The 144179-nt window shown below is 39.4% G+C and overlaps 1 long non-coding RNA gene across 1 annotated transcript; it reads left to right on the top strand.

Moving 5' to 3' along the window:
* The first annotated feature begins 50862 nt into the window (after positions 1–50862).
* On the top strand, positions 50863–96798 carry LOC146562894 (uncharacterized). Its single transcript, XR_014894553.1, has 6 exons — positions 50863–50916; positions 52590–52645; positions 52783–52850; positions 95478–95689; positions 95972–96074; positions 96156–96798. It is a non-coding gene; the product is annotated as an uncharacterized LOC146562894 (long non-coding RNA).
* The last annotated feature ends 47381 nt before the right edge of the window (positions 96799–144179 follow it).

Here is a 144179-nt window from a genome sequence, read left to right as displayed (position 1 = left end):
ACCCCTAAGACCTGACCCAACATGCCATACATATCTAGAAAACGAGAGGTCGATTAGTCCTCTGTAAGCAACAGTAAATATTGAGCTTTAGATTGTTACTTGTTAGAATTTCTACATACATTCAGCATTTCCTCCTGTTACACTCTATATTTCTTTATACCACGAGGCGCAAAGATCACTTCCAAAAAACAGCAGAAGTCTTTTTAAAGCAGCCTATTAACTGCTCGAAGGCCAGAAGAAAAAAAAAAACAACAGAAAATTATACTTTGAAATCAGCAAGCAAAGCGCTGCTTTGTGTCACATATGTGAGCAGCATGGATCACAGTTCATGTCACCTCATGTTTCTGCTTTTCAAAAGCCATTTGGATAATTATAAGGCTACATCACTTCTGCTCATTCCATTGCATACACACGTCTCAAATTTAAACTAATGAACAGCGCCAGTGAATAACATTATTTCTGTTCCCCATCATTTTCTTTTCCTTGCTCTTCTCTGACAGAGAAGCTCTTATTTCTACTTTATTTTTTGCCCTATTTCCCTGTTGCTTTAATTTGCCACGTTGTTCAGCAGCAGCATAAACAGAACTTTGATCACTAGAGGAAAATAAGAAGGCACTGGGTATATCTTCAGTGGCATCTTTTCAGTAGATTTATTTACTGGTCTACCTGCTTTCCCCCTCACTACTATTAGTTGTCAGCCTGGTTGTTTGCCAGTCTTCCTGCATCTCAGCCTATCGTCTGACTGATTTCTTGCCAACCTGCTTGTGCTTGATCCCATGCAATTGCAGACATTACAGGAGCCAGAGCTGACAGCAATGAAATCAATGGGTCACCTCCCATGACAATTAAAGATTCAGCATTGTCACAATTGGCTTCTGAACTGTCACACAACAAAAAGAGTGAGGCAACAGGCAGAATCTGCAGCAAAACAAAGAAGGAAGTAGAAAAAACCAACCACGAGGCAATCATAAAGTGTTTGCTGACACTTGAGCAATCATCTTTGTAGTAAACTATAGATTTGTGTCTTAAGTGAAACAAAGATGAATGTTAAAGATAGGTTTCACACAACTAAATATTGTTGTTGAATGTTCATTGTTGACTTTTCAAATTATAGTCTGATGAAATGCAGTCATTAGTGTAACCACAGCTCCACGATGTGCAATTATTCACTCAGTGTGAAAATTACACTTTTCATTAATAACAATGCGAATAACAGTGACAGACTGAGTGATGACGTAAATGCCTCCAAGTCAGAGAATTTTTGGTTTCACGTGACATCAGTGCTTCAATGTCACATTATAATACAGTAGCAACACTGTCTTGCTCTAAGTATTCTACAGTGCCTAAGTGGCGGATGTGGCTCAAGAAGTAAAGCAGGTCATCCGCTAATTGTCCACATGCTCTGGTCTACATGTCCTTGGGCAAGATATTCATCTCTAAAAATTGCCCCATAAATGTGTGAGTGTGTGTGGGGAAAAGAAACACAAATAACCCTCTATGAATGAACTAGTGTGTACAGTGACTTTGTGATCTTATCGCCATTGAGATGGTTCCTTCAAAGACCACTCGCAGTCATTTGCCATCTTCAGAGCAACTTTGCTGCATCAAGAGAGCAACACAAGGGGAATAAGATCGAGTCAGGGTGCTGTGACTACAGCCAGATTACATGCAATCTGCTCGTGATAAATTGGTGAAATTCCAAAATCTTTTTCTGTCTGCTCTCTACAAATTCAGAAATGTATATCAAACAGAAATTCATATTACCTGCTTACATTCATAGATCTGAAACAGAAATTCCTCCAAAAATATTGATGTGGTTGCTACATGATGGTGATATTGCTGGAAAATCACAGGTGCTCAGCAACCTTGCCTTTATATAGGAAAACTACCAGAATTCAACCAGCTGGCAACCAGTTGAGTTGAGTCCCCTATTGTCAAAATATGAATCGCAAATGAGTGGATTTCACTGGTGTGGACCTACTCATTGATTGCAATGTGCTGGCAATATGTCTGCATTTATAAATTAGCCAACAATTATTTGAAAACTTTCACCAATTTGATTGAGAGTGATTACAGTCAGATTCTTTGGACACAGGTTGTCTCTCAGAAGACGTCTTGTTGATCCTTACCTTGCAATTTGAAAGATGTTGCACAGGGTGTTACACACATTAACCAAATTCTATACAATCACCAGGCAATTACATATTTTTCCTAATTGCATGGAGGTTAGCATCCTACTTTTACACTTTTTATATACAATACTATACGGTGACCCTGAGAGGCCAAACGGACTGCAACTTAAGAAAACACCAGCTATAAGAAAAAGCACACAAAACACAACAGAAATAGGAAAAACAACAATGGAAATAGAAAAAACAAAACACAAATAGGAAAAAAGAAAACGGAAATAGGAAAAAACTGATTTCCAAAAGCACAAGGGAAGTGTTTCTGGGGAGACAATAACCCGATGGACCAGTTGCAGAAACCAAAATATGCAAATTGAATTGCGCTGGGAGACACGTAAAAGAAGTGGAGGATCTATCGGTTTTGTGAGGAAAGAAAAGATGAGAGGTAAGTGTGTTAGCCTAACTATTAGCCTATACATCCGCCATCAGAATCATATGAATCATAATAAAACACGCCTACCACGTTTTGGGTTCCTGCAACTGGTCCGTCGGGTTATTGTCTCCCCAGAAACACTTCCCTTGTGTTTTTTCCTATTTCTGCTTTCGTTTTTCCTATCTCTGTTTTCTTTTCCCCTATCTCTGTTTTCTTTTCCCCTATTTCTGTTTTCTTTTTCCTTATTACCGTTCTCGTTTTTCCTATTTGAGTTTTGTTTTTTCCTATTTATGCTGCGTTTTGTGTGCTTTTGCCGGGTTTTTCTTATTGCTGGTGTTTTCTTAAGTTGCAGTCTGTTTGGCCTCTCAGGGCCACCGTAATACTACTTAAAATCTAGTCTTGGAAAACATGGTATAGGTGTACAATTTTAAACAGGTTCACCTTGAAGCTGGGTCTACAAGCCAGTAGTGCTTGTTCCCAAACCTGGATAAATGGGGAGGGCTGCATCAGGAAGAGCAACTAGTGTAAGACATCGGCCAAATCAAACATGTATAACATGAAGAATGGTATAGAAATGGTAAGTAATTAAATCATATCTATGTAATATTTTTTTAAAATACAAAAATGCATTTTGTGCACACTAATTAATCACAAGCAGCAAACTGGAGCAACTGCAGCACAACATTAGAAGCACAAAGCCAGTAAAGACTTCAGCACCAAATTAGCATGGATGTACATACACAAGCTTGCAAACACACTGATGAAGAATCTGGTTGTTGCTTTCTCCGTGTTTTCTGACAGTCACTTTCACACTAATCAGCACGATACTGGCTAATCAAACACACACATGCACAGACTCATACATAGAATAACACACATGGCACAGGCTATGATTGTCAGTGATTGCATCTGGATACCTGCCCGTCCCTCCACTGATTAGCATTGTGGCACAAATAGCTGTTGGTTCCTTTGTTTCACAAATCAGCAAGTATCAAAACACAAACGTATCAGGCATAATTTTATTTTTATCTGACAGCCCTGTCTCAACCTTGATGTAACATCTCTTCACGAGATTTGTTAATTCTTCGTTTGAAAAAAAAAAGTCTTGCATCTGCTTTGCAGCTTGTCTCCTTAAGATTTCTAGAAATAATTTTGTTGTTGTTGGTGTTGTTCTTGTCGTGGCTGTTATTTTCCACTGTGAGGGAATGCTGCCACAGATCCTCTGTAGTGGATTCAAAGGGCTTCCTAACCCCAAGATCACCACAAACTGTTGATAAATCAGTGCAAAAACAAAAAATACACGTCAAAGGTGTGCTTTGGAGAAAAACAACTTTTTCTGCTTTTGTTTTTTAGATACAAAGCTTCTATAGGGCACCAGCTACATCTTTACATCTCTGCGGCCTTTGGCTTGAAGATTTAATGGTGCTGGCAGCTGAGCGGGTATATTTTTTTCTGTTTAAGGCTGTATTGCTTGTGTGTGTTCTTGAAATTGTACATTTGGCTTTGAGGTGTTTAGTTACTAGAGTTTATCTCATTATGGTTGGTGGCTGGCTCTCATAGTACAGTTTACTGCACTTTCCTCTTTAGATGGCACAGAAGAAGGTAAAACTACACAAGCATCATAAAACACAGCTAACTGAGGAGTTTAAGGAGTCTCCAGCATGTCTGGTATGAGCAACCCTTTGGTTTTATTGATGCATGTTACAGTTTTTATATAGAAACTGTGTCATGATGCAGAGCACGGTTCAGAAGTGCGCGGCGTCAGACAAGAGCAGAATAGATAATCTGACCGATTTTTCAAAACAAAAGACCCCATGCAGACCAAATGCTCCACTTCTGAAATGCTCCCAGTGTGATTTGAAGCCATGCAAAGGGTGTAATAAAAATGCATTAAACACACCCACCCTGTATATTTCAGGGATAAGTGTGGATTTTTTCATTTATTTTTTTGTTATTGCAACTTAACGTTCCATTTTCAGTAGCAGAGTTTGTAGATGAACAACCGTTTCATTTGGGGGCTGTGACAATGCTCTGGGCAGGCATGTCCATGCAGCAGTCTGATAGGCAGCATGTGGCTGTCATAGAAATTTAGGACTTGGCCTGAAAAATGAAAGCATTGGAAGTTCCAGCAAGATTTGAAGTCTGATTGTATGGAAGTCTGTGGAAAAACAGCCCTTGTCTCTTTTCACTGTTACGCTGATGATATTCAAATCTACCTTCACCTGACTGGGGATGCTTTATCCTCACCACATCCTCTGTTTGATTGTCTGAGTGATGTCAAGGACTGGTTATCACGTAACTTTCTTACTTTAAATGGAAAGAAGACAGAAATTATTGTTTTTGACCAAAATATGCCTCTGGGACAATTGACTGACACATTTGGGCCTGTTGCTAACTACCTTACTGATACTGCCAGGAATCTTGGAGTCTTCATGGATAGTTCCTTCAAACTTGACAAACAGGTCTCTAATGTGGTAAAAACTAGCTTTCATCAACTACGCCTAATCTCTAAGGCTAAACCCTACATACCACACAAAGATATGGAGAAACTCATCCATGCTTTCATTATGTCAAGACTGGACTATTGTAACTCTCTCTACCTGGGTCTACAATCTTCTCTTCTGCAGCGTCTGCAGCTGGTCCAGAATGCCGCAGCACGTCTCTTGACCGGCACTAGAAAGTTTGACTCTATCACCCCTGTTCTGAAAAATTTACACTGGCTTCCTATCAGATATCGAATTGATTTTAAAATTCTATTGTTTACTTATAAAATTTTGAACAATATGGCACCTGACTACTTAGCTGATCTCCTCTGTCTGTACAGCCCTCAGAGAGCACTAAGATCATCGGGCCAACTGCTCTTGGTGCAACCTAGGTCTCGGCTGAAGACCAGAGGAGACCGTGCCTTTACCGTTGCTGCACCCAGGCTATGGAATACTCTCCCTCTTCATATTCGCGCGTCAGATTCCATTCAGTCTTTTAAATCACGTTTAAAAACGTATTTGTTTGATCTAGCATTTAAGGCAAATTAGGGTCATTTACATCTGGCTCTGTATTTAGATTATGTAATTATCTTATATTTTATATATTTGTAATTTATATTTTATTGTGATTTTATTTGTACTGCGATTTTAATGGAAAGCACTTTGGTGTACTTCGGTCTTAAAAATGTGCTATATAAATAAATTTTGATTGATTGATTTTGATTGGTTTCCTCAATCAGTGATCCCAGGAAGTTTTCCTATCCATGGTTTCAATTGCTAGTTTGACATCCTATTGAATACAGCACTATGTTTAATAGAGTTAAACCAGAGGATCAAGCAGGGTATGCTTTAGGCTGTTCTTTTTTGTGACTGACAAGTCACAAGCATATGAGCATGAAGTGTTCCTCTCTTTGTCAAAAGAAAGTGTTCAGTTCAAGGTTTTACAACAGGGCTTCAATAACCAGTGGGTGATATAAGGGTTGCTATGACTATCTTTTTTATCTTGTCTATGGGTAACAGTCAGTCAGTCCTTCTCTCTCCTCTGGTTTCCACCTTTGTTGAATTTTGTTTTCAGATAATAGACAAATGTCCATGTGAATTTATTTAAAATAAACTGCATCGATAGTTATAACGCATATGTTGTCTTCTCTGTTTTGTCCAGCTGTTTGCCTTTGTGTGACAGCTGACATAATGCAATAATGTAATAAAGCCGTTATCATCCCCAAGAGAGCAAGAAATAAACAGAGATGGAGAGAGACAGGAAAAAGAAGGGAATTGCTCCTCTATTAAGATGCAAACTGCTCCTGCTCCTTTGGGAGGACAAACAAGTGGGAGAGGCAAAGAGAGGAGAAGTAGAAGGAGGAGAAGAATAAATGAAGAGGGGAAAAATGAAATGGGAGGACAGGAGAAGATGGGTTGGTAGCGCTGATCAAAGTGCGAATATGCACAGCACTCTTCTCTCCAAGATTAAATACTAATTACTCTCAACAGCTGCTCAGTGAGCTCGCTAAGACTCATTATCACAATGTACTACATGTGTACCACTTTAGAAATACAGGGTTTCATAGCTAAACAAGACGTCCACCAAGAGGAAATAAAAACAGCACCTTCTTGGGTACACTAAGTCCAAGAGGAAAATTTAAAACTTTATTACAAATATCCTGTGAAGACCCCCAGCAGAAAGGCTGTGCTGTTTTATTAACTAGTCAATAAATGTTTATCTGTCACATCTGATTATTATATAACAGTTACTGACTGCGACCTTGTAATGTGAAGTTACAATTTTATAAAACGATCTATGTGTAAAAGCTGTGCGAGGTACCATGCTTACTTTTTCCTTCATATTAATGCATGTTTGGATCAGTATTTTGGTGACAATAATATCTTCAGCCTGTTAACAATCTGCTGTTTTGTTTTGACTGTTACACCGTGTGCCCGTGAGTTGATGCTTAACTTTCAGTCGCAGTGCTATCCCACTGTAATCTCCACAGATAACATTAAGTGAACTGACACGCATTTGTACTACATATGCAACAGTGACTTTATTTATATCGTCACGTGAAAAAGTTTTCAAAGGACTCTTGTAAAAACCTAAAACCACAATCAGCCAAGGTTTCGGGTGAACTCTTTGTGAAAAATAGCCCCACTCTATCATGTGATTTCCTGAGGTCAGAAGGCCGAGGATGTGAGTGGGCGTTAAGGCGTCTGGGAAGGGATCTCAAAACTGGATTATAGATGGCAGACAGTTGGTGTCGCAAACCATTGCCGCTGTTCAAAGATGGTCCTTCACAATGGACATAGGTGGCTTCTTTCACTCCTCTTTCAAATGATCTGTCTTCGCTGTCCAAAATGTGAACATTGGTATACAATGTACAGCATAAACTACATTGTTAAGTTTGTGTTTAGGAGTTCTGTTGATGGGATGAACCAGTTTCTGTCTGAGTGTGTGGCTGGGTCTGAAGTACACTGGGATGTCATGCTTGGAGAAGACTCTCCTGACTCTCCTGCTAGGTGATTCTAGCTTGTAGAATCACCTTTAGCAGCAATAACTTATGACTTCACAAGACTTTCATATTGTTGTGGAGGAATTTTAGCCCACTCGACATTGCTTCCCATATGGAAAAGAAATAGAAATGCTTCATATAGCAAGGTCAGTCTCTTAATTGCCCCTTGGGGATAAATAAAGTCTTCTGTATCTGAATATTGTGAATCATATATAATGTTACGAACTTGCATGTCCATGTGTTTATAACAATAAGTTATATGATTTACTCATGAAAGTGGCCACTTTCTCATTACTTTCACATATTGTTTTAGGAAGTATCCAAAACATACAAGTTCCATTTATATAATTTTTCAAGGGATCTTATATCTGTTTTCACTCTTGTATGCTTTTTGTACAAGTTTCACACAAGACAGATACAAACCTTATAAGATTTATATCTTTTCCATATGGGTTTAGTTCATTGAGTTTTGTAGCTAATTATATCTGTGCAGCTCTTGTAAGATGCCATTACGGCACCTGATCCTTTTCTTTTTCAGTCATTCTGTTACACATTTGCATCTAATACATGTAACACATCTGTTACATATTTGGTGGCATGCTTGGGATCACCTCTTGGGAACGTTGTGCTTACACAGTAATTGCGCAATACCCATAAGGTCTTTTAACCTTTTTTAGCCTGGAGTCTTACATGTACATAAGCACACACACACACACACTCACATACACATGCACACCAGCCTCAGGTTGCACTGTGACTCACCAAAGCATGCTAAATCAAACCTGAGGCACATAAAGCTCCCCACTAACAATAGTTGAAGGGTGTTATAAACAAAGCTGAGCCCTTGTCTTGCCTTTTTGCTTCTGTCTCCTCCGGGGAGTTCTGCTGTCCCCTTCCCTCTTTCTCTGTCTCCTAAGCTTTACCTTCTTTAATCCTTTGTGCTCTTGTTTCTATTCCTCCTCTCCTGCCCCTCTTTCCCTTGTCACTCCTTTTGCATTTTGCATCCATCTGTTCATAAGTAATCAAGGCAAACCTCAATAATGACACGGAGACCCGGGCATAAACTCTGCAGGGCTCAAATTGGATCCAGGTGTACTGCCCAAATGCCTTACCTTCAGGTTGCTCTAAACCTAATGATAATAAACATTCAAACAAATAAACAGAGGACCTCTCTGGCCTTTTCCCCTCTTATGGGGAAGATAGAAATTGACATTAGGTGAGCAAATAACACAACTGGCACAACAGTTTTTTTTCCTTTTCTTGCTTTGTGGCTGCTGTTAATATTCGTCTGTCCTAGTTTTCTGTGATGAGATGCGTGGAAGTTTTTAAAGAAGGCCACAAGAAGTAGTTTTACACCTTGAGTCATTCTGAAAGTCAGTGCACGTTCACTGTCAGCAGTGTCAATGTATTGTTTCTAATCAGGTTACAACTCCTCCCTTGTCTGGTAATACAGCAGGATATCTGGGAGCAATGGCCTTGTTTTCTCAATGGCTTAAAAATCAATTTTGCTTCAACTTCAGGAAATAATTGGAATGTTTGACCTATTTTAGCAGAAAAATTACTGCTTTTACAGGCCCTGCATCCTGAGGTTTCTGGACTGGTTTGCTAACAAGTTTAACTAAATGATCCTGTCAGTCAGACTGGCCTTTGATTGATACATTATATGAATTCATGTTATCAAATCACAGTAAAAAACAAAAAACATCATATCATACAGCTTCCCCGTGCAACCACAGTCAGTGAAAGTTATGACGAAGCTTACATTAACTTTAATCACTCAAATCACTCCTAGATTTGAAAAAGCCCCTTCTGTTCACGACTCCTTCTGTACCTTCATCCTCTCTAACCCTCGTAAATCGTGTGAGAATTAAGTATTTATTCAGAGATATAAAAACTGTAATTCAAACTATAGTTTATCTTGGCAATGAGATTAAATTCAGCTCAGCAGTGGGCTGGATTAGCTTTTGGGGATAAAAAGAATATAACCAGCTGATTAAAGAAAGTGAATAACTTGACAAAATGTAGAAAATGTAGATATGTAAAAATGCAAGCACATTCAAATATAACAAGGAAAGCATTTTATCAAACAGGCCAAAAACTTAATTAAGAGTTATTCCTACAAAAACGAACAGGATGAATGACAGGCTGTACTGTAGCTTCAAAATCTGAATGTGAAGCCACTGCAGATTTGCCTTTAAACTGCATTACTTTGATTGGACACCAGGAGGCAATTCCTCTAGTTGCAAAACAGTCAAACTATACAGTAGTTTGAGAAAGTCTGCTCACTTGACATTTTAAAACAATTTTTTGCCATTTATGGCTTTATTTTTGATAGGGACAGTGAAGACTGACACGAAAGTGGAGGAAAAGAGAGAGGGGAAAACATGCGGCAAAGTGCTGCAGTTCCCAGGCTGGCCGTTCTCAGCCGTATACGGAATATGGTCGCCTGTTCATTCCAGTGAGCTAAACCAGCGCCCTCTAATAAGTCATTATTGCATGCATTGGGCATGGCCACAGAGCATGTCCTTGTCACACCCATCCCTGTCTCCAAAATCCTTGGTGACAAAACAAAGTAGAAGTAATAGTAATGGGACGAAAATGTCCAAGTTCAAGTCAAGATTTCAGAAAGGGAGTCATCAAACCATGCATACTAACTATGCATAATCAACAGTATCCAACCAAATGTACATCCACACATTTTTGGGTTAGAGGCGGTAAGAGCAGCAGAGCTATCCAAAGACACCCCCTTCTTCCTTTCCACCCTCTCTGGGTCTTCCACAGGGGCACTGAGGTCCTCCAAACCAGCTTAGTGATGCAGTCTCCCCAGTGTATCATGACTCTATCATGGGGTCTCGTCCTGGTAGAACATTCCTGAAAAACCTCAACTAGAATGTGCCAAAGGAGGCATGTCAGCTGCATCTTAGCTCGGTCCTGTTTGTGGAAAGGAGTAGCAGCTCCAAACTACTGAGGGAAAAATTAATTTTGCCAGGTTTTGTATATATTTCATAGCTCCACATGAATAAGTGCTTCACATTTTCTTCCAGTTTGATATTTAATGAGAAATGAAAATGGACTTTCCTACAGTTAAAAACAACAAAAACTATTAATAAAAGTCTCAGTTTAGTTTAATAGTATTCTTTGTCATGTAGTGTTCCTATGGTAACAGAGTGGTATTGGTTTTTGCCAGGTTTTATTATGCATTTTATTTCAGCGGTGAGAAAAACACAATATACAAAAGGAGGGAAAAGAAAGAAGGGAAGTTGAGTGGGGACAGAAAGAAATGAAAAGGGCTGAGAAATAGACCAAAAAATCTATTATGGTCATTTTTTTTCTCACACACTGACAACTGATATTTTCCCCTTCGTTTCAGCTGTGATGGAGGAACAGGCAGCTTGCGCTATGTGACTCACAAAAAGCCCCATTACAATTAAACACAATGTGCGTGTGTGTGTGCTCATGTCGAGCAGGTACAGCTGGTGATTTCAGCGGGGAAATCAAAATGATGCTGAGCAGGGCCTGATGTGAAAGCAGTGACCTGCACACACATGTGCGCAAATGCACGCATGCACACACACATTGTCTAACACATGCCTGATTGTAATAGCCTTCCAAGACACATTGGACTCTTACCAGCTTGGATACACCGCAACACCTTTTGATGACAGTGTGACAGTAGTGCCTGATGGAAAGAACGGTACATGGCAGCGTGTGTGCATTTGTGTGTGTGGCTGAAATGAGCTGTTTAACATAAGGCCTTGCAAATGTATGGAAATGAATAATTTTCTAATTAGTTGGTGTTACCTAAAGGTTTTTTTGTTTTTTATATTTGCAGTCTCTGTGTCGCTACATTTCTCTATAGGTGTGATTAACTTCAAGCTTCTCTGTGTCTGCATGTAAATAGAGCTGAGACAATAAGAGGCAGACGCTCAAACCAAGAGCATTCTCGTATTCATTCTGTATTCCTTTCAATTACATTGCTCCTTCAAGGTCTCATAGATATACACAAAGACATGCCAACACAGATACAGCACAAAGCCTATAAACAAACGGTTTGTGCTAATAAGATTTTAATAAGGCTTTTGACTTCACCTCATATGTACACAAAAACAAGAAGGCAGGTTGAAAATTTTGTAGGAGAAACAGATAATAAACACACCCACACACCCAACAATGTTATTTATGTCTAAAGCAAAATCTCCTTTGATTGCCAGTCTGTCTTCAGCCTCCCTGCTGTTGAATTGTTCTTTATAAAAAGCTTTATACAGTTGGTCTATTGGCTGTTTGGGCCAAATAACCCGGAAAAACACTTTAAGATTTAAATTGCTCAATTTTCTAGTTTGTGTAATAGCAGTGCCGGAGATAACATGCACTTACACCAAAATGTGGAACTCTGCAGATGCCACTGTGGGTACAAGAAATGTGGTTAGCTTTGGCTTATTGTGCTTTTACCTGAAAATGTCCAGTATTTTTTTTTTTCTAGTGATGACAATAGCCTGCTAAGTTATCAAGAGGCAGATTGTTTCTGTCATGAAGCAAAAGCAGAATTTTACTTTACTTGCATGTTTAATCGAAATGTTCTATACTTTATAACTTTATTTTTTTGCCACTTTAGTTTGCTTTAACTTAGATTATATAAGAATTAAGTAAATGGTAGCTATATATTAAAAGTGCTTGGAGAGAACACGGGGGATTTTATGAAACAAAGTTCCCTAGTTAGATTCAGGCACTCATTGAATCATTCATTAACATGTTGCATGTAGTTGCTATGGGATTCATGAAACATGGGAAATTTTGTCCTCACCACTGTGCCTGTGTTAATGAATCAGAAACATTTTCTATCTGCAGTAGCCTGACAGCTAAAACTACAGAGGCGGGAGAATTTTGAAAATGAAAAAAATGAACATTTGATGAAACATTTGATCTGTCAAAGCAAAATGAAAAACTCACTGCAGTTAATATGTGCTGCTGACGAGAACTAGGAAGAAGTATTTAAAAGTCTTTTTGCATCATCTTTAGCTTCTAGTTGCCTATCACAATTTGTTACTTTAAAAGGATAAGTTAAGCAAAAGAATCATTATATTTATTTTAAGTGAACATCACCTTGGATAACTGTAAACTATGACTAAATTAAATTAGAATGATGTTGATGATTATTAAGTTTAAAGATTTGTGTAAATATCTGACATTCATCTTTCATGCATTGGTGCAGCTTCCAAATCTGTTATAGGTTGTGTTAAGAAAATATGAAGTATGAAGTAATTAATTTACAGTTGCTTGATTTGTATTTTGTTCTTGCAAAAATGCAAATATATATTAGTGTATGCAACCTTGCTCTTGTTGTTGAAAAGGGAAATACAGTTCAGGGCACTGAAGACCCAGCTGTTTCCACCTTATAGCCTACTGACAGTGGGACGAGCATGTTGCAAGGGTGCAATTTGTGTATTTGCTTAGTTTAACTCTTCTTAAATGTTGCTACTGTAGCCAAGATGCTCAAAAAGGCACAACTTTACTTTGAACAGTCTATGTTTGCAGCTTTTTATGTGCTTGTTCAATTTTTGTTGTACAACTTGGATATTGGAACCTTTTCTTATGTACTTATGCTTGTAGTGAAAGGTATTGCACTTCTTCATTTTTATGCAAGAATAAGACACTGTTTACTGTTTTGTTTAGGCAGCATCAGATGCTGAAGAATGAGCTCAAATTCATCAGGACAAGCAGCACAAGTAAGACAGTGAAAATAGGAAATATCCCATAAACTAGCATTTTGCACTGTACACTTTAAACAACTACAGTACTTGAATTATACTTCATGTACGGACCTTAATTAACCCAGCCACAGGAGGGCCAGGAGCCAGTGTACTCCTAGTGCTGGTTCAAAGCACAGAAAAATGAGGAGGCTTGTGTCAAGAAAGGCAACTGGTGTATCATATCTTCCAAATTAAATATTGAGATTTCCATAGTGGATTCATTGAGGCCTGGGTTCACAACGACCACCACTGGTGCTGTTAACCTGCAGGATGCTGGGAAAAACTGTGGTGCTGTTGGGCAAAGATAAAGGAGAAGCAAACGAGGAAGGCGTGTTTGGAAGAAGGAGTGACGTTTATGTATGGTTTGAGGTAGAGGTAGGAGGTAGAGCCTAGGTGGCAGAGTTGAAGATATTAGCTGTTTTACTGGAAGTGACCAGGACAGACACAAAAAAGAAAAAGAAACTACAAATGAATATTACGTCATTCACTTGGCTGTCCAAGAAGCCTCTGCTCCAGTTATTTTGAGTGAAATTCTAATTCTATTTATTTTATAGAAGCAGGAAGCAGGGATTGGTCCCATTTGACCTATAAGCCAGGGTTAGGAGAAGTGTACTCACATGTTGGTGCTGTACTCTATGTCATAAACTGTGCGTGGAAGGCAGGATTGGATCCAAATCGAGATGCACAGATAGGAGAAACAAACTCAAAATCAGCTTCATTGCTGGACACAAGAAAAAACAGAAAACTAAACTAGGAGCAGATCACACAGCTGCGTATGAGGGAGATCGCAACACAGGACTGAGGGAAACGTAGACATAAATACACAGAAGGATAACGAGGAAGCACCTGCCAGCACCGGAAACGTGCTCGTCATCTCCGAGCATGAAGTAAGGAGAGCCTTCAAGAGAGTGAACACCAGGAAAGCAGCAGGACCAGACGGCATCCCAGGTCGTATCCTAAGAGACTGCGCATACCCGCTAGCTCCTGTGTTCACTGAGATATTCAACATCTCTTTATCTCAGTCGGTGATCCCCACATGCTTCAAAGAGTCCATCATTGTTCCTGTCCCGAAGAAACCCCACCCTGCTTCTCTCAATGACTATCGCCCTGTAGCCCTCACCTCAGTAGTGATGAAGTGCTTTGAACGCCTGGTCAGGGACTTCATCATTTCTTCACTACCAGACACACTGGACCCACTACAGTTCGCTTACCGTCCAAATCGTTCCACAGACGATGCCATCTCTCATCTCCTCCACACATCACTCACTCACTTGGACACTAGAAGGGGGAATTATGTTAAAATGCTCTTCATAGACTACAGCTCTGCATTTAACACCATAATTCCCTCCACACTCACCACCAAGCTGGAGCATCTGGGACTCAGCTCATCTATGTGTCAGTGGATCTCCAACTTCCTAACTGGCAGACCACAGGCAGTAAGGATGGGCGGACATGTCTCAGCCTCCACCACTCTCAGCACTGGAGCCCCCCAGGGGTGTGTTCTGAGCCCCCTGCTGTACTCTTTGTACACATATGACTGTGTGGCCACTACCAGCTCCACCACCATCATCAAGTTTGCTGACGACACCGTCGTGGTGGGCCTGATCTCTGATAACAACGAGACGGCCTACCTGAAGGAGATTAGGAATCTGGAGAACTGGTGCCAGAGGAACAACCTCCTTCTAAACGTCAGTAAGACAAAGGAGCTGATAGTGGACTTCAGCACTAAGCAGGAGAGGAACTACCAGACCCCCGTCATCAACGAGTGCCCAGTGGAGAGAGTGGACAGCTTCAAATACCTCGGAGTTCACATCACGCAGGACCTGTCATGGTCCTGTCACATCAACACCGTGGTGAAAAAGGCCCGACAGCGTCTCTACCACCTCAGACGCTTGAGAGACTTCCAACTGCCCTCCAAGGTGCTCAGGAACTTTTACTCGTGCACCATAGAGAGCATCCTGGCGGGAAACATCTTAACCTGGTTCGGGAACAGCACCATGCAGGACAGACGAGCTCTACAGAGGGTTGTGCGGTCAGCTGAGCGCACCATCCGCTCCGAGCTCCCTGACCTGCACTCAATCTACAGCAGGCGGTGCTGGACCAAGGCCAGGAAGATGGTGAAGGACCTCAGCCATCCCAACAACAGACTGTTCTCTCTGTTGAGGTCAGGAAAGCGATTCCGCTCCCTGAAGACCAACACAGAGAGACTGAGGAGGAGCTTCTTCCCGCAGGCGATACGGTCTCTCAATCACACCACCACACAGTACTGACCCACACATATAGTTCTTACACACACACTGGACTTTCTGGACTTTGGTTTTGCACAACACTGGTCACTATATTCTTCATTTCCGGTTAATACTTGTACAGCTGCTGTTATTGTGTATATATTTATTTATATTTAGATTTCTTCATACATTCTTATATAGTTCTATATTGTGTATTGTGTATTTTGTTGTACAGTTATTTTATTTTCAACTTTAATTTATATATTTATCTTTATCTTATTCTTCCCAGTTAAATTTACCCTTCATTCTAATTTGTGTTGTACAGTTATTTCATTTTTAACCTTAATTTATATTTTATTCCTTCCTAGTTAAATTTACCCTTTTTAATTTTTCATATTTATTTCCTATCTTATTCATAGCCTTTTCCTTTTTTGTTCTCTTTAGGTCACGAGCAGTTGTCCAAGCATTTCACTACATATCGTACTGTGTATGACTGTGTACGTGACGAATAAAATTTGAATTTGAATTTGAATTTGAAGGGAAAACACGCGGGGAACACAGCTGACACAAATTAACACGACGCCAGAGGGGAAGCAAAACAAGACACATCGAACATGGAAACGCGAGACCTTCACAATAAAACAGGAAATGGAGGAACACAAGACTGACACATGTTTGACAGAGGAGTGGAGGAAAGGCAGACGAGAGAGAGCAAGGGAACACTAGGGAGAGAGAGGAGACATGACGGGCTGGGGAAACAGAGTAGAGCACGAGAAGGGAAACAAAATGCCAGGGGTCATACAACATACAGTGGCTTGCAAAAGTATTCGGCCCCCTTGAACTTTTCCACATTTTGTCACATTACAGCCACAAACATGAATCAATTTTATTGGAATTCCACGTGAAAGACCAACACAAAGTGGTGTACATGTGAGAACTGGAACGAAAATCAAATCAAATCACTTTTATTGTCACATCACATGTGCAGGCACACTGGCACAGCACATGCGAGTGAAATTCTTGTGTGCGAGCCCCACAAGCAACAGAGATGTGCAAACACAACAACACAAACGAGCAAAATACAAGAATGGCCAACCTGAAACTAATAAATATATGTACAATATATAATAGTGTATGCATTTCTGGATGTGTATACTAAATATTTTCCTACGTGTGTGTGTGTGTGTGTGTGTGTGTGTGTGTGTGTGTGTGTGTGTGTGTGTGTGCATACACATTTTTACAAATTAAATAGTAAAAAAAAAAAATAAAAAAAAAATAAAAATAATAATAATAATAAAATATATAAAATATACAGAGTTGAATATGTGCAAAACAAGTGGCATTTATATACAGTGTGGAGTGCATAATGTTGAAGTTCCAGTAGTGAAGCTGAGGTGTCTATGACGTGTTCAGCAGTCTGATGGCCTGATGGAAGAAGCTGTCTCTCAGTCTGCTGGTACGGGACCGGATGCTGCAGAACCTCCTTCCTGATGGAAGCAGTCTGAACAGTTTATGGCTGGGGTGACTGGAGTCCTTGATGATCCTCCCCACTTTCCTCAGGCACCGCTTCCTGTAGATGTCTTGGAGGGAGGGAAGCTCACCTCCAATTATCCGTTCAGAGCACCGCACTACTCGCTGGAGAGCTTTGCAGTTGTAGGCGGTGCTGTTGCCATACCAGGTGGTGATGCATCCAGTGAGGATGCTCTCAATGGCACAGTGATAGAAGGTCCTGAGGATGCGGGGGCTCATGCCGAATCTTTTCAGTCTCCTGAGAAAGAAGAGGCGCTGCTGCGCCTTCTTCACTGTTTTGTTTGTGTGTACTGACCACGTAAGATCCTCAGCCAGATGTACTCCAAGGAACCGGAAGCTGCTCACTCTCTCCACAGCAGCGCCGTTGATGGAGATGGGGGTGTGTACTTCTCTGCACCTCCGGAAGTCCACTATCAACTCCTTTGTCTTTGCGACGTTGAGGGTGAGATGGTTGTCTTGACACCAGTGGGTCAGGGCGCTGACCTCCTCCCTGTAAGCCGTCTCATCACCGTTGGTGATAAGACCCACCACTGTAGTGTCGTCCGCAAACTTCACAATGATGTTGGAGCTGTTAGTGGCTGTGCAGTCGTAGGTGTAGAGTGAGTATAGGAGAGGGCTCAGTACACACCCCTGTGGAGCACCAGTGTTCAGTGTGATGGGGGATGAGGTGATGCTGCCCAGTCTGACCACCTGGCGTCTGTCAGACAGGAAGCTAAGGATCCAGCTGCAGAGGGAGCTGCTCAGTCCTAGATCCTGCAGTTTCCTGTCCAGCTTCGAGGGAACGATGGTATTGAATGCTGAGCTGTAATCTACAAACAGCATCCTCACATACGTGTCTCTCTTCTCCAGGTGTGAGAGGGCAGTATGTAGTGTCAGGGCTATGGCATCATCAGTGGACCTGTTGTGGCGGTATGCAAACTGTAGAGGGTCCAGTGAGTCGGGTAGTGCAGAGCAGATGAAGTCCCTGACCAGCTTCTCGAAGCATTTGCTTATGATGGGGGTCAGGGCTACAGGTCGCCAGTCGTTCAATGAGGAGATGGTGGAGGATTTGGGTACAGGGACGATGGTGGCCATTTTGAAGCAGGCTGGGACTACAGACAGAGAGAGGGAAAGGTTGAAGATGTGCGTGAACACTCCAGCCAGCTGAGCCGCGCATGACCTGAGGACGCGGCCGGGAAATCATACATGATTCCAAACATTTTTTACAAATAAATAACTGAAAAGTTATTTATTTGCAAGCCACTGTAAACACAGACACACTGAGAGAGACACTGTCACGGGCTGGGTCTGTGACCCAGCACTTTGTGTTTATTTTCTGTATTGTTGACTTGTGTTTTTACTGAAAATATGTCTAGTTCTTGTGGCTTCTATTATTTGGATAGGTTTGTTTTATTAGATTAATCTAGTTATCTTAAGCCCGTAAGTTGCTTAGTCTTTAGTTCTGTTTTATTAGGTCACTTTGTGTCATCACCTTCTGTGTTTAGTTTATGTTGTTGGTTCATGTCGTCCCCTGTCATGTTTCATGTCTGTGTGGTTCATGTTTGTCAAGCTCATGTCATGTTTCCTGTTTATTTTGAAGGGTTTTGTTTCATGTTCTGTGCTTAGTGTACACTTCCCCCGTTGTGTCATTATGTGCATTTGTGTCAGCTGTTTCCTCATGTGTTTCCACTTCCCATGATCATCCCTTGTGTATTTAGTCTGTGTGTTTCCAGTTGTTCCCTGTCGCGTCGTCTGTGTTACCCCCAGTGTCTTCATAGCCATAGTTGTCACAGTCTTTGTATTCATAGTCATAGTTTTCTTCGTCATAGTCTTCTGAGTTTTCATAGCTGAATCACAGTATTAGTTTCCCAGTTTAGTTCTAGTTCTGTTTCGTCATTGTGCTTTTTGCCTTGTTTGGACTCAATGATGTCAGCTATAATAAAGGTTCGCTTTCGTTTAAACTCAGTTTTGTCTCCTCGCCTGTGTCTGTGCCTGGGTCCTCACTCCCTCACACACGGTCTCCCCCCGCAGACAGCCAGAGAGGGCAAAGACGCAAGAGGGAATCTACTAATCAATAATCTAAACAGGGAATAACAGAAACTCATAATAGAATAACTAAGACTACAAATGAACCTGAACAGAAACCATAATACAAAATATTACTAGAACACAAGAAACTCAAAACGGTGGGTCAAAGGACCCAGGACCATGACACTCTATGCCTTTCTGGCAGCTGTAAATACAGGTTTACGATACCACAGCAACTATCTGGCTATGTTAAACTTAAAGATTTTCAAAGGATGGCTGGAGGACAAACGACAGCAGTAATCCTTTGTCCTTCTGGTGGGTGTGTCCCAGCAGCTCTGACATTATGTGAAAACTGTGAAATCCACATGGATAAACTGAGCAAATCAAGTTCGATAGCTTAGCTGATCACTACGAACATGTTATGACCAAATATGGTCGATTCGGGCCCAAAGAAACAAAGATTGAATCGTACAGGCTCCCTTGTATATACAGTCTATGGTTTGGGGTTCTGAGCCTTATTTAACCTTATTTAACCAAATTTGTCAAAAAAACAAAACATAACAAACAAACAAACAAACACCCCAGTTCGTCACGCCTGAAACACTCTGAAGAAAAAACTTTTTGAAAATGTCCTCACTCACAGGACGTTAAACTTAAACTGGTCTTCACAAAGATAGAAATGCAGGGAAGGCGCACATCACCTGCCTATTCATCCTGTGCATAGTGCACTCGCACGTGTGCACACACACACACACACACACACACACACACACACACACACACACTGAGCTGAATGCAATGTGCTTGCCAGTGAATGAAAATCGATAGAGCAAGTTTAGTGTAATTGAATGAGTGTGTGTGTGTGTGCGCGAGTGTGTGTGCACTTGTATAGTGAATGGATAGAGGTAATTGAATGTTAGAGAGACTGTATACGTGTGTGCGTCAGCATGTGTGTGAGAGCCTTTAAAGTGAAGCGATAGGGGTAATCTGTATAAGTGCTGCTACACTACTAAACCTTAAAAAGACTTGTCTTGTGTGAGATTTACCTAAGTGTGTCTTTGTGTACTGCATGCGCTTCTGAATGAGTGAGGCTGCCTTCAACACCACTGGGAGGTCATTTTAAACAGTGTTTACAGCAAGTAAATGTAAAGACAAGAAAAACACTCCCACACAAGCACAAATGACATCAATAGTGTTGAAAAAGAAGGCCAACACCTGAAAGAAGCTGGAAGCAAGAGAACGTCTTGACATCAAATGGTGGAAACCATACATAACATGAATCGCTTTTCACTTGAATCCTTTAGTTTTTCATTAGGTCATTGATTGAAACCAAAAAGTCATTACTGAGGTATTAAATCAAATGAGAAGTAGTGTTATTTAATTATTTATTTTTTACAGACATCTTATTCTTACAACCTATAGACTGTACATAAAGAAGGACATAGCTTCCAGGTCCAAAAGTCAAGTCAATGTATAAGTACCTTAAATCTGCCTTCTTTTTAATGGCCCGCTGGTGGTGACTGCTGTGGCTCCAAAAAGAAATTGATCCTAGACTTCACTGTTTTTAGACCTCAGTGAATTCTGTCCCATGGAGTTTGTTGACTCGATTTATAGATTTAAATTATATTGTTTGTTTTTGTGCTTTATTTTCAAAAATCAAACTTTGTTTTTTTGTTTTAGGAGAGGTGTGCATGTGAGTGGATGTAGTATGTGGTGAGTGAACTTTTCTGTCAGCAAGTGCTGCTGTTTTTGTAGTCAACAGCGACAACAAAAACAGCAGCACTTACCAACTGCTGTTAGCCGGCGTTAATGAAACTTTCACTTTAGTCTGAGATCAGTGCAATAGTGTTAAAAATAGGCTAAAGGAAAATTCAAAAGGATCCTGGGAAACACATAAAGGATATATGGGACTACCAGAGCTGGTAGTTGCAGTATGATAGAGGACTAAATCCCAAATTATGGCCACATGATAGCTCTGCAGGGCAATTCAATTAAATTCATTTTCATTTGAACCTCAAGGTGGATTATATTGAAAGGTAAAGACTCTACAATAATACAGAGAAAACCCCAACAATCACACGACCCCCTATGAGCAAGCACTTGGCGAGAGTGGGAAAGAAAAACTCCCTTTTGACCAGAACAAACCTCTTGCAGAACCAGGCTCAGCATAGGGCAGCCATCTGCCTCACTATTAAGTGGGGAGTCTCCTCTGCTTTACTGTTACTAGTATTATTTAAAGTGATAATGGATACAACAAAGTTTATTTTTTAAATTATGATCCGTATATCCGAGTTTTCATAGTTTCACAGTCTGATCTACCCCTGCTTGTGACACCTGGCTTCAAAAACCAGGGATGGGGATGGTAAATGGACTGATTCTTATATAGCGCTTTTCTACTCTCACAGACTACTCAAAGCGCTCTATACAACATGCCTCATTCACCCAATCACACCCATTCTCACAAGCACTTTATCTACACTTAGGGCTTTCTAACGACATTCATACACATTCATACTCCGATGGATGCATCGGAGAGCAAGTTGGGGTTAGTATCTTGCCCAAGGATACTTGACATGCAGAATGGAGGAGTCAAGGATCGAACCACCGACCTTCTGATCAGTAGGTGACCTGCTCAACCTCCTGAGCTAAAGCCATCCTGTGGATGGAAAAAGGCTTAGCTTGAAGCTTCACAATGGGACTTTTTCTAATTAATGTGTAATATCTATCTTCCATATACAATCCTTGTTGCAACTAGTAGTATCATTAGAACGATTACAGATTTGAGTAGCTTACATATGTCTGTGAAGGTTCTCAGTCATCCAGGTCATCGTAGTCTAAGGAGCTTGGAAAGAAAAGCGTCTGGACTTCTTTGAGTGGCTTGAAGACGTTTCACCTCTCATCCGAGAAGCTTCTTCAGTTCTAAGGGTCAAGAGTCCCAGATTTAAACCCAGTGGGAGTTTCCCTCCAAAGAGGGACAAAGGACCCCCTGATGATCCTCTACCTAATCACATGAGCCAAATCACATGATAGGGTGGGGCCAGGTTTCACAATGAGCTCACCCGAAACCCTGGCTGATTGTGACCCACACCCGCTTTCACACCTTGGCTCATGTGATTAAGTAGAGGATCATCAGGGGGTCCTTTGTCCCTCTTTGGGGGGAAACTCCCACTGGGTTTAAATCTGGGACTCTCCACCATTTGACCCTTAGAACTGAAGAAGCTTCTCGGATGAGAGGTGAAACGTCTTCAAGCAACTCAAAGAAATCCAGACACTTTTCTTTCTTAGCTCCTTAGACTAGCTTACATATGATTCGCATAAACAGTCTATATAAAACAAAGAAGATTGTTTTACGCAAAAGACGGGGTTCAAATCCACAGACCTGTTTGTGGTTTCAGCAACAACGTACCACATTTTTGAAGAGGTCATGTTTTGCTTATAGATGTATGTGTAAGTCAGAGTGGATGTGGTTCGTATCGAACCCAAACACAGTCTTCCCTTGACCTTAAATAAATAAGTGCCTGAAATGCCTTGTTATGACCATATAAATGAATGACGTCACTATGTGTACATACAATATGAGATCTTTTTTGCAGTTAAAAAGTAATTCAATTAACTTTGCAGTGTAAAGTTTACTTAAAATGTTTTTGCTTTGGTCAAATATGTCAATTCGTTTTATTGTTGTTTTATTTGTATAGAAGAAAGTATCTTGCTGAAACTTGTTTGCTTTTTGCAATTTTGTTGCGTATCACAATTTATAGGAGACTTGGTGAAGGAGAATATTTCTCTTGGACAATTGTGCATATTTGAAAGTACCCATTTGAATCCTGATAAAAATGATTACAAACATGCTCAGTAAAAATAGCTTCAGATATCACAAACACATCTCGAAGAGCATGATTTATCTTTCCAGTGTAAACAGATCAATAATATAAACAGATCAATGCTACACAAAGCCACGTTTATGTTTGGGGTTGTCGTAATTACTTGTTGTCGAGGCACATCTGTATTTGAAAGCAGTATTCCCGTTACAACATCCTCTGCGGTGTCTCGACAGATGAATCAAGCGCTAACTTTTAACGCGCTTTAATATAGAAAACCAAACGATGTAAACCACGATGTCTCGGGCCAGCGCGTTTTCCGATTAACAGACTCATCGCCATAAACGAATCGAACCAGAAATCTGTGTCGCTTTTGTTTTGACAGTTGGACTAAATGTTGCTGTAGTTATTTTCTGTCTCTGGTTTTTGGCTGCATATTTGTGTGTAGGTTCCAATGTGTTCACTGAGCACATTGTGCCTGAGTTTGTGTTTGAGTGTGTGTGTCTGTGTGTATGATACAGGTCACAGAGTATCAACAATGGAAAGAGATGAGTTCCACATGAACGGTTCACCACCTCGGCTGCCCCTGTCTCTCTTTTCTCACTCCATCCATCCATTTTCTCTCTCTTCCTCTGTTCTCACTCTCTACATCTCTTGCTCGGTTTTGCCGTTTTTCTCCACCGGGTCCACTCTGACTCTGTTGAAATTTTTGGTCCATATCCTACCCATCCTTTCATTCCCTCTGCCCACTTAACCTTTTATTTCCTTCATCGTTTTCTTTCTGTTTCTATCTCTCAGCTCCTCTGTCCTTGAAAATTTGAACTTTGCTCAAAGTTTTCTTCACTTTTCATCTTAACATGCTTTTATTCATTTACTCCACCTCGTTTCTATTTTGTGGAAAAGTGGATTTTAACATTGGGAATCAAAAATATACTACTGCTGGTCAGTCTTGCATCATCCCTCTATGACATTAGCGCACGTAGTCAAAGAGTCATTTTGAATTGTTTGCCCAAGTGGTCAATTCTAATGAATATTATTTCTAATAGACTGCACTTTAAAAACAACAATTAAATGGGTTGGTACTACAGGTGTGATACCCTTGTCAGGTATTTTTTTTTGAGTCATCATGAACAGCGACCACCATATCTAAGCGTATGCTATAAACTCAAACCATCTATCAGAAGCCCAAAACAGATTTAACCCTGCTAGAGTAACATAAAGAAAAATGTAAGGGCTATAAACATGGAAGTAATAAGAGAAGCCTGTTAACCACAGGTCCTCACACTGACTGGATGGGTCACTGTACAAGTACAACCATTTATAGAATTCATCATGCACCAGTTGTTTCCAATGGACCAGCTTCCACATCTAGATCTCTCTCTCACACATATTAAAGTATGTGTGCATATTACCAACATGTGGCAACCATGCTTCAATCCTTCTTTAAATACATAAAGTACTCAGGCATCAGAAGGTCATCTTTTGCTCTCGGGCTCAACAAAGTCATTGGCATCACTGTTAAAATCCAAAGTCCTGGAAGTACGCTCTGCTCTCTTCTCTCGTCCATCTTTTAAGCACCACTTTTTTATTTGCTTTAAAATGCCGCCGCACCGGCTAACTACCCAATAAGGCCTGTCGAAAAACAAATTGTTGCATAGTTGATGTCAACAGCTTTGGAGTTATTTTGCACAAATGACACGGAGCAAGGTTAGGAAGTACAAGTAATATATTTCCCTCCACGCCCCTCTACCCTCAGAACTTTTCAGAAAATGTGCCTACTTTAGGCAGTGGAGTGTAAAATGACTGAGTAAATATTTGCAGAGCTAAAATTCAATTCATCAGGAAAATGTAGACTGCATAAAAAAGTTAAGTTTGGTTCACAAGATAGATCACCGAATATCTGTGTAATGTAGAGCAGAGGTCCCTGTCATGGTCCCTACAACCTTCAGGACCCCCCTACCCTACTATGTCTTTGCATATATACTGTACTTAACTATAAGTAGCAGTATATAGCAGTTTTTTACTATAAGTCCCATTCACACAACATTTACGCATTCAAATGTGCTTTCTCACGCTCTGACAGATACTTGAGGATGCTTCAGCATGCAGACTGAAGGAGCCAGGGATCGATCCACTGACTTTCCGATTGGTAGATGACCTGCTCTACCAGTAAAATTCAAATTTGTATTAGGAACTTAAAACCACTGAGGTTTTAAATCGACATGAGCTTGACCTCAAATATAAAGTCTATGGACCATCGCTGAGCAGGTATGCGCAGAGGTCTACATAGCAAGAGAGGCTAGGGAACAAAATGTTTGGCTTTATACTGGACAATCAATGTTGATTTGAATGAAATCTCTGGAAATACATGGATTTGAAAAAACACCCCCAAAACAAAACAGCACAGTGATAAATAAACATGGGGAATTCTGAGAGATCTTGTCTGGGTTTATGTTTATGTTGTTTACGTACAAGAGCAAAAAAAAAAAACAACAACCCCAAAACATCATCCTCACCTTACACACCAGTATGCAGCCTGCAACTGTAACTTCTGGACTAAAATCAATCATCAAAACTAAGGATGAACACATGAAGTGCAGACAAATGAAGACAGAGTAGCCACGAACATGCTTGAAAACACTTAAACTCCATAGTGCTTGCACATTTTAAGGCTGTCTGCATTTATGTCATAGTCTCAGTGGTGTCTCAATCAACATGCCCCTACTGCCCGTTTTTAACTCTGATCGCCTATTACCTCTAATGCTTTTTTCTGTTACACCTCATCCACTCATTCCGCTGTTCCACACCTCTACCACCACATCCACCTCTGCGCCACACTGTTTATTTGTTATTTGTTCGCTTTGGTCTGCTGCCCTCTCTGTCTCTGCTAGTCTCTAGGTTAAATAAGACACATGGGCATGCAAAGTGCAGACCCACACAAGCACACGCACTGCTTCACACATATAAGAACACTGTAAACAAGCGGTAATGATGAAACCCGTAACATCCAAATGCAAATAAGCATAGACATGCAAGTACAAACATTCATAAACACATCTAGACTGTGTAATAGTACAAACAGTTCCCCATACCTAGCAGGTAAGTCCTGGCAGTTCTGTGTTCTTACCACTTGAGGGAAGTAGAGGGCTTTAGCTTAGCGATATATTGTACCACACCATACAAAACACACATAAACGTATGTGAACACACCCGCACTGGAGGGATACAGGAAGGTGACAGTATTATACAGTCGAGTCCCGGAGCAGTGGCGCTCGCTCATTGTGTGACAAATCACAAGCTTTTTATACGCTCAGGCTACTGTAAATGTATATGAAGGTCCCTGGCATTGTTTAGGTGTGAAATTTAGTCTCTGAGTCAAAACATGATGTGAATTGAAGGGATGCAGATTTTTTTATTTTGTTCAGCAGACTCTTTTTCAACTGCGGGTGTGGCGAGGCTGTGCTTTACAGAGGCCTTCCATAACCAAAACAGGTCAATTTTTTAAAGATTATTTCACGGTTGTGGGGTTTACTTTTCAACAGCGTACAGGATAGGGTGACAGGAATGAGAATGGCCGGGTACATGGAGGGGGTGGTGAGTGCTGGTCCCAACCTTGTGACTCTAAAAGTGTACTCCATGCACAAGGTGACATGGAGTACACACTGGCACACACAAACGCGCACAGCCTTTTAAAACTTCAAGACAGAGAGCTCCAATCCTCCCCTGCTGCTTGATCCTCCAGCAAACACAGCAGAAACCGGAGTGCTTGATTTTCTTTAATCTCACCAGTAATGTGTCTCGCTTTCTGTTCCAGTCTGCTGAAGTAAATCAAGTGCCCCTGAACTTGTTCGAACATTTGAAGTTGAAGTGACATTGTTAACACAGACAACGAGATTTTGGCTTTTGAGAGAAAAAGGTGCCCATCCAGATATAAACCTGTTTTCGTAGCTGATCCAGCCGGGATTATTCTAAAGGCACAGGAGCAGAAAGCATGCGACACAGAAATGACGCATTTCTAGCGTAAATTTTACTTTTCCCTTGGCCTTCACTAATTTCTTCTCTTTGCTGCATTCCGATTGTAGGGAAAAAAAGAAGGCCACACATTAGCAGATTTGATTTTATTATTCATCATGGTGTAATCTTTAAGATCCAATCAGAAAACACATCAGAGTCGTTCCTGTTTTAGTAATTGCCTGGCGTGGACAATAAAACAAGCACGGCGATGCTGCATACAGAATCAATGTAAATTTCAGCAGGCCAACAGGGAGCAGCCACGAAGACGAAATGAGAAATTGCAATGAAGCTACAGTAACAGACACAACATGTGATTCTGCTGAGATTTGTTTTTTCGTTAAAGAACATTTTAAATAAAGTTTATTGGATATGCAACCAGTAAGTGGATTCTTCAAAACAAGCTCTCATGTTTAATACAGCTTTTATTCTGCATTTCTTTTACAACTTTGTGCAGATAATAGGTGTCAGATACTTTGGTATACTATGTTTAATTTGCAAGTTGTGAAGTGGCAATTAATTAGAAAAATTCTGTCTTCAGAAGGTCAAAAAAACATAATGTTAAAGTTTCCAAGAGCACGTCCTTGCACTGATTATTTATTCCAGCAGGTACCAGAATGATATTAATAGTTTTCCTGGGGCTTTGCAATAGAGCAATAGAACATTTTTTCAGTGTACGATTCCCTGTTTCATTTACCCCAAGCGTGTATGCGATTTAGTAATTGAACAAATATAAGCAGCAGGTCCTCACATTGGAGAAGGCAAAGCCAGCAAACGATTGGAAAATAAATAATTTAAGCTCAACTTAAACCATTTACAAACAGTTACACTGTGTGACACTGTGTAATACGAAAAGCATCACTCACAGTGAAAAGCCTACAGATAATTATCACATTACTCTGCAGCTCCAATTATATCCAGTGACCTTTTCTTTTTAGATTTTTTTCTCAGTGTTTTTATTTGAAGACATGCACTAACACAGTGGTTCCCAAACTTTTTTGCTAGGCTCCCCTTTGTTTTACAAGAAAAATGTTTGCGCCTCCGCCCCCCCCCCCACACACACACACGCACGCACACACGCACACGCACGCACGCACAAACATATCCTCCAACCACACACACCCATATTTTGCTCCATTGCGGTTTATTTCACACCTCAAACATTTAGTAGACAATTAAGCAGCAATAAATTACTCTTTTACGCTAAGTCCACACCTACACGGATATTTTTGAAAACGCAGCTGTTTCGTTCACACGTAAACGGCGTTTGGAATCACCGAAAATGAGATTTTTTAAAACTCCTTTTTTGCGTTTACGTGTGGACGAGGAATACAAAGTTCTCACGCAAAGTCAAAGGTCTGTGCCTTTTTTCACGTCACGCTGTGCGCCACGTTATTGTTTACATGAGATGAATTGCAGAATGGCAGATAGAGACGAAATACTGTTAATCTGACTATCTTCAGGTTTTACACGCAGTTACTGTCCCTCTATTTAGAAAGGCAGAGGCGTCACGGTGTAATTATTTTACATGTAGTTGTTTTTTCTCCTGTGTAATAATGTTCAACATTGCTATCAATACATTTTTCAAAAAAAATGCCTCTCTGTGCAAAATGGGTTCAAAAACATAAACAACTGTGGGATGCTGTTTGTGTTTGTGATTTGAACTGAGGGAACAAATCGTGGCAGGAATGGCCTGATATTATTTGTATCCCACTGTAACCTTACTGTATAAAGAGCTCACATCTCCAAAATGTCAGGAGTAGTTAGTCATTACAACAAGTGTTTGTAAAGTAAAAATCAAGAATAAGGGATACTGTTTGTCCGTGATTTGAACAGCCCAGCGCGTGCTCCCAACAAAGGGAAAACCAATTCTGCAGGGGAGACCTCAGCAATTGTGCAGGTGAAACCAAAGGGAAGACATGCTTCACCATATTTTCTAGTCTTTGGCTTAGAATGAAGTTGGTTTGGAAACATATTCAGCGATGCTTCATCTCCTGCTTTGCGTTTTTGTAGGCACCCTGTGCTAGCAGTGTCCAAGCATTGTTTTTTTTCCCCTTTTCATACCGCCCCGCCCCCCAGCCATTGCCGGAGGGTGGGGGGGGGGGCACACACTTTAGGAAGGTCTGCACTAACATAATCTCCGTTTTAAGTATAAACAGAACGTACAGCTGGCCAACACTGCGACTTGGAATCTTTGTAATAATGCTCCATATCTGTTAAATATGTAAGCATGTAACTGCAACAATATACACATAAAATGTGCAAAAGGATAAAAAAAAAAAGCCCCACTATCCTTCGGTGTAGCATTCTGTTGGCAGCTTTGACTTCCACCTTAATGTCAGATTTTCTGACATTTCAACACCCCTTTCAAGTCCCAGCTGTTCTGTTAATCCTGAAAAGGCTCAAAATAGCATCTCTTTTTAGCAAATGTCAGATCAACTGTTCACAGTGAGGGTAAAATTTCTTCACATTTATGCAAATATGTCAGTGTAAAAACAATGAAAATTATCTGTAAAATAAAACTCATCTTCTGTCAGTCATTACTGAAGTTTAACAGGTCTGTCGCTCTCAAAGGGGTGAGTGTATGCACATGCTAAGGGAGCCTTGTGCTGAAGTGCTAATGGACAAAGGTGTGATTAACACCATACCACATGGTCTGATAGTGCTAGCCACACTTATCACCATGCTGTTCTGTATATGTGTGTGTGTGTTTGTGTGAATGAAACCGGATGCTGGTGACAGAGAGCGTGTGCGTGTTACTCAAGCTGTCACCTAGCCTCCAGACATCTCGGGAAAAAAAAGACTTGGTTGAGAAAAGTCCTTGACCTGGAAGGTTTCTCCAAATTTGTAAAGAAAAAATCCAAGAAATGAGGAAATAATAGGACTGCACTATTCTTCATGAAGGATTCAAAACATTTTAACAGATTAATGATGTGGACTAATTGCAACTGAAGTTAAATATTTCTTGGTGACTTTGCAATCCAATAGGTGTCAGATACTTTGGTATACAATCCACAATCTCAACACAAGAAACTTTGTTTTAATATCACATTGACTTCATTAAACAGTTTTTTGTCCACTGTAAGCACTTTTAAAAAAGGGAGAAAACGCACATTTTAAATCAAAAATGATGATCACGCGATCAATGCTGGAACCTCCAGAAAACTTCTAGGTTGATGCCAAACTGGGACTTGAAAATGAATTATATGATTCATTTTCATATGTTTTAAGCTGTTGCTGAGTAACTGTAACCTTACTTTGCTGTGCTGTGTGGAGGGCTTATGTGAGATAGTTTTCTAATCAAAGAAAAGTTGTTTTTTTCCTTTTGATCAAGAAAGACTGATTTGTCACACCCACTAACTTAGAGCTAAGAAAGACAGCCCTAAGGCAGAGTGCATCATCGGTTGAAAGAAGGTACCTAATCTTAACATGGTGCCAAGCAAGCTAAAGAGGTCCTCAGGTACCAAACATGCCTTCTGAGAGATCTGAACTGAAGGCAGCATCAAACACTTTCACAGAAAGTCTTTGATAAGGCAATAGAGGTGCAGGTCCAGGTCCCATAAGCGGGATGGCAAAATTCCCTTTACTGACAATACAATCAAAATAACTGATGACATCTCAGATGGCATAGAAGCTATTCTGTGCAGATGAGAATACAAATGTGCCTTGAAATTTTGGCCCTCCCTTCGGTGTGACTTGGCACAAAAAGTTTGAAAATCACTGCAGTATGCATCCAATAATAAATAAATCCTCAGTTATGTGTAAAAAACACATAAAGATGAATCTATGTGCAGTGACACACACTGGAGATCCTGAGATAGCGTAAAAGTCCAAAAGGTCTGGCACAAAACGGACAGGAAACAGAACAAAGGCTGGAAATACAAAATTTAAAGCGTCAGATAAGATTTCAAAATAAAATGGGAAACAAGTAATACGACACAGGTGCGGCTAAAAAGGGTGTGCTCAAGGATGCCCGAATTTTGAAATTAAAAATAAGATTTTACTTGACAGTAACTAGAAGGATTACACTAATGCGACAGATTAGATTTAAAACTTACCTTCTCAGCTGAGATGACATCAATCTGAAATGCCAGAGGCTCCAAACTCATTAAGCCCTTTGGAAGTTTTTTTTTTATTGAAGCAGAAAGACATGCGGAGAAGACATAAAACAGTCGGGTAAACACAACTTTGAATCTCTCTCGCTGTATAACTAACTGTCAGTTTCCCTCCATCATCATAACTGCTTACTAATTCACCCAATTTTTTTCCCCCTCTCCCTGTAGCAATGTGCAACTCACGAGTGATTAGTTCATTTGCAACTAATCTCTTTCGCGAATGGGGTCATTAGGAGTATTGTGAGTGATGTCATGTTATTTGCGTGCCACTGGATGCCAGGATGTGGTCAATTGCTGCTCAACTTTGGACATTAAGTTGCTTTTGATGACTAAGACCTCTGAAGAGGCGATCATTTGCTTGTCTCTTTTTATTGGTTTTAGATCTAATCATTAAACCACTGGGCGATGTAAATAAATAAAGGCTCATTCTTGTTACTACTAATCTATTAATATGAATCTACAGAGATAATTAACTGTCTAACCAGTATGTAGGATCAAACCATCCACAGAGGCACCTATTATCCTACGTGACTCTAGTTTTATAAATCCAGAACCAGACTGTTACCTCCAGGCTAAATCCTGAGCCCTGTTGCACTCAAGCCCTCAACCCAAAAAATAAATTACCATACACCTTCATTCATCATGCTGATAGTTAGCAGGTCTTGAAGTTGCTGTGTAGAAAAGGAATTTTATCCACAGTCCCTGTTTTAAGCCAGGTATATGTTCTTGAATCCAAAATCCAGCCCAGTAAAAGTCTATTTTACTGATGACAGTTAATGGTGTGTGTCGTGAACACACTGAATGCAATCAGTACTAGATTGATAAAAGAGTCAAGAAGAGTCTCTTCGAAAAGAACCCAGGAGAAAGATTAAGGAGTATCATTTATATTTTCTGTTGTCCCTCAATTTCTGCCAAGTGCGGTACATAAAGGTTTATGTTAAGTGATATAGTGAAACCCTTACACCATCACTTGCGTCACAAAGGACATTTTAATCCTAGACGTCTTGACTCCTCGCCGGAATGACATCTACAGACAGGACTGTCTGCCATAGAAGCATGATAGGTGAGGAAAGCAGTGCGTGGAGACTCCAGTACCTAGTCAGCAAAGAAGGCTAACTCTCTAAATCATATTCCTAACCAACATCAAGTCCTTGGAAAGTGAAATGAACAAACTACTCAGTAGACTAGCTACACAGAGGTGTGGGTTTAGTGCAACTTGGCTTGGATAGAGCACACCAAATGAGTCCATAGCACCAGCAAATGCATGCTCTTCAGAGCTGACTCTAATGCTATGGAGTACGGTAAAACCTCAGGGAGAGACAAGATGCAGACATAGATGTTTTTAAGGAGGCTACAGATTAAATCCATAATTAGACAGAAACTGTTTGTAATGACTTTAATCAGTGAACCTCCATCTCCATCATCTCCTGTTTGTGTTTCAATAATGAAAAGCCCTGGTTCAACAATAACATATTGTACAATGTATTACTATTAATGACTTCCTCTAAGGCCTGTAGCACTCATAATAGCTGGTACTCAAATCTATAAAAATATCCAATTCAGATACAGCAAACTGGCAAACCTACACTTCGCCTACTGCCCATACAGGGCAGTGGCTCTGATGCTTTACACATATGCGTGTGTGCTCTTTCTGGATTATAGCTCTGCGTTTAACACCATACAGCCAATAAAGCTAACTGCAAAGCTAGCAGATTTTAAAACTCTCTTCCCCCCAAACACCATCAGTATGCAGAGAACACTGTCATTCTCATCTGCATTAAAGGAGGGGACAAGTCATCATATAGAGGACTAGTAAACAACCTTACCTGCTATGGAGAGGATAACGACCTTGGTCTCAAGATAGAGAAAACTAAAGACCTGCTAATAGATTTCAAGACGATACCACCCTCACAGAAAGGAAATCTCTTCAATGAGTCATAAAAACGGCAGAGAAAACATTGGCTCTGATCTCCCGTCTGTGGACACTCTTTACACCTTCTGTGGGAGGAAGGCACAAAATATTCTCAGAGACCACCATCACACAGTATCATTTCCTGTTCAGTCAGAGGGAATCAAAGTGCAACCTAAGACCTCACTGGCCAGTGAGCATCAGCACCCACAAGGCATAGTTCTGCAACAGTTGTTTTCCCAGTTACAGTCAGACCACTTGTTGGAGGAAATATCACAGCATGAAATTCATAATGTTGTCATTTAACACTACGCTCACACACATCAGGTCTGAGCCCAGTGAAAATTCATCATCTCCACCCCCCGAATCTGTAGGTCTCTGTATGTGGAGACCTCTGCTTAGCCCCTCTACCAAGGTGCTTAAAAAAGGTTTAAACACAACAGTGCACTAACTTCACTATTCTCACCTTGTAGTCAGGGTCAATTACTTTTTTGATATATAATTTCATATTGTGTCCAAATTATTTGTTATTGTATATCTCTATATTTATATATATTGTGTATTAATTACTAAATTAGCTGCTTATTAACGGCTTTTATTTCTTAAAAGCAAAGTCTATTTAATCTAATCTAATCCAATTCACGAGCGAAGACTTTTTGCACTGCAGAAAAAAAAGCGTAATATTTTTTCAAGCATACATTTAATAATGACAAATGCATCAGTTTAATAAGATGTTGAAACGTGTCAAGCAGCACTTAAAAGTTTTATATAATCCCAAAACATAAACTTACAATGTTACAAACTAACAGATGCTAACCAAAACTGACCTGACACAAGAGAGACAACAACCCAGTTTAAATTACTATTAAACAAAAGAATTAAATGAAATAAACAAGATATTTCAAGTAAATCACTCCCCAGTATGTGAACACTTCGATTAATCTAGTTGACATTTCCGGTATTTATGTACACTTCCATCCCATCATCAATACATCCATACAATAATACAGACGTCTATCTTTGGGGGCAGCAGTCTGAGAACAGTTGCCCAGACAACATGAGATAAAAAAATTAACAAAGTTTAATATACAAAACTTTTTATAGTTTTTTGTTTGAGTTTATGTTTGTGTATGCTTCAAACAGAACGAATGAATTTTCATCAAACGCTAAATAAACATGAGTATGTGTTAAGACTAGAGATGGTTAGTAACGCGTAATCCGATTACTTTTTTCAAGTAATTTAACCAATGCTGGTTATAACCCAGCTCAAGCGTAACAACATAAATATGGAGACTGACACCAGAGTTTAAAAGGATTAGGTTTTATTTTAAATGATATTTGAAGTCAGCTAAAACATTGGTACTATAAAGACAAAACTGCTGTGCGCCTCAGGCCTTTTTCAATACCTCATCAGGTGTGGTCAATTAGCAATTCCAGACAACACCCGAAGACTCCTACACTTCCACTGCAAAGAGAATAGGATTTGCAGAAGGACGTAACAGTTTGGTATATGAACGATTAGGTATTGTTATCAATAGTTAAAGTAGGAGGAATTATCTGGAACAGCTGATAATTTCAAATGTGTGTTTGCTGATATTTTCTCCAACAAATGCCAGCAAGAGCATAATTTGTTTATGAATAGATTGGAGCAAAATCTACAGTATATGCTTCTTCTATATGTCTATTCCAAAAGTGCATTCATGAGGTCAGGCACTGATATTGGAGGCCTGGCTCACAGTCTGTGCTCTAATTCATCCCAAAGGTGTAGGGATGTGGTCAGGACTCTGAGCAGGTCAATCAAGTTCTTCCAACTCATTCATCCAGACCTTTATGCACCTTGCTTTCTGCATTAGTGAGGAGAAAGTGACCATCCCCAAACTGTTCCTACAAAGCTGGGATCATGAAATTGTCCAGTGTGGCGTGGGTGTGGTCCTTGGCCAGCTGCAGAGGAGGCGTGACGCAGTGAGCTCCCGGGGCGGCGCAGGGGCGGGGTGAACAGGTGTGCTGGGATCTGACAGTGATTGTGTCTCTTTATATGTTGGCAGTGACAGACGGAGACGGAGGTGACAGCAGAGAAAGAGAGCGCGGAGTATATGTGTCCACGTACAACCCCGAGTTTAATAAAAAGTTCTGCACTGTCAAAGTGGTATTTCTTGGGTCCACCGTTACATCCAGAAATTGCTGAAGCATTAAGAGTTCCTTTCATTGGAACTAAGAGGTTGAGCCCAACTCCTGAAAACAATCCTACACCATAATTCCCCCTCCACGAAACTTTACACATGGCACAAACCAGTCAGACAAGTACCGCCAAATCCTGACTTGTCCATTGCCAGGAATGTGGTTCGTCTGTATAGAGAACACATATGAGTCCAATGGCAGTGCGCTTTACACCTCTGCATCCGACACTTTCCATTATGCTAGGTGATGTTAGGCTCTGTAACAACATTTATCTCTGTCACACAGTTTTTAAAATCCCAGCTTCCAAAGTGCTGCACACGCTATATAAAATATACATAATTAACAATCTCTGAATCATCAATGATTATACACTAAAATACATAATAAAAATATAAACCTTGACCAAAAAACCTTCTCAAGAAAAATGTAGAAAAGAGAGGAAAGCAGAGGAAGATGAGAGGATTTTTTTCTTTTTTTTCCCCAGGGGTAGGATTGCTCAGAAAGTGCCAAGTGATAATATGGATATTTACAAAATGGCTGGATTTCCTTTTCATGCAGTTTTTGACAACCAAAATGAAAATAAATTTAGATGCTTCAAAAATAACTGCCCAAAAATGTACCCAGATGCATTTCACTGTTGCTGCTGAGTAACAGGAATTGCTTCTAGAAGGAGTCATCAATTTAAATTTAAGGTGATGATGTTCTTTTGTAATACTTGCCAAATTCTACTTTTATAGCTTTATACTAGCCAGAGGCTGAAAAACAGCCATGGTTAACTGATTTAATATCTCTTTATTTTGTGAAGAAGTTGGCTAAAAAAAAAACCAACTTAAAAAAAATTAAACCAGGAAACATCTGAACTAGCAGCTGCATGGTTAGCTGACCACAACCAATCCATAAAGATAATAAATAAAAAATAATAAAATAACTGACACACAGTAGAAATTATTATATGAATTATTTCTAAGCAGGTCATTTCCCTCTGCTTTCTCACTATCCTGGAACCCAAGTTACGCAAGCTCCACTTTAACACTATAATATTCAATATATTTAACGCATTAACAGCTCGCTGACACATATGTGCTTATGTGTTTCATGTGTATGTGCAATGTGGTTAAAAATTACAATTAAAAGTTTAAAAAGTAAATAAAAAGTCAATGCAATGATTTGCAAAACATATCAAACATTTCAACAAAAGATTAAAAAAAAATAAGGAAAATATCCCCTTATTTTGAATTTAACAGCAGCAAATTATTTCAAAAATGTTCTCAATGTTTCCCAATGTGTAGCATCCACTCTTCTTTTGACAACAGTGTGTAAATGTCTGGGAACTGAGGAGACCAGTTCCTGGACTATTGGCAGAGGGATGTTGTCCCATTCTTCTAATACAGGATTCTAGCTGCTCAGCATTGCTGGGTTTTCTTTGTCATATTTTTTTTTTTAATCTAATGATGCACCTGATATTGTCAACTGGTTAAAAGTCTGGACTGCAGGCAAGTCAGTCTAATTTTTACTGTGTAGTTATTATAGATGCATACAAATGCAGTGATACTCAAACTGTAATGTACAATTGTCTGCACTTTTTCTGTTACCAGAAGTCAACAGTATCATTCAAAATGGGTGCAGCTAGATGCTGTTTGTGGTTTAACATCATCTTGCTGATAAATGGAAGACAAAGATGTCCTGATTGGACCACACATTTCAGCTCTGATGTTGTCTTTCCAGATGTGCAAGCAATATATATTTTCTATTTTGAATGAAATATCTTTTTTATTAGATTTTCAAATCAAATTATTTCATTTTGTTTTTACTTACATTTAAGATAAGTCACATATGCTGTGCAAAGTGTTAGTACACAGAGTTTCTATTTGTGAAGCCCAGCAGTCAGACCTCAATATCATTTTCATTGACTGACTTTTTTCATGACTGATTTTTGTCATTAGGTTTGTTTAACCAGAATCATGCATGTCAGTCAATGGGAGCGAGTGGAGTTTGGTAGGGCCCCCTTTGGGAGTTCAGGTCACTTTGCCACTGCTATAGAAAGCCCTTAAGAATTTCCTGCTTTGCCTGTTAGGAAGTAACGCCTCTGGTAGAGTCTCATCTGTTTCTCAGGATATTCATTGCTGCTGTACACAAATGCGACTATTCAAAATTTTAAAATTTTCCAACTTTTATCATCTTTAGTCACCAGTACCTTGTGCATGTATAAGGTTAGTTGCTTTAACATGTTATTGTTCAAATTTTACTCCCTAATTTATATGCATTACTAGCTATTTATTAGTTAACTTTAGTTATTAGTTAAACTGTAAAACTTTTTTGTAGGCTAGATAATAATTCTGCATAATTTCTGAATCTGTTACAATTATTTTTTTTCTTACACCAAGTTAAAAACTGTGATTTGTGAGGAAAAAAAAAGATCATTTTTGTGTACCAGTCATGAAGCTAATGACCCCCATCGTGGCGAGTGGGATCCAATCAGAGCCCACAATCAGTCAGTTAGTGAGCTGCGACACTATGCTGACAGGTAGGAAAGAGATGCTCATACTTAGACACACTCACAAACCCATAACCCACACTACGAGTCTAGTCTGAGCTTCAGAGACCACAGCTGATAAACAGTTTATCATTAAACTAGCACTACTGTCATTTCTCATCCTGAGTTCAATTACACATTGCATCCCAAATGTGTGATCCAGTCACATTAACATAAGTTGAAGTCCAAGTCTGAGTCTTCATTGGACTGCCTGGCAGTCCAGTGATAGTGTCGTGCAAAATGAATTAATGATTATTTACAAGAGGCGTATACTTCACATCCTGGCATATAACCAGACATCTCGGTAATGGCATAAGAAAGAAAATGATTGAATTTTTTGGGTTGCATGGGACTGAGTGCCGCAGGATAAATTCTGAGCAAAACTTAAATTAGTTAAATTGGTTTAAGATACACCAGTCTTGAGAGGTGGGCAAGTTTATGATCACTTTCATTTTAGTCTCTAATTCCACCTAAGGGAATCTCTTCAGCAGGAAATTAAAACACGTTTAATCGTAGTGTTCTGAATTAAAAGCACAAGTTCACAGATTTGATTTTGCACAACAGGATTTTAATCTAATCACCTGCACACAACATTAGAACAATTTCTCTTTTGTTTGAACAGATTACAAATGTGTCGGCACATTCATTCAAATGATGATGTACAATTAGCTGCTCTTTTCCAACACCGTCACTTTTGTCTTGCTGGTATAAAATGCATGACAAGCACAAGTCGAACACTTGGATTCAAAATTGGTTCAACTGTCTGTTAAGTTATATTTTGTATATGTTTCCCTTTTTTTCCAAATATTGTGACCACGCTATTGGAATGCAACAAACATGATAAGACTATTTTACAGACGTGGAACGCACAAAGGAATCCAAAACTACAGATACAAAGATGGGAATATATGTAAGGCAGAACCACTGTTACAATGGACATTACAGTGCAGTCATATACCTCGTTGTGCGCCTGTTTCTAGGGGCCACGGGTTCACATTCATATCACAATGGATATCTTCTCATAGGTAACACAGAAAGAATCTTTTATTATGTTTTCTCCAGTCTCTGCAGACAACTGTTCTTATGTATTTTACCCTTTGTGCTATGCTCTATTGTAGTGACAACCTCTGTAAACAAATTACACCACAAACAGTAAATGTGTAAATATGAATCTTGTCTTATCTCTTGCAATCAATCTCCAACAGAGTAATTTGGAACTTTGTACTTTTGAAATGGATACGTGCAGTGCAACAAAAGTGTGGCATTGTGCATTTTCTGTAATGCACAATAAAAACTTTACATTTTCATTATAAATGTTAATTTACAAAAAAAGAAAAAAACCTAAATGATATATATTTACAATGCAACAGTGACAAGCTTATTTAAAAACAAAACAAATCAATGCTAGCGACATTTTTAATATTTTAGATGTAATATTCTGAGGATTGCAAGAAAGTTATGGGCTTCAAGTAATGATTCAAAAAATAATGAATGCAATTTTTTTCTGATCCGGATAACACCAAACACTGAGTAGTGTAAAATATATCAATTTCACGATTCATTATGAAACTAAATATCTGTTACTTAAATTTCTCTCTTTTAGTTTCTAAAAGAACGCAGACATGTTACAAAGCAGGCATGTAAGCACTAACTTTTCTTCTCCCTCTAGACTGAATGCCATCAAAGAAGCAAATCTCAGTCACACTCATTTGTACGCAGCTCTCTTTTATGATGTAATTTCTCATTCTGTCTCGCATGCTTCTTTCTTATATCTTTCTTGCCACTGTCAAAATGAGCTCAAGTGTCTCGGGCATTGTTTACATTGTTTAGTTTAAAATTTGGGCCTTCAGAACCACAGCTGGCAGTTTGTTTGTTGGGATTTTTTAGTGTCTTCCTGTTGATACAAGTGGTATATTGCCATCCTACTGTATATGAATTTCCAAGTGCAAGAAGTGGCAGGGGGAGGGGGACTCAAAATGGATGTGAGTGTAAGGCAGGTAATTCAGCAGTTTTATTTAGTTATAATTAAATCCATCCATTGTTATTAGCAAGTTCCTGCTGCTTAACCTGCCAGCTGACGAGCTACAGTCATTCATAAGAAATTGCTACATTCCTAAAATAAATGCACAGATGTATTCAGATAAAATTTCATAAGTCCAAGCTGTTACAATAAACCGTTTTACTTGTTCAATGTATAAATTATACATCATTCCTGATAAATGCTGAATAAGTAAACCTAATACAAGCTTTAAACAAATTTGATATATCATGAAGCCATAAAGCTCAAAGATGATAAATGCAGCAGATGGTCAGCATATGTATTAATACATGCAGTATATGGGGCTGTAAAATGATTGTCCAGAGAAGGGAGAGCAGGAAGCGAGAGAAACTAAAATGCTATCAAAATGCATGAGTCTTTCAAACTCCCCTCAGTCACACCGCAATAGCTGGAATCACATTTCAGCTGGGAACACAAAAGTATGCTGTTGTGAGTGAAAAAAAGTCTGATGGCATGTTTTGAGAGTGTCTGTTTGGGTCAGTGGCTGAGCTGGAAGGCTTGTTCCCAATCAGTCATGATGCCAAAGTTACATGCATGTCTAAATAAAAGCTGAAGTCAAAGCTCAGATTTTTACTTTTGCTTTCCTCCTAGTTTGAATAAAAATGTAGCATCTTATTTACTATCTGTCTCTAGACCCCTTCATAATGTTTGGGACAAAGACACATTTTTTGTTTCTGTATGCCACCATAATAGATTGCAAGTGAAACAACTGACTGAATTTTAAACAAGAAGCTCAACTCATACTTAACATCTGTCTGTCTGTCTGTCTATCGATCTATCGATCGTCATGTCACTTTATTCTTATAAAAGATACTGTCAACTGCCTTCATATACTGCTAACATGAACAAAGTTTAGATTGGAGTTTGTGTTTATGTGTGTGTGAGATTGTCGATGAGACACCCGTCATAGAGACAGGACAGATTGAAATGCTTTGGAAGCCCCATAACCAAGATGGACGCCCCAGGACTGCCCGCAATATCTGAAACACACATACACACACACGCCCACGCACATGCAGGCACATAAGAACCAACAAAACAAAATTTATATCTGCCACTCTCCCAGAGAGATGGGTGAAGGATGAAAAAATACTGTTATTATGAAAACTTTCTCAACTTGTGCCTCATTTTCACCTTTCTACTTACTGAGCTCATCATTTCTGTCCTTACGCTTTTAACTATGTATCTGTATCTATCTAGTACCCCCCCCACACACACACAAACACACACAATAAAATAGTTCCTCTGTTAGCGCTAAACTAACCTTGTTGTCGCAGAGCAATAATGCAAAATTTGGAAGGTAAAAACCATTTTTATCTCAGTGTGTGTTTAAACTGGTCACCAGCAGAAAAAGAACAGAGTAGAATTCAAAAGGGCAGCGCTAATAACAGAATCCAGAGATAGTTAATTTAAATGCTACATTGTATGAACAATCAAGTCCTGTTGTGCCAGAGACACCTTTCATTTATAACCCAGTCTGGGTGCATTTTTGTGCTCCCCACTTGCGTATCTCAGTGAACTGCAACTAAAATGCCTAGTTAAATTCTGCTAGTAAAATAATCTATGCAGATATTAAAAACTTTATCATGCGTGATATAAGCCATAAAATGAGAAGGATATTGAATTAATATTCATTAATTTTAAACTGCCTGTTTATTTTACTCGTCTTATTGTAACTTTTTATCGGCTATTATGGCACTTGATGTCCGTATTACTCTTTTTGTGTGCAGCACTTTGTGACTGTTTGTGAAAATTGCTTAATAAATAATCTTTTTCTTACTGACTCACTTAAAATCCTCAGGAAAACTGTTTAGATTGGCATGTTGAATCAATCCTTAACTGCTTTCAGTCTGGCTGTATTTGTGAAAAGCAGTCCAGGGACAGGAAGATGAGGTTGGAACCAGCTACATTTTTACAGTATTTTTACAGTACTGTTCAAAACTAAGAGCTCTGTGCAAGTTCTGTTTATTGCACACTTACCCATAACTTGAATTTCATTTTGAAAAGCCAAAAGTGATGAGTAATGAAGGATGAGCAAACACTGTATTTCTCTGTACAGAAAACATCCAGAAGAAACAATAGCATGATGTCATCCAGCTTCATTCAAGGTTAGTTTTGCAGAAAACGTTCACTCTGATGCCCAACTGCATTACAGTAAAACACCTCGTTGTCAGTGTGACCTTGGTGGACAGATTCACTGCGCACAATCCTGTGAATGTCGGGAAAGAGAAAAAGATGAGCACACAGTTGGTTGAACTTTTGACCCTATGTGGAAAACTAAAGAGAAAATGCTGTCTTGCTGTCCTGTGCAACTTGCACAGTGAATTCAGACATGAAATCAGAAGAAAAGCAAATGGAAATTAACCAAATTTTAATCAGGTACAGTTTTTGATCTTTCAGTCAACTCAAATGGATATACAGCACAATGTGGGGTGCCGTGTTTAGCACTGTTACCACACAGCAAAGAGTTTGCATGCTGCCCCTGTGGCCCTTCTCCTCTGCAGCTTCCTCCCACAGACCAAAAGTATGCTGGTTACGTTGGTGATTCTAAACCGGCTGAGCTGCAGCCCAGCTGAAGAAAATAGATGGATGGATAAATTTTTGTCACATATTACAATCGCAAATTAAATGACTGTAGCACATCAAAATAAAGAAAAACACACCAACAGACTTGCAGAACAAAGTTCTGTGGACCAGGGAAGCAATATTCAATCAAAATGATTTAAAGGGGAATGTCTGAAAAAAAAAGCTTATGACCCAAAGCATACATCCTCACTTCATCTGTTAAACATGGTTGTTCTTTTATGGCTTGGGTATGTATGCCTGCCTGCAGACCTGGCACAGTTATTTATGATTTCACTGATGAAAGCTACAGCATGAAGGGAGAGGTCTACAGGAGCGTTCTTTGTGTTCACATTCATTACTTATTAGGACAGCTATCTTAAACATATGGCCAAAGAGCTTTTTCAGGGTCAGTAGGCAGAATAATCTCAACAAGTCAGTCACCTGATGAAAATAAATAAAGTGATTGTGTAGGATTTTATATATTTGCAAATACTTTTGAACTTCCACAAATCATGTATTAAAAGAGCATGCAGTTCTCCAAATAATGATGGAAACCAGAACTCAAATTAAACTAAAACCTGCCAGTTAATTGATTTTTTTTTTATATTGTAATGTGCTCATTTACAGAGCACGACAAACAAAAATTTGTAGCTAGTGATATCACAGAGCTGAACTTTGTGCTCTGTCGCACATTAATATAGCTTTAATTGCCTGCCATCAGCCTGACTGTTGCATGCATAATGCTGCAGCATTGTGGCGATTAATTTGTAAACAGGTTCATATACTCTAGATCCTCTCTCCGGCTGTATATTTCACTTTATTTATACACACGTGTGCATAAATGATTTGTATCTAGGTGTGTGTGGGAACTTAATTAAGAAAATACTCAATGTCTGACTCTGCAAGAACCCAAAGCCCCAGTCACCTCATTTCTCCAGAGTCTGAAGGTGCAGAAAAGATATTTAGTGATTATCATTTTCCTTTCGTTATATTATTTTCATTCCATTCCCGACTTCCTGTGTTGTCACTTTTTATCAGCCCTCATCACATTTCTCTCTGACGTGCAGAATTCACTTAAAAAATGTTTTCCCTTTTTCTCCTTTGCTTTGCAATGCCACTCTAGCACTCACTTCCCAGCCTTTCCAAGTTCCATTTCCCAGATGGGCGCACAGTGAAAACCTTGGATCTATTTAGATACACACTTAATGACAATTTCCGCAAACACTTGAGGTATCTCCATTTTACTCAAATGCAGATTTGTCTAAACTGTGCTTGAAAGTGAAATTACATTCCCTGCTGTGCCTCGCAATTACGCTGGCAGCTTGGCAGAGGCACAGCAACTGAGTGGCAATTGCCTTGTTTAAATTAAGGCTTATATGAGATTATTTCATTCCTGTAATTGCCAAACAAATGCTACCAAGATTACAAAGAAACAAGATCCAAACCTAAAAAAGGTCATCACATTACCAGTCTTGTTTTTTTACCACTTTCCTGATTTCTTTTTTCTTTGGTATTTGTTCAATTTACACGTTTCAGATCACACAAATTGCAATATTAGACTAAGATAGTGAGTAAATACAAAATGCTGTAAGGGAAAGAGCTATTCAAAGCTACCCGAGCATTTCTGGAAAAGTATTTTTGGAACGCTAACTTCAGTTTCATTAGCCACACCCAGACCTGGTTACTGTCAGACCTGCTGAATCAAGAAATCACTTAAACAGAACTGATTTGACAAAGTCAAGAAAGCTAAAGGATCTCAAAAAGCAAAACATGATGCTACCATCTAAAGAGAAACATAATCATTGACATCTATCAGTCTAAAAAGTCTAAAACAGTCTGAAATAAATTCATTTCGAAGGCTTTGGGACTCTAGTGAACCACAGTAAGACTCCAAAATCCACAAATGGAAAAACCCTGGAACAGTGTTGAACCTTCACAGGAGTGACTGGCAAACCAAAATTACTTCAAGAGTGCATCGATAGCTTATCCAGGAGATCACAAAACTGCAGGCCTCAGTCGCCTCAGTTTAGATCAATGTTCATGATTCATCAATAAGAAAGAGACTGGGGAAAATGGCTTCTGTATCAGAGCTCAACACACACACCAAGCTCATCTTACAATTTCCAAAAAACACCTTGATGATCCCTAAAAAGAGTTGGACTTTCTGGAAGGTTTGTGTCCTGGATCTGATTGAGATGCTTTTGTATTACTTTAAAGAGGCTGTTTAAGCTCAGAATGCTCGAGTGTGGCTAAAATAGAATAATTATGCAAAGACCTCCACAGCGATGTGAAATATTTCTTTCTGCCAACGGTGGCAGATTAGGTTTGAGGGCAATGACCTTTTCACACAGTGGCAGATTTTTTTCCTTTACTAAACAAAATCATTATTTTAACTTTCCATTTTGTAATTACGCAGGGTATCTTATTAAGCATATAAATTATTTTATTATTATCTCTAAAATTCAAATTCATTTGATAATCCAAAACACGTAAGTGTGAAAACAAATTAGAAATCAGGAAGGGGACAATTTTTTTTCACAGCACAGTATAACTCAACAACCTGCTTTAATTCTTCTTCCTTCCTGCAGTGATTCACTTCACTCTGTAGTACAGAGTAATGGGATGTAAACGACTTGAGTCTGAAGACTGAAGTAACATCCATTACCTTAGCAAGACATAGCACTGGAAGACCAAAATCACAGTCTGAGGGCCTCACAAATTAACAAATGGGATGGACTTCACATAATTTATTTATTTTTACTGTAATATATTATATTGTTTTTTTCTTCTCTATGTCATGTTGCTTTTTCTATCTCCTCAAAAGATTTCTGATTAATTTCAGCCAGCATCATATATTGTAAAATGAAACCATGGTATTTTGAAATGAGGCCCTTCATGTGGCACTTTCATTTTCAAATCATTTTCAAATGTGATTGTTAAAAAGGGGCCTCAATGAGCCCACTAAAGTCTGACTCCTCTTTTAATATATCAGTCTTTGACATGAACGGTCAGTATGTGTGTGTGTGTGTGTGGAAAGACAGTTTCTTGTGTGTGTTTGTCATTGCTTTGTGAAAAGCATGGATAAAAAAAGAATGAGAGAAGCTGATGCTGGTTGGATAAAAAGTGATGAGCCCTTTTGTATAAAACCAGCTACCAAAAGTACAACAGAGGCAGCGTCTCATTTTGTCCTTACTGCATTTAGATTGCCTAATTTACACATGAAATGAAGTAGCGTCGTATCCTTGTATAAGTACTGCCCATGTTGCGCTGTTAAGTAACTTTAGATTAAACCATGTTGAACTATTAGATGTGGATGATTGTATATGATTTGCAAAATGCAATTGTTTAACTTGATAATTTATTGAATGTGTTTTAATTGCTAAGCATTGCAGTGTTCCTCGTTTTCTGTCACATATATTGTCACAACTGAGGATGCTCATGTTTTAAAGTCAGTTTCAGACAGTTTTGCTCTGCATGATCGTGAGTGGATATTCTTAACATGGCGATCTCAAGCACACAGATGAGACCATGAACACAGCAGCCACAAGCACCTGCTGTTCAAACCTTCTGTTAGGGCGGGGCAATCAATCAAATGAAAGTTGGCTTAAAAGGGAAGGTAGCCTCAAAGGAGAGGAACTTAAATGACTTGTTTCAGACAAAGCAAGAACTAAGGAGCTGCACCAGGGCCCAGTTTAAGATAAAAACACATTTTTAGATTGTGATTTATATTGTTACTCTACTAGAGTCCAAGAATGAAAATATAAGTCTGAAAATGAGCACAATAGGTCCGATATGAAAAGATTTAGTAGGAATTTTAAGTTGGCTACAATTGCTAAGGACACAAAACAATATCAGCTAACATCAAAGCTGATAAGGCAAAATCAGCTGATTAGAAATCATCATTAAATTCCACTCTATCGTGTCCTCTTTTCCTATTGCTTCCAATAACTGACCCTCTATTTGCAGGTTTCCTTGGTAACCAATCAAGCAGGCAAACCAGCTACCACACAGGTTAATAATCCTGTGACTTGGCAGCAAATGTATGTAAATGTAACTTAATGAGCAAAGGAAAGGAGATGGTTTCTCTGAAGAGGCCTTTTTGGTGAACTAGAGCAGCCAGTAATTGAACCAGTGACCTTTTAAAGTGTTACCTTGAGGGTTGAAGCTTGGTGACTCAGGACTGGGACTGAGCCAGGTTTTGAGTAGCTGTGCAGGACACTGACCAAGACAAAATCAATATGGGGCACAGGAAACCTGAGAAGCATTAAAAACTGCTGAGGGGACTATGGCACAGAACTGACAGAGTAAAGATGAAAAGGGCTGACTGTCCTCTGACTGCAAAAGCCATACAAGAACACCAATCAGGCCAACCGACAGCTTTCATGTCATTAGATTTATTCATGTTTCCTTTTGTTGTTGTATTCTTTGGTTTATGCTTTTTTTAAATAAATCAATAAAATCAATAAACGTCTTCCTTTAAAAAATGAATTGCCATTAAATCTGGTAAAAATTCACGGATCCTAGAAGCTGAAACATATTGTCTCCACTGATCCCATTATTTTTTTATGTGGCACCAGTAACAGATCAGTTCTTTGGTATGTTAAACTCTACAGGACGTGATTTTCTTTTCTACTTCCGTGACATAAAAACAAAAACCATATGCAATTTAAACTAGCCCAGCTTCCCCCTTAAGGTAGAGACTGCCAGAGGTCGTCTCAGGCAGGACTGCAATTTTTAGATTACTCCTTACTTTTCAGTACTTTGTTTTCACAGTATGGCAGCCACCACAGTTCAGGTCATTTCCACCTTGCTTCAGGAGAATCTCTGCTGTGACAGCCAGTGTCAACATTCGTAGTGTCAACTTCTATAAATGCTGAAAAAATGTGATTTGCTCATTTACTAGAAACCTTTACAGGTCTTGGGCTTGCAGTAAAATATTCACCACTGACCACAATTGATAATCTTTGAAGGGTCAGTGTGACACAAAGTTGGTGTTTGCTTTGAGTGTAACTTTAACCAATGTCAAACTGCAGAAGGACACATGGCAAAGGTAAAAACAGGACCTCCACAGAGCTATATAAAAACAGCAGCAGTGCAGAAAACTGTCCAGAGATGCACAAGGAGAAAACCTAGTCGGGTAGATCAGGTAAAACGGAAGTCAGATATTGTCTTTTGATTTTTAGTGGACAGAGATGCAAAATGTTTTGCTTTTGCCTTGAATTTTAGAATTGTACCTTAAACCTTTGTGTTTCTTCCTTATCCATTCATCCATTTTCTTCCACTTATCCATTTCAGGGTTGTAGCGGCTGAACTCTATCCCAGCTGTCATGCCAGGATACACCTCATACACCTTGGACAGGCCACCAATCTGTCACAGGGATAACACAGAGAGACAGCTATTCATGCTCACGTTCACACTTAGAACACCAGTTATTCTAACCTGCACGTGTTGGGATATAAGTGGAAGCCGGAGTGCCTGGACAGGACGCACACAGGCTCAGGGAGAACATGGAAATGCCACACAACGTGTGACACAACACCACTGTGCCACCAGCTTTCGTCTTTAGTTGACTGATATTTAGATTTATCCTTGTAAGGTTGATTGATGGTTGTAGGTGTGAATGTGCGCGTGAATGGTTGTCTGCCTTTATTAGCCCTACAATGGATTGGGACTCTGTCCTGAGTGTACCCTTCCTCTCGTCCACTGTCAGATGGTATCGTCTCTAGATGGATGAATCATTGATGTGATCAGTAAAACCAAAGTCCCCTCTCCCTTAAAAGCAGCATCAGACTAAAATTGGACAATTCTGTATATTATATATGTCTGTTGCAAAGTGGCAGAAAGAGTTAATATGTATGATGGAAAATACACTCAAACTAAAGACGGCCTGCAGTGTTTTACTTCCAATTTATGCCCTTTTGAACTTCATTGCTGTGTACTGGGAGTCAGGTGGTAAACAAAGCTTACTGTAAACAACGAGAAAACCAGTCACCTGTAACGATAAACTCCAGAGATGTCTTTACAGCAAGAAGGCAAGCAAGACAAAATAAATATTCCTTTTCAATTCCTCGACATCAGTACAGCAAGAGGGCATACACATAAATCAAGAAAAAAAACACGTACAAACAAAATGTATTTGCATAAAATAAATATGTGAAATTTTTCAGTGGCTTGTAAAAACACAAAATAGTAAAATATTGACCTGCAGAATGTGTAAATTACACACACTGCTGTCTAATTCATCCCACAGACCCCTCTGTGTATTTCTCTGCATGTGCTCTCTGTGTGTGCGCGGCTACTGCAGAGTGATTATATTAAGGAACACACAAACTCTGTCTCACACACACAGGTTCTGGAAGTAATACCTGCTGTGGTTGTTTATATTAAAAGCAAATGAAGAATATTGGCCACAAACTCCCAAACTATGGTCATACTGAACACACTCACGCCAACGCTTCTCACAATGTTTCCCTGCATGTTACTATCAACCAATGAGGTATATTACCTGTAATTTAAGTGCAGCACACACAGTAACACCTCTCTCTGTTTGACTTTCTCTCTCAGTGTGACAGTATTAGCAGTCTAGGACACCCACTGCTAATGTTATGAGAGGTCCAGACCAACTCGTATACAACTCAACAGGCCTCTGAGAGGACGTAGCCTCTTAAGCCCTCTTACCTACAGAGAGCCTCATATGCAAGGTACTCATGACTAGCCTGTTCATGACACTCAAAATGAGGAGGCGAAAGATGAAAGAGGCTGGCGCAAGGTGCAAAAAAAGCACCAACACTTCTACAGAAATAGGTAATCAGATGTTGAGAGAGTAGATATTGTTAGAGTACAGAAATAAGGAGGAAACGAAATCTTTCACCTATTTTAAAGGGACTATACAAGCAGAGTTCATTGAGACAAACATGTTGATGTTTTTATTTAATATAATGATGTCTGTGGACCTTCCTGCCATTGTGTTAGAGAGTGAGTTACACATGTGCAGTTCATGTTATTCATCATGTTTGGTGTGGTTATATATTTAGGGTACACTAACCGTAATAAGATGTCTAAATTTCCTCTTTTTTAGGCCTCCCAGACGTATCGCAATTCTGCTCTTTAAGAAGAAAAGCTCAATTCCAATCGCCAGTCTCAATAACTGGGGATCGGTCCGCCACGGTGTAAAACTAAACATATGACACAAATAACAAGAAATGTCAAAATAAAACAGGAAACGATGTAGACAAAGATACGCTGACATCTGGACTTGACACAGAAAAAAGATAAGACAACTGTGGAGACGCGCCTGAAGGAACAGGAAGGGATCACAAAAGAGAACTACCAAACCTTTCATGCAAAGTTACACCATTTAAAGTAGGTTATGGAGCTTTTAACATAAATCCCATTATGCTAGTTGAACAAGAAAATATTCAGGATTAGCCATTTAACTAACATCAATGCTAGCCTGCTATTATCATAGAATGGTAAGCTTAACGTCAAGGTGTAAGTCCATATTACCTGGACTATATCAATATTCAACATATACAAAGGTTAGTTAACAACAGTGTTGGTCAAGTTACTTGAAAAAAGTAATCAGTAACTAATTACTGATTACTTCCCCCAAAAAGTAATCCTGTTACTTTACTGATGACTTATTTTCAAAAGTAATTAATTACTTAGTTACTTTTTAAAAACACGATTTACAACCTGAATAGGTGATAAAGCGATAGATCTTTCAGCCCAATTCTACTTTTTCTGCATAATCCATCATACAAAATGTAATCAAATGGAAAAGTCTCTTTTTTTAACTTGTTTTATCAGTTTTAATCTTTTAACTTTATGCATCAAGCAAAATTTTTATTATATGCAACATTCTCTGAGTTGAATAAATTAGTTTAACATTTAAACCTATTTTCTACACATTCCAGCACATAAAATATTTTTTGTGTTTACACTCACTCTTTCAAATAGATGCAAGTAAAACACAGCAGAACATAAATAAAGTCAAAGACTCAGCGGTCCTGTTGCTCTATTTTCACCTGTAAAGCAGGACTGCGGTAGGCGGAGGTTTACCCTGGTGCAGGTGTGCCGCGGTCAGTTGAAGAATCCGCGAGTTTCTCTGTGAATTTCCCATTACCTCGTTGCTCACTCGGTACTTCCTTGGAAGTTTAGGGTTTTTTTTCGCTGTAAAAAGAAATTTTCTTCCCACGCACGATGGACGCTAATGTTTTTGTCACTTTTTATGGAATCAAACTCAAAGTAAGGTCAGTACTTCCACGCTTTAAACGCTGCACGCTCATACTCTCTCCCACAATCGATATGTGATCCACTGTTGATCTGCACACAGCTGCTGTCACTAACGGCGCACTTGCTTACGTCACTGTCGTGAGACATTCTCGCAAAAAAATCACGGTTTTAGTAACGCAGTAACGCAGCGTTCCTACAGGAAAGTAACGGTAATCTAATTACCGTTTTTGCAATAGTAATCCCTTACTTTACTTGTTACTTGAAAAAAGTAATCAGATTACGCGTTACTGCCCATCTCTGGTTAACAACATACTCACTTCAGAGGATAGGCCACAGAGATGTGCAGCTATGGTTTTCTTGCATCTCCAGCTTAGCATTGACTGACTTCCCAGCAGAAGAATAGGATGTAGCAGCAGCTTGTTTAAGCCATGAAGGTAAATCTATGTGATGAGATGTTTCGAGCACATGCATTTAAGGTTCGGAGAGTGGGCGGTAACAATGTCACAAATGTTTTTAGACATTTGCACAGAAACGTTTTGAAAGCAAAAGTGATCAGATTTGTGAAGCTGAACTTCAATAACTGTGCATAAATGTTGACTTTGTGATTGCGGTGATCATGTTTGGACATATGTATTTCTTAAATAGTTTTACGTGTGATCAAGTTGCTTTGTCTCTGTGTGTATATTGAAACATGCCTAGTTGAGTCCCCAAAATCTTTTAGTAAATTTCCCTCCATATTACTGCTGTAGCCGGTGATTTATCAGGGCTAACTCTGCCTAACTTAAGCAATGTAATGCAAAGTGTCAGTCTGCTGACTTCGTGATCCTTTTACTTATTCAGCTGCTACACTTTTTTTCATCATGCCACTGATGAACATTTCATGGATGTTAATGTCATAAATAAAACAAGCTACAGATATTATCTCTTTACTTCATCGTCTGTTTAGAACCAGCTGCTGGGGGTCACAAGTGGCTCCTGGAGCTGGTCCCAAGCCCAGATAGACGGGCAGGTTGCATCAAAAAGAGCATGTGGTGTAAATTTTTTGCCAAATCAAATGCGCTGATCAGACGGATGATTCACTTTAGTCCCTGCTAAAAGGAAGCATCTGGAAGCAGAAGAGGAAGAAAAGGAGACTCCAACTTTTGTTCAGGAAATCTTTCATCTTGCAAAATGTGATCAAAAAAATTCTCATAAAGGGATCATAAAAATCAAGAATGAACTTTTAAAGAACTTTTTCTTAAAGATCGCTCTGTAGAAGTGCCTTTATACCATGTTTACCCTCTCCAGTATGTGATGGTTCTTCTCCAAAATGTCAAAATACTGATTTTTCGGTTTTGATTTTCACAAAGTGGATGAAGTTAAAGTGAGGCAAATCTGGTAAAGGATCAAGGTGGTGAGCGAACGTTTGCATGGCCATAAAACCTCACTGTGTTTATCTCATTTTTCCTCAGTAGCCTCAGGCTGTTACAGTAGAAAGCTGGGCAGCCAACCCATGGTGCATCAGGTTTACCTTGATGTTACCTTATTTGTACCTGTAGGTAGATTCGGTTTGCAGTAGGTGATGTGCACATTTTTCCAAGATAACTCAGACAAAACATAAAAATATTACAAACCCAACAACAACAGCTACTTCTGCTACTAATAAAAGGGATGATTTGTTCTGAGTGAATGGCTGCTCAATAGCCCTGTGAAAAAAAAGTTAATAAACACACTCCTGGTTTTGTTCCCCACCTGGCACTCTAAGGATACTTTCACACCTGCACTGTCTAGTAAGTTCTGGTGCTTTTTCCTGCTTGATTGGGTTTGTTTTTTCAGACGTAAACACAGTAATCTCAGAATGAGGTGGTCTGGTTTGGTTTAGAGAGAGCTCCAGAGCGGTTTGTTTGTGGTATATGATCCAACTTCGATCTGACTACCAGGACTATGCTGCAAGTTTGAGCTGTGCACCTTCCCTTAGTATGCAAGTATGTTTTCATGCAGCAAACATACTTGCAACAAACATAGAAACGTATATATGCAAAAAACACAAATTATAGTGAGTTTAAAATGAATGTAAATCCAGAGCAGAGTGTTGTTTTCCTGTATTTACTTGTGCGTCTCATCCCAGACAGGTCTGCTCAGATGGTTTGATTCGCCTGTGTGAAAATAAACCAAACCTAATAGGTACAAATTTTAAAACACAGTTGATTTGAACCAGAATAATTTATTAGATGTGTGAAAAACTTCAGCGATGGAGATAATATGACTTCTTATGGATTTTGTGTTTTCAAACACATGCTGTTTGTTTCCTGTAAGTTCAGATCAGATCCGTGGTGCAAGTGAAAATGGACCTTCAGGGAAGGAACTGAGATCAGCCCAACTTACTCAGGTAAGGCTTTTCAGGCCTATTCCCACAGCTTGTAAACAAACACAAGTTAACAGCATATTCTTCTTCTTTTTTTGGTAACTTTGGGGTACCCTTGGTTTGTAACTTTTTTAATTCTTTTGAAAATAACAATTTTCAAGTTAGGTTTCTGTTTGCCTACTTGTACCAAAGTGACTGTACTTGATCTCTCTCTTCCAACTCCTGAGTGAATTTCTGCCTCTTTAGATGCTAAATGCTCCACTGTATTTACCAGCTAGCCACTAACTGTGTCTGTTTGTGGTTCAGTGTTGAGCAAATGTAGTGCATTTTCATATTTTTTTTGCTTTTTTGCTGTAAAGAGCCCCCTGTTGCAGCCAAAAACAAATCAATGCCGTGTCTGAGAATGAACCAAAACAGCTTTTGTAAAAGGTTGTGGGTTGGATAGAAAGAGTTAAAGTTATAAAGCCTTATGAAGAAAAGCTACAGATTCAAGTGATCATCTTTTGTAGGCTCGACTCTGATCATGAGGATCAAGAAAGGAAGCGCCAGGATTTAGCAGTTCTAACTGGCAAAATAGGAACATCTAAACAAGTTGCTCAGTCTGCAGCAAACGCACACAAATAACACTGCAAATACCATCGCTGTATGAGAGATTTCTCTAAAACTTAGCACAGTATACTGTTGATAAACATGTGACATTAAATAAAAAGGAAATACATTAGAGGGTTACCTAGGCAAACAGAGCCTTAAAAATCTGGTAGTGCCCAACCATCGTTGACAAAGAAAGGTGTGACGAGTGAATCGCTTCTTGTGTGGGAAGAGCTTAAGATTTAAAATCCTCAAGCCAACACAAAACCCAAGGACCATGACAAATACACACAGTAGTTACTTTGCTTGAATGATTTCTGCTTCTTTTAAATGGCATTTGCTGCAACCACTTTCCAAATTCCAAATGATGCTAAAACATCAAAAAACAAAGAAAATGCTTCACTGTCACACAACTATGTGTGATACACATGCACTCCCACTATTTTAAAAGTTTCAGTCTTTGACCCAAAATGTCACAACTAACTTCTTAACTCCAGGTTACAAGTTCACAACATCGGAGTCTTATAATGGAGAGCAATGCTGAAAATTCCAATCACAAACTACTGGTTAAAAAAATAAAGAAAAGAAAAGAAAAGAAAAGAAAAGAAAAGAAAAGAAAACCTAAACAAAAACAAAACACTGAGGTCAACAACATCGTGCCTTTATTTATTTCAGTAACAGACAGAGAAGAGGAAAAAACTTACATATATCACACACTGAGGACCAATAACATGAAACCAACTGATTGTACTGTAAAAATACAGGACATTTCTATCACGTGCTCTTAAAGATCATATTGTAAAGTATTTGACAGAATAAACTCTGATGAATACATTTTCTATTTCTATTTGAACTGAACTGAAAAATGAGCATAAAGCTGTGACTTTCAGGTTTATGTGAAAAAGGACAAACGATGTAACCATGAGGATTGGTTACATCCTGTTGTCAAATGAACAGAATAAGTTAATGCAGGAAACTTGTTTGTTTGTCTGATGTTTTTTTTTCTTTTTCTTAACCTGAAAACACAGCTGGTTTTAAGGAAGAACTAAATGCTTTCTGGGAAAATGTTTTTAGATGAAAAATCACTTTAATAACAGCCCATTTCTGCCTCACCTTCACCTTTCCAGCAATCGTTTTAGTGCAGCAGATGTTGGATTGCAAACATTATGATTTCCTCTTAGAACAAAAATAATTTCTCCAAAGACAACTTCAACTTGGAGTTAACTTTAAGAACAAGGGGGGCGGGCAGCAAATTTTGGGATGTGGCCAGTGCCCCCCCAGCACCCCCTTGGTGATGCCCCTGGGTCACCCTCTCTTGCTGTCGGCAATTGTGAGAGATTATATCCTTTGTTCTGTGACTCTGACTGGAGTTTGGAAAAACAAACAAACAAATAAACAAACAAAAAAAACCCCCATCTGGGCAGTGGAATAAGTGACTACCTGTTTCCGAAATGCTCAGCCTTGCTGTGACTAGAGAGATTGGTTGCTGTCCTTTATGCTTAAGGACAACAGATGGAAATTAGCCCTTGGCTATAATCTGGTATGTTTACATTCATGTAATTTTTTTTTTTACATTTATGTTCATTAACATGCACTGTCCTAAATAAAATAAAATAAATTAAAATAAAATAAACATTAAATAGGTCTGTGAAGTTTGGTTTTCACCTCAAAGAAGAAGATGAAGCAAATTAGTTAATTCCTGATCATAAATACTATTTCTGTGAATGATGGGATTTGAAAAGTTTTCCATACTTACATAATTTAGCATCACTGATCCTCAAGTATTTGACTAATTCCTTTCTTATGTATACAATGACAGCGTGATGCTGAAATTTGATCTATTTTGACAACTGATAAGAACACGTTGATATGGACATGAGCTCATGAGATGAATTTCTTGTCATTTCAGATTTGAACAAATCATCCTTGTCAGTTTATTCTGATTCGGTTTTGTTTAGCAAGAAATGTAATCCTCCTGACTACCTGTGCTCTCATATTTAATATTTTTCCATTTAAGGATCACTAATAAAAAGAGAAAGTTTAAAGAAATTATTTCACATTTCAGGAATTTATTCTGTTAGGTTTTGCTCAGCAAGAGCTTTAATCCTCACCACAGCCTCTGCTCTCACATTTAATATGTTTCCTTTTAAATATTACTAAGAAAAATAGGTTTTAAGAAATAATTTCACATATTACAGAAATTAAAATTTGAAAAGCAGCCTTCAGATGAGTGAAATAAGACAGGTTTTATCCAAAATTGCAGTTACAGAGAGAGAAACTTTGTGGGGTTTCAGTTTTAAAGTGAATGGTTATTTCTTTTCCTCTGGCAAGTGCAGATTTGTTAAATGCCAATCCCGTCCATGCTATATAGCCACTTGATTTTCTTTACCATCCTGTGGTATCATTTTTTCCTTTTTCTCAGAAATTCTCTCCATCTGCTCCTCTCTGCCAATCTCCATCTCATACAGTATGTTGTCTCGACTGCTTGTCTCCATCTGCTGTAGTCTGTCATTTATGAACATATCGATGCCATCTGGTGGATGCTCCAATCCAGAGTGATTTGTGGTACTGTAGCACAAGAGCATTCAGAGTTAGCACGAGTGGGCTCAGCAGGAGTTAAAGGCTCTAATGGCGACATTGTTTGCTCATTACTTTACTCACTGAGGTGTACTGATTATTGCAGCCACTATCCATTAGTGTGTGGAAGAGAAGACTATCCTTATAGGCTAATTTTATGTTTTTGACATCCTCCTTTCACTTGTCCTATAGTTCTCACATATAATTGTAGGTGCTTTATAATTCTGCGACTTTAGAATTGGGAACTATACTGTATGCCCTCATTAGTGTTCCTTTACTCCATTTTTTAAATATGATATGTACACTAGAGTAGCAGTTGAGTACTTTAGTAAAGTACCTTTACCGTATATGTACACTACTAAGCAGGCAGATAAATACCTACACAAATTTCAGTCTATCAATATATATCTATATAATCTATAGTTACTTGAATTGGGTGTTTCAGCATATTCAACCACTGTCAAATTTTGGATTTATTTTCATTTAGGAACAGGTCCAGAAACATCTTTGTTCTTTTGTTCAATATACTGCTAATCTCCTACCCTTCTCCAGCCACTCTCCTATAGTTTACATAACATACATTATGATTAGGAAACAATAAACCGAAACACCAGGAACCAAATGAAAATTATAAACTCCATAAACACTAAGCAGTTAGTAGAAGTCAAATATATGTACATAGAGGGTGAAGTAAACAAATGGTCTCAGAAAACATGCCTACCCACAATGGAAATACAAACTGATAAGTACTGTATGACCCCGGGTTTTCTGTTCAACAAAGGTAGTTCACTTTTTACCCCGGCTATATGATCATGGTAACTTAGTTAATATTCAAGATCTTTATTGTCAACACAGCAATATACATAGTATATACTGTGTATACTATACTATACTATACTATACTGTATACTATACTATGTGTACATAGTATATACCGTTTTACCCCAAGCCCTCCATGGTGCATTTATAAGAGTATCAAAATATATCTACAGGGGAAATAAAACAAGAAATTACAAATAAATAGCATTAATTTATGATCTGAAAACAGGACATCTTAAATCAAATTTGCATGTAGAATAAGCACGTGTGAATTCTCATTTATATTTAATATTTACTTCAACACTTTCAAACACCACAGAGTTTATTAAATTACACAGTCTGCATTTTTATTTCTTGCCTTCAGATAGAATAAACTATATAATATAGTAACTCTTTTCCAGTCTTCTGGCTAAAATGTTTAAAGTGCACATTTATAACGCTCCAGTGTTTTATAAACATGCACATTCATATCACTGCTATTTTGGCAGCACCTGTCTTGCTTTCAGTTGTATTACTAGTTCATGTTTTCTACACAATATATGTTAGTCTTCTTTTGTAAAATCAGCTTTTCTGCTACTCCTGTGATTGGGCAGATGTTGCCAACCGCACCCCTAACAACATGGGTATCCTGAACTTGTTTAGCAGTACAGGGCTCAGAAAACACACAAGTAACAATAACAACAACAAAAATAAACAAAGACAGGCAAGGAAAAATAACTCGTAACCCTGTAACGAAACCTAGGGGCCGCGATAGTTACGGCTTGGCTTTAGTAATTTGTAATTTAGCTGAGTTTAAATGTGCAGTGTCCACTTAGTTACTGATAACAGCTGCCTTAGAAGTTTGAATCAAGAATATGTGGTCCCAAACCCTGTTAACCTCCTATTGCAGACTTATTAAACTACTGCACAATCCATAAAGTTATTCATTATGAAGAATTATTTGCTGATACTTAAGAAGTCAGGCAATTCAGAAAGTAATTTTTTTTGGTTTTATCTCTCTCACTGCATTCCAATTTAGCACTGCTGCATAAAATCCTGGAAAGAACTTTCTGCAGCAGTCATGTCGAATAGATGTGATAAACATTTCAAGGTGGTCTAAAGTAAGTGGTGCTATTCAACTAAGCATCAGTTAAGTAATCTTACATGTCTGCACGCTCTGTATGTTAATTAGAGCACACAGTAAATTACTGAAAGGAACAGCATTTTTTATCCATTTCTGACAAGAGCAAGGACACAGAGTTGCTCGCAAAAAGGAAAAAAACAAAACAATGGGAAGATGTGGTGAAATGAAAATCAGATAAATCAGTCATCTTGCAGGTCCGTCTACAAGTCCAGCAAGTTTTAATGAATTAACTTTTTTAATTGGGCTGTGTTTTGACAACCTCACATCCCATCCGAGCCGATGCAGTTTTTTTACCCTTGCTAGTAACTTTGGCACATCGATGGCCTTGCGTACTTCTGAAAAGCTATTTAATCATCCGGCGCAATTAGATTCAGATTTATACAAAAAAGTTTTAATTAGCAGTGTTTTTTTTCCTAATCTGTGTGTCTTTTGACAAAGTCATGAGAGAGATTGGTCGCGATAAGAGTAGCTGATGATTTGCTCTTGCCCTCCGCTTCCTCTTCCTCGGTGTCTCACATGTGTTTCGATGAGTCATCATCATGTGACTGTGCCAGATTCTAATCAGCTCTCTGCACCTGCTGCTGGTTTCTACAGTGTTACACTGACAAACACCAAACCTAATCAAGGTTGAAGGGTAGGCTTTTCTTTGCCTTGCCCAAAAAACAGCAACAGTGCCTAGTCCCATGTTGAATTTGTGGTGATGAAATGTAGCACCAGTTAATTATCATCTTATTTGAATGAGCAGTTCCCAGGTTCCTTGTTGATCATTTAGGTTTACCTTTGCTTGAGCTTTTCCCCTAACTATTAGCACAATAGTTTTTTAAAGACAAATTACCATGGCATATGCATATATATATATATATATATATATATATATATATATATATATATATATATATATATATATATATATATATATATATATATATATATATATATATATATATATGTATGTATGTGTGTGTGTGTGTGTGTGTGTGTGTGTGTGTATGATGTAAATTATTTTGCAACAGATTTTATTTGAATTTCAAACAGTTGTATAAAAGCTTTTGCATGAGAAATTCATACATGGCAGAGAATTATGTGAGGCTTGTGCAGGACATGTATGAGGACAGAAGGAGAGCATGCAGTACAAGTAACAGGTGGGTTCAAAGTGAGGGTGGGATTGTATCAGGGATCTGCTCTCAACCCCTTCATGTTTGCACCGGTGATGGACAGGTTGACAGATGAGGTCAGGCTGGAGTCTCCGCGGACCATGGTGTTTGCAGACGACATTATGATCTACAGGGAGCAGACGGGAGAGAGCCTAGAGTGGTGGAGGTATGCTCGAGAAGAAGAGGGAGGAAAGGCAGGAGAAGCAAGACAGGCTAAACCTGTGTGAATAAGTGGAAGACAGGTGGAAAGGTGGAAAATAGTGAGGGTGGATGAGTTTAAATCACTGGGATCAACCAACTAAAGCAACAAACAGTGCACAAAAGAGATGACTTCAGTCAAGGTGGAGATAAGTGACAGAATGATAAGGGCAAAAGTGAAAGGGAAGGTTTATACAAGGCAGTGAAACCTGCTATAATGTATGCTTTAGAGATGTGGTAGATGTGTGAAGATGGTAAGAGCTTTACTGGTAGCATGTCAGAGGGACAGCTCAGGATGAGCACATAGAACACCAAGACATGCAAGGCGGTGAGATGATTTAGACATGTGCAGGGAAGACAGTAGATATATTAGATAAAAGATGCTAAATATGGAGCTGCCAGGCAGCAGGAAAAGAAGAAGGCTACAGAGAAGACATTCATAAACGTTATGAAGGAGGACATGAAGAGGGTGGGTGTGATGCTAGCATAGGGTAAGATGATCCACTGTGGCGACCCCCAGACAGAAAAAGTAAAGGAAAAACAAATCAAAAAGAATGTTTAATAAAAATCTTCTGACTTGAGAAATATTGCACTGTAGTGTGTAGTCCACTACAGCAGTGTAACATTAGCTTAAAAATCAAAGGCTCAGAGAGTTTGATTATCCAGTGTTACTTATTAACTGATGACCTTTAGGAATTTTCCCACAGGATCACCTCAACTTGTTGTATTTGGTGTGATAATAATGTTCTACTTAACTCTAATTATCTTGAGGTGTACCCCACCTTTAATCCTTTGTTAGACATATTTTTTATTTAATTGTTATGAATAGTATCAATTAATAAAAAGAGCAAATAACACCATTGTCATATGTTAGTTAATTTCTATTTGGAAGTAGAATCAAACATCAGAGCAATGATTTTATGCAGCACTCATGATTCTCTCAGAATACAGTTCTGCTGTTATGTCCTGCATTATAATGCCACTTGTATCAAGAGGCTTTTCTCTACCCACATTATCATAAGATGCCATTCACACAGAGTGGAAGCTGAGAAATTTCACACTTTCAGGCACTTCTGACTTTGGCATTTGAAGATTCCTGTAAAGTAGACATGACAAGACGTGCAACTTTACAGTTTTACATCTTATATTCCTGTTTTAATATTTTCTCACTCTTCTTTGATATTCATCTAGATCTATCTAGATATAGATATTCATCTGGATTAAAAAAAACCCCGCCTATGACTGGCACTGCAATGCATATGAATAAAGCACATAGATAATGCCATGTGGGTCTTCTATAAAACATGATGTATACATCACTGCATTTATGTTTTTTTTTTTTTATCATGTCAGACATTTTCTGTCTGTGTTTGACCATTTAGTGTTAGTATTTTATTCTGATTTTACACAGGTTAATGGCAGGATCCATCCATCCATTCTTTTCCACTTAGCCAATTCATACACCGGATATTTTATCTAAATAAGATTTCAGTAAGGCAGAACAAAACTAATACAGCCCAAAGTCCAGAAACAGTAATGAGCAAGAATCATCAGAGCAAGTGAGCTGCGAACATTTTTTCTTACTTCTTTTTTTTGGTGATGATGAGCAGGTCTTATCACACAAGCTGCAAGTTCATTTTAATTCAACATCCAGCACAAAGGAAAACCTTCAACAAACGAGGGCCAACTCTCATTCGGACCAAGAGCGGAGCAGTAATTGGAAAGCTTAATTGGGGAGATGGCATCTTGTTAATTGAATTAGCAGCAAGAGAAAAAAGAAACTGCCAATTCAGGACAATGTCACTGTGTGACATTGAGAGATTGAGAAGAGGAAAAAAAGTGAAGAGAAAGAAGCGTGAGGTGAGAGAAGCTGAAAGATAAACGGTAATACAAGGAGAAGAAAAGAAATGTAGACAGGCAGATATGAGTGTCAACTGTAGCTGAAGAGAGGATGAAAAGCAGAGAAGAGGGCTGTTCAATAAGAAAATGACTTATTTAAGAGCAGAGGTGAGGTGGAAAAGAAATGTAAGGCAATGAATGGAAAGAGAGACGAAAGGACAAGAAATGGCACAAAAAAGAGGAAAAGGATCTAGTGGCATTGAATACACTTGTAAGGAATGAACATGTCAGGACAATTTCAAGGTTATCATGCTTGGAGACACACACTGTACACACACGGTAGACAGGTGCACAGACACACATGTACAGTATAAGCTGTGCACACATTTAGTAGTACATAGGCTCTGCATCTCAAGGGGGAAACCCCTGGGAGAAAAGCTCATGGCTGATTACTGTTACAGCTAAGTGAACTGTGTCCTATTTCAGAGACATCAATGTCAATATGTGTGTGTGTGTGTGTGTGTGGCTTTGCTTTTGTCTGACAGAATACAAATCTCATCACTGTGTGTGTGTGTGTGTGTGTGTGTGTGTGTGTGTGTGTGTGTGTGTGGTTTGTGTGACAGAATACAAATGTCATCACTCTGTGTGTGTGTTGAAAGGCAGTTTTAAATGATGCATTTTGTTACCGTAGTAGACGGAGCAGAATTATGGTCAAATACTGAAAAGAGAGCACCCCCAAGTCCCAAGAGACTGAGAGAAAGGACAGAGTGAAGAGTTTCTTAGAGAGTTACTATTAAAGTAATGTCATTGGTTTTGAGTTTAGGCCACGTGTTTCAGAGTCATTCGTTCTGCAGTGTCGCATAACACAGGAAAAAAATAATGAAAACCAGAGACCGACCCCACAAAAAAGTACCTGTGCTTCCTAACCAAACACTACTATCACTTCAGATTGTGGTTTGATCATTTGTTCCTTTGTGTTTTTGAATTTTGTTATTCTGTGCATAGCTTTGTTCCTGTTTTATTTTGATAGTCTTGTGTCTTGGGTGCTTCATATTCATTCCTTTGTCTCATTAGTTCGATTCTGTTCATCTGTGTTCCCCAGGTGTCTCCACTCTGCGTTACTAACTTATGTTTATTAAAATTCCGAGTTTTTCTCAGTTCTTTGTCATGTTGTCCGTTCATGGTGTGTGCACTCTCACCTTGTGTGTTTCCTTTGTAGTCTCTTGGTTTCCTGGGTTCTTCCTTGCTAATTTTTTTTTTTTGCTACTACCATTGAAGTTCAGCTTTTGTCCCTGGAGTCCTGCACTCGGGTAAATTCCCTGACTATCACACAGCTGAACCACGACAGGTCAGGGTGGATGGGCCAATTATTTATTTATCCAACAATAGTTTCTCTACTCTTACCAAAAATAGTTTTTCAACAAAACTGAGATTAAAAAGCTGATTAATTCAGACTCACTTTTCATCAGTGACTTAGGAAGGGCAAGTGAAATCACAATCCTTCTAAACTCTGCCTGAAAAGAGAAAAAAAAAAAGCTATTTCTTTCTTTAATTTTGGCTTTACTAGCCAAAATTCTGAATGAGGGGTTAAACACACTAATGATCTGATTTGTATGGATTACTGAGCAGCATTTCACAACTTTCAAATGTATTTTCATTCATTCTTTTGAGTCTTTAAATGGTTTTATACCTTTTATGATGGGAATAATAATTTGATAAGTTATAAAAATACTGACAGTGGATTGAGTGAACTCTGCATTGAGACTGACTGCTGACATTTCTTGTAAAATAAACTGAATGTCTCTATTTCCGCTCTATGGTTTAACTAGCAAGGGCAGTCATGGAAAATAGGAAAATATAAAACAAAAGATTTAAAAGGCTAAAATAAAAGAGGACTTGACTCAAAAAGGGTTTGAAGAGTTCATATCAATAAAGTAGGAAGACCGGGCTACCATTAAAATCCTGCAGTCGGTGAGTACGTGTTGTTGCATAATACATAGAAGTTGTAAGATTTGTATGCAGTGACTATTTTGGACTTCTTTCATTCTAAAATAGTATTAAATAGAAAAAATGCACTTTTGGAGTTTTTTTGTTCTAAGGCAGACTCAAAATACAATTGTGTTACCTATGACACTTTTTGTAAAATTACATTTTGGAGAGACTATGCGTTCGCGAACTGGCATAGCTATTATTCCAATGAGCGAGTTAGGTCCATAGGAATGTGAAAATGCTTCTGAAATCTTCTTGTCAGCTGACTGAACAGAAAACCCACACACTATAGTACATATCATATCAGATGGAGCTCTTTCTGCTTCCCCCCTGAAATTAACCTCAAAGAAAGTTAAACATAAGTGACTCTCTGATTGACATCATGACATGCATCACAAAAGAGAAAAATTACACCTCTGCAGAGTTACTTACGTATCTTTGGTAATTTCTCATCACTTTTATACATTTCCTCTCTCCTTCATTCATCATTTCCCATTTTCTTTTCTCACTCCTTCTCTTCTCTGACTCGCCTGCTCCCCATCCTTTATCTATTCATACATTTTCCTCTCCGCTTACCCTGTCTGTCCCAGGCTGTCGATCTCTCTCTTCCCTCCTTCTCCTCCCTTTTCGTCTAACCGTATCTCTGCAGCTTCTTTTGTTCAACCCGTCTGTCAAAAGAATTTTTCAATGACAAGATGCAGCTGCATAACAGTGACCATTATGCAAATATAACTTTTATTAAATGTATTAAAAAAAGCTTCCTTTGTTGGGGTCAGAATTAATCTCCACTGGCTGATATTCATAAGAGAGGGGAAACATGCGAACAGATATAATTTATTTTAATAAGTGTGAAATTTTATAGTAACATTTTATTACTTTTGTTTCTTTTTGCTATTACACAGATCCGAATAAATTCAGAAGTGAGACATCCAGTTTCCCTAGTCTCTGTTTAAGCTTTGACATTTGAGTCTTTTGAATAGAGATTGCTCCACACATAGAGCATGATATATGATGCTGAATGAATAAAAAGAAAAAAAAGATACAACACCAACTGTTAAAAAATTAGTAAATGCTCCTCTTTTCCCCGGACATGTCCACTTTTCACGTTCTGTCCGGGGCGTCTGGGGGGATTTTTGAGATTGCTGAAAATGTCCGGGTTTTCCGACAGAGGACCCATATGTGTGACATCATCCCCGAGCTGCAGCTTTGTGAGTGGACTTGTAAAAGTCTATATGACATTTTTGTTTCACCATTCATTAACCACACAGAGAAGGCATCGTTTAAATATGTTAAACTTTTCTTTAAGGACACAGTATTATTAAAGTTCTTCATGACTGGACCAAGTGTCCTCTTTTTTGGAAATCAAAATATGGTCTCCCTAGTAAATGCATTTGCTTGCATCAATATTTTTTATTTTGCATGTCTTAATAATCATGTTCCTTAAATCTTCATAAAAGCAGTGTTTGGAATATAAATTTCTTAAAAATACACCGCTCTCCCATTGACTGCACCAGGCTTATCCTGGCTTCATTGGATAAAACAAGGTTTGTTGTGGCACAAGGTGGCAAACTCTAACGTATCACAAGCTTATTTGGGAATCATCTATCAAATACAGACTATAGATTTGCAATGGCCAGATCAAGGGAAATTCCAGTGGCATATAAATTAGCATCATAAACATAGAATTTCATGAAATGGCAGTTTTTTGTAATAAAAAGCAAAAAAAGAAGTCCAACAGTGGATTCCTGTGGTGCACCTGTACTAAAAGCAATTGAATTCTATTAAAAACTACTTAATGAATGTCAGTTTATTGAACAAATGCTTTTATATGTCTATGGAAAGTATAACACAATACTGAAGGCTATCAAAGGCTTCAGTAATATTAAGTACATATACTGCCATTGTTTCAGTGTGACATGATCTAATTAGAAGATGCTGTTTGATGTTACATACAATTTCAGGTGAGCGTGTATCAAGGATAATGAGATTTGTGCAATTTTTGAAATGGCACAGTAACTATTAAATTCACCACAGTCATATACTTTAAAGTTAGTACGTTTTTGGACAGTGACACACTTTTTTAAAGATAATTTTGACTCTGTACACCACCATGGTAGATTTAAATCAAATAATCAAGATGTGAAGTGCAGACTCTCATCTTTAATTCAAGGGGTTAAATAAAAGTATTGCAGTACTGTTTAGGAATTAAATCCATTTTTATTCACAGTCCCTGGGAAGTCATGGACAAAACAAAAAAATGAATGTGGGAAAAGTTACCAAAATCATCTCTACAAACTCTTTTTTTGGCCAACTGATGGTTGTCACAGTGTTCCAGAGATGTGAGGGGATAATAACTCTTGCAGGTTTAAAACATGGTCATTTGCTTTATTGAATCGTATTATTTTAGAAGCGAGCTAGAACCCTGGGCTGTTTTCACTTTTCATATGTTATGTTATTTCTAGCTGATTCTTGTACAGTGCTTCTGAAGATATTGTTTACTTTGTGCCTCTAAGTAATTCAAACATTAAATGGAAAAAGTCCCCCCCCCCCCCCCAAAAAAAGTGAAGTGCACAGAGACGCAAATATGATTTGATAGACAGAGGCTGTTGCTGTGGTTTTTCAAGTGAGGAAGAGAAATTGGAAATTATGCAAAAAGAGACAAGAGGGAAAAGAAAGGGGGAGGAGAAGGAACTAGCAGTCAAGGGAGAGGTTGGGAAGTAAAAGAGAGTTATGATGAGTATGTTTGCTCTATGAAATGCTCCAAAGCAATCAACTGAAGCAAATTAATGCCTCTTACTCTGGAGAGTGAGGGGGGTATAATGATAAAACAGAAAAACAAAATAGACAAAATTCTGAAAATGCCAAAAATTTATGAAAAAAGGAATTAAAGGGAAAACAGAAGCCCCGTGTTTTCTATCTGTTAAGGATAGCATTCCTGGCAGAGATGTGAAGATTGCCTTTCAATCACTGGACTGTGTTTCTTTTTTTCATGTCCCTTTCACCTTCTGCTCACATCCTTCCCTCTCTTCATCCTTGTCTTGTCTAACTTCCACTTTCTCTTTCCTCTTCCTCTTTATCGTCTCTTTTCTCTGTTGCTTTTTATCTTCAGTTTTACTCTTTATCTTTACAACTGTCCTCTCTCCTCTTTACCTCCACGCTTCTTCTCATTAAATTCCCATCGTCTCGTATTCCTCTCTTTTTCAATTTCCCCACCGTTAGACCCACGTCTAAAGCTGTACGCGTGTGCATGAGAAACGCATGTTTTTGAGTGTGTCCTAAATGTGCTTATGCGTGTGACAGGAGAGACAGATTGGTCAGTATTTAGGGAAGCAGAACATCAATAGTCAGAGAAGAGCAAAGCAATCTAATGCTTTTTCTCTCATCGTCTTCCACACATACACAAACACGTACGCGCGCTCCTGCTGCCTTCCTCAGGCGTTGGGTGGTTGATGGTAGTGTTGGTGGGTTGGTGGAGGTGGTGGTGGTGGGGGTTATTCAGGAATGCAGTGTGTTGTGTTCCACTGTGTAGCGCCATAGGTTGCTAAACAAGCGGTTGAAAAATGGGCTTCTCCTGTGAGCAGGTGAGAATTGATCGCCCGAATACCTCTTTTATTTCCTCTTCCCCTCTTGGTCTTCCATCTCTGCTCGTGTTTTTATTCCTCTTTTCATCTCATCTTTATCCCTGTGTTCTGGTTTTCTCTGTTTTAAATAATCTTAGTTTTAAATAATCCCTGTTCTAATATAAACTTTCATCCACCTTCCTTCGATCTATCCATCCATTCTCCTTTTATTCTTTACTTCTTTGCTTTCAGTTCTCTCCTAACCTGTTTCCTCTTCTTTGCATTTCAGCTTATTTACCCACTCTTCTGTAGACTGTCCAGTTGAATGTTGTTTCATTGAATCACCATTTATGCTCTTTATTCCAAGCTCTCCTATCCTCTCCACTCTTTCCCCCCTTTACCTGGTCCTGACAGCAATAGAGGCTGCCCAATAAAACAGGCATAAAAACGCACTCCTTGTCTCAGCTCAATTTTTGCTCATCCACACATGTACACGCACACACACTCTCTCTCTCTCTCTCTCTCTCTCTCTCTCACACACACACACACACACACACACACACACACACACACACACACACACACACACACACACACACACACACACACACACACACACACACACACACACACACACACAGGCAATATAAATCAGACATAAAAAGCCAATCCCTGTCTGCAGTCAATTTCCATAAAGATGCAAAGGGGAAGCTCTGGGGGGGGGGGGGAGAATGAGATGAGATTGAACGTATGTAATGTGTAATGTAATATATGTGTGTAAGTGTGTTTACTTATATTTTACATGCACTGACTGTCTGTTTTTTTATGCGTGCATATCTTTTTCTTGTGTGTGTGTGTGTGTGTGTGTGTGTGTGTGTGTGTGTGTGTGTGTGCGTGCTTTCATCTGTTCCCAGGTGGTGTAGACAGTGTGAATGCTAGTGGCTGTCGCTATACTAATGATCCCTGTTTACATCACACATCACACCACAGGCTTCGTCACATTATCCCCATGGGACAAACGTGCACATGCAGACACACACACACACACACACACACACACACACACACATTCTCCATCTCCACCCACTTACCAACCCACACACAGACTGGCTCATTCAAACTCATATATACCTATACATTGATATGTTTCTTGAGTAACCACATGCTCTCTCACACACACACACACACACACACACACACACACACACACACACACACACACACACACACACACACACACACACAGGCACACTAAAGTTGCCTCCTCTAATGAGCCAGGCATGTTTGCAGTGCTGTCACAAACCACAGAGTTTGATCACTTTCTAACTCTGGAAGTAGGCCTGTGTGTGTCTGTTTGTGTGTGTGTGACTAATAATATTGCAGTTGCTTATTTTTTGAAGGAGGGCCCTGTGTAAATTGCTGATTTACAGTGGCTTGTGTGTGTGCATCTGTGTAAAGGATTAAGATATACTATTGTTTGTGTCGTATGCGGACATTTCTTTATTCAGTCTGGCAGCAGTTTGTATGTATGTACATACAAACACACTTCTGCCAGAATGAATAAAGAAATTTGTATATTACACAATTGTTATGGTTTTAAACTGCAGTTGTGTATATTTATGTGGGCCTCTACATGTAAAAGATATACGTACACACAGGGGAAAAAAACCTTCTTCTTATTGTTGCTTCCTTTAGGGGTCGCCATAGCGGATCTTTTGCCTCGATCTCGCACCATCCCTATTATCCTCGTCTGTGGCACCACCCCTCTTCATGTCCCCCTCCACTACATCCATGAGTCTCCTCCTTCAATCCTGCCTGGCAGCTCCATGTGCAAAATCCTATCTCTATCCACTATCTCTCCTCTGCACAGGGGGTGACTCAAAATAAATGTGGCATTTAAGAGGCATTTAAAATGAAACTACACCCTCTTTAAATTCTATGGTTCAATTCAGAACACACAATAATAATCTGCCCCTTACCAGGTCAAAAAATGTGATAAACACAACCTGAGCGACAATGCATGGCACATTATACTGTTCCATTAATTATTTAGCAAACCAAAAATACAGAACCAATGTAAAACTAAGAACACCCCGTGATTCTTGAATAGCTTGTAGAGCCATTATAAGTTTGAGTACCTTAGTTTTTGGATTTTAACCCTTTAGAGCCGATCGGAGCGGGAACGCTCTGTTATGCGTAACTATTTTTAAATCCCAGTAGCTCTGCAACCACGTAAGCTAGCGCAAAAATTTTTTTTGCATATGAAACCGGAGGAGTTGTACTTACATCTTATGCCATCAGCTTGTCCTAGGTCATGGTTTCCTTCCACATAAAGCTTTGCAAAAACTGCATAAAAAGCGCTTGCAGGAACAAAAACATAATATTCCAGAAACACGCTTTACCGATCCGATCAGCTGTCCATAACACTTCCTACGTTGGAATAGACGTCAGCGCGAACTTTTGCATTTCCGCCATTACCTGCCCGAAACCGGAAGTGACGTCATTTTCGCGGAAATGTAGTCTCTTTTGCGATCAGGGCCTCAGGGCCTATACTGCTCTTTTTAAAAGTTATCTTTGACTTTATGACTTTCTGTGTCGTCTCTGGGATGCTTAGGACTCATATTGCACTGCTGGAAATAGTTTATTTTGATGCATATGCTGCTTTTTTGCAAATTTGCAGTATAATATTTATTTTCGTTTTTCCTGCAGTGTATAAAAATTGGTGTATTTCAAAAATAAAACTATGAGGACACTCAAAATAAATTTCCTGTGGTGGGAAACTATTTTGTGCAACTTTTTTGTATTTACAGTTTTGAGGGATAAGCCTCTTAAATTTCTCTAACTACAAATATATGTTAAAAAATCAAAAACGATTTTCGATTTTTTTGTAGTTTATTGCACTTTTTGCAATTTATGTAATTACTATGCACTTAATGAATACATATTATTAAAATCTGGGCTATAATGGTTGTATTGATGTATAGCAACTTGAAATGCTCCCAAAAATGGCTCCACAGCATGTAAAAATATAATATAAGCTCTGGCGGACTTGGTTCTATGGTAGGTCTTAAAGGGTTAAGGTTCATGAAGTAATATTAATACAGTTACAGATGCGCTTCCCAACCCCCTGAGCCACGGTCGCTCAGGATGGAAGGATTTTTAACATCCCCTTAATAATGTGCATATAATAATATTGAAAATAAACCAGGACTAATACAGTTGAAATTACAGATTCACATTCCCACTATTTTACCCTTCTTCCCTTTCAGTGACTGCAGGAACTTCTCTCACATACAAGAAGAGACTCACTTTCCACAACAAACCTGTGCAGGTAGTGTTGTTAAGTTGTTGACTGAAGCACCGGAAACAGGTGAACTGTTATGGACTTTTTTTATTTAGCATGTGATTTTTTTGCTGACTGCTCTTGCTCTAACTTCTCTGCTTTTCTCTGGTCTCTGGAATCGCGCCTGCTGGTCGCTCTGTACGCTGCACTACTGTAACTTGAGCTTTTTTTTTTTTTGCGTTCATTCAGCTTATGTACAAAATGTTACTGATAGTTTTGCTTTGATAATTCTTTCAGATGTGATAATCCTTTAGTGAAAATGTGATACTGCGACGGCCCTACTAACATTACCTACATTCACAGTAAATTCAATGTTATGTAAATTCTTTACAAAAGTATGTTTGAGCCTTCCTTGTTAAATAAGTAAAAAAAAATTTTAAAAATAGTCTGATTATAACTTTACAAACACGCAGAAAATCATGTTCATCATGTTCATCATGTTCATGTTGTAAAAGCCCTTCTGGCTGACCACTGAAATATTGCAACACAACCTAACATTTATACTCACATATGAAGTCAGAAAGACTTAAACTTTCACAAGGACATATTGTTTAAAGAATACCACAGTTTATGTGATGTAGGAACACATCCAGCCATGCAGGCACAAACACATGTTCTCTCTGTCTCTCCCTGTCTTTCACAAGCACACATACTCACACACCGCCCACCAGTGAGGACGGTGTGACCTGTGCGAGTTAAGAGCTACACACCACTTTCCTGTAATAACTGGTGCTACATCTAATCCTATTTCCATTAGGCATATGCTCCACAAGGATGTGTGTGTGTGTGTTTGTGTGCGTGTGCGTCTAGTGTCTGCTTCCGCGTGGATGTGTGTTAGCAGTTTCTATAATCATGTGTGTCAAAGTGTGTTTGAAGACTGAGATAGTGTCCGTGTGAGAGAGCATGCTTCAGGGGGACTTGGCTGGAGAAAATGTGTGTGTATGTGCGCGTGCATCTGTGCACATGTGAATGTGTCCGGTCCTTAATTCACTCTCTCTGTGCCATGGAGTGCTGAATCAGCTCAGCCCTGATAGACCTGCTCAGTCCTGGCCAGTACTTCAATTGGGCAATCGCAGTACAAACACACGCACACACACTGGTGTGCTGAGTCATACCTAAGGACATACAGGAATACGCTTTTATGCAGAAAATCAACTTTTATGTGATTCAGTCTCAGAAAGCATAAGTTTCAGAAGTAATCAAATGCACACATACTGTATGGAAGCAGTTATAATGTAGCAGTTAGACATTAAAATTCTTTCAGTAAGCTTGCATTTGCTCTGTGGATTTGCAATTCCTGCAGCATTCTTGAAGCAATTCTCTATAGTGTTGCTAATGCAATGACACATTCAAGAGACAGACTGAAAATGACTATATTGTTGATGGTGAGAAGAAGTGCTTTTATACACTTATAAGTATTGAAAAAATGCTCATCATATCCGAGCTTTGGAAAACAAAGAGCTGTGTGGGCACTGAACATAACAGAAATAGCATTTTGTAAGTTTTGCTTATATATTGTTTATATAAGTTGCATTTTATGACTAAAGATTCAATTGACAAAACTGCTATTGGACTTAAGATTCACTTTTCTGTTTTGGGATGTCAACATTACAGAAGATATTTCACATCAAAAGACCGGACATTGAATATTATCATTTTGAAATTTTATTAGTGCTCTCAGTTTTAAAGACTAAACACAGTTTTTGCTTCTGTGAATCAGTAAATATTTGGTGTATTGTCCACATTTTTACAATATTGAGGGCTTCAATGATGTACTACGGTTACATTTGTGTACAAGTTGAAAATAACAGTTCTGATATTATTAAACACTTTTCACCTATTGTACCTGTATAAAATGAGGGGAGAAATGTAAAAATACTAAAAAGCAAGGTTGCACTTATGAACTAAAGAGTGTGAGTTTGATAGTAGCTCATAAGCACTATGAATGTAAGTCATTTATATTTCATTTATATTGCTCCAAATCATCAATTCGCATTGCAGTTACTACATGAAACACAGCCTCTCTCCATCAACCTTCAACTCAGGCAAGAAAACACTCCTAGAAAAAGCATTTGAAGGGGAACAGGGGAGACCTTGAGAGGAAGAACAGAGGAGGGATCCTTCTTACAGGATGGACAGTCTTGGAACAGATCTCATAATTGGAGTTCAAGATGAAATCTCAGTGCAGGGATTCTCATGCCATTCTGTTTGTCGTTCCCTTTTCTCACAAGGAGCAATGTGGGTGAGGTCCAGTCATCCAATTATCCAATCAGTGCACTCACTGTTGGGCATATCACCCACTATGCACCTCTTCACCTTTCTCACTCACCTTCACAGTCAATTTACCACATATGCCTTTCATATCCTATCACCTTTCCACAAACCTCCCTAGTATAACTCTACATTTTTCTCACTCTTCTCGGTAGTATCAAGTACAGAACAGGGACTGTACTATTCCAGACTTCCCATTTCACCTGCTCACGTGCCCCACCAGTTCCAGCCTTAGCGAGTAGGCATAGAGTGCTTGTGTTGTTTCTTGTGAACTGGAATGGTACTCCCATCTTAATACCACTTTCTACGCAGTATACAAATTGCCTGAAGGAACGTTTACAAGTACAAGTATAATATAACAAAGCTACTTTAATCACATAGATCATTCTAAGGGGAAAAAACATTTCCAGCAATAAATTTGATGCTAATTATAAAACAGTGGGATCTTAAATTGTAACATAAAGCTCACTGGGACTACATTAGCCTAAGGGAATCATTCTCATTTTTAACTTGATGCAAGCCACCTACTGGGATTTTCTAAAGCTGATACTGAGTACATTAACATTTACTGATAGACGTTAGCCAACAGACTGAAAGAGGAAATGCAGTTTTCTTTTTATGATTTTTATTTCCCTTTTAATAAGAATTGTTTGTGTTTGTTTTTGTTTTGTTTTGTTTTTTGACTGAATCATTGTGGCCTTGACAGAAGTTAGATTTCTTTACCATACCACTAGCAAATGACCTTACATATAAGCTACAGATGATGTGTTTACTGTGATTTCAGCTGTAATTATGAATGAACTATAATTAATTCTTAAATGTAAAAGAGAACAGAATGTCTCTTTTACATTAACAATCATTAAGACAGAGAATCAAAGACATGATAGATTAAAGAGAAAATGGCACAGTTACAGATAATGGCCCTTATTTGTCAAACTACAAACTCCCACAAACTACACAGCCCTCATTCAAGTACTCTGTCACTGAAAAGCACAGACCGAGATAGCTGCCTCATCTTCCAAGCAGAGTTCGTGTGAGAGAGAAAGAGGGAAATAACTGCAATTATGAAGTCATACGTTCCATAGAGATTGTCCACAGAGATTTGAAGAAAAGCTACAGAGCTACAAAAAGTTGTTTTACTTTACTCAGTTTTACTACTTCTGTCTGTTTTCTAACTACAATTCAAACTCTTTTTCTGACCTAAAAAAAAAAATTAAAGCTATGTTAGATCCTAGGTGCTAGCATGCGCAGGCTAACCTCCTTAAAACGGAAAAGTAAGTGCACTTAACTTGACCCACTTCTTATCTTGAGAAACATTATCTTGTTATAACAAGATTCACTCAAGTTGAAACCTGACTAGTATTTCGTGTGTAGTGTGTGAGCTATAGGGATGGGTACCGGTATCACCGGTTCTGACATAAACGGTAGTAACCAGACCGAAAAGCAGCGCACATTTCGGTGCTTTATTTCGGTGCTTTATTTCGGTGCTTTATTTCGGTGCTTTTCTTTTTCCTGAGATGTCATACACTTTGGATTCTAGCCAATCATTTTACCTTTGCAAGCGTAGTAGGCGGGCCCAGGTATGTACGTTCTTTTAGAGCAGAGCTACAGATTAAAAACGCCCAAGGCGAAGCGGTCAAAGTCTGGCTGTACTTCACAGCAAAAGATGCAAACTCAGCAGCCTGCAACAAGTGCTTTAAGGTGATACTGTGATACTGTGCAAAGGAGGTAACTCCTCGAATCCGATGAAACACTTGGCGACGTATAGCATTTTGTTAAAAGCCGAGAAATGCGCCGTATTTGATAGCTTGCTGCGAGACCTCACACTGTGCACATCTACTGCGTGTGGGTTGCCTGTTATCGGACCCGGAGTTAGCAACATCCCCCAAAAACCCAAAGAGGAGAGTCCTGGCCCCTAGCCCTGCCAGTGTAACAGAAATGATGACGGATGATGATGCAGCAGCAGCCATTCTTCTCTGTGTGAGTAGCTTAATGTTGTCCGTGTGTAATTTACATTGAGTAGGTTAACCACGTTATTACATTAATGCATGTAAGGTGAACTACCAAACACCGTTGTAGTTACATGCGGCTGTCTTCTTGTTTGATGGCAGATGCTCCCTTCACCCTGGCCAAAAAGGCTAAAATGACCAAAGAAAAAGTGGAAAACAGTTAAACATGAGAGGTTTTTGGACAAAGTTTGTGTTTTTTTCCATTGTTTAAGCACTGCTTCCAGCCAAGAGTGATGCCATAAATCCCCTATAGCTGCAGAAAAGGCTAACATTGTTATCTTTTTACAAAAAAAACAGCTGAACATGAGAGGTTTTTGGACCAATTTTGTGTTCTCCATTCTTTAAGCACCAGTTCGAGCACCGTTTAAGCACCAGCACCGTTTCAAAAGTACCGGTTTGGTACTGGTATCGGATAAAACCTAAACGATACCCATCCCTAGTGAGCTATACCATGGATGCTGGACTTTTTTTCCCCTTGTGGTCAGAAAGAAAATATACACCATTTATAAAACATTTAATTTAGCCTTTTTTAATTTCAAGTCATCATTTCTCTTTATAAGAATGCAAATAGGAAAACAGAAGTAGTTTCTGCTTCTTGCTGTGGTCTCATAGCACTACAAGAAGATCTGAGTATGCAGAGAAGCTTTTTATTTCATCCATCCATCCATTCGCTTCCGCTTATCCTTTTCAGGGTCGCGGGGGGCGCTGGAGCCTATCCCAGCTGTCATAGGGCGAGAGGCAGGGTACACCCTGGACAGGTCGCCAGTCTGTCGCAGGGCCAACACACAGGGACAGACAACCATTCGCACTCACATTCACTCACACATTCAAACCTAGTGGCAATTTGGATTATCCAATTAACCTATCCCCACAAGTTGCATGTCTTTGGACGGTGGGAGGAAGCCGGAGTACCCGGAGTGAACCCACGCAAACACGGGGAGAACATGCAAACTCCACACAGAAAGACCCCGGCCTGATGGTGGAATTGAACGCAGGACCTTCTTGCTGTGTGGCAACAGTGCTAACCACCGTGCCACCGTGCTGCCCGCTTTTTATTTCAGTACTGTGATAATACTACACTTTAATGCTAACAGATAATACTTTTGTAATCCACCATCATTATAAGAAGACATGTATTAACTTGTTTTCCAGATTGTTGGGATTCAAATGATTATTTTTATATAAATTTTTCCAAGGTGAGACGGAAAATCAAGCTGGCAACATACAGAATCCTTTTCAGTATCTTACTCAACGTGAATTCGTGATGAATCAAGCTCATGCATGAATCATAGATCAATAATATCCTAATTTTACACAGGATCAGTGAGGATGAAGACAGAAAACTTGCAGAAAAACAAATATGCATAGAAAAATAACATATTGTCAATATTTCAGAGACCCCCTAAACTGCTCAGTTTCTGTGTCTCTGCTGTAGTTCAGACCCTGCTGGTGTGGCACTTCTGAACTCTTATGACTAAATAATGAACATGCTGTCATGAGGAAACAAGCTTTGTCATCTCAGGATAAAGGGATAAATAATCTAGTTTCAGCAACATTGAAATATTACCACCATTCATTCTCAGTTTCGGTTTAACATCACTGCCACTGATGAGCACAAACACTTTACATGCGATTACCACTCACACCAAAACTGCATCTTATGTTGAGGGATAATATTTCTCTTGACTGGACATGATATGAATGTGCTAATAAAATAACATATGCATTTATTAGACACTGAGGAAGGAGAAGGGGCTATGTGTTTTAAAGATGTTTCTAAAGGGGTGACAGGAGGACTACATTTTAATTACTGAATGAAGAAAGATGATGGGAAGAAGCAACTGCTACAGGACTAAAGATTAGAGGAGCACACACCAGTGGGAAGTATGGAAAAATAAGTGAAAGGGTGGAAAAATAACAGAAATTACATCTTGATGAGAAGAGATGGAGGAAAAGTTTAAAGCCAAATACAAAAGCACTAATGAACTTTCAGGGAAGCAAATTAAATTAACTGTAGTGAAATGATTAAGAAAAGAGTCATCACAATAAACACCCTGTTTTTCTTTAATTATGGTTCTGAAATTAATTAGTGGAATGTTGTTTAGAGTACGATTTTGGCGTAATTACAAGCAAAGAGTTCAAAGGTTGGTATTAATTTTAATATTTCTAAGAGCACAAGTACTAAAAAAATCCATTTGATTTTTAGATTTAGCACATTTTTAGCAAAAAAAAGAAAAAAAGAAAAAAAAAAGCAATTGTTTTTTGTCATCAGTGCATTTTAGCCCCTTGTCTAAAAGAAACAGGCAAGAGGTAAGATAGAAATGAACACCATACAACGTGGTAGAGGGTTTCTTTTGTGTTTTTATTTGTTTGTTGGAGGTTATTTTAGTGCAAATCTTACAAGGTTTGTCCCTTGTTTTTGGTTGTTTTTTTTAAATGAGGGATAAAAGTGTTATTCTAAGCTAGGCAACAATTCTCCACTATTGTGCTATCAAGGTTAGAAGAATTTAGTTCTTATAAATGTACATAGAAAACCACCAAAACACTGAATAGCCCTGTTGTGGCAGTACAACCCATATGGAAAAGAAATAGTAAAAACATATATGATTTACTCATGAAAGTGGCCACTTTCATGAGTAAATCATATATAAATCATATAAGGCTTACATGATTTACTCATGAAAGTGGCCACTTTCTCATTACTTTCATATATTTTTTTAGTAAGTATACAAAACAGTTTCATTATATAATTTTTCAAGGGATCTTGTATGTGTTTTCACTCTTGTATGCTTTTCATACAAGTTTCATACAAGACAGATAAAAACTTTATAAGATTTATATATATCTTTTCAATATGGGAAATATCAGGCAATGTGTAGAAGAACATATAAATTAGCACACAGTATAAATAAAAAAGTAAAAATGCTCCTTTCGATTTGTAATACACAAGACAGGAAAATAATCTAACACCTACTGAAATATAATAGTTACAGATGAGCCTGGAGAAAGTTCTAATAGAGGCCTCAGAAGAAGGTTTCGATCATACAACATACAACAACACAGCTACAACACCTTCTACTGAAACCAAATGTGTGTGCATTTGGTTTCATGTAGATATTGAGTGTGTATATGTAAATATATGCATATGTCAGGTGAAAATACCATAAGATGTGCACTAGTGTATATACCTAAGATAAGATAACTCTTTGTCATTGCACAGTCATATATAGTACAATAGTACAATGAAATTGGAAAACTGTCCCACGTCCCATGTACAAAACAACACGACATGAAACAACACGACACAACACAACACAACATAGTAACTTAACTTAGTAATAAAATGAATAAGTGTATGTTATTATTGCACATTAATTATTATTGCACTTTGCTATAATATAAATATTATTATTGTTATTGTTTTACTCCCCCAAAAAGTCCAGGGAGGTAGCCAATCAGGTCAGCTGTTTGCACTGATTAGGGCTATTGCCCTGTTGTAAAAGCTGTCCTCGACTCTATTTGTCCAGGACCTCAGCAGCCTGAACCTCCTGCCAGACGGCCAGCAGCTTAAACACCCGGTGTCCTAAAACTGCCCATTGTCCAGTTAACAGTTCACAAAGTCTACCAGTGTTTTTAACTGTGCTATCTAAGTGTCTATCTGGGGTAACAGTGCTATAACTTTGGGCAATTTTCAAGTTTCTTGTAAGGAAATAATCATGAAACAATCACGCAGACATCCATGTCATTATAGGCAGTACCGTATTCTTGTTTTCTGTTAATTATATCTAATACTCTTGTTCTGGTTTTCTGTATTTGAAAACTAATTACACTAATTAATATGATTTAAGGATGGGTTATATACAAAATGTCAGAGGCAATTATTATTCAAATTTCAACTAAGGATGCAAAATAATGAACTGAGAAAGCAATGCATGTTTTTGCACCTCCGTGGAAGTGGACCCGGTACGCCTGTAAATCAAAATCAGTGCTTAGGAAGCATCTTGCGCGTACCTATTATGTGAGATATGTGGGTATGTGTGTGTGTGTCTTCAGCCCTAATTTGATGTCTAAATAAGTGGTTCCTGCCCCCAAGGGTTTGCCTGCAATATATCACTCTGGCAACAATGGAGCTGCCGCTGTCATCATCCCTGGGGACCAGCTGCTCACTCGCTCATGCATGGCCTCGTGGGAAATGCAGACCTGTGAACAATACTGAGATGCTAAATGATGTGCGCACACCCACACAGGATGCACTCTCTGATACAGTATCGGCTTATAGAACTTGCAGCCTGCTCATTATTATTTTCATTTCTTGATATGCGTACCCTCTTTTTTTTGGACTCATTGTGAGGCTGCTCTCTTTCTTTCATCATACTCCTGCTTTTCTCACTGAACCACTTCCCAAGGTGAGATGGTTGACATTTGCTTTAGGTAAATTGGTCAGTAGTCAAGGCAAAGTCAAACCTACAAAAAGGGAACATTGAGAAGACCTTGGAACGAGCCAGTCAGGAAGAAAAGTGGAAAGAAAGAAGAAACAGACACTTACAGAAAGCTTTATGATGGATAATTTGACCGTAATCTTGAGTCTTCACTATTAGTTTAGATTAACTTGAAAGCACATTTTGACAATTCTGTTTTAACCTAATTTGGCATGGCATACATCTTCAAATTCCATGAGCCTAGAAATAATATAGAGTTTCACTTGCAGTTGACTGCTCAGGTCAAACTCAGTTTGCTGCCCATTTAAGGAACAGACCCAAAAGCAGACACAGGAGAAACGAACTAAGGTTAACAAAAAGCAAGTCACTGAATAAACCATGAACACAAAAACAAAGCAAGGCGAAACGAGGGGAAAACTAAACTGAAACCCAGACTGGGAAAAAACTACGACCACCTATGAAAAAGTGACATGAACATGAATCTGAACAAGAGCATGCGAGAAACTATGATGAGGAAAACATGAACATGACCTGAACAGAATCATGATGTATTTTGAACCTGATTTGATGTGGAGGGACGGAAAACAGATGACCTGGCGACTGAATGCAAACACACAGACTAAATACACACAGGAGGTGATCAGTGGAAGTGGAAACACATGGGGGAAACAGCTGACTGGAATGAACATAAAGACGCCACAGGGGAAGTAAAACAAAACACATCGAACATGGAAACAATAGACTCTTCAATGTAAAACAGGAAACATGGAGAGAGGAAGACATAATAACTCAAGTTTGACAACATGAAATACGCAGACAAAAAACACATGACAGACTAACACAGAAAACAGGAAAAGACTTAAACACAGAGACATAGGTGAAACATAACCTAGACTAAAACTCAATTAAACCTTAATTAATAATAACACAACACAAGAACTTAACATATTTCCAATATCATATAAGAAATGAAAACCACAAAATAAACTCAAAATGCTGGGTCACAAACTCAGCCCCTGACAGTTAAAGCCAAATGGGCTGTGACCTCACCTCCCATTTCTCCATCTGTCTGTACATACATACATCACTATGCTATACCTGTTCCACATAGTTAACCTGGAACCAGGTTTACTAAGGATCTAAGCCCTGGAGTAGTGTTGTAGTTCCCCATTCGAGTTCTGAATGGCCTTACTGTATGTAAGTATACTGGTTAGCTGGTATAATCAATATTCCTGTGACAAAGTTTGCATCATTTATGTGATAACAAGATGCATGCCAACAATTAATCTGTTAGAGATAATGGCATAGAATTTATTGTGTCATTGTAAATTATAGTAAGTGATAATGACTAAATATAGCCTGTAGCGTTATTTACTCTTCTTACATTTATGAAAATAATGCATTTCGTCTGATATATTTAACTTTTTTGTCCAAAAGTAAAAGAATTGTAAACAGTGTTGAGCTGAGCATTTTGATTATTTTTCCCTAGCAGTACTGTACATAAGCTAATAAGTTTAAAAAAATTATAAGATCGCAATATTTTTCCAAAAACTTGTATTTCAGTTTGTTACAGGCTCCTAAATGAAGACCTAATTAATTATACTATATTACATTTATTTAAAAATGTTTCAACATCAGTGCCTAAAGATGATAATTACATTTCGAGATAGTGTATTTTAAAAAGTGTAAGTTAACAAATACATATTTCTAAATAAAAATCACAAGACTATTTAAAGTTTAGGCAAAATAATTGGCAAACATTTCTACAAATTAAACTTGTAATTGGTCATTGCCTGAGGTTAGGCTGTCTTAATTGCCTCTGTGACTAACATGCCATTTTCTCTCACTCTCTCTCTGTCACGGTGTATCACTCTCTCTTTGTCTCAGTTGCTAAACTCTCAGACAATCAGCTCAATTTACCTTGCAAAACAAATCTCCCTCTAGCCTTGCAATCAATTAGCTGAGTGGGAAATCAATTAAGCCCATTGCTAAAAAAAAAGCTATTAATAGAAAGCTGACAAACAATAGGGAACCATATATCATGACAAGTGCTGATGTTTTTAATTAGTGCAACATTTAACATCTGCAATTATGAAGTCATAATGAAGAGAGATGACAGAGTAGTTTGGTCAATGGTTGAGAAAATGCACTGTATTACACTGTATTGTAATACACTGACTCTATTAAACAGTCTATAAAAAAGATAAAGCACTGTTTTTAAGGTGTAAGATGAGTCTATGGATTGATTCCATTGTTTTAATGTCTTTTTCCACAATTTGACATCTTGCACAACTTCTTTACTTTGCCTCAAACTATTCACTAAAATGACCTTTTCCCTTTTCTTCATCAAAGGAAAAAGTAACTTATATGTATTAAAAACTTTATGTTATTAGAATTTAAGCCTACAGGAAATTATTTTAGGGTGGTTCCCATACAAGGGATAACATTAACATTAACATTTCAGAGGAATCTAAAGTTCGCATTATACCTTCCTTGTCTGCTAAGGTCCATTCAGGTCTGAGTAATGTCTACGATGTCTGCAAACCTGTTTTTTTTTTTTTTTTTACTTATCTGCAAAGAATTTACTTTACAATACACCAACTATGCATGTGTCCCAGATGGCAGATTTCAAGAAGACTTAAAAGAAGTGCAGGGATGATTACTTAGCCACTGGAGCCCAGTCCATGTCTGTGTCCACTACATAGTAAAATCAACCCCTAAAGATGATTCTATTCTTATTTTTTTGCATTTTTTTCTTTTTAATGTACATATTTTAAATGTTCTCTTATTGCTTATTTATATTTTACTGCCATATTTTACAAGTAAATTGTCTAAAGCAGCACGTATTTCATGCTTTTTTTCATTTTACAATTAGCCTAATTTTTATTTTACTTATATTGAAGTCTGCTTTAGCTTCTCCATCAGCTTTTAATATTTTGTGCTGCATTAATCACTACTGCCTTTTAATTTGCATTTAATTTGTATAAAGGGTCCAACAGAGAGACCCTCACACAACCAAAATTATTGCAGCCATCTGTAATGAACTTGTAGCCTTTGAAATGGTTGCTCAGAAGAGAGGGACTGGGTCTGTGACCACTTATAGTCTGTTGCCATCTTCAAAGAAACGTAGGTGCACCAAGACAGAAATAAAACTGTACAAGCTAACTGGTCTCCTATCAATCTGTGATTGAATGAAATCAAGTTGGCAATTACGGTTCATGCAAACTGTTCATAATGATAAGATTAAAGATTGGGATGAATCTGTAAAAATCACAAATCTGTTGCTGTCTGCATTCACAGAAATTCACATTAGCTATTTTTATTCAAAACCAGCCAAAATGTCGTAGACCTGAAGAGTTACAAAAGTGCTACAGCACAGTGATGTAACTGCATAATGACATAAGCAGCTTTGCTTTTACTATACTGTTTATAAGAATAGAACCAATTTGCAACCAGCTGAGTCGAGTCCCTCTGTAGTCTCACTGTAGTTGACTTTCGCACACTGTTGCAGACTTGCTCTGCCTAATTACAAAGTGTTGGCAGTCCATCTTTCTGTGTTTTTAAAATAGATGGCAGTTATTTGCAAACCTTCACCGACACATCGGAGAATGATTGCAACCAGTCTCAGTTGTTGCCAGTTGTTTGGAGACAAGTTCATTCCTACCAGGTGGCCTATGCAATTGCCTTGGAATTGAAAATGGCCACTGAAACTACTTGCACTTGGCAGCTGAATGGGAAAAACAATTGGTTGCCAACCACTAATTACATTAAAAATACTCAAAGATGGGGCTTCAACAATACACATTTATAGCATACAGCCTAAAATAAAATAAAAAAAGGTCTCTGCTTAAGGTTAGGTCACCTGCATACACATTTGTGCATTTGTGCTCAATGCAGTTTCACTGTTTATATGTTGCAGGGACTAAGTGATGGGGAGGAGTGACAGGCAGAGATGAAGCAGCTAAAAAAAAAGAGCAAAGACACAGAGTTGGTGGTGATAGCAGTGTAAATATGCCAGTGTGGTTGAGCCAGGAAGCAGGGGAGTTGACCTTGGTCATAGTTTAAGACCTGTCTTTTATCCGGCTAGCAAGCAGCTCTGAGAACCATTTGTCTGCACACTGCAATGATAGCTTCTCCCTCCTTGTATCTCTTTCTTTTTTCTCCTCGGTCCTCCTTTTATCTGTCTAATTCCTTTCCCTCTTTTATTACTCACTTCAAAATTCAATTCAAAATCCTTGTTATCACTTTGAAAGCTTTGTATGGTCAAGCTTCCTTTTACATTTCCGAGTTAATACAGCCCAGGGCATGTTAGGTGTACCTTGCTTCATACGTAAAATCAAAGGCACCCGATTTATGCTTTTGAAGTTGTGGCTTCCAGACTTTCAAAATCACTCCTGTTGAAATTTATATCTACAGCCTTTAAAAAACTCTATCCTCCAGTTTAAATATCCTCTCATGACTGTTTTTCACTTTTAGTATTAGTCTTTAGTTTGCTTACCCTCAGTTTCGTCTTCTTAGTTTTTTTAGTGTATCTTCAGCAATCTGTAGAGAACTCTTGAGTGGAAGCTAATTAAATGTCGGCTTTCTTGTTGTCTAAAGGTGCTTGTTTAAAGTAGCATCCACTTAATTATGGACATAATCACATCTTTAAGCTTTAAACGAATATTGCTTTGCAATTTTTTAACAAAGATTTTTTCAATCCCATAAAGGAATTTTCTAAAACATATCTCACAAACATATCCTTCTGTTTTGAAGCAGTCATCTCACTGTCTTCTCTTGATTGTCAATTAAGATGACTTATAGCTATAAACACTATGTTTCTGCTGTTATACTGCAGAAAGCATCAATACATATTAAAACTGGGTTAATTATGCTTTGCGACTGATGTGATTAGTAGCAACATTTCTCTCTTAATTATAGATTTTTAGAGAGCATACTATATGAACACAATCCTTACATGCCATCTTCTTTGTTGTGTGATCACGATAAGATCAGCCAGAAAAAGGCATAAATTTAATCTACCTCCATAATACCTTCTGTTTTTAAAGAGACTGATTTTCTCGTGTACCTTTAACACTCCAACATCTGCAAGATTGCGCATATCATCATTTCAAACTACTTATTTCACGCAACTTGAGTGCTCGGAATAAGCTGATGTATCAGCTAATCTTCTATATTACTATCACTTGCTGTGCACTGTATTTAAAATAATGTTGTTTTTCCCTAGTTGCCCTCTGGGGTTACATTGATCTTTCTCTGCTCTTGCCATTTGCTGTCTTTAAATTAGCCTTCACAGGGAGTGCTAGGAAACAGAGCCTTTGTGCTAAAATGAAATCTATATTTACATGTATTCTCATTACAATGTTGCTATTCAATTATTGACCTACTGGGTTTCTAATCTATTACAGCCTCTTGAGGACTGGCTTGAGATGCAAATGCTTTCTCTGACTCTAAAGTGAAAAAATGTTATTTACAAGATGGCAGAGTTAAAGCCGCATCCTCGTGACCCTGAGGGCACACATCCTGTAATGACAAAACTCTGTAGGGGCAATGCCTGTGAAAGCTTATAGTGAGTGCTCACAATGTACTTTTCCTGGTGAGGTGGCTATGCTCTGAAGCTGGAAAAATTCAGAGCGTAGCCACCATGATGTCATCCACTGTTAGGGGATAAGAGATTTCAATATTTTTCCAAACTGAATGTGAAAGGTGAGGGATGACTGAGTGAACCTAGAACCAGTGTTTGGTTAAACAGATAACTATATCTATAACTCTTCAATTATCTGTGGGGATGGAGGATAAAAACAAACAAACAAACAAACAAACAAACAAACAAACAAAACCCCCAAAATAAAATAAAACAAACATTCAAATCATTATGGAGATCCCTTTGGGCTGGTTATTATCTTTTTAAATTTTTTGTTTTAAAACACTAAAAAAAAGTTCCTGTGTGTGTTATACTGTAGCCTAAAGTTTAAGTTTAAGTTAACTGGCAATAACAAGACCATGGATCTCAGCCTCATGTTATGGAGTAATGTTAAAGTAATGACTTCAATAGACCTGGACTTTGTAAAAAGAATCATCACTTAGATCATTTACTTGCCTTGCAACTGAGCTGCTCTGGCAAGAGCAGGTGAGTCAAATGTACGGCTCCTGAACATCCGCCCGCAATACGATTATCCAGCTGAGAATCCATGTTGGCAGGACTGGGACTTTATTTTGATGGGCACACCATGCGCCCAATCACCCTCAAAGATAGACTGGGATCATACCATTATGTGAAAGAAGGAGGGGGATGGGGGGCAGCTGTTCAGAAGACAGCAAGTGTAGTGGTAGAGGCCAGGTACGTGGCGTGGCGCTGGATCGAAATGCAAACATGTCAGAAAAAAGTGAAGAAATGAGTGAAAAAGTCAAACGAGCAGCAGAATTTATAAAATAGAAGCTGGCTTAAGTGATACCCGTTTATGTTTTTAGCCATTTTCCATTGTGGAGGACAAAAGATTTCAAACGTGTCCAGGCCTTTAACATAATCTGTGTTGTAGTAGTAAATCCATAAAAAGAAGGCTTCAATGAAAAGAGGGAGAACATCTGGTTTAACAGGATGTACTGCCAGATCTGTTATTTAAATATAGGCATGTGTGGTATTCACAGAAAAATTGGAACCAGCTAAAAGCCAACAAAACTATTTCAACAACCACCAAACAGCCAAAAAAACAAACAATTAAAGAACAGGTAGGCAGAGTCTGCAAAAAGATGTAAACACATGTAAAGTTGGATCCTTGTCGGGCACTGAAAGCAAACATTTCACAGATGCTGAAACTGTAGGTTTCGTCATTCACATTCACTGAACCAGCAGCAGGAGAAGACCAAAACTATGCTTCACGTAGTTTTTACACAAAGGTTTTAATCAATTCCCTCTTACTTTTGCTGTCTTGCTTCCTCCAGTATAAAACCAAACTTCCTGCACAGCTCGGTCTCCCAGTGCGCTTTGAGACCAGTTTCCCAACAGAAATCTATATTTTCTGGCTGATTCGCTTACTTATTGTGCACCAGTCTACTGTTGTGTGGAGTGTTTTCCCAAAAGGTGTATCAAAAGTAAAAACCATGCTATTTAAAAGCAATAATATGTTTTTATAGTATTGGTTTTGTTGCAGAATGAAATCCATTTTTATTTTATTTGGGGCCTTACAAAAAATCTATATGGACTCAAGTATGTAGAAGAAATCAGATACATGTGATATGAATATATATTAAGTAAAGATGCTACAGAAAGACAGCAACATTGCATGAACTTTCATTTGAATTTGACAACCATTATCAGGAGACCACTGAGATGATGGGAAAGAAAAACAGCTAATCAATATCAGATGTTACAAACAATTTAATAGCTGGATCAGTTGGAGTGATGATGACACAGAGCTGTCCACACACTAAATGTAAATACTGAGATTTTCTACATCATGCTGTGTGTAAGATAAGTTGGACTTGGATACAGGGAGTTGAAAGCTGCAACATGGTTTTGTTTTCAGATTTTGATATGGCGTTTTTCTAATGTGAAACTGACTTTTTCCTTAAATCTATTGGAAACAGAGTCAACACACACTGTAGTTTTTAATCTTGGAATGAAACACGACAGCTCCAGCCTTTGACTGTGGCAGTATGAAAAAGTGAAAATGAGTGTGCTGTTATGATAATGTATGCAAGTATCTGCAGGACTTTGCATTTGTATTTGTGTTCTTTTTCACTGCAGCAATATAATATAATAATGTTGCAAACTTTGAAGCTGTTTTTTATTTTAAATCTACCATATATGTGCCATGCGCCAATAAAATGAACATGAACTACTGCATAGCTGAGGGGAGATTAATATTAAAACCTCTTTCTGGATCCATATCCAGGATCCAGAATGTTTGTTTGTGTGTGTGTGTGTGTGTGTGTGTGTGTGTGTGTGTGTGTGTATATATATATATATATATATATATATATATATATGTATATATATATATATGTGTGTGTGTGTCTGTGTGGACTTTGTATGTGTGTTCATGTGTGGTGTGCATGTGTGTATGAAAGAGGCACCATGATTAATGCGCTGCTGTCATAGGGCGCCAGATGATGAAGTAGTCATACCACAGGAAGAAGAAAAAAAGAAAATCAGAATAAGAGAAAAAAGTGGACAGATGAAAAAGAGCATGAAAAGCGGAGGCAGGATATTTATTTCTTTTATAGAAGAATCCTGTTTCACATAAAAATATCTTACTACTACCCTTCTGAGCAGGTGAATCATAAATGCAGGATGATTTAAAACAAGGGTTCTTTTGTAAAGGAAAAAAATCATTAGACTTGAATTTTGAAATAATCAAGATCAAGAATTTTAAAAGATGAAATCATACTGTCAGAAAATTACTATCTTCAACTTACTAAATAGCAATAAAATAATTGCAATGGATTGTTTTAAAGATGTTATGCCTCTCTGACAGTTACCTCTTGTGAACCTCATCAGACATTGGTGTCTTTTTTATTAAAAGAACACATCAAACTTTGAAACACTTAGTTGACAGGGAATAACAAATCAGGTATATAGGTGTAAACTAATATACGCTACCAGTCAAAAGTTTTAGATCATTGAAATTTTTCCAGGTTTTATTGAAAATTATGCAGTTTAATGTCACATTGCACTCTGAAATGAAAGCATAGTACAAGTAGGCAACTTGTCCTGTCAAAGCTGAAGTTGAAACTGAGACTTGCCTACTACAGGGAGTGCAGAATTATTAGGCAAATGAGTATTTTGTCCACATCATCCTCTTCATGCATGTTGTCTTACTCCAAGCTGTATAGGCTCGAAAGCCTACTACCAATTAATCATATTAGGTGATGTGCATCTCTGTAATGAGAAGGGGTGTGGTCTAATGACGTCAACACCCTATATCAGGTGTGCATAATTATTAGGCAACGTCCTTTCCTTTGGCAAAATGGGTCAAAAGAAGGACTTGACAGGCTCAGAAAAGTCAAAAATAGTGAGATATCTTGCAGAGGGATGCAGCAGTCTCAAAATTGCAAAGCTTCTGAAGCGTGATCATCGAACAATCAAGCGTTTCATTCAAAATAGTCAACAGCGTCGCAAGAAGCGTGTGGAAAAACCAAGGCACAAAATAACTGCCCATGAACTGAGAAAAGTCAAGCGTGCAGCTGCCAAGATGCCACTTGCCACCAGTTTGGCCATATTTCAGAGCTGCAACATCACTGGAGTGCCCAAAAGCACAAGGTGTGCAATACTCAGAGACATGGCCAAGGTAAGAAAGGCTGAAAGACGACCACCACTGAACAAGACACACAAGCTGAAACATCAAGACTGGGCCAAGAAATATCTCAAGACTGATTTTTCTAAGGTTTTATGGACTGATGAAATGAGAGTGAGTCTTGATGGGCCAGATGGATGGGCCCGTGGCTGGATTGGTAAAGGGCAGAGAGCTCCAGTCCGACTCAGACGCCAGCAAGGTGGAGGTGGAGTACTGGTTTGGGCTGGTATCATCAAAGATGAGCTTGTGGGGCCTTTTCGGGTTGAGGATGGAGTCAAGCTCAACTCCCAGTCCTACTGCCAGTTTCTGGAAGACACCTTCTTCAAGCAGTGGTACAGGAAGAAGTCTGCATCCTTCAAGAAAAACATGATTTTCATGCAGGACAATGCTCCATCACACGCGTCCAAGTACTCCACAGCGTGGCTGGCAAGAAAGGGTATAAAAGAAGAAAAACTAATGACATGGCCACCTTGTTCACCTGATCTGAACCGCATTGAGAACCTGTGGTCCATCATCAAATGTGAGATTTACAAGGAGGGAAAACAGTACACCTCTCTGAACAGTGTCTGGGAGGCTGTGGTTGCTGCTGCACGTAATGTTGATGGTGAACAGATCAAAACACTGACAGAATCCATGGATGGCAGGCTTTTGAGTGTCCTTGCAAAGAAAGGTGGCTATATTGGTCGCTGATTTGTTTTTGTTTTGTTTTTGAATGTCAGAAATGTATATTTGTGAATGCGGAGATGTTATATTGGTTTCACTGGTAAAAATAAATAATTGAAATGGGTATATATTTGTTTTTTGTTAAGTTGCCTAATAATTATGCACAGTAATAGTCACCTGCACACACAGATATCCCCCTAAAATAGCTAAAACTAAAAACAAACTAAAAACTACTTCCAAAAACATTCAGCTTTGATATTAATGAGTTTTTTGGGTTCATTGAGAACATGGTTGTTGTTCAATAATAATATTATTCCTCAAAAATACAACTTGCCTAATAATTCTGCACTCCCTGTATGACCACAAATTATGCTGTAATTGAAGCCGTTGTCCTGTGAGCTGCCTATCACACACGCTGTTAATTCTCAGGAAGTTGTCCTTAGATTCATTTGTGGATTTGGGTCTGCCAGACCTCTTCCTGTCAGAGCTTGGCCCAGTTTGAGTGCCTTTTGATGATAAAGGAAAATGTACTCATTGACATCTTGACTTTCTTTGCAATTTTTCTAAAGGTAAGACCTACATTTTTAAGTTTTTATGATGGTCTGTCCCTCTTCCATTGTTAATTGACTTTTTCTTTCCATTTCTGTAGCAACACAATACTTTCCACAGTACAATCCTGTTCAACTGATGTTCAGGAGGGTATACTACCACAGTGTGTTCCAACACTCCTTTTATGCAGACAGAGGGTGTTGTAAGTAATCCAGAAAAGTTGGAACCTGTAGGATTTCGTAGCACCAGATTTCAAGGCTTGATCAACCTCCATTGCTGCAGAACAGCTCTGAATTGTTCTGCAGCAATTTAAAGCTGCAGAAAAATTAAATTGTTGACTTTGGCTGGAACGTTTTTAATTTGCAGATACTAATGCATTGCTCTCTTAAGGTCCCACCACAACATTTCAATCAGATTAAGGTCTGGACTTTGACACGGGCATTGTAACACCTGCTTTTCTTTTTCAGCCATTCTGCTGTAGATTTGCTGCTGTGCTTGGAATCATTTTCTTGTTGGATGACCCAGTTTCAGCCAGATGGTCTCATGTGACTCTAGAATATTTTAGTGTACAGAGGAGTTCATGGTGAACTCAATGACTGTATGATGTCCAAGTCCTGTGGCTGCAAAACAAGCCCAAATCCTTACCCCCTCCAACACCATGCTTCACCGTTGTTATGAGGAATTTGCACTGATATGCTATGTTTGAAGCTGTGCATTATGGCCGAACATCTCCACTTTGGTCTCATTTGTCCAAACAACATTGTTCCAGAAGTCTTGTGGTTTTTCCGATCCAATTTTAGTAACTTAAGCCATGCAGCTCTTGTTCTTTTTAGGGGAAAAATCTTTTCTCCTGGCAGCCCCCAAAACAAACCATACTTGCACAGTCTTTTTCTAATTGTACCATAATTAACTTTAAAGTTTAACAAGCTAACCGAGGTCTGTGAAGTCTTAAATGTAGCTTTTTGAAGTTTCTCTGAGGATTGCATGTTCTGACCTTGGAGTGAATTTGCCAGGCCGTTCATTCCTGGACATCACTGTGTGAGCACACACAGTCAAAACACCTGCTTCTACAGGAGTTATTCACAATTGCTTATGATGAGTTAATCAAGTGCATTTGATTAGCAGAACTTGGCTTCTACTTTGTCAGTTGTTATAGAATCAGGGTGCATCAAGGGTGCAGTTCTTTCTGTGAAGAACTTTGTTCTTCATATGACAATATACACTATTACATTAAAAACAGCTCAGCCAGGTTATAGTGGGTGCAAAAATATTAGGATATTTTATGGCTCAGGATTTGCAATAGTACCATCAGCTTTAGTGACCCAAAGATGAGAACCTTTAAATAAAAACGATAGAAGAAAAAAGCATGAATAAATGCTTTGTTTGACCCTGTAATCTTCTTTGAAGAGGCACCAGTGACAGAGTAAAGCATCATCTTAAGAACATACAGTGTCTTAGAGAAGGGCTCTGTGGCTACCCACATAACTACCATCATAATTGCTGAACTTAACCCTACTGAGTAAAGTTTCTCTGCTCTGCTAATAACAGCGTGTGATGGGAAAAGTATTTACTTTTATGAGAAGGTGAGCAAAGAAGAGGGCAGAGGATCTAATCACCACTCTGAGGTGTGACAGAGGCTTAAGGTCCAATTCACTGTTGGATAATTAGAGTCTGAATGTGAGCCTTTGTTCAGGCCTATGCACAAGGCTTAGCGAGAGTAGGTGTGTGTCAGAGCATGTGTGCTTAGGAAGGAAAAGAAGTGAAAGAAAAGGAGAGGTTTCCATCGTTACAGGAAGTGTATCATCAGTACAGCTGGTGAACCTCTGGGTTGCCGACGGAAACTCCAATCAGACCAGCTGAAGCCATCCCACTTCCTGATGCGAATCCAGATTAAACCCCCCAGGAGTGACCTCAGCTGTCATTGACAGACACGTACCCACACTTATGTACATACACATAGATGAGCATGTGCTCCGTGACATGCACGCATGAAATCCACTCTCATAATTTCACATGCACGCACTGAGATGCTAATTAAACTCCACACAGTCATGACAGGCGCACGCACACACACACAACCCCCCCCCCCCCCCCCCCCCACACACACACACACACAGAGATTTGTGTTTCCATTACTTTAAAGGACATTAGAATAATTTAAATGAGCTCTTCCTTAAATCCATTCTTTTCTATCTAATGTTATGGGGACTACCACAACAAAGAAACCCATAGCCAAGTCTCCAAATTATTACTATAAAATCAAACCTGTGTCCTCACAAAATAAGAAGTACACACACACGCCAAGGTGTTAATTAAACATCATGATAGGTGATGTCACTTACTTGTGCCAAATCTGACAGAATACCCATCCCAGTGCCCACTGTGTCAACCAGCTGCTACCTACCTACACACACACACACACACACACACACACACACACACACACACACACACACACACACACACACACACACACACACACACCTTTTTTCCATCTCTAAAAAAGATAGATTTTATCAATCCTTTGAAACCAGAAATGTCTTGTTCTGAAGGTCAAAATACGATGTTGTTCATTCTTGATTTTATACAACTTTCACTGTCATAAATGGAAAAATGTCCCTAGAGTAGCATTATTTCGTGTTATCTCAAAAAAACGAGACAACAATTCAATACATACATTTAAAAATAAAGTCCATATTACAATGCAGGTAAATGTGCACAACAAGATTAAACATATATCAAATTGCTCTCTGTCTTTAATTCATTTCCTTCCTGGCGAGAATTTACCTGTTTGTTTGATCGTCGTCTATCGCTGAAATCCATCAGTATAGGCTTGATGTTTGTTGATGGTTGTCTTTCAAAACCTCTGCCTGGAATATTTACTCAGTTTCGACTGCCTGTGTGGGATCTTGCGCATGTGTGTGAGTGTGTGCTTCAAAATGACCGAGTGTGTGTTCATGCATGGATTTGTGCCTCTCCATGTTAATAAAGTCTACAGATATAGCTGTCAGCTTGCTGTGTTGATTCAGGCTCAAGGCAAACTGCTCGAATATCCTCCCTAACTTACTGTCTCCATCTATCTCCATCTTTCCATCTGTCTCTCTTCTCTCTCATCATCCCTGTCTGTCTGCATCTGCCCCTCTATCCCCTCTGTCTAGCGATACTGTTTGTGCATCTGGCACAAGTGGCTCTCGCTGTTCTGTCTCAACTAATTTCACAATAAACTTCATGAGAAAGACCTTCGTAGAGAATATTTTATTTCTGCAAAGAGGTTTGGCTGGGAAAAGAAAAAGAAATATCCACCTGCAGCTACTCTTGCACTGTTAATTATTTTCAACAGCCCTCAGAGAACAGGTGCGGTGTTTTGCATTCAACGGTGGCTTGTAAATGTTGTGAAAAAGCAAAGATATAGCGATAATCATAGCAGCAACAGAAGGCGAAAATGAGCAGTAACATTTTGAAAACATCAACTTATGCACCTACACTGCGTATTGATTTGTTAAGATGAAGAAATTGGCCATCTCTGATTTTACTCTTCATTATTGTCCCTTGCTTAGCCTAGCAGAAAATGGTTCTAGAGTCAAATGAGTTTTACTCATGCAACAACAGTGTGATTTGTTGCTGCTGTATTGGTGATTTACTATGAATACTTGCTCTGCAAGTATCACAGCACGCTACCTTATATATATTTAAACATTCATTCACAAAGAGCTATTTGAAACCCAGTTTAAGTAAAATAAGTAATAAAAAACACCTTGAATCGGTGGTGACAGGGGAGACAAACGATAAACGCATTGGCAGAAGTGGTCATCTAGTATACAAACACATACAGACAAAAAGACAATACCGACTACAGAAATACAAAATATTATAACCGCAAAACAAAATTCTTATAGCAAATAAAACAAATATGGGAACATATATTAAAAGATTTATTTTAAAAGAAACATCGCAATTAAGGTTTAAGAATTTATTACCACCAACTAGCCAGTGACTGGCTCTAGAGTTTAAGAAGACTAAGCAAAGGTTTGATGCCTTAGAGCTGGGACTTTTTTTGTGTTAGGAATCTGTGGCACCAGATTTTAAAGACACCAATGAATAGACTGTATAGACTAACAGCTGAAACCAAAAAAACATGTTTTTGACATCTATCACTAGAAGCAAATTTGATGTCTGTCACTTGCCTGTCTTCTCACAGAGCAGAACTCTTTTTAATGCATCAGTCCACACTGACATCGAGAAACACATCACCTCAGGACCCCCTGAGTTCTTTTTTTTTTGTTCATGCTTGGAGTCTTCTCTTGTGAAGCAATAATATACACAGACAGCTATGATCACCAAAAAGTATATCCAATTTCTGAGTTAGGAAGATTGCTTTTAATGTCAGACCTTAATGTCACTGCAACATTTATTTCCCAATAAATAAATAAATAAATAAATAAAATGAATGAATGTACAGATTAACAAACAAACAAACCTTTTTTTCCTAAATGAGTCTACATGAATTTTTTTTTATCAGTTATGTTCTTGCTCTGTTCCAACCTGGTGAAGACAGCTTGGACAGCTGCACTCCTTTCAGCCCCTTATTGTCCTGATGACAGACAAACAGCTGGTTTTAAGAGGAGGTATAGAGTGGATTGAATGGAATGAATGCTCTGGTCATAAACTCACATCTCACTCATTTCTGACTTATTGTAAGACACAGGTAGTAGACTTGCAGACGTTGAAGCAGGTGATGATCTATGAGCAGTATTACAGGCAGAAAAATAAGGTGGAAAGATGGAGATGGAGGAAGAATTGCAAAAATTTAAAAATGTCAACTTTGCCTTTTCAACTTTGAACTGTATTAGAGGGGAGACGCAACTATTTATGTATTTTTCAAAAGCTGTCAAAAAAACACTTGAGATTGAGACCATCCATAACAATTCATCACCTGTGCCATGCAGCATTATTTCTGCTGTTATGCAGTTTTGCCATTAGCATGTACTTGTGAACTGTGACAGTTAAAATACATTTATGGGCTCTTACCTCATTGGCATGTAGTTCTTCATAGGACACTGACTGTGGGTTTGTTGCAAGCACACAGTTTGAAGCCTCAATCGTGATCTTGAAAGAATCCACCTGCCTCGCAAGGTAAAGCTTCATGATTTAGAAACTGAAGTTTCTGTCTGCTCTGCTGAGGTTTTTAGCCTCTTCAGTAAATTATTTGGCTTTATGGATTGCTGTTTTGATTTACTAATGCTGCCTTAAACAAGAAGCAGAAAGATGCATGCAAGAGCAGTGTTTGTATTTAACTAATTTACATTTTATAGAAAATATGATCTTTCTCGTATGAACCAAAGGCCTAGTAATAGAGTGATAAATCCACACTCTTGATAACGAGAGGGATGAAGGATGAAATGGTTTTGGGGCTTCACCTCTGCCTATAAAAGCCTGGCTCTTTTGACCACAACTTTCTTATCGACTTTCAGCTCAGGCTTTAATACCTTCAAGTGGCACCAGAGGATAAGTAAACTTCACTATCTCAGTGTGTCTTCATCTACTCTGTCTGCCTTTACTTTTTAGTTTGTGACAGATTTCATAGGCTATACTAGTCTCATGTTCCTCTGCTTTCTTCCCCCCTTTTTTCGTTTTGCCTGTATAGATTTGTCCCTGTCATTTTGATGGGTCTCATCTTTTTTTTTTATCATTTCAACATCCGTTTTTCTCCAATGTCATATTATATAGTAGTTCTCTCTTGACTTTGTCCCGACGTCTCTCTTTTCTATCACCTTTCTCTCATTTTTGCCGGCTGTCTCTCTGTTTCTGCCCTGCTCTGTTTTTCAATTTCACTCCCTATCTTCTTCACTCACTGTGTAAATCCCCTCTTATCCACTCCCAGTAACAACTCGCCACATCCGGCTCTCTTGTTCTATCACTATGGATATTTGTTCTAGATTAACCTCTTGCGCTCTGTCCCACCTCTCCTCACACACAGCATTTTTCACCCATATCTCACCCTCTTCTTCTGTTGTGGCTGCCCTTCTCAGCTCCATCCTTCCTTTGTTTTTGGTCTTTTACTCTTGCCCTCTCCCTTCTCTGGGGAGCTGCGACATCAGTTTAACAGGCATCATAGCATCCAGTCCAATGCAATATAAATGCCTCCCTCTCTCTCTCTTTTCCTCCCTTGCTCTCTCTCTCTGCTCTCTCTCTCTCTCATTTTCTTTTTTTTCTACTTCTTTCCCATTTGCACAGAAAAAGAGAAAGAAGGAACCTGATGAGCCACCAACCACCAGCCAATTCCCAGGGATGACACGCATGTTTGTGCCGCACAGATTGCCGTTTGCTTTTCATCTGAGGGATAGATTGAGCTCTTGACCCTCCCCACTCCTCCTTCTCCCTTTTCCCTCCTCAACAGCTTCCCTCCTGTTTTTGTCCCAAAAGGCTGTAGATGGGTTTTACACAGGGTAAGAAAATTGTTTTCAATTATCTTTCCTTTGACATTCTTTCATGTTTAATTTTTTCTATTCAGCATTTCTGTTCAGCATATTTGTAGAAGCATAAATACATGCATGTAGATATGAAGACGTTATATAGAATAATCATTTTTTGTAGGTAGCATTGAAATTGGTCACAAGCTTTTGGTAAATGAAATATTATATAGTGAACGTAAGAGAAATACTGAAACAGTATTCTTTCAGTATTGTTCCGGTCTGAAGGACTCATTTGCATGAAAACGCTACCTCCAGATGAACAGAATCAACCTTTTGGGGGAGGACTGAAACAGACCTTTTTCTAGTACTTTGCTGGGGAAGTTGCGAGAGCCCAAGAAAAACTTTTTCCAACTTCCAGGTGAGTGATTAAAAGCACTGCACTGAGAGCACACGATATGGTTGATACGACATATGAACTGACAGTAAATACATCTGATAGTTACCTAGGCAACCAGAATGTGGGATGTCCAGAAGTGATCAACCTTCAACTTCAAAGCAATGTCCAACCAGTGAATTGCTTTCCAGTATGTGCACAGCTTTACTCTTTGTTTATACATAATTTCAGCAAGTCCTCAAACCTGCGCACTTGTCCCTGAGGTCTGATCTAACATAATAAAATCACTTAAACGACATGTAGGAGAGCATACAGTTTAACACAGAGAACTAAAGAGGCTGGAAAGGTTTTTGCAGGCAGATGTCTTTCAGGACCATTATGAATTTATTCTGCATAGATTTGTTCCCCTTATGTTTTTTTATTATTATTTAGGTGCCCTTTGGTTTTAGTTTTGACACCAAAGCTAGTTCTTACAGTTACAAAAAGAAGTATCTCATAACATTAACCATATCTTCGAATTCTTCATTTTCCAGGTTGTCACAGGGACAAGTTTAAGTTAAATGCAACACTTACACACTTTGCTTCCTTATATATTAGTTTCCATGACTTGTGAAGTCTTTTTGAGATGGTTTACAGAACAGTCCCCATACAATGGAGTTTTAAAAATGTTTAACACTCAGTATGCCTGACAAGCTGATAAGCTAACAATAGCATTTATCACTGTCTGAAATATTAAAGTACTTTTGTTCCCTCCATGTTGCGTAAAATGCTGTCTTGTTATTATCATTCTGTGAGTGAATTTACAGTATGTATGTGTCTGCAGAGGAAATAAAATGTCTGTATAAACGTATATTCTAAATAATCAAATTTATAGGCATTATTATGTGTGTGTGTGAGAGAGAGAGTGAGAGAAAGTGAAGCCAATATGAACACAATGTAAATAGCAGACATTCGTCTCGTGAAACTATGTATATACATTTGAATATTGGATTTTTGACAACATTTTGTCAGTGACTTATTTTGTTGAATAACAAACGATGCAGCTTAATTATGAACATTCTGAAAGACTGAAACATTTTTCATGCTATTCTGATTTCCTCAGCCACTCAGTACAAACATTTTTTATGTTTGTTTGAACAGAGACGGGGACAAAGAGTGACTCCAGTGAGTGTTGACTGATTCAGATCACAAAAGACAAACAAGTAAACAAACAAAAAAAACCCTTCAAACAAAACATGGTTTTAGTTTGGTGTCAGTTTACTCAATTCCTTAGTGCATATTGCAAGAAAATCCATACAGAGTTAGTTTACTGATTGCTTCTAGCCTTTGCTAAAACATTTGTGTGGTGATGGGAGTTATATCTTCTACGATTGTAATCCGAAGTGCACTGAAAGGTTTTGATGAATATGAATAATAACAGTTATTTAAATTGTATAATAGGCTCAACCAATGACCAACCCATCTGAACACAGTTGGTAGGAGTCAAGTTTAATAAAACTGGACCGTTTGGTAATAATACCAGAGATCTTTTGAGGACTTGGAAAACGCGTGCTGAGAATAAAGCCATGATGTAGAACAGCAATTCTTTTATTATCCTTTTCATGCTGCATTTGCCTTGGAAGGGTAATGGCACCGGTATTTGTTAATGGTTATGGGCAATGTATTGGTTCTTGCTTGTGGAAACCAGACCTCAGCACCATTCCTGCATGTGCTTGAGATTACCATTCTCCACAGTGGTTTTCCCCTAAACAAGGAAACAAAGTTATCTCCCATTTTTTCAGCTGTTGTGGCAATCTCCCATTGAAGTTGATTGTCTTATTAGGTATTATATCTATTAAACTGTTATTTCATTCAGGCATTTCATTTCATTTTTGATTCTGAAGACTTTCATAGGTGGCAGTACTTAAAACATTACTTAAAAAAGCCTTTACTTGACTCAGCGATCTTATCTAATATCTTAACTTTATCTTATCTAGGCAATATTATTAGAAAGCACAACATATATTTTCATTGCTATGCAGATGATAGCCAGCTTTATTTATTCATGAAGCCACATGACACAAATCAACTAGTTAAACTACAGGCATGTCTTAAAGTAAGTAAAGCGCTATATAAATACAGGCCATTTACCATTTAAAAACAAAAAGGCCTGTATGACCTCTCATTGCCTACTTCAGACAAAACTGAGGTTATTGTACTCAGCCCTAATATTTACTTTAGATGGTATTACCTTGGCCTCCAGTTACACTGTGAGAAATCTTGGAGTCACTTTTACCAGCATATATCCTTCTGTGTGCACATTAAACAAATATAAGTAGAACTGCTTAATTGTATTTGTTGCTAAAATTAGAAACACCCTGTCCTAGTGTGATGCGTAAAAAACAAGTTCATGCATTCATTACTCATAAGGTGAACTGTTGTAATTCACTGCTTTAATTTCTCTTTAAAAACTGCAGTGAGAGTACTGACAGAGAAAGAGAGGACATATTTTCCTCATATTAACTTATATTTACTGGCTCCCAGTTAAACGTAAAATTGAATTTAAAGTCTTTCTCCTCACATACACATACTTGAATCAAGCCCCGTTATATCATGGAGATCTCATGGAACCATACTGTCCCAATACAGGACTGCTTTCAGACTGTTGGCTTACTTGTGGTATGTAGGGTATTTAAAAGTAGAATGGGAGGCAGAGCCTTAAGCATCCATGCCCCTCTTCTGTGGAACTAGCTCCCAGTTTGGATTTGGAAAACTGGCATCCTCTCTATTGGTGATCTGTCCAGGGTGTATCCCACCTCTTACCAGATGTTAGCCAGAATAGGGTCCAGCCCCTCCAGGCCCCTCTTCTGTGACCCCGATAAGGATAACAGGATAGGAATGGATGAATGGATGGAGGCTTACACTGCTGAGGCCTTGCCATGATGCGCTGAGTACTTCTTCACTTATGTCCTTTCACTCTCCATTTTGTTCCACTATTACATTTAATCATTAGAAAGTAGTAGTAGAATTACTGTAAATCATGTCTCTCTCTCCCATACGTGTGTCTTTGCTGTCTTTTCTTTTAGCTCACCCTCAACTGGTCATGGCAGGATCAAGGTGGCTGCCACTCCCTGAGCCTGGTTCTGCCAGAGGTTTCTTCCTGTTAAAAGGTATTTTTTCCTTGCTTGCTCTTAGTGGGGATGTCTGATTGTTGGGCTTTTTTCCTAATATTCTAGTTTCTTTACACTATAATATAAAGCAATTGGAGTTTACTATTACTGTGAATTGGCACTATTTAAGTAAAATAGAGTTGAACTGAATCTCCCTCTGTGCCATCTGTGAATCCCTATGCTTCTGCTTCAATGTATCACTGGAATTCATGTATAGACCAAGCCACTTACACACACTGGGCCTTCAGCCCAGGGAAATTGGCTGCGTAACACAAGTTGGGAGGTGAACAACACGTTTAAACGCCATCTTTTCTCATATGTATCCCACATAACAACATAGTCCAAACTTGTTCTCACTACTAGAAATAGTTCATTTCATTTAGGCAAGAGTGTGACTTGCAAGAGGGAGCACATGTCATACCCACTCACAGCTCCTACAGTCACACATAGATGGTACTGGGAAGCTGGCTGGTTAAGACCCTTGATGTCTGATTGCACTGGACATTTAGGTTCTCCGTCAGATAATATTTAGACAAGTTCAGGGCTGCAGTGAAAACTGATACTGCATGACAGAACAAGACTAAAATACACTATATGGACAAAAAGTATTGGGCCGCACTTCTTACATGTTTGAATTCAGGGGATTTGAGTGCCTTTACCAGAAAGGTAGAAATCAATCATCTGGCCATTTAGTCTGCCTTTACAAACATTTATGAAAGAACGGGTTGTTTTAAAGAGCTCACTGAATTTAAATGTTGTACAGTAACTGGATGCCACAAGTCAGTTTGTGAAATTTCATCCTTCATAGATATTCCACAGTCAACTTTAAGCAGTACTACTGGAAAATGGAAACAACTCAAAATACACAGAAACTCAACCACAAAGTGGAAGACCATGTAAAGTTACAGAAGAGGGTCATCAAGTGCTGAAGTGCATTGTGCACTGAAGTAGGCTTTGGAGCTGGAAATTTCATGGCATGGGTTTCCACAAGGCACAATGCCAAGCATCATATGGAATGCCGTAAAGTACGCTGCCACTGGACTCTGGAGCAGTGGGAACGTAGTCCATGCGGTGATGAATCATGCTTCTCTATCTGCAGTCTGATGAATGAGTCTAAGAATTCCAAGAGGACTTTAACTGCCTGATTTTATTGAGCCATGAGGTTGATTTTCTGTGGTTCTGGGGTCCTTAGTTCTACTAAAGCAAAATCTTAATGCCTCAATACTACATTTTGGACAGTTCTATGCTTTAAACCTTATGGTAACAGTCTGGGAAAATCCTTTTCTGTTCCAGGATTGCTGTACCCCAGTGCACAAAGAAAAGTTCATAAAAGCATAGTTGAATGAATACTGTTGGCAAGGACTTGACTGGTCTACATAGAGTCCTGATCTCAATACATTAAATACCTTAGGCAAGAACAGAAATTGTGAGCCAGTCCTTCTAGTTCAATGTGTGTTTGACCTCACAAATGCTCTTCTGTCCCCACAGACACACTCGAAAATCCTGTTGAAATTCTTCCAGGAAAGTGGAAACAGTTACAGGTTTAAAGGCAGGACCAACTACATATTAATGCCTATGGATTTAGGATGAGATTACATAAAAGCTACTGTTGATGTATTGTGTAGGTAGCTTAATATTTTTGTCAATGTAGTGCAGAATGCAGAGGTTGCTTTATATTTTCATATAAAGAAAAAGAAAAGGGTGATTGGTTATGATCTTGACCCTCAGTAACATGTGATTTTTAAAATGGGTATCATTAGGAATGTGTAAATTAAAAAAACTTTGGATTTCTAAAGTATGTGAACTCACTAGACGAAAAACAGGCAGAATCGAAATTTAACGTATGTGTCAAAATCTGTGCTGCATATAAGGTGGTTGAGTGTCGCTGTGCGTGGGCTGCATTATATCAGTTTGCTTGTGTGTAGCGTAATATTTGCTTGAATTTGTCTATCAGTGTGCTCGTGTGTCTGTTTGCGTAAATTTGTGTCTCTAAAAATTTTTTGTGTGTTTGCTGTACTAGGTAATTAAAGCGGTGCGTGCCAGCCCAGTGACAATGTAATACCACTCTAATCGTCTTCAGCTCTCCCATCTGTGTGCCCAACATGACTGTCTCTCTATCGCACACGCACAAACTCAAAGACACACCAGACGAGCCAACGCTCGTATTTCTTTTTACCTTACAATTCTCACTCGAGAAAAAGAGACACAACGGGAAACAAAGCGCCACTCAGACAGAAAGCAACTCGCTCAGTAGACTGGGACAGCCAATTAGAGATTTACAAAGACATGAACATATTAATATTTAGCAAAGTGCTTACTATAATACTTACTATAGCATACTTTCTATAATATAAATTACACGAATGACCATAGTTAGACACAATCCACATTTTAACCTTCACAGATTTGTATTTATTCCCAGAAACTTTCAGTAAGTGAGGCGGATCTCTTAGAATAAGAAATGGAAGGAGCAAGGTTTCTAGTTTAAAGAGGATAAAGGTTTAATATGTGAGAGGGTTGCAAATCAAGCTATGCAACCGTTTAAGAGGTTTGGCTGTATCTAAAGAGATATGGTGATATTTGTTATTGCTGAGTTGTTTTTGTTTTCACTGTTAGAGTATACTGATTACAACTGCAGACAGATGCTGTGATACTAGTGGTTGGGGAATAACAGCTTTATTTATTTTTTTCAACTTTTTACTCCCGAAAGATTCTTTTGTCCGCTACTGTGCTGTATGGAGCTTTTAGCTACTAAAATACAACAAACTCACCTTTTTTATACTAGGTGAAATATTCACAACCTCTGCTGTATTAATTTGTGTTTCTAGTCCTGAATTTTCACCTTTTATCACATTTCGCAACACAAATGTCTTACCGTTATGTTTGTGTCCCTGAATACGATTGCTATCTGTCCAAACGTCCTCGTATGCTTTGATTAGTCATCCTCTCCTTTTCACGCTTTGTAGAGGCAAAGCATGAAATGCAGCATGCAGAAGTATCAGTACTAGCAGCGGGAGATAATATATATTTAAAACCCAGACGTTATTGTGATACTGGGTTAATTAATTATTGTCTACTTTTAAGGGAAATAGTCCACGTCTGGAACATGGATAGATGAGTGGTGGAGTAAAGTATTTGTATTCATCCTTTCATGTCTAAAGATGAATAAAAATACCAAAGTATTTTATGTACTGATTTTGCTTTGGTCTTTAGCCCCCACTTGAGACTATTTACAATATACATGTTCTAGACATATTTACTTCTTGTTGTAACACATTTGTTTCAAAGTTGTGCTGATTGTCACAAAAGAGGACTACAAAAGCCTGATAAAAATGTTTTGGGGTCTAGTTCACATTTTGCTGTGAGACTGGGTTGCAATACTGGTATGCAGCTAAGCATAGAGTGAAAGAGGTGTGATAAAAACATCTATAGGGTTTAAGCTGTTTTGTGTATTGCTGTTTGTCCTTTTCTTCCAAAACCTTCTTCCTAAAAAGTTAACTAATTTTTCCTTCATGAAAGTTTAGGTTTGAAAAAAAGTATAGGAGGAACATGAAGCCAAAGAGACATAAAATCCAGATTTTAAAAATTCACTTCACTTTATTTTACTCTACTACTGGCTCCTGCCCCTTCCGTACTCTTGTACCTTCCTTCTGCTCCCCTCACTTCTCCTTATCTCTACAACATGGAAATTGGATACTCTAATTTTTATCCGCCTACTCTTCACTGCTGTGTCCAACAGGCTGAACACCACACTGTCAGCCTGTTGGACACAGCTTGTCAGTAATATGTAACATTTATAAGTAGGAAAGCTTAATTTCCAGCCCTGGAGACACGCTATCTTGACAGTCCCAACCAGTGTTACTACACTTCACGTCTAAAGTTTTAACAGACTGATGTACATGAGTTTATTAACTGACTGGGCCTGTTGAATAAATGAGTCTCTGGTGTAATTCCTTATGAGCTGGAAGATTTTGGAAGCATGTACATCCTGTTCCTCCCGTTTTACCCGTAAACCCGTCATCTATTCTGAACCTTCGATTTACCTGTTCCACCTAACATCCGTCCACTCTCATGATCAGCTTGGGAAAATAGAGCTCATTTAAGACTCTGATACACAATTACATGGACAGAGGCTTACAGGCTGACCCTGTAAACTCAGCCACACACTCAGATTCATGCACATTACATCCCCCCCCTCTCTCTCTTACACACACACACACACACACACACACACACACACACACACACACACACACACACACACACACACACACCTACCTGTCTGGATACTGCTCCCCTGTGTGATTTTTATAGTGAAAGGTTAATTTGAGTGTAAGGAGCCCAAGGCAATGACTGGGAACAAGGGATAGAGAGAGTGTGAGAGAGAAAGCAAGTAAGAAACAGGGAGGAGTGTTAATTCAGTTCAGGAAAAGCACCCACTTTAAGTAAGATAGTGACAGAGACACCAAGAGGTAGGAGAGCAAGAGAGACTCGAGCACTCAGAAGCTATATTTAATTAGCCTTGGATGACTAGCTGACTTGCTAGAAAAAGGCCACTCTCCCTGCACACTTCTCTCCTGTCAAGTACCCTGTTAGTGAAACCTCTAAGACAGATGGAGGGGGTGGAGGCAAGACGAGAGAATGAAAGCAACAGATGAACAGAGGGAGATTCAGAGATCTAGACAAAGTGATGGAAATGGACTGAAAAAAAAAGGAAAGCATGAAGAGAGGGAGCTACACAGAGAGATCAGACCACAGCCATCTGAAGTTTGGACAACAGCAACAAAGAATGCAAAAGTCAACATATTTAAGCATGCAGTTTACACAGAGCTAGTGACTCCACAGTGTAATGGTTTACACAATCGCCTAACAGACAAAGAGTCTCTGGCTTGATCCTGGGAGGAGAAATGAATCCCTTTGGGGTTGTGTCAGGAAGAATATGTGACGTTAAAAACTATAAAAATCTACCAAATCAAAAGTGCAGAGCCACCTGCTGTGACAATCTCTTTTGATTACAGGAACAGCTAAAAGTAGAATCACACACAGAGCTGATGTATACAGTATACACATGTATATGGCATATATCCCCATCGCCGCATGTCTTTTTATATTCATTTCTAAAGATATTTATTGATATAAAGTGGCAAATCTATGGCCCCACGGGCAAGGAAGCCCATATTAATCTTTATTGCTCTTTGGTGGTGTGCATAGCTGGGAGCTGTTGGTCAGCTATAGTAATCTGGCTTGGGCTGCCAATATTTGTGATAGCAGGTTTTTTTCACACACTCTTCCTCTGAAAAACAGTGAGATGCAATTGTAAAAGAGAACAATTCCACAAGGACCACCTACCAGAGATGAGCAGTAAGATGTTAAAAGTAACGCATTACTGTAATCCGATTACTTTTTTCAAGTTACGAGTAAAGGATTACTATTGCAAAAAAAAAAAGTAATTACACTGCTGTTGCTGCGTTACTGTGTTACTAAACCATGATTTTTTTTTTTTTTTTTTTTTTTTGGCCTGTCCCGTTTGGCTCTTTTGCCATCAGAATTGTTGTCTAAAGGCAAAGAAAGATGCCCAACGGATTTACTTTACCAAACTGACCATCCCAGCCTTGCCGTAATGGTCCATTTGATTCACCTTTTATTGTTTATTTTATTTTCACTTACTGAATACGGGACAGACTTGACTGGGGGAAAGAAGGGGAGAAAGAAAGAGGGAAAGAGAAACAGCTGAGAAGAGGGACGGGGGAGAAGGGCAAAAGACAAAAACCAACAGAACGGGCAGAGAAAAAAAAATGCATATATCAATCACCTGGATCACCTTCTGAGAAAGAAAAAAGAAAGCAAGCAGAAGAGAACAAGAGTAATAGAATAAACAACATCACAATGATATATGGGAATATGACAGTAAATACTAAATGTTAAACATTATTGTGCAGCACATAAGATCAACAGAACACAGTGTGCTTTGAGGTAGGAGCCAAAAAGGGTGTAGTTTGTGGGTGTGATCACCCGTGTGTACACCTGTGAGCATGGACGCGCTTGTTTTTTGTTTTTTTAAAAGGTTCCTTCATGTAATAATCTGCTAGAGGGTGTGGGGGGGCCACAGCCCCGTCCTCCAGGGCGTGAAGCAGGTGTGGAGGAGATCAAAACTCCAGACATCCAGAGGCCCCCAGAACACAAGAGACCAAGGAAGACCAACAGAGGGGCAGCTGCGCCACTGTCCCGGAAAGAGCTGAGGAGAGTCCCAGATGAGGGCTCACTCAGCAGCCGCGGAGCAGAAGCCAGGGGGAGTTGCAGTGACGCGCCCGTGAGCTCCGCTGGCAGCCTGAGTGACCGAGCCCCAGGCCGAGAGGCCGGGGGCACCCCACCTCCGAAGTGGCCCGAGCGAGCCCCAGGCTCCAGGCCCCGATAAGCGGCCGCCAAGGAGTGAGCCGGTGTGTACCTGGACGCCCATCCCCGGACACAAAGAACCACCAACGCACCGATGTCTGAGGGGGTCCGCCACTGGCAGGGGAAGTGGTGGTAGGGGGAGATAGGCCTCCAAACCTTGGAGGGCCTGAGATGTCCCCAGAGAGGTGGCGCCTGACACCCAACCTGACATATAGACACAGACATACAGGCACACACAGATACAAACATCCATTCCCACCCTCATGCTCTCATATGCACTTACTCCACACTCAACCAACGTGGAGACAGACATAAAGAGACGTTGTACACACGATCACACTCCCCAAGCGTACCCTACAAACCGGGTCTAGGTACCCCCGCCCCTGGAGGGGGGAACTGCACCCAGACCCAGGTGGTGTTTCCCTTTTCCCTGCGGTGGGGGGAGGCAGACCGCCCCGACTCCGCAGCAGCAGGAAGGCTCCACACTCCAGACCACAGTCGGACGGCCAACTCCTCCTCCTAGTCCTAGCCCCCCTGCTCCAGCAGGTCGCAGAGAACGGGGGTGAGAGAAGACTCCGAACCTCCCTCAGCCCGCTCATTGTAATGTTGATGCATGTGTGTTCTAAGGTGCATTTAAAACCCAGGAGGGCTTGGAGCTACCTGCCAGAGAGCAGCAGGTAAGCGCATGGTCCCTCCTGCTAGCCCTCAATGTCTACGTGTATTTAAAATTGAGAGGTGGGCAACGATGCCAGGGGTGGGGTGTACACCCTGATGGTACTTTGGACTCCGTGTATCGTGCCCACCCCCAAGATCCTATATGTATGTGTAATGAGAGTGTGAGTAATGTGAATGTCTAAGTTGTGGGATAAAATTGAGGCAGAGGCAGCCAGAAGGGGACATAAGGATGGTAGCCTCCTCTGCACCCTGGTGACATACCCCTACTCCAAGGCCCTGCATGTGTGGGTGGTTGTGGTGGAGCGGGAAGAGGGAGGCAGCTGGAGATGGGGAGGGAAGGAAGGGAGGGGCAAGTGACCCCTCCCTGGGGCCAGCTCCCCCCTGACCCCAGTAGGCACCCCCATACTCCGCGACCCGCCAGGGAAAGGGGGCCCAGGCCCATCCAGACCGGGGCCTAGTGCAGCAGCGCCGCCCGGCCCCACAGAGCCCGGGACAGTCCACCCAACCCCACCACAGAGAAAACTGCACCCACCCCACCATCCACTCATCTTCCAGACTACATAAGACAATAAACACCCAGGCTGAGATCTTCCTCCACCTCTCCTGTATCTCCCCCTCCTGCAGAGGCAGCTCCTGAGGAGAGGAAAGCTCCTGCAAGATGTGACAATCTCCCCCACCAGTTGAAGAGCCCCCCAGGTGGCTCGACGCACCGGCGGCACCCTGCTCCAGGGCTGGGCCCCCATGCACCCACCCGCCCACAACCCCGGCAACACACCAACCAGGACCCAAGCCCCCGAGGCCCGGTCCGGGTCCCAGCCCAGAGACGGAGCGCCCCCAGAACCTCACGCCCATCCCGGACCCACCCAGGGGCAGCCAGGCTACCAGGTCAGTAACCCACGTCCGTCAACACAGACCCTCCCCTAGCCCCGCTGAACGCAGCCGCGAGGAAACAGTCACCGGAGAGCCAACAGAGCCCCTAACCGGACATGACCGCTACCCCGGGTTGAGCCCCCCAAGGATGTCAGGGTTGTTCCAGATAGGTGTACGTTTGCATGGGATTAATGAAGACGCCGTCAATTTTAGAAACTCCCACCATGCTGTCAGAGAAGAGCTGATGTTGATGCTTTTAAAGCATTCATGTCGTTGGATGTTTGAGCTGATAAATGGTAGGTCTGAGATCTCTAGATTATTGCAGAGTGCTTGTTCTACATCTAGCCAAGGTTCATCTAAGAGGGTGTGTTTTAGCCATCCTGAGATAAACTGAAGCCTGTTGGCTAAGAAGTAGTGCTGAAAGTTAGGCAGTTCTAGTCCTCCTTTATCCTTGGTCTTTTGTAGTGTTTTTAAGCTTATACGTGGGGGTTTATTTTTCCAAAGGAATTTGGACATACATGAATCTAGAGATCTTTGTAGGATTCTGCAGGAAAGCCATCTGGACCTGGAGCCTTATTATTGTGCATACTTATCAGGGCTTCCTGGAGTTCACCTGGTGTCAGTGGTGAATCCAGTGCCATTGCTTGAGTGTCCAATAATTTTGGAAGAGTTATGTTGTCCAAAAACTGATCAATTTCTTTTTTAGATGGGTTTATTTGTGGTGAATACAACGTTTTATAGAAATCCCTGAAAATGTTGTTTATTTGTATCGGATCATATATTGTGTTCCCAGATGAATCTTGAACAGCACATATAGTTGTTTTTTCTTTATTTATTTTTAGCTGGTTTGCTAGAAATTGACCGGATTTATTACCATGTTCATAATTTTGTAGGTGTAGTCTTTGTACTAAGAATTTTGTTTTTTTATCAATTATCTCATTTAATTCTAGTTTTGTTTTGCGTATTTTGTTCAATGTTTCCTGATCTTGGTGGGAGGCGTAGGCTTCTTCTAGTGATTTGATGTTTTTTTCTAATTCCTGAATATTTTTGTTTTCTTTTTTCTTTTTATGTGATGAGAAAGAAATTATTTTACCTCTCATCACAGCTTTCCCTGCTTCCCATAGAACAGAAGCTGATGTTTCGGGAGTGTCATTATAGTTCAAATATGAAGTCCACTCTTTTTTAAAATATTTAATAAAGTCTACATCTTTAAGTAGTGATATATTAAATCTCCAGTTTTTTCTTGGCGTAGTATTATTCTTGTGCATTAGTGTTAAAGATACAGGACCATGATCGCTGACAGCTATAGGGTGAATCTCAGTGTCTGAAATGTCATTCAGCAGTGAGCTGCTGACCAAAAAATAATCCAGACGAGAGTAGGAGTGATGGACATGTGAGAAAAAAGTATATTCCTTACTGGTGGGGTGAAGGGAGCGCCATGCATCGCAAAGACCAAAGTCGCTCATATACTGTTTGATTATATTTGCTGCCAATTACGCTGAGTTCCCGCTGTATTGAGCCTATCCATGTCTTCATTTAGTCCAAGGTTGAGGTCACCTCCAAGAACAAGTGTGCCATCTAAGTGTTCAGAGAGTGCACTGAAAAAACCGTGAAAGAATGAGGGATCATCAACATTTGGACCATATACACTTGCAATACATAGCTTTTTATCACGTATAGATAGTTTAATGATTAAGAATCTGCCCTCTGGATCTATAACTGTATCGAGTACTGTGAAATTAATATTTTTATGTATTAAAATTGCTGAGAACACATTAGGAAACTCAGGTGTTTTAAGTTCATTCGAACCTCTAAGAGGTCTGTGGGTCTCTTGTAATAGGACAACATCTGCCTGTAGTTTTTTGAGTTGGTTAAATATTTTTAACCTCTTTTCTCTGGAGCCAGCTCCATTTATATTCCATGTAATGAACCTCAGTGTACCCATAGATGTTTGTGTATAACTAGGGATGTATGCTGTGTGCGTCGCTTAGACAGGTGGAGAGAATACGTCACTTGTTCATAAATAAAGAGAAGGAGAGAGAGAAAAAATGTGTGGCGAGATGCTCCCTGAGTCTGACTTTGTGTATGCATAGTTACTAATATGAGTAGGCTTGGCTTAAGTGTGTGTGTATCTTATATGACTGTGTGTGCTGTCTGACTGATGTAAATGTGCTGCCGTTGAGCGCATGGTGCGTATGTGTCGAAATAAAGGATGTTTGTGGATGAGTGTCGAAGCAGGTGATCGAGGCAGTGAAAGGAATAAAGAAAGAAACCAAGGACAGGGGTGAGCAGCATAAAACCAAGAGGGGGAAAAGAGAGGAGGAAAAAAAAAAAAAAAACAGAAACAAAACGTAAACATTCCAATTAAATCACTGACGGAGAGTGACGGTGTTAATTCTGCTATGAAATCACACTTTAAGATGCGATTTGATACTGGTAAGTTAAACAGATGTTAATGCAAGTTAGTGTGAGTGGATAGGGAAATGGTGCAGCTGATTCTTATCTGGTGTGAGGTTAATACAGCCACGGAGTGATGTTGGGGTCGCGGTGGAGCTGTCCGTCCACATACAGCCGGTCCACAGCGATGACAGCGCGGGAGCCCTTCTGGATGAAGCCGCGTCGGATTGGGAAGAGGACCCTGCGTCGTTCCAAGATCTCTTTGGGGAACTGGTCGTTCACGCTGAAGTCCGTTCCTTTTAATTCCCTGCCGCGGCTTTTCACATGTTGCTTTTGTTTGAAGTGGCCGAATTTGGCCACGATAGGACGTGGTCTCCCGGCCGTAGCCCGAATGGGGCCGAGGCGATGTACCCGATCGAAGACGATGTTCTTCACAGTGTCCTCCGGCAGCTTCAGGTGGGTTTTGATGAAGCTTTTTACCGTGGTCTCCGCGTCCTCTCCAGCGGCTTCTGGAATACCAGAAAATACCAGATTATCACGCATGCTACGAGCTTGTAGATCGATAACTGTTTCTTTTATTTTTTTATTTTCTCTATTGAGCTGGGTAACATTATCTGTGAGACATTTCACCGACTCCCTTAGCGTGGCATTTTCAGCAGCAAGCGTTTCCACCTGCTGCTGGCTGTACTCCAGGGATTCTCGCAAGCATTTAAATTCTCGGTGAAGAATCTCCACCAAGGACAGCCTTGCGTCGAAACTGGACAATCGCTTGTCGATTGACGCCAATATGTCGGCAATATCTTTGCCGGCTGGCGATGTTGAGCCGGGGGAATCTGCCGGGCGTTGTCTTTTCGACGACGGCGTCTCAGCTTTGGCCGGGGAAGCTGCACACGGGGTCTTCTTCATCACGAGATCCTGAAAGCACTGATCGATGTAATCTTGGAGAGTCTCTAAACTCTCCTCGTTGTTCTCCAGGGTGTTGGAGATTATTTAGACAAATAGTGTTAGTTATAAGACAATTGATAAGTGTATTTGGTAATGCTGAAGCTTAAATGAATTTGTTCAAATCTAAACTACCATTTGCTTTAATTTTCTGCCAAAATCTCCGGCGTCTGACGTCAGTTACAACATGAGTCGCTTACCTTGTCCGTCACTCCAAACCATGATTTTGTTAGGGAGAGTGTCTCATGACAATGACGTTTGTGAGTGGAACGTCCGTCTGTGTGTAGATCAACAATGGATAATATAGAGTGTGGGAGAGAGTACGACCGTGCAGCGTTTAAAGCTTGGAAGTACTTACACTACTTTGATTTTGATTCCATAAAAAGTGACAAAAACATTAGTGTCCACTGTACACTGCGTGGGAAGAAAACTTCTTTCTTCAAGTTCGAGAATGTTGCATATAATTAAATTTTTGCTTGATGCAATGTGCATAAAGCTAAATAATTACAACTAATAAAACAAGTTTTAAAAAGAGACTTTTTTCATTTGATTCAATTTTATATGATGGATTACGCAGAAAAAATTGAATTGGACTAAAAGGTCTATTGCTTTATAATTATACAGGTTGTGTATCATGTTTTTAAAAGTAACTAAGTAATAAAGTAACTAATTACTTTTGAAAATAAGTAATTAGTAAGGTAACTGGATTACTTTCTTGGAGAAGTAATCAGTAATTAGCAACTAATTGCGATTTTCCAGTAACTTGACCAACACTGTTACCTGTGGTTTTAAGGGGCTGGAATACACCACCAGAAGGACTTACTGGATGTTGGATTGGAAGGTCTGAAAAGAGCAAGAAGCCATTGTGAATGTTATCATCCCAGTAAATGGCCGCAGTAGGCAGTTACATGGCTGTGGTTACATGTACACATTTCACTGTGTGTTATACTTGTATAACTATGCATGTGACAAATAAAGAACCTTGAACCTTGAACCCACATTTTTTTCCATTTGCTTGTAATGTTTCAGAAGATTTCTGGTCAACTGTCTAAAATGGATAAGACTAAATATTGCCTTATTTTTTACAAGTGTATGCATTTAACTGGAATATTTAATATTCCAGTTATATTTAAGTATCTTTCATTAATCGTCTTTAAATGACTGTCTTGTCTCAATCAACTCTCTGAAGACTATTTCCTGTTTAACACAGTAACTGCTGTTTTGGTCTTCCTCTTGTTTCTTAAGGACTATGTTTTAAAACGTTACTCCCAGGAGTTCATTTATTTATTTATTTTGGAAATAAGAAAAGCTTATTTCTCTAAGCATTCATATCAAGAGGGCATGTGCAGGAAGACCACAGACAGAAATTAATTATTTTCATTTGTGGGTGATTTTTTTCCAGTTCTCTTAAATGGATTGGAATTTCAATTTGTCTGGCCTGTAACTGAGTTGTTTATCTGGAGATTACCTACTCAGTTTGGGATTTTAAACTGAACTAGGAGACAAAGCTTTATTTGAAGATAAAAGTGATTAACAGAAAATAGCTCAGATTATATAAGAGAACTCTAGTGGTTGTGAGAAAAAGTGCATGCAAAATGTGGAAATTTCAGCCTACTTAACCTGAATAAATGACTACATTAACATAAGACAATAGAAAAATTCTGTTAACAAGCCAGTTGAGGGAAGCCATGGCATACCTACCTATAAAACACGGCTACAGTAATGACTAATCTGTGACACACAATAAATGATGACCCTTAATATCAATTTCCCCCAGGAAGTCCGTTCTGTCTGCAAGGACTCGGAATTTTAACAATATCCTGTAATGTCTTCTATTCTATTCATGCCACAGACAATTTTTCAGTGAAGGTGTCAATTTCCTACAAAGCGTAAGTTTAATTTTAAAATAAAAATCTTAGATTCATTTTCATCTAAAGATGTCACAGAGCTCCATGGGTTTAAACTTCCCTTAGAATAGCTGGAGAGTGAAGCATCAAACAACACATCCAGAATATTTCAAAGGAGCAATACACTCTGCCCTAAAGGAAATGTGTCCTTAACATCTCTTATGCCTTTTCCCATCAAGTAGCCCTTTCTTGTTCCTCTTCAGTCAAAAGCTGGTGAAAAACTACAAGTTTTAAAAAAAATTTTGCATCAAAGTATTGCATCAAATACGGAGGCAGTGGTTTGACAGATTTGTTTTTTTTATCTAACAGCTGTAAACACACTGACACTAACCCACTCCGAAATCAAAAACTGCTTTTCTCTCATTCTCAGAGGTTGGTGATCTCTAATCCTGAGAACACGTCTACTGTTCGGAGAGCAGCTGGTGGCAGGTAGAGTCTTACCTGTTTGATGTGACTGAGGTGCCTCTTCTGTTCAAATGAGTAAAATTTTCTCTCTAAATGTTCCTGTTGACAGATATTATTATTTGAGTCTCTTCCCACCAATGCAATACATTCCCAAAATCATTCGGCGAGACTGTTTTTTGTCACTGTATCCTGCTCTTCTTCTCAGCTCGACGTCATAACAAGAAAGTTATCACTATCAAGTTAATTATTCCTTGTTTTGATGGACATTTATGCTCTCAAATTATACTAATTTAGTAATCTCCCTCAGCACCAATATGTTTGACAATTGCTGTTTTGGATGAAACTGCATCAGATAAATTGTCGTAAAATTCGGTAAACACCTTCCCCTCTCAAGTTGAATAGATTAAAGTGATTGCTTCTCTTTCCATCTGGTTTCTAGTTTGTCCAATTCTTTGGTTAATTGACCTTCAAGTATATTCTCAGTCGTACATCGCGCTTAGTGCTAATCAGCAAATGCTACTATGCTAACAAATTGTATTGAGATGGATTTTGTGCCACCTTAAGTTGTCCAGTAATGTGAAATTTCCTTCCTTTCGCAGTCATGATGGATTAATGTCATAGCAGGTAATTTTCATACACTCAATTCACGAGCTGAATGATGCGTCTGACAATTTTTCGTGTGTGATAGAATTGCAGCAGTACGAACTCTGTAATTTGTGACGGTAATTGCAGAAAGCTCTTACCTTATGCAAATCATACACAAATATTGCAGATGTCCTGTATTAACAATTTCTTATGCACAGTCTCCAAAAGTGATTCCATCCAAATTGTGCATTTCGCTTCCCTATTTTCTCTTTCTGCCCTGCAACCACGCCCTCTTTCTCCCTGTCTGTCTACCTTGATAAATTGCAGCTGGTTGGGAATGCACATTCACAGGGGAAATGATAAATATCCATAGAGAATGGATTTACAATCTTCAAACATCCAGCTAAAAGACAGCTCTTACCCCTGAGGAAATACTTCAACTCTATTTCTCACTCACTTTTTGTTCGTTGCGTCTTATTCCCCTTTTAAACCCCCTTTTCTCCATTTCTGTCTACACACATTTCTTGCATTCACTACTCAGAGGAAATACTTCAGTGCTCTCTTCTCATCTCTTCCCGTCTCTCTTGGTCATAAAAGCCAATTTGGAGGTCTTGACTTCCAGACAATCCTGGATCTCTAAAGTTAATCCACCAAAATAAATGCTCAACCATTTGTCTGCAAGAAAAATAGTCTTAAGAAATGTGACTAAAGGAGTATATTCTGCGTACAGGTGTAGAAACCTTAAAATTTTGTATTTATTCTGAATATCAACAAAGATCTTCACTTGTAACAAAGTTCACTGGCTAATATTTTCCTCTGTTCCATTTGTCCCAGATATAAGATAAGATAAGATAAGATAAGATAAGATAACCTTTATTAGTCCCACACGTGGTAAAGGTAAAATAGGTTTGTTCAAAATAAATAATCTACTGAGTACATGTTCTCTTGCTAACCAACAAACAAACATAACATCAAAACGACATAGAAATTAATATAAACTGTCTTATGAAGACACATTTTCCTCAGAAGTTAGTTAAGACCCTGGTTTTAACTATTTGTGTTTATTTATTTTTGCTTATTAGGGAAACACAAATGCATTACACGGAATTAAGAAAATCTTTAGAGAACGAACAGAGGCCAGAGGGATCTTCCATGAATGATGAGGCTATTTTCTGAAGAATAGATTGGTCAACATGCAGTGATTTTATACCTGTTGATATCTCTCTCTCTCTCTCTCTCTCTCTCTCTCTCTCTCTCTCTCTCCATATATATATATATATATATATATATATATATATATATATATATATATATATATATATATATATATATATATATATATATATATATATGAACAGTCTAAGGAGCTTGGAAAGGAAAGCGTCTGGACTTCTTAAAGCAGCAATGGTAATTTCTCACCTTGTTGAATCACTAATTTTGATATGCACGTAAAGTTGAAGACACACACACAGAAAAAGAGAGAGTGAGAGAGAGTTGTCAGACTTAGTTCAAAAGCCTAAAGCTAAAAATATTTTAAAGATTACAGTATTGTTTATTCATTGTACACAAATCAAACATGACTAAATGAGTAATGGAGTTAATATTGAGCTCAAAAGAGCAGAAGAAATCACTGGACTGAAAGGAAAAGAAAATAGTGATTATTTCTGTCTGAGTCAGCAGTGGGCAGATATCCATCTGAAAACATCAAATATTTGAACCACTGTGAATTCTTGATTCAGCCTCCCAGGTATTTGAACAGTCACGGAAGCCACTAAACAAGAAATCCCTTATTGTTCTGGGGATTGTGTAAATCTGTAATGGAATACTTGAAGCATTTAATTTCAAACACTGTAAATCCATTTGGGGGAAAGGATTTTGAAGGCTGACATGAAAACAATTCACTCAGCCATAATTTGAAAAACTCTGGACAGTGCCCTGTGGACACGTCACTTATTCTTCTAATTTTAATATTATTTGTTTCTGTGTTTTTCCTTTATTCAGATAAACAGCCATTTTGACTGACATTTTAGCTTGAAACATCATTTTTTCAGGCTTTTCATTGGTTTCAGTCGTCTACCTTTAACTCCATGTCCAACAACACATGTGTACACACACACACATATACATTTTTACTGTCACGGTTTTGTATTTTGAATTATTATTGTCTTTGAGTTCATCATTTGTCATTTCTAGTCTTTTGATTTGTGCTCCTGTGCTCCATGTTCAGTGTTTCCTCTGACTCCCCAGTCCGCCGTGTCTCTTTGTCGCAGTGTCTAGTGTTTGTGATTGTCTCGTGTTTCTTGTTTTACTTTGCAGTGTCTTGTGTCCTGTGTTCGGTGTTTTGAGTTTTGCTTCCCCGTTTTCTCATCTGGTCTAATTAGGTTCCACTTTGTCTCCCTCCTGTGTGCCATTTCCTCGTTTCCCCCGATGTGTATATATTCTGTGCGTTTATCTCTGTTCCTTGTCGGATTGTCTGTTTATCATCACCGGTGTTTCTTTCTGCATTTCCTCCTCAGTGTTCCATGTTCCATGTCTCAGACGCCTCATTCCCGGTTGTCAGGTTTTGCTATGATTTCTATGTTCCTCATGTTCTTTAGTTTAGCTGTTTCTTCAGGTTTTGTTAGTGTTCTCAGTTCCCCTTTGCTAGTTTTTTTTGTAGTGTTTTCATACAGCCACAAAGGCTCATTTTCAGTTTAAAACATTCTCCTGCATCATTGTCTGTGCTTGGATCCACTTTCTCATCTCCACATTTCCATTACTTTCAAAGTTCCTGGACATTTGATTTAACCACAACTACACAAGCCACATAACACTAACTTTATGCTCAGCTTAAATGTGAACAAATACATCTCCAACCTTTGTTAATAGGACATGGACACATCCATGAAATTAACAGATGCTACAAATTCCAGTGGTTTGTATTCAAGGTGATTGATATATGTATTTTTTGTCTGTTTGTTTTGTTTGTTTTCGTTTTTTGCCCTTTATCACTGTTCCTTTTCCCTGCTGTTTTTCTTTCCCTACCTCTCTTTCTTTCCCCCAGTCATGTCTGTACCTTGTGTAGCAAGTGAAAATAAAATAAAATAAACAATAAAAACAAAGGTGAATCAAATGGACCAATACGGCAAGGCCGGGATGGTCCGTTTGGTAAAGTAAATCCATTGGGCATCTTTCTTGGCCTTTAGATAATAAATCTGATCGCAAAAGAACCAAACTGGGCAAGAGGGGGGGGGGACAATGAACACAGGTGGATTTTATTCATGGCATTCTGAATGCACAGAGATACTGTGAAGAGATCCTGAGGCCCATTGTTGTGCCATTCATCCACAACCCTCACCTCATGTTGCAGCATGACAATGCACGGCCCCATATTGCAAGGATCTGTATACAGTTCCTGGAAGCTGAAAACATCCCAGTTCTTGCATGGCCAGCATACTTAACAGACATGTCACCCATTGAGCATGTCTGGGATGCTCTGGATCAGCATATACAACAGTGTGTTCCAGTTCCTTGCACAGTCCAATAGCTGTGCAAAGTTCAGCAACTTTGCACAGCTATTGAACAGGAGTGGACCAACATTCCCCCCACAATCAACAACCTGATCAAGTCTATGTGACGGAGATGCATTGCACTGCATTAGGCAAATGGTGACCACACCATACTGACTGGTATCACACTTACATATTTCAGATGATCAAAAAATGCTTAGTATTAGACAAAGATTGCCTCACTAAAGTTTTTTTATTTATTTGTTATTTTAGGTAAAAAAATAAAAAATAAAAAAAAAACCAGTGGTCAGCGTTCAAGATTTAACAGTAAGAAAGAGGTGGGGTAAAAATGTCATCCATTTTTACTTTGGAGAGAGATTTCGTCATTGAAAGTCCCAAAAAAAGCAAAAATCAAAAACCACTCCGGACCAGAATACAAAGACATGTCTCACATTTACCAAATAACATCAAGATGACTTTTGGGAAAATATTCTTTAGGCTGACCAACCAGTTTGGTTACATCATCAGAACTAACACAGAATTTCATAAAAAGAATCATACCAACAGTCAGATATGGTGGTGGCTGTGTGACGGTCTGGCTTGCTTTGCTGCTTCAGGATGTGGACGACTTGCCATAATTCATGGAACAATGAAATGTGCTCTCTACCAGAAAATTCTTAAGGATTATGTGCATGCATCGGTTCATGCCCTAAAGATCAAAAGCACTCGCAGAGGATGATGACCTGAAACACACCAGCAAGTCTACCGGTGAATGGCTTAACAAAACAAAACAAACAAACAAAAAAAACCCCACAATCTAGGTTTTGGAGTGTCCAAGCCAAAGTCTTAAATAAATCCGATTAATGTGCTTTGCCATACCACAAACTGCCCATTCATGCCTGAAAATCATCCACTGAAGTAAAATATTTTGGCAAATAAGAATAGGCCAAAATTCCTCCACAGCAATGTGAAAGAATCATTGTTGATTATCACAAATGCTTGATTGCAGTTCTTGCTTCCACTGATGGGACAACCCTTGGCAGTAGGTTTCGGCAGCTATTCATTTTTCATAAAGCTATTTTTATAATTCTGTCCACACAAATGCAAAGCAGGAGATGAAGCATAGCTGAATATGTTATTCATTCTTATTGGCTTCATTCTAAGCCAAAGACTAGAAAATATGGTGAGGCATATCTTCCCTTTGGTTTCACCTGCACAAGTGCCAAGGTAGGTCTCCCCTACAGAATTGGTTTTCCCTTCGTCAGGAGCAGCGCTGGGCTCTCCACATCACGGACAAACAGTATCCCACATTCTTGATTTTTAGTTCACAAACACTTGTTGTAATGACTAACTACTCCTGACATTTTGGAGATGTTAGCTCTTTATACAGTAAAGTTACAGCGGGATACAAATAACATCAGGCTGATCCTGCCACAATTTGTTCCCCCCATCTAAATCACGGACAAACAGCATCCCACAGCTGTTTATGTTTTTAAACCCATTTTGCACAGAGAGGCATTTTTTGAAAAAAACAACTACATGTAAAATAATTACACAGTGACGCCTCTGCCTTTGTAAATGGAGGGACAGTAACTGTGTGTGTATATGTAAGCATGTAAAACCTGAAGATATAGACAAAATACTGTAATCTGACTATTTACATCTTTCTTGTAAAACAAAGGGGGGCCTAGCAAAAAAGGTTTGGGAACCACTGTGGTATTGTATAGTTTATATATTTGTACATCTGATGACACATCCACCCTCCACAGTTTCACACGAAAGAAACTGGGGATAAAACAAAATCGGCAAACATGCTTGAGAAAAGTTCTGCTGCTCTCATGCGTGGTATAAGGTTTAGGGGAAACAATCCTCCTGCGTAGGTTTTCAAAATGAGAACTGCCTTCATTTTATAATTTACTCAGTGCTTTGTGCATTGGCAGTAACCCTGTGGCCTCCTGTCTCACACCCAAAAGCCATTTTTAACTGCAATATGTTCAGTTTAATTTACCCAATTAACTAAACTGCAAACACAGTATTAGTATTTCTAATGTACTTTCAAAACACATCCCAACACACATAACTGTTACAAACTTTATCATATTAAATACATTAATATGATAAATTTTTAAATGCTATTTGTAAAGATAATATGTGAATATTTTTGCACGGTTTGTATTTTGTAATGTCATTAACCCATATATGATAGTTTAAAATTTGTTCAGGTATTATCGTTAGCTTAATAACATCAACTTGAAAAACTTGCAGTGAGACTTTTTTGTTAGAAACTGTTTGCAAGGTCAAGAATTAAGTTGCATCGACAATACTTCCAGTGAAGGACTGAGGTCATGTATTTGCAACAATATAAACCTGTCAGTGTTAGTCAGTTTCACCATGCAATTTATGTACTTGGAAACAGGAAGAGCTTAAGTGAAAATAAAAACTGCATATTTTATCTCTCATGTCCTTCATCAGTTTTCATGGTTGAAAGGCTACTATTTCATGGGAAAGACAAACGCATACTTTATAATTCAGCGAACAAGGCGTCGTTGAAAGTTACAACAGGAAAACACTTGTAAATTGCATCAAACATTGTGGAGCCTGCCAAGCAGTGTTTCAGAGAAGACTGATGATTGGTGGGAGAAAAAGAAAAGGACAGAAAATATTGCTAAACTCAAAAGATAAGGAAAGATACATACACAGAGAGGGGGAAGGAGAGACAAAAATAATCTATCTAGGCATCTTCCTAAATGGCAGTCAGCAGTCAAGTAATTATATTTGAGCAGCCAACTGATTTCTCTTTGTGGTGTGTGCGTGTACTTATGTGTGTGTGTGAAATTTTGTTCAGTGTGTTTCCCATCTCATCTCTGACGATATGAATATTAATGACCCTATTAGCAGACACAGATGCCAGGCAGTGCTTTGGTTGGAGTAACTTGGGGTGATATTGAAACTGAGTGAAATAATGTGAAATATTGTCTTTGTGAAATCAGATTTTAACTGCTCTTCTATCTGCTGGAGTCATCGTCGAGGTCACACTAGTGAGGTGGAGCTTATTATATATTCCCATGAACTTCTAATAATTTAATTTTGAGTGAGTCAATCCAAGTGAGACAACTTAATCGAACATGAAGTTTTTAAAGAAGTGACACCATCAGAAAGTGAGTGCAGCTTCGATTCAGACTTTATCAAGCTTACATGTAGAGAGAAGATTTTTCAGATGTCCCACTTTTTCTAAACTGCACTTCTGCTCAACTTTGGTGTCAGAAAGAGAAGAAATTTTGTTGAGGTACCAGATTTATCTGTCGCTATAACAAGATACAATCTGATAGCAAGTGGTTTGAGAAAAGCTAATCTTGAGGGAAAATATTATTAGTAATTATGACAAAGTTGATTAAAATATTTCACTATGTACACAATTTAGGATCAGGAGCAAGGCTACGGTGTACAGCTGTCTTTACTTCAAGGACACATATTCTGGTTTTACAGAGACAGTTACAGCAGTATGTACATACATAACTTCCCTTTCTTAAAGAAACATCTTTGAATGGCAGCCTGTTCTGATGGTTTAGATTAATTGGCTTTTAAACAGAAACACAGATTTTTTGATATTGAATTAAGTCATGATTATGACTTTTGAATATATTAAAAATAATGTTCTTTAAGTTTTTGACAAATTTATCTGGGGAGAAAAGTGGTTTAATTTTTTTTTTTTTTTTTTTTTGGAAAGTCTTCATTTCCCAACTACTAAACCATAGTTTCCACTGAACTGTCAACCCTTTTAATTTTGTATATTATATACAGGAGAAAGAAATGCCCACAAACACATTCTGCAAAGCCTCCCACCTCCCACAGTCTGTAAAGGTAACTCTTGTACTCTTTTGACCTCCCTGCAGAGCAGATAACCCTCCCGCGTGCATGGATCAACGTGTCTTTTGTCTCTAATGCCATAACCTCACGACTTGCCCTTAAATCAGCAACATGCTATCATATAAAAGTTTTATATAGCAAACAGGGAGACCTCTAAGGTTCCGAACTCCATGAACATACAAATGTTATGACCTCCTTCAGTGTAGTCTGGCAGTTAACCTGTCGTAGTGCCCTTTATTCTCTCCTATGCCTGAACTCTCCCAAATGTGAATTTCTCATAATTTCGAGCTACCGTCCGGCATACTAGTACATTGGCCAAGCGTGCATGCCTGCTGTGAACGCCATCCACAGTCTGCAAGGCCAAAAGACATGACCTTGTAGCGATCTTCACTTCCAGTTTTTCAGGCTTGCAGTCCCACTAAGTCACAAACTGTGGTGACCCCAGCCTGCTCCAGCCTAGACTACAAACTGGCTGAGTGTAACAACTTGGCAGTAATAAGCTGTTAATTCAGAGACAACTGTGGTTTTCTGTGAGTGTAGGATAGTGTGGAAAAGGCAAATTTAGTGTGCAAATTTGACAGTATAGGTAGAAAAAGAAAACATTTATGTGAATTTGATGAAAAAAAGAACTTGTGCAGAGCTCATAAAACAAAGTGGTCCAAGGTTTGACTACATAAATTAGCAAGGTTTTAAGCAGACAAGTGCTGGCAATGGGCGACACATGATCTTTTTGACTTGTTCTGTGTTCACATGTGTATTGAAAGAAAAGGAATTGAAATCTCTGAAAGTCCATTTCCAGACAGACATTGTTATGACTGAATTGCAATATAGTTTGAACAGAAAGAACTGATGTTTTGTAAGTAAGTAAGTTTGGTATGTGACTGTTTTTGAAAAATAATGGTCAGAGAACTCATTAGCATATTTTTGTAATCCTGACTTCCCAATTTGCACGAGCTCTTGCTGTGTTACTCTTTGTATTTCACCTCATTAGATGATATCAATAAAATTTCAGCCAACTTGAAAGTGATCATTTTGTGTTTTCTTTCAATGGGGGCAAGCCAGAAGCTCAATATTACACACACGCGCGCGCGCGCACACCCCCCCCCCTACAGATGTACCTCATTTGGTTGGTTATAATTGTTTCCCTCAGTTCAGGCTTGTTACTTTGTCCAAGCTCTGTGTCAAGGGATTTTTAAAAAGACGTTAAAGTTGTGTTTTTGTAAAATATATTTTTATGTGGGGCAAAAAAAAGAAGTTACTTAAAAATAGGTGAAAGTGATCCAGCATAAAATGTCAGCGAGTTTACAATTTTCTTGCCAATGTTTGCCAAAATCTGTACTGCAAACATCAAATTTATCAAGATTTTAAGAAGTCAAACTTTTAAAACCTATATAAGGAATTCAATATATACTTATTAGACAGAGAAATGTTAATTGAAGAAACCAGAACTATGCTTAGTGGTCTAAGGTCTGCACAAAGGCTCAAACTTCAGAATCTTCCTATATCTTTATAATGTTTTTTTGTCTTCGAAAACATCGAGGGAACAGTTTACCCTGCCCGGGATAGGGTTAACGGGGCCCCGCCCTGGAGCCAGGCCCGGGGAGGGTGCCCGAGGGCGAGCGTCTGGTGGCCGGCCGGGCATAGCCCGAAAAGGGGACATGGGTCCATCCTCCCGCAGGCCCACCACCCGCAGGAGGTGCCATAGGGGTCGGGTGCATTGTGTGCCGGGTGGCGGCCAGGAGTGGAGGCCCTGGCGGACTGATCCCCGACTGCCAAGACTGTCAATCGGGACATGGAATGTCACCTCTCTGGTGGGGAAGGAGCCTGAGTTAGTGCGTGAGGTTAGATATAGTCGGCCTTACTTCTATGCATGGCTTGGGCTCTGGAACCAGTCTCCTGGAGAGGGGCTGGACTCTGTCTCAGTCTGGAGTTGCCCCTGGTGAGAGGCGGCGGGCTGGGGTGGGTATTCTAATATCCCCTCGGCTTGCTGCCGGTACGTTGGGGTTTTTCCCGGTGGATTAGAGGGTTTGTTCCCTGCGCCTTAGGGTCGGGGAACGGGTCCTGACTGTCATCTGCGCTTATGCGCCGAGTGGCAGTTCAGAGTACCCAGCCTTCTTAGAGTCCCTGGGTGGGGTGCTGGAAGGTGCTCATCCTGGAGACTCTATTGTCTTGCTGGGAGACTTCAAAGCTCACGTGGGTAATGACAGCGAGACCTGGAGGGGCGTGACTGGGAGGAACGGCCTCCCTGATCTGAACCCGAGCGGTGTTTTGTTATTGGACTTCTGTGCAAATCACAGTTTGGCCATAACGAACACCCTGTTCGAACATAAGAGTGTCCATAAGTGCACGTGGCACCAGGACGCTCTAGGCCGCAGGTCGATGATCGATTTTGTAATCGTATCACCAGACCTGCGACCGTATGTTCTGGACACTTGGGTAAAGAGAGGGGCTCAGCTGTCAACTGATCACCACCTGGTGGTGAGTTCGATCAGATGGCGGGGGAGGACGCTGGACAGACCTGGTGCACCTAAACGCATAGTTAGGGTGTGCTGGGAACATCTAGCAGAGGCCCCAGTCCGTGAGATCTTTAACGCACACCTCCGGCAGAGCTTCAACAGCATTCTGAGGGAGACTGGGGACATTGAGTCCGAATGGACCATATTCAGCGTCTCCATTGCCGAAGCTGCTGCATTGAGCTGCGGCCCCGGATAAAGCGGATGAAGATGGATGGATGGCTGGTTTTTTTGTCTTTATTCTCTCGCAAAAACACATTTTAAAGCTCATTTAACACAATATCTAGTTAATAAAAATATAATCAATAAAACATAAATAAAAATACGAAGAAAAAATGGTTGCAGGGGAATCAAATTTATTTCAAATGTAGGGAAAGTCACATGTGCATTAACTCATGTGCGAATCCACTGAGAAATGTCATTTTAAAGACAAACCAGCCACTGGTTATGGACAAAGATATGGAGAAAACCTAAGGCCTAAACAACCATTAACAAAAAGAAAGAGTCCCCATACTGCAAAGAAACCTCTAAAAGCCATGTTTAGAACAAGTTACTGGCCAATAACTGAAATTTACACATGACTGAAAAGTCAATAACATCAGGGAAAACAACACCACATGCTTGAATGATTTTGAGATGAAAAAATATTATCAAGACAGTGATTTCTTTTAGATAACCATTTGTATGTGACAACTGCTCATGTCAAAATAAAGGCACCGCTGCTTTGTCGAGATTGCTTTGTTCAAAAACCACCACTTGTTTTTCCTGTTTAATCAACGAGAGACCAAATGTTAAAATCATTCGAAAATTGTTGTTTTAATGCATATGCTCATGGGATAATACTTCTATTATTGCCGATCTGATGAAAGTCATTGCTACCAGTGGTATCTGAAAATGTGGTTTTATACTATACCAGCTTCCAAATTCTGGAGGCAGCAAACAGTGTTGTTTTCATAAAGAAACCGGGGAATAATAATAGAAACTGAAATCTAATTTCATGCTGCACACACTGCCAAGTACTTTTCCAAGTAAAAGATCACTATGGCTTCTCCTAGTTGCAATACTTCTTGGCAAAAATCACAAAGTGAACTCTTGAATGATGAAATATCGCACATAGAGCAAACTGCAGCGGCAAACACAACTATGTTTCCAATGTCAGGTTGACCACAAAGTAAGGTGCGCTTTGACAGTTGTTTGCTTTCATTTAGACCAGCAACAGTAGAAATATATCATGACAGTACACACAGCTGCCTTACGACAAGAGACAGTGTACCCCCAGGACAGGTCACCAGTCTGTCACAGGGCTAACACAGAGGCACAGACAACTTCACCCCTACAAGCAAATAACAATCACTGATTAACCTAATAAACATGCTTTGTGAATTGTGGGAGAAAATCTGGAGTACTAGTAGAGAATCCATGCAGAATACACAAAGGAATCCCTCTGCTACCCGGGACATGCTGTGAGCTGACAGTGCTAGTCACTGCATCACTATGCCACTGGGTTCCTGAAATTTGGTTCAATTGAATTTTATTAAAATACAAAAACAGTCAAGGCTGTTTACAATGTTGGGTAAAAATCCAATGGGCAGCATGATCATATTAAAACGATATAGTGTTTATCTTCTTCTTCTTTTAGCTGGTTGCTTTTGGGCTCACCACAGCAAATCTTATCCTATTATATCCTCTTCTGCATGTCTCCTCTCACAACATCCATGAATGTTCACAGTGATCTTCCTCTTTTTGTCCCACCTGGCAGCCTCAGTGTCAGCATCCTTTATCCAGTGTATGCACTCTCTCTTCTCTGCACATGTCCAAACCATCTTAGCCTTGGCTCTCTAAATTTGTCTCCATATTGCTCAACCTGAGTTGTCCTTCTGATGCCCATTTCTAATCCTTTCCATCCTGGTCACTGACAGTGGAAATCTTAGTATCTTCTGCTTTGCCATCTCCAGCTTGGCTTCCTGTCTTTTTAGTACCACCATCTTCCTTTTACTCTTACTGCTATTTGTACCTCACAAATCACCTCGACTATCATCTCCACACACTCCACCTCTACCCTTTGCATCTTCACAGTTATACAAGTCTGCCTTTCATTCAAACACATGTATTCTGTCTTGCTTCTGGTGACTTTCATCCCTCTTCTCTCCAAATCTTTCCTCCACCCATCCACTCTTTCCCACACCTACTTCAGAACACAGTTTCATCTGCAAACATCACAGTCCACAGAGATTCCTACCTGATCTAATCTGTCAACCTTTCCATTATCATTACAAACAAGATGACCCTCAGAGCTGATATAGCTAATCATTAAACTTTAAATGAAACAAGAGGTAGAATGAGGCTTGTTTAAAGCTTGGAAATTGTGATACTTAAAGTCCCGTCCTGTTATTTTTTAACACAAAGTACTGCATACCAGTAATTAATATTCATATTTGTCTTAACTAAATAATTTCACTATTAAATAGATGTAGTAGATGTATGAAATATAACCTTTCACTGATTTGAAACATGAATGAATATAACATTAACCTTTGTTCTGTCCTCACTAAGCGTTGTCCTCGTGAACGTAGACTCAGCTATACAGACAGCTAAACACTCTCCTAATCAAAATCCAGGGAACAGGCCAATGTGTTGAGTTGGATGATTTAATAAGGAAAAAGTGTGAAACTGTTGACAAAACCAGAAATAAACCAATAAAAATGTTGCCTCAATATACAGTATAACAAACACATATTCAAAAATATGAGTACAATATTTATCTGCTTAGTGAGTGCCCGAATAAAACATCAAATGAAATCACACTCATGATCAAAACGTTAAAGAAACCACATGACATATGAGCTAGCTTAACCTCACTAGCTTAGGTTATACATGCATTCAAATTAAATTCTAACTACAAACTATATCACGCCTTCACAACAAATAATAATGCACACAAGTTGTCTCAGTGATAACAAACAATATTACTCACAGATGATGCCGTTTATCAGCTTGTGAAGGCATGGATGGCAACAGATTAATGGAGGTGAAACTGCCTCTGGCTCGATCTTACAGAGTAAAAAAAATACACAAAAACAACCACTAGAGGGCAAACTGCTGCAGAACAGAAAATACCTAATGCCAGCATACTCCCCACCTGACATCCCCAGGATGTCAAACTGCACATCACTTGACAGAGTTTCTCTGCAACAGGAGTATAACTTCAGACACTGGCCTTAAGTAAAGTTTTGGAACACTGTCTCTGAAAACTTTCACCTCGACCTTCCTGACCTTCCCATCGTCACTTGGAAAAGTCCTTGTGATCAGTCCTGTGGGCCAGTCATGTCTCTTCAGTGAATTGTCTTTCATTAGAACAACGTCTCCGTCCATGAGATTAGGTCTCTCCGTTCTCCATTTCTTTCGACCTTGTAGACTACTGAGGTACTCCCTTTTCCACCTCTCCCAGAATGTGTTGGCCAAGCTTTGAACCTGATGCCACTGACGTCTGAAGATATTACTATCATCAAAGTTACCAGGAGGAACAGGAAGTACAGCAATCTTCTGAGTTAGCAGCATAGCAGGAGTGAGGATGAGAGGTTCGTCTGGATCTGTGGACACTGAAGTAAGTGGTCTGGAATTGACAATTGCAGTTACCTCTGCCATAAATGTTGTCAGGACCTCATGTGTGAGCTGAAAAGACCCAAGCTTGAGGAACATTGCGTCAAGGATCCGACGTGTGACACCGATCATCCTCTCCCAGCTTCTCCCCATGTGTGAAGAGTGGGGAGGGTTAAACAGCCATACACAGCCCTGATCAGACAGGTAGTTGGACACTTCCTTGTTGTTACAGCCTTTGGAAGTGATCCCAAGCTCTCGACAGGCTCCAACAAAATTAGTACCACAGTCTGACCTTAGCTGTTTGACAGGCCCTCTAACTGCAAAGAAGCGTCTTAGAGCGTTAATGAAGCTGGATGAATCCATTGATTCGATGACCTCGATGTGTATGGCACGCACGCTCATACATGTGAAGATGATTGCCCAACGCTTACTGTTGGCTAGCCCTCCACGTGTCCTCCTTGAGGTGACACACCATGGTCCGAACACATCCAATCCAACAAAGGTGAACGGAGGATCTGTACTCAAGCGATCAGCAGGCAGGTCTGCCATTATCTGCTCCTCCTCTCTCCCACGCAATCTTCGACATGTCACACAGTTGTAGACCAAACTGCTGACAGACCGTCTTCCTCCGACAATCCAGAAACCAGCACTCCTCAAAGCGCCTTCCGTCAAGTGTCGTCCTTGATGGCAGACTTGTTCATGGCAGTGTCTGATAAGCAAGGAGGTAACATGATGTTTACCAGGCATGATAACTGGCTGACCCTCTTCTGCTGTGAGCTGTGACTTTTTCAGTCGTCCTCCGACGCGGAGAAGACCTTCAGAATCAATGAAAGGACAAAGCTTGCTGAGAGAGCACTGTTTAGGGACCTGACCTCCCTTTTGTAAGCAGTGTATTTCTTCTGAATAGACCTGCCTTTGGACAGCAAGAAGAATTCTGATCCTTGCATGATGCAGCTGGTCTGGACTGAAAAGCAGCTTGCAGTTGTGCCAACCGTGGCAAGGACCTTCTTTTGCTGCCCTTGTAAAGGAGTAAGCAATGTGGCAGAGCCTGGCAATAGCTCTGGTGAGTGACCTCCAACTTGAAAATCGCTCAAAGCGTTTACTGCCCAGCTGAAATGACAAATTTGTGGCACAAGTCACTACTTCTGGACGTAGTTCCACATCTGTTGCGGGTTCAACTAGGCTGAAAGCTTCCTGTTTTAAGTGACAATGTTGCTTGTCTACAAGAAAGGCTGGTCCAGACAACCAGGAGGAAGCTGCAAGCTGGTTAGCTGGAATCGCTCTAGTTGCCTGGTCAGCTGGGTTGACATCAGAAGGAACATAGTTCCATTGGCTTTTGTTGGTTGAACGTCTGATCCTTTGTACCCTGTTATGAACATAGACGTAGAACCGTCTAGAGTCATTAAATATATACCCAAGCACTACTTTACTGTCTGAGAAAAGCTTGATGTCGTCTACCTGAATGTCCAACTCTGCAGACATAACCTCTGCCAGTTCCACTGCAAGAACGGCTGCACAGAGCTCAAGCCTTGGGATGGTGATGTCAGGCTTAGGTGCCAACTTTGTTTTCCCAAACAGGAATCCAACTTCGCTATGTCCTGCAGCATCTGTGACTCTCAGATAAGCAACAGCAGCAATAGCTTTGGTAGATGCATCACAAAAGATACAGATCTCCTTGCTCTGAGCTGTGGAGAGTGGGACCATTGTGTAGGCCCTTGGGATCTTCAACTCTCTTAGGTCTTGAAGAGATGTGCACCACCTCTGCCACTGTTCAAGCTTTTCTCGGGGCAGTGGTGCATCCCAGTCACAAGTCTCAGTAGTGAGTTCTCTCAAAATGAGGCGGCCCTGAACACTGAAGGGAGCAGCGAACCCCAACGGGTCAAATAAGCTGTTGATAGTAGACAACACACCCCGACGTGTAAAGGGTTTTTCTGCGCAGTCCACATGGAAAGTTAGAGTATCTGTAGCAAGATCCCAACCAAGACCCAGGCTGCGCTGCATGGGAGGGGAGTCCTGACCCACGTCCAGGTCTTGCAGGTTGCTAGCAAGATCTTCAGCTGGAAATGCCCTCATGACCTCAACACTGTTAGACACAATCTTGTGTAGTCTGAGGTTGGATTGCGCTAGCATGTCTTGTGCACCTTTCAGCACTTTGATGGCATCTTCTGCACCGAGGAAAGATTTCAGGCCATCATCAACATAGAAATGTCTGTGCACAAAGCTCCGCACTTCGGGTCCATAGTCCTCTTCACCCTCCATAGCCGTCCTCTTCAGGCCATAAATGGCCACAGCTGGCGAGGGACAGTTACCAAACACATGAACCCTCATGCGGTACTCCAGCACTTTGTCATCAAGTTGGTGGTTACGAAACCACAAGAATCGGAGGTGGTCCCGATGATCCTCCCTCACTAGGAAACTGTGGAACATCTGTTGAATGTCTGTCATCACAGCCACTGGGTCCATTCTGAAACGCATGAGAACCCCAATTAGGGTGTTGTTGAGGTCCGGGCCTTGTAAGAGCACATCATTCAATGAGATGCCTTTGAACTGTGCGCTTGAATCAAAGACGATCCTTATTTTTCCCGGTTTCTGGGGGTGATAGACACCAAAGGAAGGTAAATACCAATACTCTTTGTCAGGCTCTGGTGGAAGAGCTGGCTCAGCGTGTCCATTTTTGAAAATATCCTCCATGAAATCTATGAAATGATGTTTCATCTCCGGTTTCCTATTCAAGGTACGGCGAAGTGACATCAGTCGGCTGAGGGCTTGCTCTCGATTATTTGGTAAACGTGGTCTTGGACTACGAAATGGCAGGGGAGCCACCCAGCTGTTGGAATCATCTTTCTTGAACTCCTTGTTCATGATCTGGAGGAAGATTTCATCTTCGATGGAGGGTGCCAGCTTATCATCCTCTTTTGAATGGCTGAAGACCAGCTCACCTAAGCTTGGCCGACTGGAAGTCAGTGTGTCAGGGGATATTAGCTGTTCCTCTATGAACTTTTCTTTGCAGATGATCCTGTTCTCACAAGGCTTGAAGTAGCTTGGTCGTCCATTCTCAAGGACATTGGTCTTGAATGTGTTGACAGTCGGCCGGTGAGCCCCACCGAGACAGACGTCACCGACTATTACCCAACCCAGGTCCACTTGTTGGGCATAAGGTTCGTTGTGACGGCCGTTACGCTGACTGCGCACTTTGTGAACTCTGATGATGTCCCTCCCAAGTAACAAAAGTATCTCAGCTGACGCATCAAGAGGAGGGATCCTGTCAGCAATACACCTGAGATGCTTGTGGCTTTGGGCGGCTTCTGGAGTAGGGATTTCGTCCCTATTATTGGGAATCAGGTTGCACTCAATAAGAGTCGGCAATGATAAGTGCAACTGTCCATCAGCTGACTCCACCATAAATCCAGAGGCCCTTCTTCCAGCAGTCTCGGTGATTCCTGAGCATGTTTTGAGGGTATAGGGGGAAGCCTCACCCTGGATGTCAAACATGTCAAAGAATGCTGATCTGGCTAGCGACACATTGGTTTGGTCATCCAGCATCACGTATGTCCTCACCTTTTGGTCTGGGCGACCCTTGGGATACACACTGACCAGACAGATTTTGGAACATGATTTACCTTTAAGACCCTGACCACACACGGCTGTGCATGAAGAGGCTGCTATGTCAGTGACACACTCGGTAGGCTCCCCACCATGCTCTGCAGAAGGTGGTCTGGAACTTGGAGCCCAAGGTGCCGGTCCAGGATGGAGTGCTGCAATGTGCCGGTCGCTGTCACACTCAGAGCAGTGGGTGTCAGCTTTACACTCTTTAGCTTGGTGAGTTGCTGAAGCACAACATTTAAAACATATGGAGTGCTCCACCAGGAAGCGTCTTCGCTCTGCAAGTGGTCTTTCTCGAAAGCCTCTGCATTTCCTGAGGGAGTGAGGTTTCTTGTGGAGAGGACACTCTCTGTCTAGATCAACGGTGAGTCCTTTGGAGGACTGAGAGGTGGGGGGGTTTCCTACCTCAGTTTTACTTACGGATAAAGGAGGTTTGGATTTCCATTGTTTGGAGAAGGATCCGTCACCTTTGAACACAGCTGAACTGAAGTTAGCAAAAGCAAAGCTAGGATCATTTCTCATCTCTGCATGGTTATACACGAAGTCCACAAAAAATGAGAAAGGGGGATATGGAACTTGGTGCTCCCTCTTATAGCGAGACCCCTGAGTTATCCACTGTTCTTGGACATTGTGGGGCAGTTTCTCCGCTATAGGGTTTATTCCCCTTGCAGTGTCTAGGAAGCTGAGCCCTGGCAAATATCCCTCTTGCTTAGCAGCTTCGATCTCTAGGAGCAGGTCTCCGAGTTCTTGAAGCTTCTGGTGATCTCTATTTGAAAGCTTTGGGAAGTGGTTCAATCTATCGAAGAGAGAAGCTTCAATGGCCTCTGGAGAGCCATAACACTTGTCCAGCCTTCGCCAAAGCATGTTCAAACCCATGAATGGATTGTTGACATAAACTGCCCTTATCCTCTTGGCGTGGTGTAGCGACTCCCCACCAAGCCACTTAATGAGCAGGTCCAGTTCTTCACTAGGTTTGAGGCTAAGTCCCTCCACAGCGTTAACAAAGCTAGATTTCCATGACAGATAACTAGCAGGCTGGTTATCAAACACTTTTAGTCCAGCTGTGACAAGGTCTCGACGCGCCAGATATACAGCTAACTCAGATACACCTTGAGCCTCCAGTGGTGAGCGGGGTGGAAGTTGGTTTGTTGAGTCTGTGCAGCGATGTGTGTGCATGGAGGGGACATCTCTATCTGTGTTAAAAGGCAGAGGGTCAGGGCGATTCTTTCTCTGGTTGCCTGGGTGCAGGCCTTCAGCCGAGCAAGCAGAAGGATACGGCTGTTGTGTGTCACGACTGACGCAATGAACTTTGATATCTGGGAGGTGTCTGTGTTGTGGTACAGAAGCAGCAGCCTGTGTTTCTTTCTCATTTTGAGCTAAAGCATAACTCTGCCCTGAAGAGAAATGTGCTTGGATGAACTCACCAGTTCGCTGTAATGACTGCTTCGTTGCTTGAGCATGACTGGCTTTACTCCCAAGGTCACAGTTGTCTAAATCCGCAGCAGCCTCAAACACTTGAGCCTCTGCTGAGGCAGCCTCAGCTTCACACTCTTCTTTTAGTGCATTCAATGTAGCCTCTATGCGTGCTTTCTCCACTTGCATGTCTATTTGACGTTTTGCATAGGCTGCTCGTGTGCGTGCAGCTTCCGCCTTTGCACGAGCTTTAGCAGCAGCGGCACTAGCTGAAGATTTATTTGAACTTTGCTTGGAAAATGCAGCTGAGGCAGCACACTCTGACCTAACCTCCAGGCTCTGAATATCGGCGTCAATAGGGTTTGAGCTGGACATCGTTTAATACAGGCAGGTGAATGGGTCTTCAAATCCCGTAAAAAGATACAGAAGAAGCGAACGTAGCCTCTTTGATGTTTTTCTTCTACTTAGTGGTTACTGGTGGCGAAGAAATAGGCTGCCGAGATTCCTTCAAAGCTTGATGTGATGATTCATCTTTTCACTGTTCTGTCCTCACTAAGCGTTGTCCTCGTGAACGTAGACTCAGCTATACAGACAGCTAAACACTCTCCTAATCAAAATCCAGGGAACAGGCCAATGTGTTGAGTTGGATGATTTAATAAGGAAAAAGTGTGAAACTGTTGACAAAACCAGAAATAAACCAATAAAAATGTTGCCTCAATATACAGTATAACAAACACATATTCAAAAATATGAGCACAATATTTATCTGCTTAGTGAGTGCCCGAATAAAACATCAAATGAAATCACACTCATGATCAAAACGTTAAAGAAACCACATGACATATGAGCTAGCTTAACCTCACTAGCTTAGGTTATACATGAATTCAAATTAAATTCTAACTACAAACTATATCACGCCTTCACAACAAATAATAATGCACACAAGTTGTCTCAGTGATAACAAACAATATTACTCACAGATGATGCCGTTTATCAGCTTGTGAAGGCATGGATGGCAACAGATTAATGGAGGTGAAACTGCCTCTGGCTCGATCTTACAGAGTAAAAAAAATACACAAAAACAACCACTAGAGGGCAAACTGCTGCAGAACAGAAAATACCTAATGCCAGCATAACCTTCATTTTCATATACTTCTACTCTCAGCCCTCTCTCATCTGTCATGGCCTAGTCAGATCTAGTTACATATCTTATGGCTATCTCCAATCCTAATCCTGCTGTGATACAGATTTATAGTTGAGGCGATGATTAAAGGGTCTGACCTTCAAGTAGAACACCTGAGTTCAAACCACCCTGACAGCAGCTGTATGTTAACCGTGACAAAAGCATTGCATGAATACTTGCTTTTGTTCTTATTCTAGATGTGGACAGACAGCTGAAAAGATGATTATATTCATGTGAGAGTTAGGCATCAGTAGGCTATCAAAATCCATAATGCCATATTTCAGCTGCACTTTGGCAATGTATCTGATGATGACATAAGCGATTAATGATTTTTAATCGATGCAGATGCAACTCTTCTGTTAGCTTGGGATGGATGGGAATTCAAATCCCAGGCAGATGGAAAAATCTGGCTGGTGAGAATGAAAAAGAAGCATTGTACTGTTCATCAAAAATGACATTTAAGAAGTCAATGGTTGGGCCTTTTTCTGATATTTTTTTATTATGGATTTTTTTTTTTGTCATTGGCAAATTGAGCAAGTAACTGCATCATACTATGCGTATGCAATACTGTCTCTGGTTTTCTCAAAAAAGCTTAAAAGGAAATTGCAAAATGAGAATTGCTGCGTGAAGCAGAAAGGCAACTTGGGTTGTATATTCTAATTGACTGAACTGTTAGCCTGACTCCTGACTAAGCCCCACTGAAATAGGATATATGTTTGGCAGCAGTGTTGGTCAAGTTAGTTGAAAAAAGTAATCAGTAACTAATTACTGATTACTCCCCCCAAAAAGTAATCCCATTAATTTACTGATTACTTATTTTCAAAAGTAATTAATTACTTAGTTACTTAGTTACTTTTTAAAAACACAATTTACAACCTGAAGAGGTGATAAAGCTTTCAGCCCAATTCTACTTTTTCTACATAATCCTACATACAAAATGTAATCAAATGGAAAAGTCTCTTTTTTTTAACTTGTTTTATCAGTTTTAATCTTTTAACTTTATGCATCGAGCAAAAATTTAATTATATGCAACATTCTCTGACTTGAATAAATTAGTTTAACATTTAAACCTATTTTCTGCACATTCCAGCACATAAAATAAAATATTTTTTGTGTTTACACTCACTCTTTCAAATAGATGCAAGTAAAACACAGCAGAAAATAAATAAAGTCAAAGACTCAGCGGTCCTGTTGCTCTATTTTCACCTGTAAAGCAGGAGCAGGGTAGGCGGAGGTTTACCCTGGTGCAGGTGTGCCGCGGTCAGTTGAAGAATCCGCGAGTTTCTCTGTGAGTTTCCCATTACGTCGTTGCGCACTCGGTGCTTGCTTGGAAGTTTAGGGGGTTTTTTTCGCTGTAAAAAGTTTTCTTCCTACGCACAACGGACGCTAATGGTTTTGTCACTTTTTATGGAATCAAACTCAAAGTAAGGTCAGTACTTCCACGCTTTAAACGCTGCACGCTCATACTCTCTCCCACAATCGATATGTGATCCATTGTTGATCTGCACACAGCTGTTGTCACCAACGGCGCACTTGCTTACGTCACTGTCATGAGACATTCTCGCAAAAAAATAACGGTTTTAGTAACGCAGTAACGCAGCGTTCCTATGGGAAAGTAGCGGTAATCTAATTACCGATTTTGCAATAGTAATCCCTTACTTTACTCGTTACTTGAAAAAAGTAATCAGATTACAGTAACGCGTTACAAGTAACGCGTTACAAGTAACGCGTTACTGCCCATCTCTGTTTGGCAGTGTGAGAAACATAATCAGAAGGAGTAAATTATGAGCTAATAGTACGTCTCTATTAATTACCTGAGTAAATACCAGCCCATAAATTCCCAACCTGTCTCTCCTGCACCACTGATTACCCTCTTGATGCGTTAGTGCATCGGTAAAGTTAGGTTTTAGCAGCTCCTCCACTATATGGTAGCTGACAAATAATGTTAATGCACAGTCTTATTTTTCTGCAGAGGAAGTCAAGAGAGATAAATCATGTTATTCTTGATAATACAAGAACTGGATGATTGCATGAAGCATTAAACATAATATTCTAATAATCTATCATTATTCCAGATGTCATCATATTTAAAAAGTCTCACTGGAATTGTTTTTGTTTTTGTTTTGTTTTTTACAAATAACCAAATAATAAAAATGCACATATGCTAAGAACTTACCTGTTAAGTTGTTAAAGAATAAAAATATAAAAATAAATAAAAATAAATTAAAAACGGTAATGTTTTCAAAGATTGCATTCAAATATTGACTGGGAGGAGACAACAAGTCTCACAAGGAAAATATGTAAATTTGAACCAACGATGAAGTTGGTGAAAACATCCACCTCCATGTTAAAATATCATCTAGCCACCTTTGTTGTTTTTTTTAAGTATAATTACCATAGTAAAACATTTATTAATTAAGACTTGTGTTTTTGGCTGATAAAAGCAAGTTTTTTATAATGTATTGTCTCTAAGAGGAGAAGCAAAGAGTATTATTTGACTGTGATGGAGTCCAACAGGAAAGCCAAAGCCCTGTTGTTGTTTTTGGTGAGAAGCTGTAATTACCTGTGGGCTTCTCTCTCACTTGATTAAGGAGGAAAACTAATCCTAGAGAGCTGAGACTGAAACACACACCAGCAAAGATGCAAAATATGCGCACATACCCACACACATTTCAATAAATGAACACCTACATACACACAAAGTGTGGCTCGCATACGCATGCACGGCCATAAACACGCAGGTGTGGCACACGCATACACATTATCACGCCAACACAAAAGCCCAGAGGCCCACAGTTTAATTGAACTTTCCCACCAATCTACTGACTGTTTTTTCCTCTGTCGTACACTTCTCTTTATTCTCCCTTCTTTCTTAATCAGCAGAGAGTTGGAGGTGGCAAAAAGCGAGTCTGAGGAAGGAAAATAAGGTAGAGCAAAAAGAACAGAGAGAAAAGAAGCGGAGGTGAAGATCCAGTGAGAAAAAAGAAAGAGGTGGATGGAGGAATGGAGGTGTTAGATTGGTAATCTAATCCTGTGGAGGAAATAGTTAGACTGAGAGGGAAATGAGCTTTTTACAAAGGCAACTTTATCAAAAGGTAAATTAGAAAAGTGGAAAATGTATACTGCATATTTACCGGGTAAACGCCCACAGCTGTGGGGAAATTTAGAAACTGATTATGAGATGAAGTAGCAGCAAAGGATTATCCCTTTAACAAAAAAACACAGTGTGTGAGTATGAGTAGATTGCACAGAAATAATGCACACTTCATGGCTAGTTACTATTTTTCCCATAGACTTCATTATATAAATGCACATAAAGATAAAATAGAGTTTGTACAATTCTATAAGCAGCCTTTAGAACTTGTTTTCCAAGGTTCTTAATTAAGGACATTCCAAAACTCTTGGATGTTGGCTTCCTATTTCCTTTGTTTTTTCTTCTGTCAAGATGACCCAGCACTGGAATGCTAGTGACGTTCAGGCTTCAGCTAATACCTTTTTAAGATTAAGCTTGTTGCTACAAAACACCACTGCAAAGACTCATGGGACTGTTCGTGTTGATGCTAATGTGTTTAGTCACAGAGTTTTCTGTACTTTTTCATTACGACGTACAATGACCTGAATTGCATTGTCTCAATTACCAGCAGCGTTGGAGTCGTTATTCAAGAAAAGTAATGTATTACACGATGCACTTTGAACACAAAGTCGACGACACAATACAAAGATGAAAATCAGCCCAAAGAGATTACAAAGTGATCACCACAATGATTCAACACACGAACAGGTAGAAGCCTGACTGCTCATCACTGCTTTAGTTACCTGTTGAAGATCGAGATCCTGCTGCTGCGCTGGGGTCGGCATGCAATCAGCTTTAACATCATTCTGGGTTCTTGGCTAGCTAGCATGCGGTCTGTGCATATGCTTGCAAACTGCCAAAGTTGTGTTAGCAGTATAATTCTGTCCTGGACACAGTTTTTTCACTTTACCATAGTGCTCTTGTATTTGTCTATTCTTGTCTAAAAATAAAGGCAATATCATCTATGTCTGCTGTAGACTGCTCCATTATTTTCACAAGTAGAAAAAAGATTTGTTTAATTTTTTTCTCTTTCCAAAAATAGTTGGATGCAAAGACTGGCTTAAATATGAGAGAAACAGCAACCAAAGTATTCTAAAGAAAAACTCTTAAAAACCTTTAGAGAGCCCAGAGTATTATTGCTGAGGACGCAAAGAAGCCACACAATGTTTGAAATGAGCGGTGGCTCAAGACTTTTGCACAAAACTGTTAAAAAAAATATATTTTTTTTTTAACATACAGTCTTAGTCCAATAACTACAGTTTGCTAAAGCAGAACTCAGACTTACCATGTGCTGATATTTGAGGGGTTAAAATAGAGAGTGGCACATGGTGACAGTGTCGCTGACAAGTCAGAGGAAGAGATCACAGTTTCACAGTTTAGCACCAATTTGGTGTGTGTGTGTGTGTGTGTGTGCAGTGTTGGGAAGGTTACTTTTAAAATGTATTCCACTACAGATTACAGAATACATGCCCCAAACTGTATTTTGTAACATATTCGGTTACGTTACTCAATGACAGTAACATATTCTGAATACTTTGGATTACTTAATATATTCAGTGTTGGGGAGTAACAGAATACATGTTACGTATTTAAAATACAAAATGTGAGTAATTGTATTCCTTTACAGTTACCGTTTAAAAAGGTGGTATTCAGAATACGGTTACTTTTTTGAAATAAAGGGATTACACGGCAGTCTTTTCCTGTTTCATATGTTAGGCTATGCCCTCTCTATTTTTGGTAATTCCACGCTGGTGGAAACCCAAACAAAACACATATTAAGAGGCTCAAATGCCTGGGTCACAATCTCACGTCTCATAATGACGTGAAGAATTATTTTTAAAAATGTTGGGGAGTAACGGAACTTATTGTGTACAGTCGAGTCTTTATAGCTTACACATATTTTGTATTCTAAATATGTAACGCCGGTACATGAATTCCGTTACTCCACCAACACTGTGTGTGTGTATTTTATTCATCATGTGACTGAATCATGTTACATGTGCATGTTGAGCTACCAGCCTGAACTAAGTTGAATATTTTACTCTATTAGTTTGGACTAAATATCAAATATAAATCCTCGGAACCCTGCTCTGGCACACCCATACTGTTAAAGTACCGCAGTAAGCCATGACAGGGAAACACTGAACCATCGTGTACCAAAATAGATAAAATCTTTGAATTGGGGCAGCGAAATGTATTTCATTCATCATCATTTTGACATTTACATTTGATTTTTCTTCTGTCACAAAGTGTCTTCCATGAAATACTGAAGGTAAGACTTTACAGACCTTTGGTGATGGGTAGGAGATAAGCACATCTTGTGTTGATGCCTCATATGGAAAAGATATATATATAAACCTTATATAAAGTTTGTATCTGTCTTGTGTGAAACTTGTATGAAAAGCATACAAGAGTGAAAACAGATATAAGATCCCTTGAAAAATTATATAAATGAAACGTGCATGTTTTGGATACTTACTAAAACAATATATGAAAGTGGCCACTTTCATGAGTAAATCATATAAGCCTTATATGATTAACTACTGTATATGAAGTAGGCCAAATCTGATGCGAGTCTTTTATAAGTTTTCTTCTATTTCTTTTCCATATGGGGCATATTGTTAACTTAGAACTGCCTATGTGTATTGTCACTTTAAGTGGTTTTTTGGCTAAGACAACGAGACAACAAAAACACTCAAGCAATCAGATTTCCACAAAAATAGAGTGAATTCACCACTAGAATTTTCTTCAGTGACAGACAGAGGATTGACTGAAAGGTTATTGGAAAAATCACATTATTTTGATTTGTGTGTATTCTTTATCATTGTTGTAATGTAAACCACTTTGCCAATTTTGTATCTTTTTTCTGACAGTGATACAGAGTGAAGCATCTTTGAATTTGTGTGCGCGGGAGAGAAAGAGATGAGGAGCATACATATCTCACTGACAGCTGAAGCTTTCTGTCTCCTCTGTAATTGCAAACAGATTTATTCCAGCTTTGTAGCTGGCTTTTTCACAGCTGTGTCTAGATAGCAAGAGGCAGTTTCAGACACTTATTCTTTATTCCCCAAATTGAGAAACATACTTATCAATGCAAATGAAATGACTGCTGAGGAAGGCAGAGGAGAGGGAGCAGTGAGAGGAATACCAAAAAAACCCCAGCAAATTCACAATGAAACCAATCACAGAAATCACAGAAAGGGACAATTTTTTGTCACTTAATTTAGTTTTTGTTGTGTAGCACACTATTCAGCACAGTATGACAGAGCGAGTGTGAAGGTAATCCAGTTAGATGGGTTGCTTCAGCTCTCTTCTGCTCAGACTGGTTCTTTTTTCTGATAGGCTGAGTGCTGACCAGACTTAAGGCTTTTGAAGTAAAGGTGAAGAGCAATTAGGTTTACTGTCACACACACTGTATACAAGCTCCCTAACACATCCACAGAAAGATAATTCCTAACAGTGCACACACTATACCACAATTGAAAATAATCAGTAGTCAATAACGACACAATCATGTTCTTTTCCTCATAAATACTCTTCTCTTTCTTCCATGCCCTTTTTATATTACAGTTTACATGTTTCACTATACCTCCTTAAAACTCATGCTTAAAGAAAAAAACATACTCTTACAGGACTTTAAGAGTGTAACAACTGCTATGTAAGTCACTGGCACGTCACACTGTGCTCAATGTTGGTTGCAATCTCTCAGACTGTGAAGTGACCAAAGTGTGTGCTTTAACCTTGAAAAAAACTTTATTTCACTTCCATCTTTTTAGTTGGTCTTTGCCCTTTTTTTCTTCTCAACTTTGTTCTAAAAGGGTGCTCATAAAAAGCTCTGCCTACCAGAGTTTTCTGTTCCACTTTATGTATGTCATCTGCTAATTAGCTGGTTTGTAGACATGGCTCACAGTAGCAGTTATATTGCAAGAGCTTGATCCAAAATCACTGGCAATTGCAACTTTGTAACAGGCTGTCTTTTGTCACTTCAGATCCAAACTGCCTCTCACTTTTGTCAAGAGACCACCACCAAAAAAAAATGTCTTAAAAACTTAACTTGAATCACTCTTCTCAATTCCATCTTCAGAAATTTAATGAAACCAAAAAATATTTAAATAGAATTTCATTGCATTTTCCTTTTTTCATAAGCGTAGAAAGAGTAGCCAGCTACGACAAAATTATTCCTAGACTTTATTACTGATTCATTTTCTGTGTCAGGCATGAACCCTACATGGGTTTTCTTCGTCAATGCAACTGCTTTATTCTGTCATTGTGTGAATGCTCAGTAGAAACACTCACGTGTGCAAACGCTCCATTGCCATGACCTGTTTTGCAATGTATATCCATCAGAAGAAAAAAAGCCCACTAGTGATAGAAGGAACTGATAAGTTCAGAAGCATAACTTACAAGCACAACGTACAGTCAGTAGTCAGCACTGCCAGGTGAAAGAGCTTTTTAGAATTACCAAAAGTATTTTTATCCTTGAGTTTCATCTGAGCTGAACATCTTGCATTAAAATTAATGTTTTTAAAAAGTGGTGCTATGATTTTAACCCACCATCTTGTTTATTTTAACCCTCTGACATTATTCATACATACTCAATAAATAACCCTGGCATGCTAAGAGTGATAGGCCAATATCTTACTCAATTCACTATGTCTGGGATGTCAATGCAGTCAGTAAAAGGCTAATAAATATTGATTTTATGAACATTGATTTTTGTAATACTGGTAGCTTGATAGAAATAAAGAATTGTGGGTCAAGTGTTATATATATATATATATATATATATATATATATATATATATATATAAAAATCACCCAGCACGCCCCTGCGGGCGGTTTATCCTTCAAGCTCGGGTCCTCTACCAGAGGCCTGGGAGCTTGAGGGTCCTGCGCAGTATCTTAGCTGTTCCCAGGACTGCGCTCTTCTGGACAGAGATCTCCGATGTTATTCCCGGGATCTGCTGGAGCCACTCGCCTATCTTGGGAGTCACCGCACCTAGTGCTCCGATTACCACGGGGACCACCGTTACCTTCACCCTCCACATCCTCTCGAGCTCTTCTCTGAGCCCTTGGTTTTTCTCCAGCTTCTCGTGTTCCTTCTTCCTGATATTGCTGTCATTCGGAACCGCTACATCGATCACTACGGCCGTCTTCTTCTGTTTGTCTACCACCACTATGTCCGGTTGGTTAGCCACCACCATTTTGTCCGTCTGTATCTGGAAGTTCCACAGGATCTTAGCTCGGTCATTCTCCACCACCCTTGGGGGCATCTCCCATTTTGACCTCGGGACTTCCAGGTTATACTCGGCACAGATGTTCCTGTACACTATGCCGGCCACTTGGTTATGGCGTTCCATGTATGCCTTGCCTGCTAGCATCTTGCACCCTGCTGTTATGTGCTGGATTGTCTCTGGGGCATCTTTACACAGCCTGCACCTGGGGTCTTGCCTGGTGTGATAGACCCCAGCCTCTATGGATCTTGTGCTCAGAGCTTGTTCTTGTGCTGCCATGATTAGTGCCTCTGTGCTGTCTTTCAGTCCAGCTTTGTCCAGCCACTGGTAGGATTTCTGGATATCAGCCACCTCCTCTATCTGCCGGTGGTACATACCGTGCAGGGCTCTGTCCTTCCATGATGGTTCCTCGTCTCCCTCCTCTTTCTTGGGTTTCTGCTGCCTGAGGTATTCACTGAGCACTCGGTCAGTTGGGGCCATCTTCCCAATGTATTCTTGGATGTTCGTTGTCTCATCCTGGACTGTGGTGCTGACACTCACCAGTCCCCGGCCCCCTTCCTTCCGCTTAGCGTACAGCCTCAGGGTGCTGGACTTGGGGTGAAACCCTCCATGCATGGTAAGGAGCTTTCTTGTCTTTATGTCAGTGGCTTCTATCTCCTCCTTTGGCCAGCCTATTACCCCAGCAGGGAACCTGATCACGGGCAGGGCGTACGTGTTGATGGCCCGGATCTTGTTCTTACCATTCAGCTGACTCCTCAGGACTTGCCTGACCCTCTGCAGGTACTTGGTGGTTGCAGCTTTTCTAGCGGCCTCTTCATGGTTCCCATTCGCCTGCGGGATCCCCAAGTACTTGTAACTGTCCTCTATGTCTGCAATGTTGCCTTCTGGTAGTTCAATCCCCTCAGTTCTGACTACCTATATATATATATATATATATATATATATATATATATATATATATATATATATATATATATATATATATATATTTTGTGTGTATATATATATGTATATATATATATATATATATATATTTTGTGTGTATATATATATGTATATATATATATATATATATATATATATATATATACACACACAAAAAAAAAAATATATATATATATATATATATATATACACACAATATATATATATATATATATTGTGTGTATATATATATATATTTTTTTTTTTATTTTTTTTTTGTGTGTATATATATATATATATATATATATATATATATATGTATTTTTTTTTTTTTTTTTGTGTGTGTATATATATATATATATATATATATATATATCAGGGCTCTAGACTAACTTTTTGCCATGGGCGTGCCATGCCTAACTTTAAAAAGTTAGGCGTACCGGCACAAAAGTTAGGCGTACACAAATTTTCTAATAATTTATATAATATAATGTGTTTTTCTGGATACACTGTGCTTTTTCAGCATTCAAAGATTGATCACACCATGTCAGAGCACTGGCTATGAATTTCAGAAGGATCAGGCCTTAACTTAACAGAAAAGTTAGCAATCGTTCTTTTCCTATTACACCTATCCACTTCTGTCGTGCCTATAGGCTGCTCACTAGGGCTGGGTATCATCACTGATTTCTATAATCCATTCGATCCAACTTAGCCTCAGACAGTCAGAAATATTATAATTCTGATCATTTATCAGTACTGACTTCTTCAGAATTGTTTACATCACAGCAGATGCCTTTGTGTGAAAGTAACTGAGAATAAAACACAGAAAAACATGAAGGAGATTTTCCTGGTCTGGCTTTTTATAGCAGATAACCTTAAAAATATTCTACAATGTTCTGCATATAAAGTTTAAATTTCTTCAGTATTGAATAACAGAAAAAATAGGCTTTTTTGTCCGAGGTCATTTAAGTGAAAAAAAGAAAAGAAAAAGACAGCAGTCACAGCGCTGTAAACAACGGTAGACTGGTGGGTAATAAGCGAATGAATAATACAGAAAACAGAGATTGGAGACGGGAAACTGTTCTTGAAGTACAGAGAGAGAGAGAGAGCTAGCTGTGCATGAAGTGTGATTTTAATAGTCGTGGAAGCAAAACAGCAAAATTCATGACGACATTGATCAAATGTGAAGCGCAGTTTGCTGCTTCTTTTGCTGCTGGCTCTGTGAATTTTGGTTGGAGAGAGACAAAACCTGCAGCTCAGAATCAGCGCAAAAAGACGTAAACACAGCGCGGACCGGATGCATCAGGATCGCTAAGCTCCGACAGGGTGTCCATCTACGGGCCGTCGGGTGAGAAAGCCGAGAAAGACAAAGTTGATTCTGATGCGTCGGGTCCGTTCTGGATCCGTGTACCTGCTCTCATCTGCTGTTTGGTTGTTGTTGAAATGGTTTTGTGAGCTTTAATCGGAGAATCTGGCGTTTCTGGCAAAACACAGTTATATTTAAAAGTCGATTCAGGATTTAATGAATTGATATCGCTTTATTCAAGCTACTCACCTCCCACTTCCACCTGCACTTTCAACTGGACCACGGCCAATCAGAGAGGTCCCGCCCCTTACTATCTCTGATTGGTTTAGTCCACGATAGGGGCATAATGTGTGTCTGTTGTTGACCACAGGGAAGGTTGCAGATTTTTTTTTTTTTTTTGCTACCTGAACAGTTGGTCGCACAGGTGCAACCAAATATTTTTTTTTAGTCGCACCACTGAAAAATTTGGTCGCATTTGGTCAGTAAAGTGTCTGCAGTGATGTACTTTCTATGCGACTATGTTTAGCATAGAGTAAGATGCTGAAATAAGAGCTGCACCTCTGCAAGGAGCCAGTTAAGCGGGTTCAACCATATGTCTGAAA

This window comes from Mchenga conophoros, linkage group LG12, assembly GCF_057382185.1.
Source record: "Mchenga conophoros isolate Kocher_MC1m ecotype Shallow Benthic linkage group LG12, M_conophoros_male_GT1.1, whole genome shotgun sequence".
Classification (NCBI taxonomy): Eukaryota; Metazoa; Chordata; class Actinopteri; order Cichliformes; family Cichlidae; genus Mchenga; species Mchenga conophoros.
This window is presented reverse-complemented; position numbering and strand designations above follow the sequence as displayed.